General features: G+C 36.1%; 14 protein-coding genes and 1 long non-coding RNA gene across 27 annotated transcripts in view; 5 read left to right on the top strand and 10 right to left on the bottom strand.

Moving 5' to 3' along the window:
* Window positions 1-13,709, top strand: part of LOC124414741 (dystrophin, isoforms A/C/F/G/H) — a 303,596-nt gene extending 289,887 nt beyond the window's left edge. Inside the window, exons 44-54 of one of the 2 annotated variants that reach the window (XM_046895783.1) lie at window positions 7,784-8,043; window positions 8,495-8,653; window positions 8,803-8,939; window positions 9,053-9,257; window positions 9,886-9,971; window positions 10,074-10,401; window positions 10,487-10,598; window positions 10,690-11,328; window positions 11,437-11,551; window positions 13,027-13,134; window positions 13,589-13,709. In XM_046895783.1, the coding sequence (XP_046751739.1) occupies window positions 7,784-8,043; window positions 8,495-8,653; window positions 8,803-8,939; window positions 9,053-9,257; window positions 9,886-9,971; window positions 10,074-10,401; window positions 10,487-10,598; window positions 10,690-11,328; window positions 11,437-11,551; window positions 13,027-13,134; window positions 13,589-13,695 (2,256 nt within the window). In that variant the 3' untranslated portion in view covers window positions 13,696-13,709. Of the gene's footprint in view, window positions 1-7,783; window positions 8,044-8,494; window positions 8,654-8,802; window positions 8,940-9,052; window positions 9,267-9,885; window positions 9,972-10,073; window positions 10,402-10,486; window positions 10,599-10,689; window positions 11,329-11,436; window positions 11,552-13,026; window positions 13,135-13,588 lie in introns of both variants that reach the window. The other variant, XM_046895785.1, reaches the window with a different exon arrangement.
* A 2,288-nt stretch (window positions 13,710-15,997) lies between these two features.
* LOC124414742 (PH-interacting protein) lies at window positions 15,998-27,478 on the bottom strand. Of its 3 annotated transcripts, none has more exons than XM_046895786.1 (23): window positions 27,079-27,478; window positions 26,932-26,990; window positions 26,829-26,858; window positions 26,544-26,603; window positions 25,192-25,342; window positions 24,987-25,085; window positions 24,541-24,878; window positions 24,298-24,452; window positions 23,908-24,225; window positions 23,303-23,720; window positions 22,985-23,210; window positions 22,568-22,886; window positions 22,287-22,479; window positions 21,922-22,170; window positions 21,596-21,817; window positions 21,142-21,520; window positions 20,665-21,064; window positions 20,358-20,585; window positions 20,093-20,273; window positions 19,506-19,517; window positions 18,829-18,982; window positions 18,554-18,724; window positions 15,998-18,457 (listed from the first exon to the last, which is right to left on the bottom strand). In XM_046895786.1, exons 1-23 carry the CDS (start codon window positions 27,119-27,121, stop codon window positions 17,499-17,501), a joined length of 5,364 nt encoding a protein of 1,787 aa, XP_046751742.1. In that variant the 5' UTR covers window positions 27,122-27,478; the 3' UTR covers window positions 15,998-17,498. The 3 variants fall into 3 exon arrangements, with proteins under 3 accessions (XP_046751742.1, XP_046751744.1, XP_046751743.1); XM_046895788.1 differs by having other exon boundaries at window positions 20,665-21,052; XM_046895787.1 differs by lacking the exon at window positions 19,506-19,517.
* Window positions 27,479-27,544: 66 nt separating this feature from the next.
* On the top strand, window positions 27,545-29,808 carry LOC124414760 (dehydrodolichyl diphosphate synthase complex subunit DHDDS). 2 transcript variants are annotated; one of them, XM_046895826.1, is made up of 6 exons: window positions 27,545-27,751; window positions 27,857-28,033; window positions 28,132-28,293; window positions 28,363-28,511; window positions 28,601-28,785; window positions 28,903-29,808. In XM_046895826.1, the coding sequence occupies exons 2-6, from the start codon at window positions 27,870-27,872 to the stop codon at window positions 29,146-29,148; spliced, it is 906 nt and encodes a 301-aa protein (XP_046751782.1). In that variant the 5' UTR covers window positions 27,545-27,751; window positions 27,857-27,869; the 3' UTR covers window positions 29,149-29,808. The 2 variants fall into 2 exon arrangements, with proteins under 2 accessions (XP_046751782.1, XP_046751783.1); XM_046895827.1 differs by having other exon boundaries at window positions 27,840-28,033.
* A 285-nt stretch (window positions 29,809-30,093) lies between these two features.
* LOC124414749 (protein Hook homolog 3) lies at window positions 30,094-32,803 on the bottom strand. The gene is made up of 2 exons (XM_046895804.1): window positions 32,683-32,803; window positions 30,094-32,590 (listed from the first exon to the last, which is right to left on the bottom strand). The coding sequence occupies exon 2, from the start codon at window positions 32,548-32,550 to the stop codon at window positions 30,433-30,435; it is 2,118 nt and encodes a 705-aa protein (XP_046751760.1). The 5' UTR covers window positions 32,551-32,590; window positions 32,683-32,803; the 3' UTR covers window positions 30,094-30,432.
* A 6,706-nt stretch (window positions 32,804-39,509) lies between these two features.
* Window positions 39,510-40,081, bottom strand: LOC124414774. The gene is made up of 3 exons (XR_006930070.1): window positions 40,040-40,081; window positions 39,801-39,886; window positions 39,510-39,634 (listed from the first exon to the last, which is right to left on the bottom strand). It is a non-coding gene; the product is annotated as an uncharacterized LOC124414774 (long non-coding RNA).
* A 1,879-nt stretch (window positions 40,082-41,960) lies between these two features.
* LOC124414752 (DNA-dependent metalloprotease dvc-1) lies at window positions 41,961-45,123 on the top strand. The gene is made up of 6 exons (XM_046895811.1): window positions 41,961-42,303; window positions 42,513-42,673; window positions 42,759-42,867; window positions 43,002-43,121; window positions 43,280-44,881; window positions 44,913-45,123. Exons 1-5 carry the CDS (start codon window positions 42,208-42,210, stop codon window positions 44,552-44,554), a joined length of 1,761 nt encoding a protein of 586 aa, XP_046751767.1. The 5' UTR covers window positions 41,961-42,207; the 3' UTR covers window positions 44,555-44,881; window positions 44,913-45,123.
* On the bottom strand, window positions 43,002-52,765 carry LOC124414744. Of its 3 annotated transcripts, XR_006930066.1 has the most exons (24): window positions 51,807-52,765; window positions 51,381-51,619; window positions 51,053-51,307; window positions 50,811-50,969; window positions 50,576-50,718; window positions 50,297-50,444; window positions 49,699-49,883; window positions 49,294-49,613; window positions 49,048-49,223; window positions 48,751-48,968; window positions 48,452-48,671; window positions 48,173-48,371; window positions 47,877-48,090; window positions 47,639-47,787; window positions 47,425-47,567; window positions 47,208-47,341; window positions 46,995-47,121; window positions 46,724-46,912; window positions 46,283-46,621; window positions 45,943-46,210; window positions 45,579-45,858; window positions 45,447-45,485; window positions 45,155-45,360; window positions 43,002-43,104 (listed from the first exon to the last, which is right to left on the bottom strand). XR_006930066.1 is itself a non-coding variant. In XM_046895792.1 (23 exons), the coding sequence occupies exons 1-23, from the start codon at window positions 51,817-51,819 to the stop codon at window positions 45,210-45,212; spliced, it is 4,308 nt and encodes a 1,435-aa protein (XP_046751748.1). In that variant the 5' UTR covers window positions 51,820-52,765; the 3' UTR covers window positions 45,001-45,209. The 3 variants fall into 3 exon arrangements, 2 of the variants coding, with proteins under 2 accessions (XP_046751748.1, XP_046751750.1); XM_046895792.1 differs by lacking the exon at window positions 43,002-43,104 and having other exon boundaries at window positions 45,001-45,360; XM_046895794.1 differs by lacking the exon at window positions 43,002-43,104 and having other exon boundaries at window positions 45,206-45,360; window positions 45,443-45,485.
* Window positions 52,766-52,874: 109 nt separating this feature from the next.
* Window positions 52,875-58,431, bottom strand: LOC124414747 (PAX3- and PAX7-binding protein 1). Of its 2 annotated transcripts, none has more exons than XM_046895798.1 (16): window positions 57,809-58,431; window positions 57,492-57,670; window positions 56,695-56,854; window positions 56,514-56,613; window positions 56,267-56,424; window positions 56,097-56,185; window positions 55,788-55,987; window positions 55,508-55,697; window positions 54,927-55,050; window positions 54,635-54,826; window positions 54,321-54,520; window positions 54,074-54,224; window positions 53,770-53,965; window positions 53,473-53,671; window positions 53,249-53,367; window positions 52,875-53,099 (listed from the first exon to the last, which is right to left on the bottom strand). In XM_046895798.1, the coding sequence occupies exons 1-16, from the start codon at window positions 57,984-57,986 to the stop codon at window positions 53,048-53,050; spliced, it is 2,487 nt and encodes an 828-aa protein (XP_046751754.1). In that variant the 5' UTR covers window positions 57,987-58,431; the 3' UTR covers window positions 52,875-53,047. The 2 variants fall into 2 exon arrangements, with proteins under 2 accessions (XP_046751754.1, XP_046751755.1); XM_046895799.1 differs by having other exon boundaries at window positions 56,097-56,179.
* Window positions 58,432-60,865: 2,434 nt separating this feature from the next.
* LOC124414743 lies at window positions 60,866-107,656 on the bottom strand. Of its 3 annotated transcripts, none has more exons than XM_046895789.1 (12): window positions 107,530-107,656; window positions 68,313-69,152; window positions 67,309-67,544; window positions 65,939-66,039; window positions 65,489-65,605; window positions 65,228-65,378; window positions 64,803-65,132; window positions 64,590-64,685; window positions 64,151-64,280; window positions 63,778-64,043; window positions 63,380-63,487; window positions 60,866-63,286 (listed from the first exon to the last, which is right to left on the bottom strand). In XM_046895789.1, exons 1-12 carry the CDS (start codon window positions 107,618-107,620, stop codon window positions 60,866-60,868), a joined length of 4,887 nt encoding a protein of 1,628 aa, XP_046751745.1. In that variant the 5' UTR covers window positions 107,621-107,656. The 3 variants fall into 3 exon arrangements, with proteins under 3 accessions (XP_046751745.1, XP_046751746.1, XP_046751747.1); XM_046895790.1 differs by having other exon boundaries at window positions 63,877-64,043; XM_046895791.1 differs by lacking the exon at window positions 107,530-107,656 and adding an exon at window positions 88,825-88,874.
* A 6,918-nt stretch (window positions 107,657-114,574) lies between these two features.
* On the bottom strand, window positions 114,575-118,769 carry LOC124414753 (serine/threonine-protein kinase VRK1-like). Its single transcript, XM_046895812.1, is given in 11 exon segments — window positions 114,575-114,965; window positions 114,968-115,024; window positions 115,099-115,262; window positions 115,374-115,624; window positions 115,768-116,021; window positions 116,163-116,363; window positions 116,478-116,721; window positions 116,812-117,008; window positions 117,087-117,212; window positions 117,289-117,483; window positions 118,551-118,769. Coding segments are annotated over 10 exon segments (1,704 nt in total). The 5' UTR covers window positions 117,458-117,483; window positions 118,551-118,769; the 3' UTR covers window positions 114,575-114,924.
* A 318-nt stretch (window positions 118,770-119,087) lies between these two features.
* Window positions 119,088-119,852, top strand: LOC124414769 (nuclear receptor 2C2-associated protein). Its single transcript, XM_046895836.1, has 3 exons — window positions 119,088-119,199; window positions 119,359-119,449; window positions 119,527-119,852. Exons 1-3 carry the CDS (start codon window positions 119,162-119,164, stop codon window positions 119,809-119,811), a joined length of 414 nt encoding a protein of 137 aa, XP_046751792.1. The 5' UTR covers window positions 119,088-119,161; the 3' UTR covers window positions 119,812-119,852.
* A 1,014-nt stretch (window positions 119,853-120,866) lies between these two features.
* LOC124414762 (pleckstrin homology domain-containing family F member 2) lies at window positions 120,867-125,500 on the bottom strand. The gene is made up of 8 exons (XM_046895828.1): window positions 124,996-125,500; window positions 124,519-124,583; window positions 124,115-124,252; window positions 123,941-124,004; window positions 123,312-123,437; window positions 123,099-123,205; window positions 122,755-123,012; window positions 120,867-122,617 (listed from the first exon to the last, which is right to left on the bottom strand). The coding sequence occupies exons 1-8, from the start codon at window positions 125,009-125,011 to the stop codon at window positions 122,576-122,578; spliced, it is 816 nt and encodes a 271-aa protein (XP_046751784.1). The 5' UTR covers window positions 125,012-125,500; the 3' UTR covers window positions 120,867-122,575.
* Window positions 125,501-125,939: 439 nt separating this feature from the next.
* On the top strand, window positions 125,940-127,565 carry LOC124414770 (ribonuclease kappa-B). Its single transcript, XM_046895837.1, has 2 exons — window positions 125,940-126,167; window positions 126,533-127,565. The coding sequence occupies exons 1-2, from the start codon at window positions 126,096-126,098 to the stop codon at window positions 126,752-126,754; spliced, it is 294 nt and encodes a 97-aa protein (XP_046751793.1). The 5' UTR covers window positions 125,940-126,095; the 3' UTR covers window positions 126,755-127,565.
* LOC124414750 (tectonic-3) lies at window positions 126,766-130,269 on the bottom strand. The gene is made up of 5 exons (XM_046895805.1): window positions 129,832-130,269; window positions 129,513-129,746; window positions 129,249-129,417; window positions 128,975-129,171; window positions 126,766-128,889 (listed from the first exon to the last, which is right to left on the bottom strand). Exons 1-5 carry the CDS (start codon window positions 130,162-130,164, stop codon window positions 127,807-127,809), a joined length of 2,016 nt encoding a protein of 671 aa, XP_046751761.1. The 5' UTR covers window positions 130,165-130,269; the 3' UTR covers window positions 126,766-127,806.
* LOC124414759 (B9 domain-containing protein 2-like) lies at window positions 130,180-133,313 on the bottom strand. Of its 4 annotated transcripts, none has more exons than XM_046895822.1 (4): window positions 133,179-133,313; window positions 130,911-131,021; window positions 130,569-130,829; window positions 130,180-130,488 (listed from the first exon to the last, which is right to left on the bottom strand). In XM_046895822.1, exons 2-4 carry the CDS (start codon window positions 130,996-130,998, stop codon window positions 130,310-130,312), a joined length of 528 nt encoding a protein of 175 aa, XP_046751778.1. In that variant the 5' UTR covers window positions 130,999-131,021; window positions 133,179-133,313; the 3' UTR covers window positions 130,180-130,309. The 4 variants fall into 4 exon arrangements, with proteins under 4 accessions (XP_046751778.1, XP_046751779.1, XP_046751780.1 ...); XM_046895823.1 differs by having other exon boundaries at window positions 133,232-133,284; XM_046895824.1 differs by lacking the exon at window positions 130,911-131,021 and having other exon boundaries at window positions 133,179-133,298.
* Window positions 133,314-141,648: the final 8,335 nt, after the last annotated feature.

The raw sequence follows: 141,648 nt of genomic DNA, 5'->3' as shown, positions 1-141,648 counted from the left end.
ATAATCTTTATATCTACACGGGAAGAAAATTAAGAGGATAATAGTTCGAGTTCTTCTTTTCTCAATTTCGTCACCTGAGAAGAAAAAAAGGAAAAAGATAATGGAAAAACACGAAGAAGAAGAAAAAAAAGATCCTTGAGAATTTTTTTTCTTTTCTTCTTTTTCCATCGTTACCAATTATATTCAACCTTACTTACAGATCTCTAAGTATTGTATAGTGTATATATACATATAAATATACGTGAAAAGCTCGACAAAAACGGCAGATGTTCCCCACACTCGATCGAGTTTAATTGTAGTAGTTTATTATATATTATACAATACTACGTTGTATTTGTATGTATGTATAGCGTTTAGAATTGCGAATCTATTGTCGTTCATTGTACTATTTTCCTTCTACATGCTGGCAATGTAAGTATATAATATATATGGAGCATTCCAAATTGAAATCGAGGAGCCATTTGCCTCATCAGAGTCATCAGATCCTTGCATCATTTTTTTTTTTTTCTTTAGCATCGATTCCACTTCAAAAGAAGCCTAATTTTTTTCGCAACAATTTTCTCGCTACTCCTTCAGGTGGTGACGCGACCATCGTTATTGTGTAAAGATGGGATAATTAAAAAAAACACCATTTTTAAAAATTTGCAATTTTTTTTACACTATCATAATTAGAAAGCAGGCTGCGGCTGTCTCATATTTTTTTTTTTACATTTTTTTTTCCTAGTTTCACAAAATAAAGGAAAAAAAAAAAACCGATAACAAAGAAATCAAATCCCAACAGTCTTTACAGAAATGGGAGTAAAAAAAAAAAAACAGGAGAAAAATAAAACATGTCTCGAGAAAATTTTGCATATTTTTCGAAATAAATGAGAAAAATCTTGTTCTTTTTTTTTTTTTTTTTTTGTTCAATAAACAAGATGAAAAGATAAAAAGACCAAATCGTAATTCTTCGGGGCTTTCAAATTACTCATGTCGCGTAAATTCGTACTATTTTGCATATTATCTGTACGTCCACTGCACACATGTACATACACAACGTACATATAATTAAATATAACCTAACAGATCGGATATATGACCTGTTCGATCTGAAAATCGAAGAATTCACTGCTGCTTCGGGCTATAATATACAGTATATTTGCCGCGGGAGACGATTAAAGATACCTACAATATATATATATGTATAAATCGTGGTGGTGACATTGAACGTGAAGATTGAAGATAATGTTTTATTCAACGTGTGTATATATACATATACATATATTTATATTACACGGATTGCTGCATATGTAATTATGCTGCATAGACAAGACGGCACATGTGACGAAATGATTTGGAGAAAATATTTCTTTCACCTCGGTCTCTCGTTTATATTACAGTACTTAAATTATTTAAAAAAAAAAAAAAAATGTCCGTATACTGTATATTATATTCCATGATAAAATTTTTTTCCGGACATAGATTAGATTCCGTTTATATATATAATATCTGTAACGTAATTACTGTACTAAATGAACAAAAAAATCGAATTTAAAAATAATAATCACAATAACAATAGTAATAATAACGACTATACGAGTTTCTCAAAAGGTATTATATAATCTAATAGATTCTTTGAAAAAATACCAAACGACCAATGCATATATATATATATATATATATGTATATACATATACATATGCATATAATATTCCTTCGGGGAAATTGTAATATCGGCTTTTATCTGCAATTCGAGAAGGTAGAATTGCGATTATCCTTTATCATTATTTAATTCCCTATCGGCAGACTGTAGACAGACTTTCGTATCTTGCAACCGTGACGATCGATTGTGTATATTCGTCATTATACTCGTGTGTGTATAATAACACTTGCACTTGTGTATACACAATGCACAATACGATGTGTATGTGTATACATATAATCACAAAAATACATATAATGATAAAATATCTCCTTTTTCTTCTTCTTCTTCTTCTTCTTCATTCTCGAAATCGAGACTCTTAGAAATGCATATCAATGAAAACGTTTCCTTCAACGTCTCTCCGACGTAACTTGCAATATCACACCATAATGTAATACATTATTTTTATACACCGTTCAACCCTTCGAGTCACAAGTGATTTTGAGGTCGGTTGAAATTTTTTAACCCAAAATTACCACAGGATCAAATCGTAAGCGTCAAAAACGTATCATCTTATCGTATTCATCGATTCAATAACGCGCCACTCTAGTTAGTAAAGATAATTTTGATAAGTTTAAAAAATTTTTAAATTCCGAATTAGTTGATAAAAAAAAAAAATTGAGAAAAAAAACTCGGCCCACGGATTTCCTTAACGGGATCGAGTTGCCGTGGAATACCCCATAAATATACATATACATATATATATATACACACACATATGAAATATAATACTAGCCTACATAAAATGCACCGAGTTATTCTCCCCAGTCTTGGTATGCTTTTACACAGATAAGCTTTTACCAACTTTATCTCAAGCAAACGTCATAATTGAACACGCTCTAGGCAACGGCGGGCAGCCCATCAGCTTATAGACACCCACCACCAACCCATACGGATGTAAAGGTTATACACCCTGGCCATCCAGGGTTCGTGCAGCACTTTTACTACTCTACAAATATTTCCCCACCCTCCCCCTCCCCACCTATTATGCGCTCGTAAAGTAAAGAAAAACTTATGCCTAAAGCCATTCGTCCGGACGGGACGAAAGATCCTAGACTTGTTGTAAAGTGTCGAAAAGAAAAAAAAAAAAAAAAAAAAAAAAATAGAACGTGACAAAAAACAAAACAAAAAAATTAGAAAATCGAAGAAGAGTATTTTTTTTTTTTTTTTTTTTTTCTTATAAATTACATCAACGTTCAATTGTATTTGCGGTTGCTAATTTACCGATGAAAAAGAAACTTGTATTATTTACGTTTATTGTATATCTATACTTACACTTAGCAATTATTTGCAAATCGTTGATTTTGATAAGCGAAATGAATTTTAGAAAATTATTAATTTTTTTTTTTTCTTTCTCTCTTTTCTTACTTATTATATATATATATATACAAACTGATCGAACGTACGTATTATTATATAGTGTATGTCTGTATCTATGATAACCGCGAAAAGGTAATTCAGCTTCTCGATCTTGCACACTTCCGGCGAAATAGACTGGAACACAGGACCCGGTTCACGTCAAGGAGCATAAAAGCATGTGAACGTCGAGAGAAAGAAAGAAAGAGTGAGAGAGAGAGAAAGGAGATGAGGAGTTCGATTTCAGCACATTCGTATGGTGCATTCCGTGCCATTTTGAACTGGATCTGACCCTTCACCTCTCTGATTATACAAGTTCCCAAAATTTGTTTTGACTCTTGAAGAAACTAAGTTTTTTTTTTTTTGTCTTTTTTTTTTCAATCTAGATTCATCCTTCTCAGAGCTTGAAAATTTTTACAGATGAAACGAAGATTGTTCAGAATTATTAAAAAATTTTTAATTGTGTTTAAATTGTTTAAAAAATTGTCTGTAAAACTAAAACCTGAGTGCCTTCGAGAGTCAAGAAATTGATGTAAAAAATCGTGAACCAAATCAGAAATGTCAAGGATCTAACCCAGGTGGAGTTGGCACGGAATGCCCTGTATTCGCATGCCTCCATCTGCGCAACTACGCCGTCGTTGGCTAATCCTTTGTCACGTTGGACGCGGTGTGCAGAGTTCCAGGTCGTTCACTATACCTTCTACGATTACTAACGCGATCCGGGTTCAGTTCACAAGCTCATGTCGCACGTGCATGTACAATGTACCATATATATATGGGAGATTCCATGCGAACCCTACCAACGTCCGTCGCTCGTCTTTTTTCAATTTGTTTAACATTTTTCCTGCAACTGTTTCAACTCCGAAATATTACTCTGAATTTTTTCCGATTTTTTTTATTCAATTGCAAAGTTAAAAATAAAAGATTTGAAATTTTTTCAAAAATTTTCAGACCGTTCAAACAGTGTTTTAGTTGACCGAAAAAATGGGAAAAAAATCGTTCCAGTCTTGAGATGTTTGGGATAGAAAATCAGATTTTTCAAAAAAAAATTTTTTTTTTTTTACAATATTCAAAATCACTTGGAACCGTTCATAAATAATTAAGCACTTGAATGAAAAATCCAGTGAAATTCAAGGTTCCGTAAAGGTTTATTCTTCGTGGAACAATCACTGTTTCAACTCGTTCCGTTCTATTCTATTCTATTCTATTCTATTCTATTCTACGAGTGTATAATCACCGAGCGGAAAACTTTGTGGATAGTAAAAACTTGTCACACCTGTTGAAACAACGAACTGCGCAATTATAAAAGAAAAGAAAAGAAAAGAAAAAACGTCACGTGTATAAACGATGGAGAATAGTTAAGAGTGAAATTTGAGCGATGATTAAATTCTGCAAGTTGAAAACACGCGAAACTTGAAAAACAACAACAACAACAGAGATACAAATAATCTTTCGAATAAAAAAAATCAAGCAATTATTATTACCACTCTCTGTAGCTTAACAAAGTCTAAAGAACCGTTCGCGATTCGATATACATATATATATATATATATATCAAAACTTGGTATATAACAGAGAAATCCTTGACTTTTCGTTCTTTGATTTTTCTCCCAGACTCGAAGCAAAGTCTTTCTGCTTTTTTTTTTTTTTTTTTTTTTTTATCTCCACTTTGTTTGTCGGTTAAGAAAACTTGCAGGCCGTGAGTCATTGCCACAATTTTATACGTATACACAAATGCATATATGCATCATCGGTGAGCAGGGTTAAGGTCTTTCGGGTACCGCGAACCCAGCATCAGCATCAGCAAGTTAGCTGCGTGAGAAGAACTTATAATAGACTGTTGAGAACGAAGAGAAGAGAAAAGAGAAAAGAGAAAAGAGAAAAGAAGTTGGTGTCAAACCGCCAGACGACGATAATAACCATCGTCCGTCATATCATATCTATGGTAAGTTCTATGGTGACTCAGAGCTGTGCCTATGACGCGACGATGGTTCTTTAACGACTATCCGGGGTTGGCCAAATAAGAGACGCCATCTTCTTTATCCTATTGCGAGATAAGGATATTTAAGTATAGCTGCAGGTAATGCGGATGTAACATTGATGCTAGGTCTACCACCCTGCGCAACATCATGACAAATATACCCTCAGGTACCTATATACGACACTTCCGTAGCATTGGGACCATCGAGAGATGAGATAACCAAAGGTCAACCGACAAAAGTGGTTCTGCGGATGCCGCCGCGTTTTTTAGACGCGATAACGGAAGAAAGGGACAAAAAAAAGAACAACATTTTTTTTCTCATCTTCCCTCTTCGTCTGAGTATCTTTAAAAAATTGCTCAAATTATATATATATATATATATATATATACGACGACGATTTTTGACATTTTTAAAAATTTGAAGCGACCTCTTAAAATTTATTTTTCGAACTGTCCTTTGGAGTGGGCTCTTAAAACATCAAAAACTAACATTTTGTCACACGAGACTCAAAAAAAAAAAAAAAAGTCGTTTTTTTTGCGCCACTCTAATATATATATATATACAATGAAAAAAGATGATTGTTTCTTTCTTTTTCATTTCAACGAGAAAGATTCAAAAATCATGTTACGTATTATACATATATATATATATATATATTGAACATTTATCAAAGTGTATAACAATATTATACGTATAGCTATAATATGCACAGCACACACCGGGGATAATTTAAGGGATGTAATTCTAAAAATGGCGAGTCCTCCTGGCGCCAGACAATTAATAGCTCTCTCTTTAAATTCCCGAGACGAATTTAAAACTCCGGATAGTGTTTATATATATATATATATAATAACGTATATATGTATATATGTGTGTAAGTTGAATTAAGATGAGGGGGTTAACTTTAATTGCTCGACCGGCTACACAATACAACCAACGACTTCGCCGGATGCTACACAACGTGCAAATGTGCCAAGGAGAAAAGTACAAATTAATTGGAAAAAAAGGAAAGAAATAAACAAACAAACAAACAACAGAAAATGAACAATTAAAAGATCGAGAAGAAAAGAAGAGGGTTAACAATTCTTGAAAAAAAAAAAAAAAGAAATAGAAAAGTAAAGTTAAACTCAAATAAAGAAATGCATTTACAGGCTAGCTGTATGCGTTTATTATATATACATATTTATATGTATGCCGAAAGTGGTAAATTCTTGGCAACTGTAGCGCGGTGTGCAGGAATCGTCTAATATATATGGTATTCTCGTACAGTCCTGTATGTACGACTGTAGGTACATAATCGTGATAATTAATTTGAAAGAGGACTGGACTTTTGAGTCGTTTTGCGTTATGCAGGTTTATTATTATTAACGTTTCAATTTAATTTCGCCCAATTGATCGTACATTACGATATCTATACGGATAAATGAATGTGTGTGTTGTACGTACATATATGTATATATATGTATGTATATACAGAACAATTTGGCTAATTGTACGATATTAATTTATCACGTCGCGCGCATTTCGCGCATCTGCACAGTGGATTAATTTGACGAACATCGCGGTAAGGAAAATTCTGTCCAAATTATAATACAATTGACGAGTCGTCAGTTTGCTAATTACTTGGATTATACTTTTAATTTGACGACATTTTTTTATACTGCCGCGCCGTACTAAAAAAAAAAAAAAAAAAAAAAAAATTCCCTCGAGTAATTTTATATATATTGTAAAATAATTGTAACCACGAAAATGGAAAAGAATTATGTGGAAAACTTAAAATCCCTTGGCGTAAGAAAAGTTTTTATATGTATGTATATAACAATATAGAGAAAGTAATTTAAAATATTGCTTTTATCGCTTTTTACAAAGTAAAGTTAATTCCTTTCACGCGTATATATATATATATATATATATATATATATATATATATATACAAAATAATTTTTTCTTTCTCTTTTATCCCCACAAGACTTTCCAACGGCTTTAGAAATTCACGAAACAGGCTTTAATTTCTGATCCTTAAACCCGAAGACTACGTTTTCCAACTACATAATCCTCGACTTCTATCCGTCGTTTCTGAATTACGGGGATATATACAAAATGTGAAATCACAAGTTGACAGCTTAATTTCCTTTCGTATTAACATCAGCGGCGGGTATAATCTTGATGAGAGGAGATGAGAGGAGAAGTAGAATAATGCGATATTATCCGTTTCTGCAAGTATGGATCGGCACTAGATTATTCATCATCATTTAACCCTTTGAGTCACGCATTATTTTGCCAAGTCTATAATTTTATGACAAAATCGTATTCTTTGGATTTTGAGGTCGTCGATTACGAATCTGAAATCAAATTTAAAAAATTCAGGATTGCAGATCTAATATGGCGGACGAAAATTTCAAATTTAATCAAATCCGAGCAAAAAACCCTCTGCAGTGGTTTTCGTACTGAATTTTCAAAATTTGATTTTAAATTCGTAATCGACGACCCGAAAAATCGCTGTACAGATTTTTCCCTCCGAATTCGATCGAATTTTAAATTTTCAACCGCCATATTAAATCCACCATCTTAAATTTTTCACATCAGATTTTAGATTCGTAAACAACAGCTAAATATATAAAAAAAAAACAGATATAAAATAGGTGCGATAAAAATACTTATCATTATAACTATAAAACGGTTAAACATATATAGAGACACAGAATTATCATCATTATTTTAAATGTATTTAACGAAAATAATTTCTTTTATTGTCTAATTGCAGAAAATGTGCGTGTTTCAAAAATCCTTGGAGGATTTATCCTCAAGAATGGCAGCGGCTGAATCTCTGAAAGGAAACTGGCAAACTCCTACGGATTCGAACGAGGCCACAGAAATGTTGGATCAATTGCGAAAATTCGGTGATCGTCTTGGTCCGATTCAAAGAAACATCGAGGACACAAACGACCAAGCGAGTATCTTTGCTTCGAGCAGCGTTATCGTGTCGCACGCTTTACTCGCAAAACTCGAAGATCTTAACGTCAGGTGAGTTGCCGATTTGCAAAAAAATAAAATTGCCAAAAAAATGACTCGACATTAGAGATTATTTATTAATCAATTACAATTATTCAATATAAATTTTCTCGTTCCTTTACCGAATGGATGATTCATTTTCAATCGATTATAAATCCGCAAAAATTTATACATATAAATTATAAATGTAGTCATTTATTTTTTTGGCAATTTATTTCGACGAGATGTGTGTTGAAAGAAATTATAACTTCTAATCGAAAATGGTAAGATGAATTTTTTGAGCGAATCATTAACGTGAAGTTGATTCAAAGTATTATTGAAAGTTAAAAAAAAAAAAAAAAAAGTCTGATTTCAACTTTCAGATTTTCAATAAAATTATCTGATTTCTTTACTGACTTTTAAGAATTCTATCTAAGTCCCTACGAGAGAGACTTGTCTAATGTTCTGTTAACTGTGTCGACAGGTGGAAAGTTCTGCAAGTAGCTGTAGACGAGCGATATAAACTGTTGAACGGATTTGGAAAAGACGGCAGCACCCCAGGTAGCCAAGCTTTCCTTGCGGGCAGCGTTGAGCCACCATGGGAAAGAGCACTGACGCCAGCCAAAGTGCCTTATTACATAAAGTAAGCTTTGTGAGAGACTAGCGATAAAGATATATATAATTATATATATATATATATATACATAATATAAGTGACCAGAATTGTAGAATATAGTAAAACCTGCAAAAGAATTTAGAAACCTTGAATAATCTTGGGTTAAACATTTTTAGCCATCAACTGGAAACGACGCACTGGGATCATCCGCAGATGATAGACCTGATGTCGTCGCTAGCCGACCTTAACGAAGTCCGTTTTTCAGCATACAGAACTGCGATGAAACTAAGAACAGTGCAGAAGCGATTATGCTGTAAGAATCGCTATCGATTATCTATTTACTATTGATTTTACAATTGAAATTGAAAAAAGATTCGCTAACCATTAGTAAACTATTGCCAAAGTAACGACGATTGTTTTCAACAGTGGATATGCTAAGCCTCTCTGCTGCGCTAGAACAGTTCGACACGCACGGTCTACGAGCCCAGAACGACAAGCTGATAGATATACCAGATATGATAACGGTTCTGACTTCGCTCTACGAATTAATAGCAGCTGACAATCCGTCACAGGTTTCAGTACCGCTGTGTATAGATCTGGCCATCAACTGGCTCCTCAATGTATATGATAGGTATGATAGGTGAATATTTCTCTTAAACTACCTCTATTGATGTGTTGAGTTTGATTTACAAAATTGCGACGCATGCTCAGGAGTTATCTTTGCAATATCATATATATATAAGTCTTCTACGTGCATGACATTTTTTTTTTTTTTTTTTATCGTTGTAGTTTGCATAGGTTTAAGAATTTTACACGCAGCTCCCGCTACAGAACGACTCGAGCTATAAATATCTGTACCTTATTTTTGTACGTTCGTTTAATTTGTGCAGATGTTCGATTCGTCAATTGCTGTCACCTAATACGTCTTCGATATATATATACATATTTTTCTCTTTAATAGCACCGTGAAACCACATGCCTGACTCAAGTTTTATCAAAGTAAAAATAGTGATGAAATTCTCTGAGATGCATGAATTTTACCGGAGAGACTTTTATGATTTGGCCGTTACGCCGCTTCAAAGATAAATCTACCGTCTGAATAAAATACATTCTGTAGTCTCGGCGTAAAAATATACTCGACTTCAGCTACTGCTGCTATTTATTATTTACTGCAGTAGAAAAAAAAAAAAAAAACCATTTACAAGTGGAATCTTGTGGACGAACAATCAATATTAATTCAACGTTGGAATTTCTTTCAGTCAACGAACCGGCCAGATTCGAGTACTGTCATTCAAAGTCGGCCTTGTTTTGCTGTGCAAGGGACACTTGGAGGAAAAATATAGATGTGAGTAATGGGTCGATCGCCACGTTGCTGTTAACTTGTCTGATCTGGTTGATTTGAACTCTAATTCACCGCTAATTTATAATCTTATTTCTTTACTTTCAGACTTGTTTAGATTAATCGCCGACCCGAACAGATTAGTGGATCAACGAAAGCTCGGGCTGCTACTTCACGACTGTATCCAAGTACCCAGACAACTTGGAGAGGTTGCGGCGTTCGGTGGGTCAAATATTGAACCTAGCGTAAGAAGCTGCTTTGAAAAAGCGGGCAAAGACAAGAACGAGATTGAAGCTGTACACTTTTTGAGCTGGCTTCAACAAGAGCCACAAAGCATGGTCTGGCTTCCTGTTCTCCATAGACTATCAGCTGCCGAAACAGCCAAGCATCAGGCCAAGTGCAATATTTGTAAAGAATATCCCATCACTGGTTTCAGGTAATTAATTACGAAACAATATTCTTAAGAAATTGATTAATTGGATTGTTCAAAAGTTGACTTAACGATAAATGCAATATTACAGATATCGTTGTCTGAAGTGTTTCAACTTCGACATGTGTCAAAACTGTTTCTTCTCCGGTCGCAAAGCAAAGAATCACAAACTGACTCATCCGATGCAAGAATACTGTACCGCGGTACGTTTAAAATAGTTTCTGAATTTTTTTTATCCTGCCTCTAACGTAGTTCTCGAATCTTATCGCCAATTTGAATGACAATAACTTACAGACAACGTCCGGCGAGGACGTAAGGGACTTTACAAGAGCGCTGCGTAACAAATTCAAGTCCAAACGATATTTCAAGAAGCATCCAAGAGTCGGTTATCTCCCTGTGCAAACAGTTCTGGAAGGCGACGCTCTGGAGAGTCCAGCTCCGTCGCCTCAGCACAGCACTCTGAGTCAAGACATGCATTCTAGACTGGAGATGTACGCGTCGCGTTTAGCCGAGGTTGAACTATCGCGAACGCGAAGTAATTCAACACCGGATAGCGACGACGAGCATCAGCTGATAGCTCATTACTGTCAGAGTCTCAACGGCGCGGACAACATCAACGTTCCGAGGAGTCCTGTTCAAGTAATGGCGGCAATAGACGCCGAACAGAGAGAAGAGCTCGAAGCGATGATCAGAGAACTGGAAGAAGAGAACGAGACCCTTCAAGCCGAGTACGAAAGGCTGCGCTCTAATCAAACTCCAGGTTCCACACCTGAGGACGGCCACAGCACCCGGCAACCTGATTGCGACATGATTGCCGAGGCTAAACTGTTGAGGCAACACAAAGGGAGACTCGAGGCTCGTAGACAAATACTCGAAGACCATAATCGACAATTAGAAGCGCAGCTACAGAGGCTAAGACAACTTTTGGACGAGGTAAATTTTCCATAATTATTTGGCAATGTGTTATTTATTTGAATATCGGTAAGTTTAAAATTGGATGAGTTAAGTGACGAGAGTAAGAAATGATCGTTTACCTTCTAGCCCAATGCAGGATCACCCTCAAAGACTGGAACCCTGCAAACTCGAAGTGTAACTGCGTCGCAGTTGGCCACCGATTCCCCAGCGAAGATGAACGGGCATTATCACGATTCTCCAGGTTTGTTTTATTCACAATTATCACTATTTCATTACATGTTCACATGGTTGCTTTGGGATGCTGATATCGAAACATTAGAAATCATACTTCAAAGACTTTCCCATAATGAAATCACGCAATAAATTCTCATATTCATGCTAACGGTAGTTGAATAATTATTTGTAAAATAACTGTTGGGGAAAAAAATATCAGCTCAACTAACTGAAATCAGAGTAATCAAAATATCGTCAAAGCTATCTTTTTTCATCCTCATGCAAGCTTTTAAGCGACTGGTCACTGCCGAAAATTTCTAATATACTAAGCATCGGTGCACAGTGCGTACAAAAACGTGATAATAATACGACACTTGGTATAACTTTCGTTCTTTCAATTATCTCAAGCTTACAATTAATATTCGCGAATGTAGACTAGAGGAATGTAATCACGTGACGAAAACCGTGTTTAAAACAATCTTTTAAAAAGACCCCGCAACTGCGTCGTGTTAGCGAGTAGATGAAAGTCGAATTTTACCCGCAGATCTTCAATTTACCGTACACACCAATCACTCGACACTCTACTTCACACAAGTCACTGAAAGTTTATCGCAGATATAAAACGACATCCTGACAGGTTTAAATTAATTAATATTTCCGCTCGTGAACGAGATCAGAATGCGCGCGCATCAAACCATAGACTAGTCATCAAACGTTGACTGCATCGAATACACTGAAAAGGGAGAAGTTTCTCGAGCCAAATTTCTGTCGCAGATGGCGCTGCGAGCAACTTGCGTATGCTCGCGTAAGGCTAGATATTTACGAGCGGGAAAATGCCGAGGAAAATGCTACGGCAGTAAGCAGCGCTACGCTGCCACAGTGAAAAACTAACCGTGAAAATCTAGCTTCACAGTCCCTATAAAACAGATCGCATCTATCTTGGCCGCTATTTTCTGTCGAACCGAAAGCGCGGAAAATTTGAAACATGTATAAGGACATAAATAGAAACGTCTATGTTATTAAATAAACATATTAAAAGCTAATGTTGTAATATATTCATCATATAACATCACGTTTCTATCTACTTATGTGCGTTCAAAATTTTCCACAATTTCGGTTCGTCCGAAAATGGCGGTCCAGGTGGAAGCGAATAATCGGACGCGGTGTTGTAGAGATTCTAACATAACTACGCGCGCGTATTGTGCTCGTGTGCCGAGCATCCATGCACAATATAATCGATGTTAAATTTGAACTAGAAGAGGTATGGGAATGGTCTATAAGGCCTATACCTAATCATTTAGAAAAAAACAAAAAAAACTAGAAGAGGGCATACCGAACGCCAATCTCATCCGGCATTTCATCGCAGGTTGTGAACTCGGTTTAAACGATTGCTGTTAGTCCCGAATTGAATATGTAGTAATTATTTGCAAGTTGTTCAAAGTTCTGAAACCGAATAGAAAAACTGTATGGTGTTTGGTATACGAGGTAGTATTATGGGCATAGGTGGTGGAGGATGGGGTGAAGGCAGAGCAGGAAGTCTGGAACGACCGCCACCCCCGCCACATTCACACAGCATATCACATAACGTTGGCAACCTGATGCACATGGCAGGTCGGTACGCTTCAACCGGATTATTGCATGCTTGCTGTGTTCTACGTATTCGCAGATGCGCAAAGCAGGAAAATTGCAAGGGTCCGCCTGTGTACAGGCAACTCACGTTACTCTTGCGACACCGGTTGCCTATGTACAGGTGGCTCGATATTGCGCATTTGCGAAACAACACTATTAATAAGTAGAAATGAACAAGTAAAACTAATCACATTTCATACAATAAATTAACAAAACATGCTTAACTGCTTTCATGCAACAGGACGGATGTAAGAGGTAAGACGACTGTCACGTATATGAAACAATAAAAAATATTCCAAATCCGTCGGTTTTTTCTTATAACAAATGTATGTTTCCCTACTAATGGGTGGTGTTATTTTTTGTAACATCGCTAATATCTGGATCACGATACGTCTCACTTTGATAACACGTACGAATGGATTTTTTCAATCAACAGGAGACTTGGGTAAGGCTGTCGAGGAACTGGTTACAGTAATGACGGAAGATCCGTCGAGAACAAACGGACAAAGAGGACCACCACCGCCGCCAGGATTTAAACCATAGATTATACATATATTGAAATAACATTCTTGGGTATTACCGAGATGAGACGACTGTAATTTATCCCTTGAATATATCATCTATTTAACACATACATACTATAGGTATGTACCTACGGTTTATAAACCTAATTGTAAATGACGACCAAGAACGAGTCTGGCTCTAACGCATATCAGAGACATATTGAACGTAGTTTAACTATGTGAAATGCAGGGGCAGGATGGGGGCCGCCAGCGTGGTTTTGGGTATTTTATAAGTTTTGATATACAATTTGTATAGCTGAATTATAATTAATATGTAAACTGTTACTTGGCTTGGCTTTGGCGGCTCCCCTGCAAAATAGAAGAAGAATAAATCAACTACATATTGGCTTATCATATCACGGACTTATCATACAAAGAATCAATTGTTAATGCTTAGTAGCTATAAAATATGAGGATAAAATATTATAAATATATATATATATATGCATATATATAAAAATTATTATTAATAATAATAATAATAATATTACTAATGCATGAAAAAGCAATGTATCAAACTGCATACTCTGTAGAGTGTAGACTATATTTACATGACCATTCTGTTTAACCACTGCCATTACATTTTTTTTTGTTTTCAAAGGCAACAATAAATAAAATCAATCAATTACCATAGAGTTTGAAAATAGCCAATAATACAGATAGCTCACGAATGAAAAGAAAAATGAAATTCTTAGGTTGAAGAAATTATTTTGTATTCAATAATAATAAAAGAAAGACTATCATATTATTATTTTGATTTTAATTTGAAAGCCTCTTCCGATTATGTATTGCTAATTTTGTAAGTTTAACTAAATGTTAGTGAAGAGAAATTTCGGAAACAAATATATTTCAAACTCCGTATCTTTTGAATGGCATGGGAGATTCCCTCGACACTGTTCAGATATAAAACTTGAAAATAAGAAAGATAACACGACAGTTATTTTTTTCATGGAACTATAGCGTTACTCCAAAATAATGTTCTAACGGCGATTGAATATAATAACATATTATGAATTATCATATTCCGCAAAATGAAATTATCAACCCCGTCATTTTTTTTACACTCTCTTTCATATCATGTATATCGTATAATGTGAACTGTTGTTACGCTACTTCAGTTTTTCATAGTAACACTAAAATCAAAGAGTAAGTAAAATATATTGGTAAAACATTTAAATGGATGTACAAAAAACGGGATCGCTGTTTGAATGACACAACGTCGTTTAGAAATAATTTCATATCAATTTTTATTGGTAGCGGTGGGATGCAAAAACTACACTGTATATAACTGAGCACAAAGTTCTCGTTAGATATTAAACAGAGCCCACGCGTTAATAAAGAAAAACATCGTTAAATTCGTATCACTCACCTGTAATAAGTCTTCTCTAGGGTATTATCGTTAATAAATGGTGTACCTACGTACCTATATATACTTAGTTACGCAACGTTACGTTGATGCAACAGTAAATTAGAGGTCATATCTCGTGGAAATATGTTAATTATTGTATTATAAACATAATCATGAATTTCCAGTAGATTGTAGTACATAATACATTGCCAAATTATAGCAATCTCAGTCAAAATGTTCTTCAAAACCGTGAAGTCGACATGATATATGCCCTGCTCATAGTAATGCCTCGTTAAAAAAATAACCATCGTTATCTTATCATCAATATTTATATTATTATTATTATTATTATTATTATTATTGTTATTTCTATTATTAATATTATTACTATTACTACAACTACTACTGCTACTGCTACTATTACCATCATATTGTTGTTATGATTATGATTATTATTATTATTATTATTATTATTAAATGAATATAATTCTTAAGCTAATATCACAATGGCTTGAGACAGTCAAGACTTCCAGCAGTTGTGCACAAACATTATTTTCTTAATCCACGTTACTTTGTTGATTCGAGAAATGTATACTTTATAATTTTTTATACACTAATAATATATGAATAGATCTTATAATACAATACACACATTTTATATATACCTATATACGGAAAGAGCATTTTTGCAGCGGCCGAACTAAGGAGCAAAGCAAGAAAAAACAAAATACGTTAGAAAATAATGAGGTGAACTGCAACAATTAATTTTTTTTTTTTCACTTTTTTTTTTAAGTTACGTCACGTTTTTTCTATTTTTCTTTTGTTCTATTTTCCCTCATCCGTTACACTGTCTTTTGATGAATTTACAAAAAGAAAAGGAAAAAAAAAAAAACACACGTCAAGTCTCGCTTTTTCATTATTTTTGCTCGCAGAGATAATTTGAAACTTATTATACGCGTGATGTAAGCGAGCAACACACATATCATCTGCCGATAAATGTTCCGATTCTCAGCAGTGCGGAAGAGGGTGCTGCGCGGACATGAATTAATTATATTTACAGTAAAAAGAAAAAGAGAAAAAAACGCAACGACGCTGCACGCCTTTTAGAAAAACACTCTTATTATCCAATGTATTGGTAACGAATGACTTACGAATTACAATAAAATAATTGTTAACAATGCAAACACTATATTATTATTTATTCTTCTTTTCTTCAACCTTCCCTGGCGATTGATTGATTGATTGATGGATTCAATAATTTTAGGCTAAATGAGTGGCAGTATGCTGGGAGAATAACTATGATTTACAAAGGCACTGCCATTTCTATATCTTATGATCTAAAAAAATATGTTCAACAAATATATCTTAAAACATAAGTACACCTGGAAAAAATTTAATCATAATTTAACGCAGTCAATTGAATTCATTTTCAAAAATATGTTCTTCAAATTAAATCTTAATGATCTCATCACGTCGTTGCAAGACTTTATAAAACTTGAATAATATATGTCACATTCGTGAATTAAAATGTCACGGAGAATAGTTCAACAATTGCTCTGATGTTTGTTTGCGTGAAAAATTTATCATTTAGTTTTGTTTTTTGTTTTTGTTTTCATTATTTTATTTCTCGTTTCATTCGTACTTACGAGAGTAACGTTGTTTTCGAAAAAAAATATCACCGTTACACCCAAAGAAATTTATCACTTTGTAATATTATTAATCATTACGTAAGAAAAAAATGTATGAGTAATGTAAAGTATCAACTGTACTACTAGCTATTATTACAACGCTCATGAACAGAGATGTGTGTTCGTAAAACAAGATTGTAGAAGACTAATACTTTGGATGCAACAAAAGTATAAATTATTACATGTACAATATAGACACAATACTCTGTTCCCTGTCCTCGAATTGAAGTCAACTGCCGCTTTCGAGGTCCGCTATCTCATGATTTAACTCAGATGGTTGAACATATCTACCTATAATTGATCTATGTATACCTTGTTTTGTCTTTGGTAAGACAGATTCGACATTCCGAATGGTGAGAATTTGTTACAGATCCTCTTCAAGTTGTTCAACGTTTTTCAGACCTTCATCCAGAACTCAAATGTTGATAAAATTCTTGATCGTAGTAAACTTGGATAAAGTTTGGACGGATAAATATTATTTAAATTGTAAACTGATTCCTTATTGCGCATAATTTTCATAGTTGGGCTTATCTCATTAGAACGTAATAATTATTCACCATGTTCAATTACCTGTCGTTTTTCGACAATCCATAAACATATGGTTAGAGTGAGTACTGGATTCGTCTGAACGCTTTTTCTTAGATCGAATCTATCTGATTATGGATTATGGAATTTATTTTTTTCCATCAGCAACTTCTGACCACTGATTATTGACAATTTTAATTATTACTAACTCGTAGACGGACGCTAGGGTGACTCGCGAAGAAATGCCATTGCACGTGCAGTCATTTTTCTCACTCTTCCTCTACTACTGATACTAATGGCAGGTTCGGGTACACTTTCGTCGCTATCTTCGTTATAATATCGCCGTTTAATTTTTCGCCGATTTCTTACGGGTACAGAATTACTTTCGTCGCTATCTACGTTATAACGAGGTCGTTTAACAGATCTTCGAGGTTGGATGCCGGCGTCTTGGCTGTCAGAATCTCTCGAAACTCTCTCGTTTCTTTTACTTCTCGAACTTTCAAAGGGTACATCCGACGTTTCACTGTCGCTATCTTGATTGATACGCAATCTTTGAGCTGCAGATTGTCTCCGAGTTTCTTTTTCGTCCGATTCATCGTCGCTTTCCTCTTCCTTACTTTTTTCCTCCTCGCTTGCATCTTCCTCTTCCTCTTCGTCGTCGTCTTCGTCTTCGTCTTCTTTTCCTTGTTGCTTTGTTACCTCTTCAACAGGCGGGAGTTTTCGCAATTGTCTTTTCGAACTTCTAGTAACAACTTCCTCCGCCTCGCTCTCATCCTCTGTACTTTCAGGCTCCATAAACTGATTATCTTCCTCTTCATCATCATCGTCGTCCGCAACTACGAACGGTTTTGCTTTTGGTTTATTCTGTCGACTAGACTTTCCATTCTTAGCCCTATTCTTTCGCGTCTGTTTCCCACGTCCCCCTGGCTTGTAACTATCACCAGAATCACTATCACCCGCCCCATTGCTAACCACAGTCCTCCTCGCCGCCCTAGTTTTTCGCACTGGGGCACTGTCACTGCTCTCACTTTCAATCGTCGCTTCAGAATCATCACTTTGGTCGCTGTCGCTGTTGTCATTCTTCTTACTCGGCGTCACCTTACGGGATATCCTGAGTCTAATCTTTGGACGAGATCCGCCACCGGCTCTGGTACCATGACCGTTAGCTAGTCGAGAGGGGCCTGATAAAATAAATTGAATAAAACAGCAAATTAAAGAAGACAACAAATCAAAAGCTTATCACTGAATACTCATGTCGAAGCTTCATATTCAATTACCAGGTCCATCAGCATTCTGCGAAGTCCTGGTGGTTTTTGGTGCCGATTGCCTATCATTATTGTCGACATTATCAACATCCAACTCTTCCTCTTCTTCCTCCTCCTCTTCCTCCTCCTCCTCTTCTTCTTCTTCTTCAGCACTGCTAGGTGGTGGTCTCACTCTTGATGAGCCTACGTAGAGAAAAACAATAGCAAATAATAAAAATATTATACACGTTATAAAAAATGCCGTCAAAGCCCGCTTTCATCCAAAGACAGAAGAGAATGAATTTTACCAGCTCCGTTAGTTAAACGTGCCGAAGCCTTCCTCTTCCCTTTGGCAATCCCATTGTTGATTTGACTGCGTCTCCTAGCGGACTTCCAGTTGTACAAAATCCTTCGCATATGTTCCTCAAACATGGCGGACAGTCTTACTGTCATCGAATATATCTATCAAGATAATATAAAATGGAAATAAAGACGTTATCATTGTGCTCCACAATAGTCCAGCCATTTTGACATGCCAAAATGAAAAATGATCAATTGTGGTGAAGTATGCAAATATATACAAAGTTGAAAAATATATATATTTATATATCATATGAAATATGAAAGGAGATCGATAACAAATAATTGCGACATTTGTTGAACAAGAATTCCTTGATTATTGTCGGGTGTAAACAAGAGTTAGATAGATGAATACAGGGCAAGCATATGTGTTTAAAAAATGAACCATGGGTTTTAAAAGAACCACCAAAGGAGCACAAACGATGGATTACTATCGATATCACAAGGAAAGCATAAAGAAAAAATAAGAATCAAATGTTAACAAATTGATTAAGAATCTTTGAAAAGTGAAGCGTAATATAGGTATTAGCACTGAAATTGTTACAGAAATATCGACAAATAGGGCAGATCTTCTGTACACTGAAATTACATCACCAATGATTAACAATAGATGAATGCGACTTACCAGAATCTGTGTCTACGTCAAGCAGCAATGCAATTATACAATATTTAAACTGCTATCATGAATAACACTGCAAGTATTACTTAGCAGAATGGAACTAGCTGAGTAGTTAACTCTTCTACGTACGATACGATTGTTTTGTTCATTCTTATTCTGATTTTTACCATCAGGATTTATCAAGCGTGCTAAATTAAGTATTTATCACTAGCGTACGTTTTGTAGGTACATTCTGGTAAGTGGCTAGTTACCACAGTGTGAAAAATAAATGCGATAAGAACAAATAATCGGCGATGTTATCTGGTGTAATATTTTAAAATCGATTTTTCCAACAAAAGTTATTCAATTTTCTGATATGCTTTGGGTCCAAGAGTATTTGCCAAATTTACAGCATGACATTAAAATCAGTTGGGAATGGATAGAAGTCACTTATAATGCTTCATGTTTAATTATTCCAAATTTCGTGAGAAAAAATAACTAAAGGCAAAGGAAGAAAATAGTTTCTGCATGCGGCGTTAATCCAAAAACTATTCCCAGAATGGACCACTGACAATTTGTCGTTGAGTGTCAGGCTGTTATCAAAGTAAACTCACCCTCGAACGTTTGTTGGTGTTGTAATTTTTACTATTTGTGAAGATCAACTTTATATCTTTAGAAAACTCCATTGGAGTCTCGTAGTTTCCGCCAAGTAGATCTTCTTTAACGGTACGTAGATCCATTGGGGTATCAATTATTTGGTAATAATCGGGGTGTTCAAGTCTGTCGACTGGTTCTCTGCAAATAAAAAATAAACATTGTTATTCTACGCAACAAAATCGGATGTAAAAGAACTCATGTTCTTTGGTTCAAATTGTTTACCTGAAAGGTATGGAATCCTCACACTGCCATAAACTTTCTAGTAATTGTCGACAAGCAACTTTCCAGTCGCTGATACTTTCTTGCGAACGCAAACTTCTGCTAGACGAAGGCTGTTGAGAACTGGTTGACGGTCTGTTTTTGTCTACCGTATCTCCGTCAGAATCTGAGGATTGATACGTGTCTACCAATTGATGATAAACAGCTGGAACGTCGAGCTCGGTCATATCTCTGTGAATTTGAAAATAGAGGAAATAAATAAAGGCGTGGTAAACGTGAATCAAACGTAAAGGAATATTCATTTACTCACTTGATGACTCTGAGGCATAAATCCGTCACTATTCTGGCCTGTTTGACAATTTGACTATGAGGCTCATTAAATTGTTCGGCATTAGTCGCCAGGTACCTAACGTCAAACTGAGCCGATGTGATTCTCCTATAAAAATGATTCTCGAACCGTGCTTTGATTGTCGATAAATCTATCGGGTACTCGACGACAAACGCATAGGCAGGATAAATATTGAGATCAACTGGGACAACAAATGGCTCTGCAATCGCAAGCGTCATAACTTGGTCAAGGCCTCGTATTATCCTGCGACAAGTAGCTTCCCTGTCTCCCATCGGCCATTCTTCCGCATGTGGCTGGTAGAGGGTCGCCTCGATTTCCTCGGGAAGTACAGGAACCGCACCGCCAATTTCTGCTGGAAGTCCTAGGCGATAGAAAAGTATATGCGGATTGCTTATCCAGCATCTACATTAACTAAACTCGAATCTCGATGCGACTTACTGTCCTCGTCCACTGGCTCGAGATCCCACGGACTCATCTTTTCGAATTCTCCGTTGTCCCATCTGACGCGAAAGCACATGAAAAATGACTCTGGGAAGTTCTCATCCAGCGGCTCCATCGACTGAATTTGTCCCATCCACCAGCCATCATCGATCATGCATCTGAAGCGATCGCCTTCTGACCAACTGCGGGCCAGAGCTGTTTCGAACGTTTGTCGCAGTACAAGAAAATCCAAAACATCCGCCATATCGTGATATTTTATGGTAAAATTATCGCCGGTCAATCGACCATCTTCGTCCATCACAGCCAATTTCAAACAGCAAAGACGGGGTGGTCTTATTTCGTACTTTATTCCCACTACTTTAACAAACTCTTGAGCCTGCAAGTTATTGTTGCGATTAAAGTAACGGTTATTGAACAATGTTGATATGTCAGAAAAATTATAAATGGATACCCTTATATTCATCTTCGACCAAGGCTCACAACGCGGACTAAGTTCGTAAACTTTCTTGTTGCGAACAGCGTCGATGTAGAACTGGTGACCCTGTCGAAAATATACTATTTCATCGCCCATTTGTGGATAGTAAGGAGCTTTTCTCGGAATTATCGCGGATAACCATTCCGGTGGGCGGAAGGCCTCAGGTACTTCGCCAATACCGTTCGGCACTGGTATAATCTATAAAAAAACAGATTACAGAAAATGCCAGATAACTTCGTGTTGTTCAAAATTCGAAAGTAAAATATAGAATAGTTAAAAAAAATTTCAAATACTATATTCACCTTCTTTCTGGGTCGTTGACTGCGTCTTCTGTCAGACTCGCTTGGTGGTGTGACGGAACGTTTTTTTACCGGTTTTCTTTTACTACGTTTCGGTGGCTCCAAGTTCACACCGTGATGGGCGTTCCAATCTGAATATTCGCTGCTGGAATCGGAGCTCGAGCTGTCTGAACATAAATCTTCTTCGTGTGCCGAAGAATCGTTGTTATTACTGCTGGCTGAACTCCCAGTAACATCCACATTATCTGAATTCTGTGCAAACAGAAATGGTAACTAAATTTCTACGAATCCAAAGTAGATTAGAATTTCTAAATATGTCATAAAATGCGCTCTAGCAATTCCCATTCTCCAAGTTCATCTCAAAATACCTCAAACTCGTCATCCTCCCGATCTTCGCCCCTAGCAGCTCTCGTTCTGTACCCATGACGCGTGCCTCTATTTTTTTTACGATTTCCCAAGAGACCACGCGCCCCACCCAATCCTTCGGTAGGGTTTGCTGTTACGGGTCTACGTCGCATCTCTCGTCTCCAGTGCTCAAGTTCCATCTCTGCAGTGGCGTTGCTGTTAAAAAGACGCAGATTTAACCAAATCAGTGCTGTTTCGTATACCAATAGAACAATTCTGAATGAATCAATTGTATGATACTTACAGCGTTTTAGTAATAGTATCAAGAACAGCATAGCTGATCGGTCTCGCAAGGATAGGCTTGTTCCAAGGGGTTGTGTTGTCTCTCTGCCAATTACCACTGCTTTGTCTCACTCCTTCGACATCGCCGGCTCGGCGTAATCCAGGCCTGCTTCCACGAGGACTAGCTATATGCCGTAGCAGTGGTTCGCCTTGATTATCTTCGTCGCCTATATTTTCTCCCTCAGCGTTGATGTTTTGCCTTTGAGCAAGAGCTTCGATTAGCCTATCAATATTGGAGCGTGGCTCGAAAGTGGGTAAGCCTTCGATTACTTCTTGCATTCCTGGACAAGTTGTAAACGTTCTTTGGATAAGATAAATTCTGTTTTAAGCGTAAGACCGATGTCTGTACTCAAATATCTTCATCGAAATATTGCCCTACCTCCAGCGCCGACTGCTATATTTGGCACCAATTGTTCCCCACGACAATTCTCTCTGCCCGGAACCAATCGTTGCAAGGCAGGAGGATATGGGTTACCATCAACGTCAACCAGAAATGGCGGAGGCATAAGATGAGGCGCCGTTTGCGTTTGCTCATCTAAAACGTAGTGGTTTGAATCCCTGATAAGCGGACGGTAATCCGTGTGGAAAAAAAGTTCTTTAGGGACCTGGAAGGATGTTAAACAGAATGAATTTCACCCTACGCCAAAGAGGAGAAAACTTTCAGCTGGGCAGGAGGAAAACCAACGGTTTAACTTACAACTTTAAGTCTTTGCACGCCAGAACCAAACCCATAGAGGAGAAGGTGGCCGTGCGAATCTGTCGCTGCAAGCATTGTACCGTCTGGTGCCCATTTCGCATCGAACACTGCGCCGTGACCTTGACCTTCGATGAAATTCTGGAAGCAAGCCACGGGCTCGGTGCTCAGTATGTCCCATATAATAAGCTGCCCGTCGTGACCCGCGCTCAAAAGAACTCTCGGATCAGTCGGATGAGATTCTAAAACAAAGACTTCGTCTCTGTGCCCTTTCAGGACTTGCCTGAGCTCCCCAGTTCTCACGTCCCACACTTTCAACGAACTATCGTTAACAGCTGTGATTACCCACTCGTCGCTGACATCCCAACTAACCATGGTTACCTTGGCTTTCTTATTTGTATCGTCTTCTACTTCGGGTTCTCTGGAAGCAGGAAAACTTGGATATTACGACTACTTTCATTTATTTCCAGCTTGAGATGAAAGCAGGAAAAATTGACCCAATAACTATTAAGACAACGAATCTGTTTAGAATGATTCGATTAATTTGACGAAAAATGACCACGATAATAGCATGTTTTATGAAATGTCAAGTAATATTATAGGCTTACCCAGGAAGTTTGGTAGTCATGAGAAGTCTCCTGTTTATCCATTGCTGTTGTTCAAAATGCCACACATTGGCAGTGCCGTCTTTGGATCCCGATATAAAGCGAAGACCGTAGTGAGCCCACTGAATACTGTCCACTGTGTCTGTGTGTGCCTCAACTTCGAGCACTCTGCGTGGCCCTTCATCACCAAGCATGGCATAAACGCGGACATTATGATCTGCGGATCCTGCTGCCATAAAAGCCCCCCCTGGACTGAACGATGCACATATCATTTGAGCCTGACCAGGACGCATTTTTTCGTGATATTGAATCGGCTTTGTCCTGTAATAAAAAATGTTTCATAAGGTTCGAGAAAATCTCCCAACCAGAAAAAGACGCTTCGTTAATACTCACTGGAACATTGCTCGTTCTTTTCCGTTTTTAGTGTGGGGCCAAAATGCTACCGAGCCATCGGTGCTTGTAGATACGAGGTAATTAACACCGCTGCACGAAATTGGACAAAAGTTGACGGACGTAATCATGCCCGAATGTCCCGATAAGACAGCCACCTTAGGGAGAGAAATGAAATCAATGTTACAGTAATCTGTATTGACATAATGGACAGCCAGAATTCTGTTAATCAAAGTATACACTCACAGGAGACATCGTTTGGAAACACCAGACCCTCAAAATTCGATCCAAGCTTCCGGCGGCCAGAAGAGTATTATCGAAATTCACGGCAATGTCCATTATTTCAGACGAAGCCCCCCTGAAGGTTGCTAGAAGTCTGCCGTCTATCGCACTCCATACTTTAACAAGCAGGTCGTCAGCACCGGTGATAATGTATTTGCCAGTGCGATCGTAAAGAACACAATACACGGCTGATAAATGGCCCAAAGTGTGTCTGTACAATTGCATTTTGCTGTAAAATCTAGTCGGTAATGCTTGCCGCCGAGTCAAAGGTCCCGAGTTTTCTCTTCCTTGTATTACACGAACTGAAAATCAGAGAACAAAAAACTTGGCTATTAGTTTTTCTGCGAGGCATACTAACAAATTGAGTCATAAAATAGATTGTAAAAAATATCGAGTGAGTATTCGCCTACCAATATTGTGGCAGTTTGTAATGCCAGGTGGATCGAGGAACGGTCTTCCTCCTTGCCTTACCGAATAAGCTAAAACTCCGAGTATTTGTTGCATGAAATCTAAAAATCCAAATACACGAGATTAGTTTAAACCCAGGTATTTGGAAAGAAGAAAGTTCTTTTTCATAAGATTCACTGAATTTCCAGCACCGTTTTACACTCGTACCTTCCTTTGTACGCAGCAAAGACTGACGCCCTGCACCAAGCAGCGATACAGCTCCTGGAATACAAGGCGGCACCTCTTTCTCCAAGACTGGACCGATTCGAGCACATATTTGCAATAAATGTTGCGGCCCGATATGTGTATATTTACGCTCCTGTTGATAAAAGGTGCTTATAATAGTATACATTTAATTTTCACTAAATTGAATGTTCCATATTAGTTAGTGTGCAATCGATTGCTATAAATGTGAATCAACAATTGTACAACAATGTCTATCTTCTGCTATAATTGCTCAGTAAATGGACCAAGAATTATATCCATTTCTATCATTTTTCTCTGTCTATTGAATACAAGATTCTGGCATAACATTCTTGCCTTTTCCGTACTTGAAAATGCACAGGTTTGTACACGATACAATCGTTATAAAAAATGAAAGTGAATTATTACCGGCAACTACTGGCTAACAAAAAAAAATATATATACTTCCAGCAATTTTTGCTGTCTCAAGTAAAATCCTAGGATGTCCGAACAGCGATTAAAAAAATTTCATATCATTTTTTAATTTGCCAAATTTTTTTAATCGCTTATATAATACAAAAAATCCTAACTAAAATGTGATTACTAGAAGCATAAAGTGGTAATCAGCTAGATGCTACATAATGAACATTTCGTCGTCAGGTTCTGTAATGAGGATCACGGAAGCTCGTTTAGTTAAAAAACATAATTGTGGAGTCTATGGAGTTGTTTTCTTCATATACTCTTTAAATAAGTGTGTACAACATAACGCGCAGGTGTGTGTTGCGTGTACGATTACACGCTGCACACCAGCGTAGACGACGCTCTATAAATAACCGGCTACGTACGAATGAGCCCCGGAGATTCTACCAGTGTGTGTCACGTCCTATACACACACCACACATACACACACAACAGGTGCGCTACGTGAATGTGCGTACACATTTACTCATTGATCAGCCATGAGTATAGGTATAAGCTGTAGTTGGAGAGCTGCGATTGGTCGTCGGAGTTCGGACAAACGAATGCGGACGTGGTGGGGGATGAATTACGTCATCGAGAGCGTAAGTGGAGGTGGAAAATCGGAGAAGAGGGGGGAAACACATACAAGGGTGGCGGTTCGCTAGGGGTAAAAGGTTATTTTCAATGAGGTTTCTACGTGTGTGTCGCCGCCCGGATGAAATGATGGGTGGATCGGTAATGCAATAAACCAGCAAACTTTCAACAATTGGTTTCGACCATGACGGACACGAGGACCTGAGAAGGTGGTCGACAATGGAATGCCGTACGCGTTCGGCGTTATACGCAGAATAATCGGCTGCGTTTTAATGTATATTTACCAATTCCTCGAAGGTTTGATTGTGCAGATTTCCCTCCCAGTCCCTCCTCTGAGGCAGGATCTGCGAAAAAAAAAAAGTGAATATTTTCGAGCTTTTATTTTATGGTCATTTTCACACGTTTTTCCGAGCTCTAAAAAGGGCGGGGAGAAGCGCAGTGATAAGCAAGGTTAACGACCTTGCAATTCTTATGTTTTGACAAGTAGAAACCACGTGCAAACCATGTGGAGCCACTGGCTGTGTGTACAGTGACCCCCGGCAAAACGTCAACGTGAACAATCGACTCACCTTAGCTCGTTCTAATTCGCGTTTCAGAAGCTAAAATCAAAAATATCACCGTTAAACATTAGCCCGAATAACCCCCTGAGCAACCCCTTAATTAAATACTCACTTGAGCCGTTTCCTGACAAGGTCCAGCGGCGAGAAACTTGGCGATTAGGAAATACAACTCTGAAAGAAACAACGCTCGGTTACAATGGCATACAGATTCGGGGGCCAAGTAATGCCGCTCGGATAGTCTCGTTCGTTCGTTTGTTACCTGGAGCAACCACTGACTCGTTCCTTGACTTGTGGCCCTCCATTATTATCGATAAATCAACGATTATTCACTCACGGTGTACATATAACATTTATTTTTCCGGCCCATAGCGTAACATTGCCATTTTACATTTCATTTTCTCTCGGAGGCCGTAACCGCGCTACGTATACACACACGCTTACTCGCCAAAAAGTAGTTCGATACATAACGATAACAGTGGTCAGCATAACGGTAAATGGAGGTAAATAAAACTGCAGGATTAGTTCCGTAATTACTTTGTGAATAACCTAAGACTAGTCGATCCCTAAGCCACTCAAAACTTACAATATTCCTACCAAATTTTCTCCGATTCGGATTCTCGATTATGCGAGATCACGCGCGGATTAATACACAGACCGGAAAGAAACGGAGCGTCGAGTGGGGGAAATAATAAGATGGCGTGTATGACGAAAAATCGGACTGGGAAATTGGGAGTGAAACGCGCATGCGCCGTTCGCCGCTGTCTCGTGATTCGTGGTGGGAGGGGTATTTTCTGCTGGTTGTTTCTTTGAGCCGTAAAAGGGGAATTTGAAAACGTGGAAGACGAGCTGTCAAATATTTACTTCATGTTGACACAGCCTTACGTAATTTTTTTCACAACAGAAAAATAACTCCACGTAAACCTCGAAGGAAAGTAAGTTGTGCTGATTATTGACCATAAATTCATACTAAATGAAAGAAATAATTATACGAACAAAACATAACCTGAACCTACAAAACAGCCACATCTCTATTTTAGGTAAAATATAACAATGTCTACTTGGATCAGAGAGAACACTTTAAATTGGATCCAGCTAATGGCCGTGAAAGTGCTAAAGACTGGCTCGGTTCCTAAACACGTCGCGTTCATAATGGACGGTAACAGACGTTACGCTAACAAAAATAGGGTGAAAAAAGTGGACGGCCACACAAAGGGGTACGGTAATCATATTTGCTATCAGTGTGCAAAAGTATTTTTTTTTTTTCTACGCAGTGTTCAGAAATTGATTCGCTTATTCTTTGTATTTGTTTCAGGTTCGATAAATTAACAGAGACTCTTCAATGGTGTCTTGAACTTGGGATACCAGAAGTCACTGTATATGCTTTCAGTATAGAGAATTTTAAAAGGAGCGAAGAAGAAGTAAATGGCCTGATGGAACTCGCCAGAAAAAAGTTTCAAAATCTACTCGATGAGAGGTATAGTTGATTGATAGGGTTTCATTACAAAAACAGATATAATAACATTTTGTATGAATTCGTTTGTAGAGAGAAGCTAATGGAGCATGGGGTCTGCATAAGAGTAATTGGAAACTTATCGCTGCTTCCGAAGGATGTACAAAAACTAATCGCAGAAGCCATGATCATCACAAAAAATAACAATCGTGCATTCCTTAATGTTGCTTTTTCCTACACATGTAAATATCCGCTTGTTAAATACATTATTAATTACAATTACAACCATTTCAAAAAGATTAGTAAGATTTGGATAATCCTGTGCTTTTAGCGAGGGATGAAATAACTAACGCAGTCAAAGACGTTGTTGGAGGAGTTGAGAGGGGTGATATTCTGACGGAAGATATCAACGAGGAATTAATTTCTGAATGCTTATACACCAATCATTCACCTGAGCCTGATCTAGTTATTCGAACGTCTGGCGAAGTTCGATTCAGTGACTTCTTGTTATGGCAGGTGAGATCGTTGATTACTTAAAAAACAAGAATTCAAATTAAAAAATATGCCTCAGTTCAGAGACATTTACATTGTTGAAGTACTAAAGAAAAAAAAAAAAAAAAAAAAAATTTCCAGACCACCTGCAGCTGTATTTACTTCACTGAAGTTTTGTGGCCAGAATTCACTGTGTGGGATTTACTAGCTGCGGTGTTTTACTACCAGCGGTGTTACACAGACTTAGAAACAATGAAATACACAAGACGATCGATCTTTCTTAACAATAATAACAGTAATAGTAGGGTGAACAATTTCGTTAGTGAATTACAGAGAGACAGGGAAATTATGCTTAAAATAATGTCTCTAGGCTTAGCACAAACGTAATATGATTCAGATATGTATTGAAAAATAATGTAGTAACAAAATCAAATATTCAGGGCATTTTAACATTCCTGAATTAAATTGCTGTTGCAATATATACGGCAATTTTTACTTCATGTTGGATCATTTTCTAATAGCTGTAATTAATATTTAACCTGAACATCATATATTTATTGTAAAATTCAACCAGAGGGGAGAATTAAGGCTTTGTACAGTTTTTAATCAAGCCTCAGGCTTTAACAGTCTTCGTGACTATCCGACGAATGAAAATCAACTGAAAAATGTGTAATAAATAATATATGTCCTACAGTTTTGGAATAAATTCATTACATTCCTAAAATATCGTAGTTTATTTACACTATTAGTTAGAAATACCATAGAATAGATCAGTGTCAACATAAATAACAATTACAACAAATTTCGTAAGTATAAGCTTAATTCAAGTAAATGTATAAGAATTTTAATAAGCTTCGTAAATCGCGTGTAACATAGCATTAAAAATACTGTGATAATAACGTATGTTAAAATATTGTAAAAATAAAATAAAATAAAATAACGAGCAATCAAATTTGATGTGCTATGATGAAAACTACATACGATTTTAGTAATCATATGTATATCAAATTTTTTACTGTCAATTTACCTAGATTTTAAAATAATTTTTCTAAACAAAATAAAATAGATCTCAATTCTGAAAATTTGTGACGTTTTCTGTACATATTGAATACTAGAGATGTTCTAATCCAGTAATGATATATAAACGATTTCGTGAAAACATCTCGAGCAATTGCTTTAAATTCATTATCTAATTTCATATGAATAGATACTAATTCTTTCCCTTTTTATTGCAATTAGGATGAATCCCTGTATAATATCTTTCGCATTCAGCAACTTTTCATCAAGTCGTCGACTATATAAAAACTTTCATGGAGATAAGTAATATTTTTGTAAAATGAAAATGCAACCTTATACTATTATTTACAGTTATAAAATTGTCTTCATATGTGTTTCAATATACGGACACGCTATCAGTGTGAAGCATTCTTGACTTGTTTGCAAAATTTCAACTATAGTTGAGTCAATATTTTCATTGCATCTATTATTTATAATCGTTCCATAAAATAGAAACCTTAGTGTTAGTTTCGAGTGAAATACAGTCTCGGTTCTAAAGTACAGAATTCGTTATAAAAACAGCCAGCATGAAAATTGAAGTGACTTCAATGAATCAGCCAATGCAAAAATTCATTGAAACTTGTACTGTAAATTGCATCAGGACATTGCGTAATTTTACTTAGAGTTATATGACGGATGGAATGCTTTACGTGCCGAAGGCTGTCGTTGTCTAGCTAAAAATGATTGTCCTTGACCAGCGCCAAGTGCAGCTAAATGCTGATCAATCGCTTCTTTATGACAAGCAACACCCAATTGGTGGAAAGCAGTGGCCATCAATTTTTCTTCCATTTCCTTAAGAAGTTTATTCTCTTTGTGGGACTTTTCCATTTCTTCAATAATTTTTTGCTTCTCCATTACTTGAATGCGAAGCGTCAATAGCTCCGAGTTAGAAGAAGCGTTCGGCTTCAGTTCCAGACTTTTGAGAACCTTCTTTGCTTTTTCAACGTACTTTTTGTGGCAGTCGTCTAATGCTGCATTTTCACATTCTTTCCTAGTGAGACTTTCCTGCAGTGTGAAGATTTTCTGTTTCTGAGACTGTAGCATAGCCTCACGTTCCTCTTGCTGTACGTTCAATCTTTCGCACTCAGTTTGCAGCCTCCGAACTTCTTCCATCAACTGATTGATTTTTTTCTGGAACCCGGCACTGTCGCCTTTGTTTTCGCCACCCACTTGACTTTCTTTAACTTCTTCAAGCTGATTTTCAAGCTCAATTATACGCTGATTGGCCTTCCGATTCTGACCTCTCAAAGTGTTTAATATCTCCGCAGAATCATCGAGCAGAGCTTGAACAGAGGGTACTTTATCCTCGGTTCCCTTCTGATTGAGTTTCAGCATTTTATTTTCATGCTGAAGACGTAACAGCTTTTCTTTCACTTCTGGAGACATCATTTCCGTATTCTCAACTGCATCGACGTCTGCCGGTTTAGTAGAATTTTCAGCAGCCTGTAGCTGAGTGCATTTCAATTCCTCGTTGTTCTCCTTTAAGGCATCCCTCTCGATAATGAGTCTGTCTCTCTCTCTTTGAATAGCGTTCAACTTTGCCTCCATTTTTTTAGACTCAAATTGGAGTTTGTCCGACTTGTTACTTTCCTCGTCAAGCTTCCGATTTACTTCAGCCAACTGCTTCTTGCACAATTCTAAATGATTTCTCAACATGGAAGCCCGTTTTGCTTCTTCTTCGTATTCCATATTGGCCTGAACATATTCCATGTTTTTGTCTTCAAGAATCTTGACTTGTCTTCTCAAATCACTCAGGTCTTCCATTTTTTTCTTATAAGATTCGATCGTCAACTCATACTTGGTAACTTTGTCAGCAGTTTCTCTGAGTGCGTCAACCTCGTCTTTAAGGTGATTAGCCTTGTCAGCAGCTTTTTGTAAATCCTCCTGTTTTGAATGAAGATCCAAAACTTCTTTCTCCAGGAGTTCAACCTTGAGTCTATAATCATCTCTGGATGATTCCATTTTGAACATCTCATCCTTTAAACTCTCCAGTTGTTTTCTGAGCCCAGAATATTTCAAACTGGACCCAGAATCCTCAGGATTTTCAAACTCGTCGAGCCTTTCTTGCAGTTTTTTAGTCTCAGCTATCAGACCAGCCTTTTCTTCTTGCAGAAGAGACAACTGTTGGTCCAACTCGTGGCAACGCTGGGCCAACTGGTCCCTAGAATCTACAGCAGCTTGCAACTCGACCAGAAGTCTCTGCTGAGTGCCATCTCCAAAATCTAACGACTCAAAATTAAGACTAGCCCCCAGGCTGAGCCGCGGCCCTTGCATGCAGCCTTCGAGTTCTTGAATACTCTGCATGATAACTTGCTGCACAACCTCTTCCATCCCCATTATTTTAGTTATATACTGTTGCTTCTGATTACAGTTAACGGCGCATCCCAAAATCAGTTGTAACAGCCTTCGGAGTTCGTTATGGTCACAGTGTTCGCCAATTTTGGTTGCATCCGGCTTGACGTAGCCAGATAACTGCTGATTCAGGCACTCAACATAGTATTCGGTAACAGCCTCAATGATTTTCTTTAAATTGCTAACTTTTAGACGCCAGTTTGAACTCACTTCTGTCTTTATCTTGGAGCGCCAAACAGCGGTAAACCATTCAGGTGCTATCTGGGCCAAGGCCTCGGCCATAGCTACACCGTCACTGATATCCTCCGGGGTCGAATGAGGTGCTTGCAACTCGAATGTGTCCAACCATTTTATCAAGCTCCCTAGCTGTTGATTATTCATGTTAACCTCAAAACCTTGTTTCGCTGGTTAATTTGTGGAGCTGTAAATCGGAAATAAAAATTTACGGTCAATAAACTTGGCATCGAACTTGATTAATACGAAGAGTTTCACCACTAATTGGGCAGTAATTACCTGGATACCTGGTTAGATCCAACCAACGGGAAATGTCATTCGTTATTCGTTGCGCCCAGGGGCCCAACACGATATTGTGGACTTCGTTCTGGTTCCTACACCGCAATGAAGTTGGGCCGCCTTGATCAGTGGTGTGCTACCTTCACGTTGTTAGCACGATAAGCTCGATGTGTCAACAGAATCGTCATGTTGGTGTCCGGAGCGCCCCCCTGGTGGCCGCGAGCCGAAACTTTGGGCTGAAACTCTCATTCAAATTCGATTGTGACATGAAATAAATAATTGATGTGCTACTAATAGTGTTTTCGACACGTGTTGGAGCACGGTAATTATTTATTTCACGTTTCAGTCAAATTTGAATCAGAACTTCAGCCCTGTTCAAAATTTTTTTCTCTAAGACGTGAAATAAATAATTACACTTGTGAAAATGGGAATCAATTAAAGCAACAGCAAAATACCGCGCGTCAAAACTACATAGTTAAAAAAAATTTCATCGAAAAGACGAAAGATTTTATTAGCTGAAACAGACAAAAGATGTGATTAGTTGGAACAGACTGAAGATTTCATTAGCTAGAACAAACAAAAGGTATGATTAACTGAAACAGTTAAAAAGTTTGATTAGCTGAAACAGTTAAAAAGTTTGATTATCTGAAACAGACAAAAGTTTTGGTTCGTTGAAACAGTACAAAAAGTATTCATTAGCTGGAATAGATAAAAGATTTTATTAGCTGAAACAGATAAAAGGTTTCATTAGCTAGAACAGATAAAAGGTATAATTAACTGAAACAGTTAAAAAGTTTGGTTTGCTGAAACAATACAAAAAGTTTTCATTAGCTGGAACAGACAAAAGATTTTATTAGCTAAACAGACAAATGGTTTCATTAGCTAGAAAAACAAAAAGTATGATTAACTGAAACAAATAAAAAGTTTGATTAACTGAAACAGATAAAAAGTTTGATTAGCTGAAACAGACAAAAGTTTTGATTTGTTGAAACAGTATGCAAAAAGTATTCATTAGCTGGAATAGACAAAAGATTTTATTAGCTGAAATAGGTAAAAGGTTTTATTAGCTAGAACAGATAAAAAGTATGATTAACTGAAACAGTTAAAAAGTTTGATTAACTGAAACAGACAATAGGTTTCATTAGCTGAAATGGAAAAACGATTTGATTAGCTGAAACAGACGAAAATACGATTAGCACAATGACTAAAGTTCGTGCATCGACAAAAACAATGTCGTTCGAGTGAAGACTTAACATTTCACGGTATACTTAAAAAAAATTAGTTCGTTGCCCTGAAACAAGAGAAGATACAGTTACTAAAAATATACTTTCATACACCTCAGATTTGTTCTATAAATACTTACGATAAGATTCTTCACCATCACTGTACACTGCGCGATTTTTGTCCCCGTGAATTGACCGCCGACTTGCAAATGCCGCGCTCAGAACCAAAAGATATCAAGTCAACGCGCAATACGCACGGTCAATTTGAACTTGAAAACTCAGTTGTGCCGCGTAACAAGATTGTTTGTAAAGCTGAAGGCTTAACACATAGAGCGTGATTTACTTTTTCATATACCGTTTACGAAATCCTCAAGCAAAAGGGGCGATCGATCGATTTGCATTATCAGGGTGGCGACAATTTCAGTCAAATATAATTTCTTGACTATTTCCCTGACTTTTTCCGTCAAAACATTCAGAATTTTCCGACATTTTCCCACGACACTTATGTTAGGTAATGCTGGACAGTTTCCACGACTAAAAGCTCCAGAAGTTGTGCGCCTTGAATATATAAATTTGGATCTAAAAAATGCATAGTATTGCATTCGTTTCACAGGAATAATTACAAATTGAACGATTCCATTTCCGTAAGTTAGCTTAACTGAATTTACAAAGCATAGCTGAAATTAGGAAACGATTCTTTAAAAACAGCACGTTTTTCTTCTCTATGCCCAATCATATCTCCCTGACGTTTTCCTGACTTTTCCCGATAAAGTGAATTCCCGCTTTTCCCGGTCCATCGCCATCCTGACTCGATCACTGGATCACTCGATCTCTCGACCACTCGACCACTGGGTCACTGGATCACTCGGATACGGGGTTACTATCACTGGATCACACGATCTCTGAGCCACTGGAACCCTCGATACGTCCGATCCCTCGATCAGTCCGCAAGGGAACGTCAGTAATTTCCGGCCCACATCCACAATCTTCATTATTCTTCTACTAGTTATCCGTGTATCGTATAATAGTAATAAACGCCTTCCAACGCTCCCCCACGACGGGGGGGGCTACAAGAGGGTTACAACTGCAAAAAATTGATTAAAAAAAAGTACAGTCGCTCACGCGAAACTTATTGTACGCATTAATTGAAACATAAAAAGCCTAGAAAGTATCGTCTGCCACCTAAATTCCACGACAAAACTCGTCTTCCACCCACATAAGTAAGTGCGACAAAATATTTAAAAAGCTCATACCTGCAAGAATGAAACTGATTGCAATGCGTCTTTTTATAGTAAGAAACACAAAAATAATAGTCAACCACCTATACTATACATCGAAAGTAGTCTTCCAAGTCCATGAAGCTGCTCCAGGCACGCGGCTACGATGCTGCATCTTTACGAGCTGCCTGAAAGACGATCGTTGCTGTTCTACATGTTGAACGACTGTCATGAAGTTGTTTTTTTTATGTTGGACATTTGTTCAGTGAATTAATTTGAACTTTGGCGGTTAGTTATACTAGATCTTTTACCATGAAAATCGAGAGTTAGATATATTAATGAAATTCTATAAAATGTTTCAAATTAAATCAACAATGTTTTAGTATGACATTGATCTTCAATGTCAGAATTATTGATTTCACCACCGTCTTCTTCGTCTGATTGATCTTGGTCTTGTTCTGTACTTGTTTTTTTACTTGTAAATATATGAATATAATAATTTGTTAATGCCTAGATAATAATTCTTATATAACTTTTTTAGTTTTTTTCTTCATTTAGAATACCTAGACTTTCTGCTGAATTAATTGTTATTTCATCGGTGGATTTAATCGAACAACAAGTTTATTATCTGATTCATGCCAACCACAGTCAGTAGGATAAAATTCCTTCGGTTGTGAGAGACAAGCATGCCTCCAAAGATTTTGTAAATTTTGATTTGAACAAAATTTTCTCCCGCTGACTTTGGTTGGGAAAATTCAGATAATAAATTTGTTTCTCAATTAAATCCATCGATGACATAGCAATCAACACAGAAAAAAAATCTAGGTACTATACATAAAACATAAAAAATTATACACAAATAATTATTTAATCATTACTACATTTTTATATTTACATATTTACAGATGCAGAAATAAATACAGAACAAGACGAAGACGACAATGCTGAAATCAATAATGCTGAAATCAATAATTCTGATATTGAAAATTTCAATGTAATAATGGATGAATGTTCATAAAATTACCTTTGTCAAACAAGATGAGCATACGTTATACAGCATGCACATTTTGAATATAGAATTCTTTAAAGTAAAAATCAATAAGTAATTTTTTAACTTACGACTATTCAGTAAAAGAATAGACTGGAATTTTGGGAACAGACACTGTAATATTACCTCGGCTTTGAGATTTCCGAATATTAGTGTAGATTTTCTCGGAATTAATCCTTAATGTCATTGTAAAAGATTGTTTTTCTTGTCGTACATCATTTTATCGAATTTCATCGATATATTTAAGTCTCGATTTTAACGGTAGAAGATTTAGTACAACTATCCACCAAAGTATAAATTAATATACTGAACAAATATGTAACATAAAAAAAAGAAAAAAACTTCATGATAGTCATTCGACTATTTCGAACAACAACGATCATCTTTCAGGTAGAACGTAAAGATGCAGCTTCATAGGCTTCAAAGACGACCTTCGTTGAATCTCAGAGCGATTCAAATAGGGCATTATTTAAGATTTCGCACTTCACTAAAATTTTCGTCCTTTTCTCTAAAGAATAGCTCACGTAAAAGGGCTGGGCTGAGAAAAATTTTTTACTACCGCCTCAACGACAAAAGAAATTTCGAAAAAACGCTATCTTAGCGAATTTCAAAATTGAGATGTCCTTCAATCCTTCAGTGGCTATGTTTAATTTGCATGACGAAACAAAAGTTATTGTGAGACCTGGTGAGCGTGCGATTTTTTATAGTGCCGAAAAATCTGCATCGAAGTTCATTGCAACGTTTAAAAGTTAAAAAAATTCTTCATCCAAGAATTTCAAGATAGATGTTTCAGTACTCAAAAAAATCGCATGCCTCTCAGGACTTGTAAAAACTTCTGTTTCGTCACACAAAACATATCCACCGAAGGATACAAGGAATATCTCAATTTTGAAGTTCCCGAAAATAGGCTTTTTCGAAATTCCATCGTCGTTGAGACAGAAGTAAAGAAAAAATATTCATCCCAGCCCTTTAGCGTTATCTATTTTTTAGTAAAAAAGTGCAAGAATCTCGGAGAAGACCGAAAACCAAAAGAAAAGCTCTTTTTTGAACCACCCTATGAAATGTATCCTCTAGGTGGAAGACTATCATTTTTGTGTTTCTCACTATAAAAAATAGCATTCTGATCAATTTTATCCTCGCAGGTATGATTTAAAAAAATATTCTTTCGCGCTTACTTATGTCGGCGGAAATAGAGTTTCGTCGTGGAATTTAGGCAGAAGACGATATTTTCTAGCCTTCTTATATTTCAATTAATCCCTTCGATAAGTTTCGCGTATGCGGCTATACAACATTACTTAGTCAATTTCCTGCTGTAAATTGTAACCCTCCTGCAATCCCCCGTCGTAGGGGTGCGTTTTTAAGGCGTGTATAGTACTGTTATATGATACACGGATAACTAGTACAAAAAAACGAAGCCCACGGAAACGGTGTAATGAAATCTTTCGTTACCTCCCGGACTAAATCACTCGACCCATCGACCCCTCGAACTCTCGGTCACAGGATCCCTGGATCACTCGATCTCCCGAACACTGGATCACTCGAGCACTCGATCACTCGATCACTGGACCACTCGATCACTCGATCAGGCGCAGGATGGCGTCGATTTTACTCAAATAAAATTCCCGACTTTTCCCTTAAAAAAATTCAGAATTCCCTGACGTTTTCCCATGAAAATTAGGCAATGTTGGGCAGTTTTTATGATCAAAGGCTTCAGAACTTGTGCAGCTTCAATATATAAATTTGGATCTAAGAAACACGTAGTATTGCTTCATTTTGCACGAATGATTAGAAATTGAACGATACCATTTCCCAAAGTTAGCTTAACTGACTTAACGAAGCATAGATGAAGATTAAAAAATATTTATTAAAAAGTCAATTTTTCCCCATGGTCCATCATGATTCCCTGATTTTTCGCGGTAGAAAAATCTCCCAACTGCTCCCGACTATCCCGGTCAATCGCCACCCTGATTATCAATCATCGCGCAAATGACGCGTCTGATTCCCGTGATTAATCCACGCGCAAAAAGGCGCGGCCGATTAATCCGTCAAAAAGTCTTAAACGTCTAGGACTTGTCGCAAAATTCTGTAGAAAACCAATTCGCATCTGCGTCTTTTCGAATCCGACACATTGCGATGCGAATTGTTGTTCCAAGATGCGAGTCAAGTCCGGGAGGGAGGTTGGAAGGCATGCATTATTGTGTGGCGTGACGGTCGGCGGTCCTCTTCGACGCGAAGTCTTCGAGCTCAGCATCTCTCCCATCTAGCGTACCACGGAACGCGATAGATGGTCCAGAGATGCGTTTTGCCCATTCAGACGATCACAGAGATCAATTCAATGAAATAATGATAGATAATGACTAAATAATCAAATCCAATAACGAGTGGAATATGATATAGCAAAGTGACAAGAAATGGGAAATTGAAGCTTGTTAAAATTTGAAAGCTTACTAATAGTTCGGAGACTCTTATATTCACGAGTCTTTCACGTGTTTCTGGATGAAAATCACTGTGATCATTTGACGCTGTGGATTACAAAACTTAATAACATCGCGGTGCATCGCGACCTTCCTACCCTCGCCTGGGTCCCAACGGACCCACCCAACGGAAATGTTGAAAAGAGATTCACACGCACATCCGCATCAAACCCCGCGACGGATCCCACAACGACCACCTACCTACCCGATTACCTATATTCGCTCTAAACGATTCTCCATTCTTTCCAACACACATCATTCTTCCTCATTTGCGCCGTGGTCACTGTGACTTACTTTTTCATTACCTGTCGGGAGCAAAATGTTTTTGTACCATAGTCAGCGAGAGTATTGTTTTAGATATTGCTGGCGGACTATCGGTACATCAACCTTTTGTAAAATGGATTAAAAACATCCTGTATGCTTATCAGCATTTTTCTAAGCGAGCTAAGCCTGTGGTTGTTCTATAGTTGCCGGGCATTAAAAAATTGAAATTCAAGATTCAAGATATATCATGCAAATTGATTACGTTACGTTATGCCAGACTTTGAAACTTTATCAATTAAAGAATTGTTGGAATATGTTTAAACCTCAGGTTTATCCACCACTTAAACGACATCATTGTAATTATATATTCTGTAGCTAAACACAATCTGTTTTCGCGAATGCTGAGTAAGTGATGGTAACCTGTCGCGATGCTCATTCCACTTTCAGCAACGTGCAAAATTTCTAACTTTGAATGACTGCGGTAAAAAAGGTCAATTCTGATGAGAAAGGAAAAAAAGAAAATGCATCGACTGAAAGTCAAGCAACGTTGAGATCGCGAATGAGCCTATCCATGCAGCTAAGAAATCGAAGATTTGTGTAACAATTTTTACCGCCACGCCACGTGACAAAGGAGTCCCAGGGAATTAATACCCGTAACCTAAACACGTGCAAACTCACCAACGTTGCTGAGTAATGGAGAAGTTACTCGGATGTCTCTGCTTAACTCTGAAAAAACGAAGTGAAAGCTCGAATTAATTCAGCAAACTGGATTTTCGATTATTAGTGTTGTCTACTTCCATATTTGTTTATCGCATGTTACGCATTGAAAAAAATTAGGTTTCAATTGCAGCACATTGAATTATCAAACAATAATTGAAATAAGTTTTCTTACCTCCTCCGGGTTGCTCCACACTTTACATATATGTGTAGTAGTCTTCGTGGCTTCTCAGGTTGTATGGCGGTAACACACTTTTCACACTGTAATTAGAATAGAATAAAATATTGTAATAAAATAATAACAAGCTAATAAAATAAGAATATATATTGAATAAATGCATAAAATTATTGAGCAGCTAAAATGATGTAAGATCAAACGAGACATAGTAATTTAAAATCATATCGAATATGTACCTTTCAGTTTTATTCACTGCATAGCGGGTGGTTTAATTTTTACTTCGTTGTCAGAGGTCGATTGATTGGATTACGTCATTTGGATCATTACTAAATGTGGTCAATAGTGCTGCAATATATTGTGCCCCTGTTAACAGGTCAGAAATATCAACATTTTATTAGTATTTGTTTCGCAAGATTAATATACCAATATTAAAAAATTACGGTTTTTTTTTCGTAAATATAATGAAGAACTAAATACCAATTAATTTTAGCCAACTGACAAATTTCTCTGATTGAAAATTAGCCCAAAGATATAATCAAGAATTATCTCAAATGTGTACCTGTTCTTTCGTCTTCCACAAATCTGCGAGCTGTTCAGCTTCTGCATTTTGTTTTCCAATGTGTATTCTCAGGGTCACTCCTCAATACGGATACTTGCTAACTTCGTTCATTCCTGCAATCAAGTAAGATACGACAATATTTTATTAGTACTTAATGTATCTTCAATAACGATTTGAACAGCATTCAAAAGCCAAGACATTATAGGTGTGTATTAGAAATCAACAACAGTTGACGATTTTAATTCTCACTTGAAATTGCGAAACGATTAATAACGCCGTGATGCATTAACTTTTGTTCAACTGTAATAAAGTTCCATGTTCTATCGATCCCCAGGAAGAAATTTGGAAACGGATGCAACCGCTCACAGTTTTTTCTCACATAAGAAACAACGCCATAATCAACGACGCAATAAAATTTTCCTTTACAAAAACGTGTGTCTACGTGAGAGACGTGAACAGAAATCCGAGACACAATTCGCGCGAAGGTCACCTTCGGCAAGGTCCGTATTTCAGAATGTTAGAAAGAAAACGACAACGGAAGATTATCAGATCATTTTCTTGTCACAAAACCCTCACGATTATATGCAGCGTAGTAATTACACTCGATTCTAAGCTCATTTACACTTATTGTGTTGTAGCCGGCTGCCTAAACGGACTAGATCGTGAGTTAAACTAGCAAACAATGCAACTACGCACTTACTGAAATTCAGCCGCACAAAGAATAACAAACGACACCCGACGCAGTGAGTCGAAAATGTAAATCGCTACAAGCTGAAGTTGCACAAAAGAATGAAAAGAGACACGATAACTCACCTTCGATGTCCTCGGCTGTTTTTGTTTTAGTAACTCGGCTCTTTCTTGGATCACACGCTGCATGTCGCTCGTATATTATTCACTTTGAGTTTCGTGCACATTATACACTGATCGAATCACGACACACAGTCTTTTTTTTATTTAACCTTAAGGTATCGGTGCTTGTCCATATCCCGATTAGTCAAAGCCTGTACATGGCAATCCAAATTCTTGACTCACGACTCACGTAATTTCACTACGACTGCTCGGAAGCGACTGACACCGCGCTGCGCTCTCTGAAGAGATTCTCGAGCCGATTGGAAACGGCGTGCGAGCTGCGCGAAACGTGGTCAGATGTTCGAAAATTTGCCGTTGCGCACGGCGTCAGGCGTAAATTGAAATTCCCTGGCGAATTCCAGCTGATTAAAATATGTCGACCGAATATTTATCTAGTCTCATTCTTGAAATACAATTACTGGAAAAAGAGTCCTGCAACATGATTTTGATGAGACGAAGAGTTTCCGAGCTCTGAAAATCGCAAACAAAGGAAGGTTGACAACCCCTTTGAATTTTTTCAGTCGAAATTTGGCCGATTTTGAAAATTTATACTCAAATCAATTTTTTGATGCACTATATCGACGTAATTTTGCGAGAAGAATCGATTGCGGCCAATTCGAATACGCCATCGGCTGCTTCATCTCGCTTCTTTATTTTCTCCATTTTTTCCATTTTGTTGCCGCCGACGGCGTGGCGCTGGCGTCAATGTGACGCTCGTGAATATCCAGCCTAATTTCAGCCATATTAAAAATTTTGACTCGCGGCCACCTTCATGACGAATGGGACGTCAGTAGGGATGAGGGATATTTAAATGGATCTCGTTGTCAACACGTCGCGAGAAATCTTTTTTTTCGCCTTTAATGCTACGAATTGAATCTAACATCGTCGAGTGTCAGGCTTTTCAATTTCCGTTGAAAACGATTCCTCGATAGTGCCTGAAATGCTACTTTGAGATTTTATGATTCTGGGTGGGAGAACGACATTGCGAGGTTAGCAATGAATAACGCCGGCGACATAGCTTTAGCCCTGGAAATACACCAGAGGTTGAACAATAACGTCGGCGTCACGGAGAACGCGATTCTCCCAAAAAATGTAATTGAAAAATAAAATTTCCCCTCATTCTCGAAAATAGTTACATCGCATAATCATATTCAGCTACGCTCCTGTCGCTATGAACTGTCAGTTGTACACTCGGTGCAAATGGCTTGCCGCAAGGTGTACAGGAAAAATGTTTGACAGATAATCGAGCTGTATTATACATAAAATCAAATTTTATTATTGTTAACGTCTATTATTTTCAGGCGCAGGGAAAGGAGTACATTCCTAGAACTTTGGTAGATCACACTCTGGAGCTAATCGATCCAACTCCGAATATTTATACGTTGTTTGTCCAGTTCAATACCAGATATTTCTGGAATAAGCTGTTGCCTGTTGAGGTTAAATGGAGCAACAGAATGACGACGTGAGATTTTTCTTAACTCCGTAACCATTGACGTAAATTTTTCAACTGAAAATAACCAGAAACATCTTACTTCTTATTCTTACAGATGCGCCGGCGTGTGTTCGTTCCACCCACGAAATAAACAGTGTGTTATTACATTGAGCGCACCTCTTCTCAAGTTACGGCCTAGGAAAGACCTTGTTGAAACACTTCTGGTGAGATATAGGACTTAGATTTACTTGATTTATTTACTATGGTAACCAGATGAAGATGCTCCGTTAACAACTTACCTTTCAATATTTCATCATCTGGAATCACGGCTCCACTTTATTTATCATTTATCTTTCAGCACGAAATGATTCACGGATATTTATTTCTCACAAACAATAACAGGGACAGGGATGGTCATGGTCCAGAGTTCCACAAACATATGTATCGGATAAATAAGGAAGCTGGAACAGACATAAGCGTATGTGGTACTAAAATTGTCCTCAGAAATTTTGACTGAGTAATTACTTGAATAACACGTAAAATTACGGAGAGAATTGTTTGTCAAATAATGGATGAATAGATGGTTTAGTTTCGCTAATTTACAAACATCGCGACTGACGTGAATTTTGATTTTAGGTATATCATGACTTCCACGATGAGGTGAGACTGTATCAACAGCATTGGTGGCGCTGCAATGGTCCCTGCCAAAAACGGGCCCCGTATTTTGGTACTGTAAGGCGTGCAATGAATCGAGCCCCTGGGCCAAACGATAACTGGTGGAACATGCACCAGCAGACATGCGGCGGACAATTTATAAAGGTCAAAGAGCCTCAGAAAGAACCAGCAAAAAGTAAAAAGCCTTCTGGAAAAAAACTTCCCGATATTCCAAAATCGAAAGATATCTCAGATTGGCTTACTAAACCTGACAAACCCAAAAACCATACACCTCTTAAGACAATCATACCGCCAAAGAAATCAACGAACGATCCCATTGTTTCTAAAACTGTTAGCAATGCTGTCCCATCATCAAGTAATCCATCTACATTTACGAAACTTGGGAATACTTCTAACAATATTCATGGATGGGGCACAGGAGGTCCTAGCTGTTCGGCAAATGTTCCAACGACGTCAAACGCTGGTACGAAGACTCCGAAATTTCGTTCAAACGGAGTTCTCGGCGGTTCTGGACGTGGAAAAAGCAATCTGCTGGATAAGTTTCCATTGTCAAAAGTAATCGAACCAAAAAAATCTACGAGTATAAAACCTGAATTAAAGAGTGGCACTGATATTGCAGTGAACAGTGAGATAGTTGATCTGTGCGAAACGCCAAACAAACGAAAAAGTACCAATCACATTACGACTGGCAACAAAATTCCAAAGACAGATGGTGACAAATTTCCAGAGAGAACAAAGTGTCCTGTGTGCGATAAACCTGTGAACATTTCGAAGCTTAACGATCATCTTGACGAATGTTTAATATCTGCCTCAGGCAGCGATCGGAATCACAGTACTCCAAAATCATCCAAATACTCAAATAACAATCTGCATGATTCGCCGCAAGCTAGTGAAATGAATATAAAATCTAGTCCTATTGTTATACACGATTCAAGTGGTTCCGACATCCTTCTGAGCCCGCCAATCATTGAAGGCAAGCGAAAGTGTCTCGTTTGCGACGAGTTTATTGATCCAGGTGTCACATTGAGCGATCATCTAGAAGCATGCATTGGGTCTGCCTTCACGGATGATTCCATTCCTGAATTCGAAGAAAACGACGAAACTACAAATGGTGACCGACCACAAGAAAAAAGTTTTCCCTGCCCCATTTGTATGAAGTTCATTAAGGAGAACGTTATGAACCAACATTTGGATACCTGCCTTAGCAAAGATCTGTTGAAAAACTATATAGAATAAAAGATTATATTCAATCAGGTACAAAGTCAGTACGAGTTTCTGCAAACAGATATTTAAAGCCTTGAAGTGTTCTTTTAGTCACATAAAAATTAAACTGATAATTTATAATTACTATTTCATCTACTCGTGATAATTGTATTCTTTGTTTTAATCGACATTGGTTATTTATGTTTTTTATTGTGCTTTAAGATTTCCGTCATTTTTTCTGTAGTTTTTATATTCGAGTTAATTTAATTGAATAGAAGGATGGCGTCAATTGTTATATAAATGAAGATCATTGGATTGGTAACTCTTAAGAAATACAGCTTCAAATACTATTGTTTAAATGTAACTTATTTTTCCATTTTCTTTTCTAAAGGTACATACACTATTATATAATAATAATAATTATTTTATGTTTAGTTTTGACCGTAGAATACAAAGTCAAAATAAATATTGTTACTTTTCTAAAATTTACTCATTAACCAGTCACGATTTTTTTTCATATTAAATCCTATAAGGTGTATAAAGTATTTACGAACATTTAATATTTAATCAATACTACTTCCTAATCTAGGTAATTTCTTCACTTACAAAATATTTTATCAAAATTATTTCTACCTTATTCATTGAAGTCAACATCCACGGTCGGAATCCCAACGTTTTAGCCAAGCATTCACGCTTCATTGGTACGTTTTGCGCAAAGACCGCATGAAAATTCTTGCACGTAGTCGGGGTAGAGTAAAACTATTTGCTCCGGTGTCCAGTACACAAATAAGGCGATGTCCATGTACACGAGTTCTACCATATTCTCACCCATTCTTATTCTAAAAAAAGATTATTTAGACGAGGATTTAATTGTTACTGTTCACAGTTATTCAATTTTACTAGTAGAAAAATATACGATACTAACTTTTTTCCGTTCATGTCGTTGAAAATATAGCTTCTTATTCTGAAAATACAGATAGTTTACATAAAAGATCAACGACGATTAGTTAATATTAGTCATAATTATTTTTAAAAAGTAGGTGAAATCGAAACTGACTCTTTTCCATTCGCATTTGTAGATACATAGTTTCGCTCGAATTGCAATTTCTCGCTGTGGTTGTAAACGGATTCATGGCCTCCCTCTGGAACAATCTTTATTCGATCACTACTGTCATATAGCGTCAAAGTTAAATTAGCGGAATCAGTCTTTGACGTAATTGCAAAGGTCGGTTTACTGCTGCGGCAATGTCCCAGTAATAAAGTTTCCTCATCTTGTGGGAACGGAACAGAAACGTTGTGTGTCGATCTCAAAAATCTAGTCGTCACCAGACAAGTACCTTAAAAAATAATGTTGTTGAAGCGCTCCGTTCTCGAATATGTCAATATCATTCAATATACACACAAAATCACGAATAACTTACTAAAGAAATTTCTCGATATAGGATTATCCCAATATTCGTGAGATCTTGTCCTCATTAAAATACTCTCTATAATACTGAGATTTTCTAATTCATACAACGGAAGCTGCACCTTGTTCACATACAACAGCGCTCTGTTCGATCCCTTCGGGAATATTGCGTTAATGAACAATTTATCTGATTGCGAAAGATCGGCTCTACTTTTGTCAAATTCCATCAAGTTATACGAAGTTCGTAACTCCAAAAGACCTTCTGAGAGGACTCCTGTTAGCTGTAAAGTTGTCATTTAATACAGCTGTCTATTTGAAATAATGTTTGATTAATGGAGCAGCCTTTAACTTACATTTTCGTACGTAACCACAGCGTTATACTCTCTTAAAGTGGACAATTCTTTGGATGCTTCATAACAGGCTTCGGTATAAGGAACAAAATTCTTCCCCAAAGATTCTTGCCGACATTTTTCGTAGGGCCAAACTTTCGACTTGCTCTCCGTTATTTGATCGTTGCTAAGTTTACCGCTTAAAATTACTTGCACCGATGAACCTTTATTGTTCATCTCATTCACATCACCACTTCCCCATGTGATATTCAATTCCATAGAAGAAATCCCACTCGGAGTATTATTCAACAGACTACGTCTCGAAGGCGTCGATGGAAGGAGACTTCCTGCAGATATATGCATCTGAAAAGGCACGCGGGTATGAGAAAGAATTACTTGAACGTGTATAATTGCTGAAAGAATTTGACCACTTAATATTATGTAGAATCTGAAGAAATAAAATACCAGCCAAGGTTTTCGCCCCTTTTCAGTTCTAGTTGCCTTTATTTGAACTCCATCAGCAAATGAGTTCAAAGTATTATGATTGATAATGATATTCCATTCTTGTAAGAAATCTTTGGATCCAATAAGTCCTCGGGTTAAAGAAATTCGCCTCTGCTTGCCAATTACGTCATTTACGTATTCTACTTTTACCTGAAAGCACCAGGAAATAGATATTCACGAGAACTTGCTCCGGCTGTATAGTATTAAAAATGGTTTTAGAATGAACTCGCACCTCGGTAGGTTGCAAATCATACAATTTTGCATGAGCTGCGATTCCACAGGTGCCTCCAGGTGGAACGTACGTGAAATAATCCATGAAGTGAAAGACCAAAATACCTGATTTCAGGGCTGGCCATATTCTGTTATTTAAAATTGAAATGCAATCAGTTCTTTCATGAATTTTTGCAATGATCGGAATTATTTACACTGCGCACGATGTACTTACTGATAGTTACTGCGATGAGATGATACTATATCATCCACCAAACGATGCGGTGAAACTCGAGAATCGCAATCAAATAACTTGATGTTTAATTGACTGCCGAGTTCTGGCGCCATTAGATCGAATGCCTTAAGCCCCTAATAATGAATTGCAATTTCTTAGTTATGTGTACAAGAAAACCAAACAGTTCCATCCCCCTAAAACAATTTTGATTTATTACCTCCAAGTTACTATTTGGATGGTTTCTTGGCGTGTAGATTGCCTCACAATTCGCACACATAGAACTCAGCTTAGAATTTACAAGGGGACCCCGAATGCTAGTTGAAGTCCTCACGTGAGCCGTAATACCAGTGGTTACGTGCTCTGAAAATAAAAAAATATTACCACCATTAGACACCTATAATAAATAGTTACTCAGATACCTTCCTCCTTACCGTTGGGAGTGATATACGAGAAGAACATTTTTCCAACGGTAATATTTATTGGAAGATAAGCATGGACGGATCGAGCTCTCTGAGCCACATGCCACAAGTCAGTCAGTGGATTATAAGTCTCGATACCTTCGACCCCGTGAGTTGAAGTCCTGGAAAATTGACGCGAATTTGAAGTAATGCAATCAACTTTTTCAACAATTGGTATAGAAACGATCGGAAAGTATAAAATGCGACGTACCGCAGTACGATGTGATTGTTACGACCGTGTGGTGTGTAGATAAAATCCCCTCTCATAGAAAACGTGGATGTTGCAGTTGCGAAAATTCTAGCGTTTGTTCCGAGATCAGTTACTTGCACAGATTCCATGGTCAGAGGAACGTTGATGCGTTGCTGATTGATGTGGAACGCCATATTTTGAAATATGTAGGCATATTCTGTGAGATCCATTAAAACTATAAAAATAAAACGATTTTTATAACAGTGACTACATTACAGGTTTGCTATAATGAATCTGCGACACCGGTCGTCACTCACACTTGTAGCCTTTCTTGATATTTGTTTCATTCAAATGTAAGCATAATACTGCTTTTCCTTGAATCTGTGCAATTATTTCTACATGTACTGGCTTATCCGGATTTTCTTTGATTTTGAACTGTTTCAAGACTTCCATTATATCCCCAGATTCCTTGATGGGTGCTATCTTTTCCAGTGCACTGTCCGCTTTAATGTATAGCTGCGAAAATAAAACGATTATCGTTCGTTCGCACGTTATGCGAATCAATATCCATTTGATCGAGCGAATGATCTACTCACAGCAAGTTGACTTGAGCTAATGCCTGCTCCGTGATTATTTAGCGATATGTAAGCTATCGTGGGAATATTTGAGACGGGGTTTCCGATTATAATAGTCTGAAGCATGGATCCAAAATGTCTGTAAGTATCCTGATAATCAATTACATAGTTTCCAGTAAGCAGAAGTTTTTTACTAGACGGTTTCCGAATCATACGTGTAAATTGCGCAGCCAGTTGTCCTCTGGAATTGATAATTCAAGCTCATACAAAGGTAAAATTGTTGAAGTATCAACAAATTCTGCAAAGTACTTATGTCTCACATGTGAGCGTAGCAAGGAAAGTTGGTTTGCTCCATCGACTTCAAACTTGTATAAAAAAAATTGTACAAATGTTGATCAGGCTCTCCTTGCATGTACCAGTAAAGGGATATCAATCGACTAAGCGACGGAGTTGATACTATTAGTAGAGTCATTGCTGCGACTCTTAATTCTAAGTGTTCCGTTCTGTTGACCAAAATTGGCCAATAAACTGGATGAATCTGTGAAAAAATGTAATGTGGGTATTCGAAGAAGTTTCATATAAGTGGTTGTAAAACGGAGAATGTTGTTTTTATGTACCACGTCGGGTCTGAGAGGAGCCGTAGGCAACGAAGCCCAAGCTGCAAGGAAACGCAGGTGTCGAGACTTTGTAGAATCACCACGAGCGATGGGCTCAAGAAACTCAACTACTTTGCCTAGTTGAATGTTGGACAGACCTTCAAGCCAGACCATTTTTTTCTCATACTGTCGGCTCTCTGGAAATAACAATAATTTCATATAGATCCATCGGTGAGCAAATTGCGTCTAACTATCATCGAAAAGTACCTGTAAACTTGTCCAGGTAAAGACGAACGTAGTCATCTAGCATTTCGTAGGGGCAATATAATAAGCAAGTTTTGTAAATAAGGGTTCCATACGTCAAGATTGCTGTATTCTGAACTTCAGAAGCAATACTGTCGGGCAGATTGAGTAGTGCTTGTAAATCTACGAGTAATTCGACGCCGGGTTTCCTTATGTGGAAAGGAAGATACGTTAGAAGTTGGACGGCGACAATACTCGAAACTTTTTTCTGTTGAATTAAGTCTAGGACAAAGAGCGCCGCATTTTTGCTTCCAACTTGAGGCAGTGCTTCCAGAAAAAGATTCCTATAAATATAATTTTAACATTTACCAATAGATAATTTTTTCTGGTCTTTCTCCCTCTCTCTCCTTTTACGCCACTGTGACTCACATTATAGTTTCTTCTTTGTAGCTCGTTCCAGATATTTGGTCATACAAATTTTGCAAATCCGTTCGCTCTAGCATCCCCATGTGATACAGAAGGTCGGATATTGTTGTGTTGTGTAAATTTTCCACCTCGACGTCGAGCCCTGGGTTTTCTAGACGTTGACTCAACTTTTCCAATAGTCTTTCTATCTGCAATTTGAATTATTATTTTCAATATATGTATGCCCTGTTAACCACATTTTATCAGTCACGTTCTAACGCATTCCATCGATTAAAGATTAAACGGCAGAAGAAAAATATGATAATAAAATCTCGGTTGCTATATTAAGATGACCTTACGATTTTTACACATTCTTCGATATGACTATCAAGCTTCAAGCTACTATTTATAGCTCAGCATGTATCTGACGTTACATGAGTCATAAAACCTATCATGCGTATATTGGACTTTCACATCTGTCGCTGTACTATTTGCGATGAGATTCATTGCTGCAAACTCACTCAATGATTTTTCGACGACATCTAAGTCTTCTCGTTTAATCAAATTGTCCATTTATAGAAATAAATTGTTGTTAGCTGTTCTGATGTATAGGTATACTTACAGGTCTTAATATTTCCGATTTGAAAGGAATATTCCTTAACATTGATACATCATCTTCTGGTAAATCATGATGCAGAGGATAAGTGTTCATAGGCTTTGTACGAATAACTTCCGTTACATTATTTATCGATAAGAGTCGAAAGATCTGTCTGCATGAGGGAAAAAACAATACTGGTATGAAAAGCGACGAATTGATAAAAATTTGGGTAGAAAGAGACTCAGATTTATAATTGGATTGAAAGAAAGGCTTTGAATATCATTAATTTCTCATATATCAAACCTTGCATAATGGAACTGAGCTTCACCAAGGCTCTGAAAGGGTTGTACCAATATGCCACCAGTTGCATTTACATACTCAATAGTATCTGCATCGTCACTCATTTTCACCTCGTAAAATCTCTCGCTGGATTTCATTACAGGATTCTAAATAAACAAGAATAGCGTGAACTTTTCGTTTTCGTTTTTCATACTCATGGAAATGGGGATTTTCTTTAGATCATGACTATCGTCATTACTTGGTCATTGTTAGGACAGCTCATCTCGGGCACATTGCTCCAAGTTCTGATTCCATGCCCTTTGCACGTTCTTGGATCAACAGATTTTAGAACGGATTTCTCGTCAGCACTCCGAGGCATTACAACATACTCGATGTTACACTCGCCGTAGTGATTGGTCTGAAAAATAATACCCATAGAACAAAGCTCGGGATTGATAAGCATCTGAAACTAATTACTCTTGATTAAACTTGTCGTTTCACCTCAACGGAGTGGAAAGCAGAGGTCACATCTTGGTGAATGTGAGAAATGTCCAACTGCAGAATACCTGCTATGCTTTGTTTAATATTGGTAGCCCAAGCAGGCTCTGTTTCCACACTTATATTTTCAACGCGGCCTAGGCGATACCACACCCTAAAAGGATTCAGCATTTCCAAGGCTTCATCGCTAATGTCGATTGATTCTGTACTATCTTCTTTTAGCTGTCCATTCCATGCGCTGGTTTTCAACGATTGCAGCTACAAGTACGGGTCAATGAAATTAATGATAATTGAAGGTGCGACGAGTAGTAAAATGGATAATTCTACAAACCTGCATTAAAACAGAGTCTTCCTGATCGGCTTGAATAACGAGTTTCCCATGAAAGCTCCAGACGGATTCGGCAGTGTCTGGTAAAAAAACACCAGTGCTGGAGGAGGCATTGTAAGAGTAGACGTATTCTTTGCCAGGTATAAATAATTTTTCACTCGTTCCTGTCACGCAGAGAGCACTCAGCACTGACAAAATAAGACCATGAGCATACAGGTTGACATATTTACTTGCACAAAGATCTGAAAATGAAGGTAAATTTATCACAGTTTAGAAAAAAATTCACCCACTTCTTCATGCTCTGGTGTGTAACTGTACGGTAAAAATAGTCTTTTGAAAAAATATTGAATTATCAGTGAAAACAATAATACTTATTCACAAATACGGTATAAATAAGAGATTATTATGTTCAGAAACCATTCGCTGTACCTGGGTGCTTCATGATGTGAGCGATGAGCAACACTACAGTACACTGGATTCATGGAAGTCGTGGAAGAGATGACCCTAAGCCCTGCTATCTCTGTACCCTGAGTATCTGTGTGCATACGTTCGATTCAAGGACGAGAATGTATGTGTTATCCCCTCAAATAGATTATCCTCAATCACATCGCCCGGCTTCCCTTTTAGTTTGTATCATCATATAATAATACAACGTATGTACGGTGAACACACTGCGAGGGCGAGTTTTCAGCTTTGTTATTACAGATCGGCGAGGTAGTGGATGTTACTAAAATCACTTTATTACAGCATATTATCATGGATAATGCGGTTGAATTTATTTACTGCCAGGTATCCACAGCATAATATTGCCTATTGCTACATCTCATATCCTGTAATAATCTTCCCCGTATGATTATGACAAATTATTCTCGATGGAACTAGTTTAAAAAAACTGATACTAGCATTACTTAATTTACCTATAGACGGTTTAATACTATTTAACACTACTATATAATAGGCAGAGTATTAGTCAGCTAGACCTCTGACCCAGCTGCTAGACATGTATACCTATAAACACGTATATACAAATGCATTCTTATCTTTTAACAGATAAGGACTATATCCTAAGTTCGTGCAGTTTTAAAAATAGATACTTTAAGGTTTTCGTCTGGTGGGTCAGTGTACATAGATGCAAGAATTCGACAACGCTATGCTACAAACATGCGTATCTAAAACTGAAAATTCACTGGGAAAATAAATCCAGACGTTTTAGGCAGATTGCATATCATCGATAATCAAATATCGTGATGGACCTGATATTTCGCCTATATTGCGTATTGTTTCAGGCATATCAATCATTGTAGAAGAGCGAATATTTATTTCCCAAATCAGTTTATTATTATTATTATCATTATCAATATTATGGATATTTACAAAACACGCGGAGAAGTCATTCCCGTTTGCGTTGTCCATTAGACTCGAACCGTTTACACTATTTCAATTTTGTATGGTTTGTGTGTCTATACTGAACCGTGTCTTCTCATGTTATTATATAGACGGGATCATACATGTTTGATCGAATAATTTTCTATTATTCAATATATTATAATAACTATACAAGATTGAATCCTGTTATAAAAAATTACAGTTAAAATTATTAATCTATCTATCAGATGTGATGAAACGTTGATTACTTGATTGAAACTTTCGAAAATTTCTGATTTTTTAAGCTATGAAGGTTTGATTATTTTGAGGATCGACTTAGAATATTCCCACGCCTCACTGTAACAAAATTTATAATCATATTTTACTTTTGTGATAATTTTTCGATCCTTATTTAATCTAGGCATGGCATTCATCTATCAATTGACACAAAATAATAAAGATATCTGTGTATTTTAGCGGAATTGTGATGGAAAACATCGACTTACTTATGACTTGGATTGGCCTGATCCAGTTGTTCACTAAGCTGAAGAATAAGGACAGCAAACATTTTCAGATGATCTATTGTTTCCCCCTGTAGCCAAGCCCGTGGAAGAGTGCTCATTATCTGTAGGAACAAAGTTTAGGGAAGGAATCAAAACATGTAGGATGAAAGGCGCAAATTTTTCCCAGAGTAAACCAAAATATCTCAATATGATACCGGAAATCGTACCATGTTAGCTTTGGTAAGGGCATCAACTGCGGACGACACTCTTAAACCAGCTAAAAGATACCGATTCAACAGTGATCCCAAAGCCAAGTTTTTCAACGGGGTATCTCCGATCAGTCCTTGCCAGCTAAGTAGATTGCGGAGCAGTTTAACTGCCATTGAGAATTGTCTTTGGAAAAATTGATGTTTAGTATCTAATAGCCTGTAAGAAATGACAAGAAAATATTAGTTTCCATTAACATATGGAACTACGGGCCAGAAATGCTTGAATTTTTGTACTATACAAACAAATTCACTTACTGCTTTGGGAATATTGGTATAAATACATCGTTTTCTACAGCTAGTTTCATCTTGTCTAAAATGGCTGTGAAGAGCGTAAGTAATGGTTTGCTTTGATCAGTGAGGTTCGGGTAATCTCTGATTAAACGGCTCACTGTGCCTACTAATCTCAGAGTCTGTGATGTCGACATGGGGTCCCAGATTTTTTCCACAATCACTGTCAAAGTGTGAGAAGAATTAGATAGATTTCAGACATCGAAGAAAATATTTCGTTATCATTTATGATTTATGATTTTTCACACAACAATTCAGAAATGATTCTTACGTGTAAGTTTCGGAAGAACAATTTTCTCCATTGCAAATGGGACCAGCCTGACATCAGGATCACTTTTTAAACTGTCTTCTGTTTCTTTGTAGTCCAGTGCATAGAGGAGCAACGTGTTGTACCACTTTGTTCTTTCCAAGTCAACGCTTTCCTGAAAAAGAATAAAGGGAATGGCAAAAATGTACTCCTGTTCGAAATAGTCATGTAGTCTGTGAAAAATTCGCCAAAATTAAAAGTAAGCTCTTACCATAATAGGATTCCAGGTAACAAGTTGCAGCCTTATAATTGGACATATAATCTTAGGTATGCAGAGAGGAACGTAAGCTTCGGTGTACGCGACCATGTCGGTCTCTCGCCATTGTTCTAATTTTGATAGAATTCCACGAACTGTACAAAATTCGTCAACAACGTCCGAAAATACATCGCTGCACTCATTGTCGATATCGTCTGTAAAAATTTTAAAAATATTATCATGTAAATAAAAATGATTTCTGACATTTGGATATGAATGAAAAATATTTTCAACTAGCAACTGTGATTGATAACATAAATTAAACTCACCTCTTTCTTGCTTAAATGCAAGATTTTGCTGCTCGGTAACTTCGTTGTCACTTGACATACCATCAATGTGTTTTGGTAAGGTTGAGGCTAATTCTCTGGCTCGTCTCCGACGAGCTCTTCTACCTTCCCTCTCTGTAGCTCGCCGGATTCTTGTTTCGTCTTCAAGACCTCTTCTAAGAGTTCCTTGATTCCCTGGAAAAAAAAGGTTCAACGTGCATTTCATGATCGTAAATATCGAGTTTTCTTTAGGTAATATATGATGATGAATGAACAGTAAGAAGAAATAACTGACTGGTGGCAGAAGTGATCTCTTCGGCTTGATCGCGGGTATCTTGCCTCCGCCTCTCCATCAGCTCCGCTGAACGTTCTCCGTAAAGATCTAGCCAGCGTGATTCCAATCCGATAACCAGAGGCAGCTAACAAAGAATACAGATGTTAGGTTTTGTTTAAAAACGGTTCACATACTTACCAGCCCTTAAATCTAGAATTAATTTTCTTAACAATAATCTCTGGGCAAATTGGAAAAAAAAAAAAAATTAGAAGTACATTTTGCATAATACAGAGAAGATCCAGACCCCTGGCAACGCAGGTTGACAGTTCACTACTCATATTAAGCGTGTTAATTGACGATCATAATTATTGTAACGATGCATCTCTTTCTTGAAGATAATTTCTTTGTTTTGTAAAGTGAATTTTCAAACCGTTCGAAATTATGTCAGAGATCAGAAATTGTTGCAGATAAAAAGAAGTAAATGCACGTGTCAATAAGTTATGAAATTCACTATGAGAACGTGTCTCTGTCCAACCACAGACACCGCATGTAATACCCCATTGCTCGAAGAAAAAAAAAAGCGTGACAGCGTATAAACCCACCTTCTCATCAAGACACTCTACCAAGTCAGTGACATACCCACGCAACTCTTGGTAATATCTGAAGCGCTGTGCAAGTTGTGGCGCTCGTGCTTCGCCTTCCTCCAGTTCCTTGTGAGTTTGTATCAATTCCTCGATTACCCGATCCCGATCTAGAAGATGACGTCTGCACACCTCTCGCAGACTCTCGAGCCTGGAATATATAAGAATGATGAAAACTTTCGGCATTCTTTGATTTTCAATCACAAGGCAATAGGTTCTCTGAATCATACTGTGTCATTACCTTCCACGCATTTTATTGGCGACTTCTTGCGGGGTAACAGGTACAACTTTTGTGGGATCCGGTGGATGTAAGGAAGGCGGAGGTGGCGGAGCAGGCATCATCGCCATTTCGAGAGGTAATCCTGGCGCAATTATTTGACCAACATTTATACCCATTGAATATTGTTGTTGAAGCATCGAATCTTGCTGGGCAGCAGCGATCTATCAAAGTAATGAAAAGAAGACGGCTTTGTTATACTGTGCTGGAAAAAAATTGACTAGATTCGTCAGGAATAATCTTCGGAAAAATGGTTTTCAAATTCATTGCTACCTGAGCTCCGGTAACACCTTTCCTTATTTGTTGTGCTTCCCATTCTTCTTCTTCGTTACCATGCTCACTTTCGTTATCTGAAACTGTACCTTTGAATAATCAGCATCATTGAACAACTGAGAAAACTTGACAAGTATATAGGTATATTCATTTAGTTAAAAGTGACCAACATTTCTCGCGAAGTTGAGAAGCGAAAAAAGCTTCCCGCCTTTTTTCTTTATCACGTGCGTCTGTATTTACTGTCATGTCGATGCGATCTTGAGAATCTTCATCATCGCTTCTGTCATGATCTTCTTCCCTGACGAGCCTGGATTTTCCTTTCTCTTCCCTTTAAGAAAAATAAAAATATATCAGTTTTGAATTAAATTCAGACTTAAAGAAAAAGAAACTTTCAAAGACTAGAACACCGCAATCTACCTCTGCTCCTCTATAGGTATGAATTCGCCACCTAATTCCCTTGCTTTTTGCCTACGCTTTCGTGCGGCGTGAATCATCGCAGCATCAGGTATGCAACCACCTAAAAGCGAATCAAAATAGTTATCGAGAGGAAAGAATAGCGAACAATTGGTCAAGGACTCAATTGACTTTCTCTGCTTACTCTCCAAAAGTATCTTCATGGTGTCAGCTCTGTCTGTATTTTTTCGAAATTTATGGCTACTCGCGTCATCTTCCTCCTCTTCGGACGTATAGTCATCTTTGCCAGCAACTAGGGCAGCTCTTCCATTCAATATCAGTGGATTGGTATTTTTTATTTTCACCTATCAAAGAATATAGAGATATTAAAGTTGGTGCTACACAAATCCTAGGAACTAACAATTCAGAGTACATGCTTGAAAGGTCTGAATTTAGGGATGATTTAATAATGGCACTGAATATTGGCTCGTGAAGGATAAGAGAATTATTTTGTTTCAAGGATCAAAAAACTTGGATTAGTCTTTGTACTTTTTTTTTATAATTATTTGGTGCAAGATCAAATCGTTTCTACCCCTGAAGTTCATTAACAGATTTTCGAAAGTCGAAATTGATAATGAGATCAAACATATTTTTACAGAACTTAAGTCAGAAGGTAGACTTTTTTTCCATTCTCCATCAATTCTGGTCCATGAATTTATTGGCATATTATTCTAGCTTGAGTAAAAGTAAAGCGGACAAACGATAGAAAATACGGAAGTTTTATGCCATACATCAATGCGAATCGTTGTGAAATCGTGTCGCATAAATTGCGACTGTGTAGTCCACAGAACTAAGAGCTTAAGACATTAAGAATGCAACTGAAGTTAAGATCTCAGCCCGTAGATATAATTGAACCAAGAATAGGAATAAATACAATTATATAGAGATGAATAAATTGCAGCGATACTAATAATATAATAAAACATCATAGAGATAGCTTACTACTAGATCGTCTGTCTTTATTTCTAAATCTTTTTCCTGCTTAACGGACATGTTCGCTTGCTCAGAGTCCACTTGCATTTTCTCTTCACCTTTCTTTTTTTTCCGCTCGTGGTCGAGCTGTTTCATCAGCTTTTTGCTTCTCGACGATTTCTTCACTTTAAATACTTCTCCTTCGTCGGCTGAAACATTAATCGACATTCAGACAACGGCTAAAACTTTAGCCTCGCTCTCTTATCTCGCAACATCCGTAACAATTTGGTACACGTGTTCCGATGACAATCTTGTAAGTTGGCAACGAATAAATATCAGTTACATACCTTCGTCAAGCTCCTCTCCGAAGCTGAGGAGCGTTTGTTTAGGTTTATCCTTCTTCTTGGGTTTAAATTTCGAGGATTGTGAATCCTCGTTAGAATCCATGCGGTTTTCGTTATCTTCGTCATCCTCGTTAAAGGGCCGCCGCCGAATGTTCCTTTTTGGTTTATTGAACAGCGACATTTTTTCTGATGAAGACTAGACGCCGTTTAGGATTACTCGCGCGCCAGCTAAACTGTCAAACTTTAACTCCAGGCTGTTACGTAATTGCGGGGAGTAATAACGGAATATATGCACATATACCGAGTCGCAGCTTATATGCAGCGGTGCGATACCAAGACTGAAGGTATTTCTTTAACACAAAAATCGCCAACACAAGAAATCAATGGAATATAGTTGCGATCGGATGGCAGGGGGCGGTGGATGAAGAAATTTAACCAAACAGCTGCGAGCTATGCCTTCTACAGAATTTATCAGCTAGCTATGCTAAATAGTCGATATGTTTTACGGTAAAACGTGCACCGAACATTCTTTTTTCTTATTTGATATCGGCATTTTTCGTCACCGAAATAACGAGTACACGGCCACTTGGAATAGCCGTACAAACACTCGTACAACTCATTAATTTTTTCCACATACTATACAATTCGCTATTCAGTACGTAGATAGGAAACTTGGTATATTCATTCGGCCTCTGGGTGGATTTTCAAGGGCAGCATAATACCGCGGCAGCAAGCAGCAAGACGCTGCGACAGCAACAACTCTAAAAGTAAATAAATATCTAAGAATTATACTCGCAAGAGTCAAAGGCGCAAGTGATATCGATAAGTTAACCTTGCAATTATGATTTTGGTAATTCGGTGCAATCGTTTGGAGAAAAGATGCAGTGATAGGTACACGTATTTCGATTCTGGCTTCATTTCTGTAGGTATGTCATGTCTGAATATGGCACTTATTGTGAAAAGTCAAATAAACTGAATCGTCTCTGAAGTTAGTCATTCGCGATTATGTTTTGTTTACGAACAGCAACGCACGCCGGGACGACGCGATCGTCACTTATTATTTTATCGTTCTAATATTTTTCGCGTGCCATCAGTTCGGCGTCGTCTAGCTCTTATTAGTTCTATTTAAACTCAAGAATAACGTTCCAGCAATAATTGTCTAAGATATTTTAATCCCTGTAGCAATAATAATCGATAAAATAGCTAGTGTATAGTTTATTAGTTCGTAATTCATCGATAAAACTTAAAGTGAAGAGTATACGCGGCGTCGACTCAACAGATGATATATCGAAACCCTAGAAGCGTTCGCATTTCTTTCATTTCGTTCGCGCGAGGCAGAAAGGTCGTTTTTATGTATATTTATCCGGTATTTACTCTGTAGGATCGATTGAATGTCGTAATATTATTACTTGCTGGTTGTTATTCGTGCGTACGGATCGTCGTTTGTTTACCAAACGCAGCGAGAAGACGCGGCGGCCATTTTGTACGCCGCAGTAACTTTTCGAATCTGGACAAGTTCGGACGTGCGCGTCGCGGCTCCGGGCTCGTTAATTTCGTAGTAGTGAGTGCTAGTGGCCTTATTATGTGATTATACGACCGTTTATTCGTGAAAAAACTCATTTGTTAAGTGTAGTGAATATGATTATTGCTTGATTATTCGATACGGACGCTAATTGAACAAGTGACGATCCATTCCGTGGTTTTCCGTTATACTTTTTCATTCGATTGCGATCGAAAAAAATCTACAACGCTGCTGCTGACGTTGAGCTACAATCTCGTTTTCGAATCCATACACAAAGATCGCTAAGGTATTCGTATAACCTGGAATTGGTAATTACATTCGTAGTTTTCAACTAATTAATCGATTCAACGTCAAATTTATTCGATAGTTTTATTGCTAGACAGGCAAAATTTAATTTACATCCCTTCTTTCGAGTTTGCATTTTTTTCCGCAAAGCCCGTTTAAATTATGAATAAAACCAAATTCCAACTTTGTAGTATTGTTTGATTAATAAACCCTTTTATAAATTTACAGAGAAAAAAAAAAAACGGAACGACGTTATACCGAAGGATTTTTTATGCGTCTTCGAGTGAAGTGTGTGTTGTATGCAGTAGGAAGTGCACGAAAGTGAAGTGGGTTGACATCGTGCAGGCGTGCAGTAATTGGTAAGTCTCTCGAATGCAATTTATTATTCATTATATACATTCCGTACCGCGTCCATTAATTACGAATCGATTCATTGCGCCATTTACGCTTTGATTTCACGGGTAATTCTGACGAAAAATTCAATTTCCCATTGAATTCCGTCCCCGCAAAAGACCGATAAAATTTTATCTCGAGTCTGTAACTCCACCTGTAGCGTATAAACTTGATACCATATGATTCTGAGATGAAACCAGAAGTTTTATGATTTTTTCTTATTAATGCGTGTAAAATCCCAATAGTTAAATAAATATAAATAAATTATGAAAGTCTGTGCTTGTAAATAATAATGTGAACTGAGGCAAAAAAATTGATGAAAAAAAAAAAAAAAAACAAAGTAATAGAACGAAAAGGAATTCGCAAAGTAAATGAGAGAAATTGAGTAATATTATTTGAAAGACTTTAAAGTACTGAAATAAATAATTCATGTCAATTTTATAGTTTTATAAAATTTTATATTACTAGACATATTTATATACAACAGATTAAATACTGTTATGTTTCATAAACTGTGTTGACATCACAGCTGTTGTCACCTACGTACAAAATACATTGCAGTAAATTATCATAATATAATACAATACAATACTAGCAGTAACTTCTTATAATAGATTATAAAACAGTGATAAAAATCTATGAGGATTATTATGCTAATTGAATTCTCTATAACGTAATTGGTAGTAGCAAGCCAGTTCTCGAAAAGTCAAGAACTTGTTTTTGGTGGGTTTTGGTCAGGTTTTTTAGAAGAAAAAACACCAAATTTAAAAGTCAAATAATTTGCTCTGCTTTTCGTTACGCCGATTAGACACTCAAATGTTCGAATCAAACATTTGGAACTCGACAAGCTTACTTATAATTTATGCATCGTCTTGACCCTGTAATTGACCAACAATTTTACGCACCCAACCTGCTCGGCTTTGACCTGCCGATACATCATCCCTCTCGTCAACGGTATTCTCGGTTTGTTTTTCTTCGCTGTTAATACTTTGAGCCAACTCAACGTTACTACGGTTCAGCGTTCCAGTAGTTTTCCTTAAAGGCTTTTGAACAGTGTTTTCCAGTTCACTCTGGAAGACACTCTTCACTTTTAGGTAATTAGGTTTTTGAGCAACTGCGGGTTTAACTTTTTCCCCTGATTTTTCAAATTTCGCAAATACTTTTGGGGGTGTTGAAATTTCCGGTTTACGTTTCACCGGAATTGGCGGAGCGACTTTTGGCACAGCTGGAGGAATCTTTTTATAAATAATAGCCGAAGTAGGTTGTGCGGTCTTGGCCGACGTCGCCTCGTCCGTATCACTAAATATTGCACTGTCCCTGAACACTTCTTCCGTCTCGGGATTCACGTAATTTTCTATGGTCTCGAAGGACTTTTCGTAAAAACTATCCGCCTCGTTTTCCCTACGCTCTAAAATACACTCGTCACCATTTTTATCCTCTGATAATTCCACCTTGTTTTCTAAACCGTCGCCAACACTCGCCGTGCGCTTCAAAATACTATCTCCAAAAAGTACGGTAGGATCTGCGTAATCGGATTGCGCTATACGAGCACCAAGTCCGGAGCTTCCTTGTTTGTAGTAAACCGAGGGAACTTTCAACGACGATTTAGACGAAGATCCGTTGTTCCCTCCGGCGACACATCCGCTCATCATTTCATCAACATCCGACGAAGTTTCTCTCGAATATTTAGACTTACTCTTCTTTTTCACCTTGCTACTGCCGATCGATCCAAGCTGCCTGACTCTGTCAGCCTCGTCGCTGCATCCCAGAGTCTCTATGCTCTCCGTTGACCGAAGTCCATGCAGTATACTTCCCTTCTTGGAAAATACGTTTTTCAACAACGTGCCGGTGCTTACACTCGCCCTGTAAATTTTGTGGTCAGGATGAACGTTTGCGCTGGCGGATGTTGACGATTGAACTTCAGAATATGCGTCGGTAAAAGAGTCCTCGTCAAGCGAGTAGAAAAACGTTGACGTCGACGTGGACGTTGGGAACTTTGCAATTCTACTTTCCGGTTGACAGGATGAAGCGTATCTCTCCATGTCCTCGAGGTTGATTTCAGCCGGTTTGTCGGACGCTATTGTAAACGGTCGTTCGCTCATCGGTTTTCCATCCCTTTGCAAGAATCTCGACTTCGTTACTTGCGGATAGGAAGGATTGTCGTGTGGATTTATCTGGAAACTTCGAGGCAGTGAACCGGATTTTTGGGTCGTCGTAGGCAGGCCTTCGCACAATTTAGTCAGCCAAACTGCTGGCTTTGTCGGACTATCGCCTCCGTCGATTTCCTCATCCTGTTGCCTTACGCCTTCCCAAACTCTCTGCAAGTTATCGTAGTTACCAAAACCTTTGGATTCGTCGTTACTTTTTATGTTCTCGATGGCAGTATCACCTTCGTCTTCCTCATCCGGTTTCCTGATTTCGTCTTCGCCAGGGATGGTCTCATATATAGGCTCTTTTCTCAACTTCTCTCGTTCCATTTCCAGTGTAGAATTTTCCCTGATACGAAGCGCTGTTTTTATCACTTTACTCTCGGTGACGATACTCTGTTTCTTAAATGACTCAAATATCGCTCGTTTCTCGCTTATTCGATTCGTACGATTCTTATTAACAGACGTCGTCGACAAATCACTTTCGTGATCGTTTTCTAATCTCAGATTATCGTAGCGAAGCTGCAAACTTGTGTGGTGATCTTCTCGTGGCGACGGAGGCGATGTCGAATTCCTTGCATTGTTCGCTCTCACCAATCTTTGCTCGCGTCTAGTCAATCGCATCGATCTTGTACCTCTGTGATTGTTGTTGTTGTTGTTGCTGTGGTTATTGTTATTGGCAGTATCGTTCTCCGTCTCGCTGTCCGACGTATCGGCAGAGTGCATGTGCTTATTGAAACGCTGCTGCTGTCGCATGTTTATAATGCTACTCGTTCTCTGCTTCTCTAATAATTTTTGGAAGTCTCGATTTTGCATTAATATGTGACCAACTATCTCCTCCATTGTTTGCTGCGCTTGCTGCTCTTGGTTGTCTTTATTTTTATCTTTGGTAATCGTCGTCGCAGGAGGGTTCGAAGGAAGAGGAGGCGGAGTAGAAGAATTATTGCTGTTGTTCAATAATTCTGTAGCGTCTTGCGCTATCTCTATATCGTCCGTTAACTCGTAACGTTCCGGGTTGACTAACGTCTCCTCGGTGCAAGCTTCGCTATCCTTTTCTTCTTCGTCCGACTGATTCAACGATACGTACGACTGGAAACCGGGTTCAGACTTTCTGCGCCAACTTGCGAAACGGTCCTGAAAAATAAATTCAAATGTTGAAACTGAAAGTCTACATATTTATTCGAAATTAATCGACCGATGAAAAGTTATAGATACGAATTGTTTTACCTTAACTTTCAAAGAACGACCGTCGGCGGATCTATTCAGACTTTGGTCTCGACTGTTACTTGTTATCGACTCTGTGGACTGATTTTTACTCAGGGTAGTCGGCATGTCCTGAAATTTCCACAACAGAGAGAAAAGATTAGATTACGAGTGGCTGCGAATTTCATCAGATGAATGTAATCGACATAAAAACTTAAATTATAATACCAATAGAAAAATCATTTTTAAACTCTTTAAGGGTTTACTCGAGTAAAGCCGTTCCAAAAATTGATTGTAACGTCAAGCATGACGAAGACAAATGATCGATGGATGTGAAATGAAACAGAGATGGTGAGATGGTAGGATTTAGCGGTATATCGGAGCTTTTTAATGAAGAAAGAAAGAGCATTCGAGTTAAGTACCTTGATCCAAAGGTTAGGAGAAGAAAGTTTGTTACATGCATCAAGTTGAGGAAGTACCAATGCCCCCGTACCAACCCCGTGCCAAATAGCTGTGCTCACCTCAATGGCGGACACGTTAGGTTCGGTTTTACGTCCACTTTTTCGCAACTTGTTTCTCAGGCTAGTTTCAGGCTTGCGTCTCTCTCTCTCCTGCTTTCGTTTCTCTAAATATTCAGGAGGTGCCGAATGTTGTTTTTTTGCCGATCCCTTATCCCCCGTAGCTTCGTCTGATGAATTTTTAGACACGTATTTTAACGATTCTCATACTTTTCCAGCGATACTAAATTGTTACATAGAAATGCGAAAAAATCATGAAATCACTTGTTTTATTTACCTTCGGGTTGCGTCTGTCCAAGTTGCATCACTAGCTGTCTGGCATGCGAGGGAATAACTGCGTTGTAATTTTCTAGAATCACCCTTTTTATTTGCATCGTCCATTCCCGTTTCTGTTCCAAGTTACGAGCCTGAGAGATAATGTTGATAATGTAAACACGGGTTATCAATCGTCAATCGAAGAATAGAGCTAGTTATAACGATTGGAAAGATAGTGGTTTTCTTTTTCTTTTTTTTTTTACATTATTTATTAGGTTCTAACTCACCGTGTACCCATGCATTCTGTAAAATATCATTTCTATGTTACGGAATATTACTTTAAAGTTGTGAATTTTCTCAGCTTTCGATTATAAAGAGCTAAGAATTAATTACCTATCTCAAAACTAGTTCAAGATATGTAATTTTATAATTTATAAACAAGTCGTTTAATAAACAATTACCTGCAACGTGTATTGGAGACGAGGATTATCGAATGGAATAACATGAAAACTGAGCGCCTCTCCAGGAATGCTTTCGATGAGCATCAAATTAGAACACTGAAACAAGTAGTCGGTCATTTTTCACATTGTTTGAATTGCACGCGAGCGATACATGTACTTCAAATTGTTAAATAATCCAAAGATGTTTAATCGAATAGTGAATTAATACGCTACCACAATGTGAGCTTTGTAGACTAGGAGTCCGTCTTCTTTTTTCTTTGTAAGTAAAAGCATTCTGTCGAACAGAAACGCGTGTCTAGGCGCCTTTGCTCCTCGCATGCGAAACCGTCCCTCTGCGACCAGTTCTCCGCTGGTAGTTAAGTCTGGTCCTGGCCAACCGTAGAGTAAAGATTGAATCTCTTGAACACGTACGGCGTGTTCGTGCTTTCTTTTCATCACGTTAATGTGCCTCGCGATGCCCGTCATTGCAGCTAAAGCCCCCTCGATTGCGCTTATCGTCAATTCGTTCTCCTCAACGTCGGCATCACATTCCTTGGACAAGTTCTGGAAAAGAAAATGTATAGATAAATTCGTTATACCGAATTTACAACGAGGTCGATAGGATCGTACAAGACTCTTGTGTTGCGAAAATTTCTTACCTGTAACAAGAGGTGATATTTTAGTATTCTTTGAACCGGTTTCAGCAGGAATGAGCCTAAAGGTAAAGCATGACCGAGGGCTGCCTGCCTTTCTCGAAAGGCGTTGGCGGTTCGTTCTTGACCCATCAAATCTGTCAGCACGGCGACGGTCCTGAAAAATTATAATGCGATCGTTATAGATGAATATTAGTTAACAAATTTCCATTGGAATTCAGATAATTGTCTTTGGCTGTATAAATTATTTTGCGCTGGGATATTTACCTCGGATAGTTTGTACAGTATTCGGTGTAGACTTCAAACCCCGAATTGTGTTTGACGAACGTGTTGGCCACACAAACCGGATCCAATCCACAATTTTTTATTTCGTTGAGAAACTCGCTGTATAAAACAAGAGGAAAACAAAAAAAATTGTTTAAAAACATGAGGTTTATCGATAGAGAAATACGTAGATTACATGTGAATGGATTATTTGTCCATAGGTGTGTAAAATTTTAGCAGAACAATGTTACGAGATTTAGCATAATTAGTCATTCGTCGTGACGTTACATTAGCGAAGCAGCATAATAACAAACATTTTTCATTAAAAAACAAAAAAAAAAAACCATTGACCAGCTAAATTTTGATTACGGCCCCCGTAAGTCATGATTGAACTCTTTGACATAACTTATTTTTAATATTATCCTTGTTTGTTGTAAATTCGTTACGACTCACCTATTGAATTCGTAAATGTCTTCGATATTGCTGAATAAATCGCTGAGTTGAGGTTGATCCACCAGTGACAAAGGGTCGTCTCTCCAAAATATGAGATATCCCTTTAAAGATGAATATGTTATTAAACGAATAGAATATATTAGGCAGATAAGATAAACGTGAAAGTATAGCATAAAAGGAAAACGAATTTCTTACGATATTCAAGTAAATTAAACAATAATTTCTAATTATTCATCGACATACATGTAATATGGTAAGAGTAACGCTACAGGATTACATGCATATACACCATTGACCATAAAGCTCTATAGTAGACAATTTGAACCGTGGCGCGAGTTCAATTCCATTAAGATTAATTCACGTGAATATATGTGCATAAAGTATAATAACCGAATGCATGCAGCGTGTACATAAGGATATGAAATTTGGCATAAATGACAATATGAGTCATTGTTTGAACCATGCGGAGGTTGCGACAAATTCATGATGAATTGATACCACATCCTGATCAGCTCAATGCCTGCATACAGCATCGTTGGTCTACACAATGAGAACCAACGAGACCGACATTGCAGACTAGTGCAGTGCACCATATGCAACCCAGGGGGGAAGGAGGAAGGGGAGGAGGTCACTCGCGGTCGTGAATCAACCGAACACACAGTTCACGGATGTGTTGCCTTATACTTGCGCACATTGCAAGCCCTGCAGAGGAATCTTGCTCACTGAGAAGCATGTTGTGCAGTACAAATTGGTTCACATTATACGTGGTAACAAAGGGATTCGATAGGTGCCTGTAAGGTTCCGAACTATCGATACTAATTGGGTCAACCCTGGGAGTGAATTTCACCCCAAAGATTTTTTAAACCCCTTTTAGAGTCGCTAAGTTGTGGAAATGAACCTTTTTCTTGGTGCCTTTTTTCGTGCGAAATGAAAGACTCTTTGTGGTAGAGATTTTTGGGGACTTTTGACGATAGAGCTTTTTCTGCGATCCTTAAACAATAGCTAGATATTTGTCTTTCTTTTCTTTACAGATTTTTAGAACTTATTTTTTTTTTAAGGAAAATGTTACGTTTGGAATTAATTTTATCCGATTCTACGAAAATGTGACTAATTAGGGTAAAGTATGATCGAAGACTCAAAATGGTCATACTGATGTATCCTGAGTACGAAATATCAAATTGTCAGAAGGATTTCGATACGTTTCCAAAGTTCCGAACGAGTTTATTGGAAATTAGTACCCCAAACATCAGTTTTTGACGAATCGCAGCTCTTCAGGTTTGACATGCGATTCGGTGACAGAGTACCATTTCAAAGGGCAAAATACTTTCACTGGGACTTGTGAAGTGTCTCTTATCCTCGGTATCACCAACCTGTATCACTTGCCGCAGATGCTCGACGTACACGGCTTCGGTATCGACTATTTCTAACAGGACTCTTTCCACGGGGTTGCGATGCGGATCGCTGTAACGTGGTCTTGGTTGATTGTTGTAAGTGGATTGCGGCCTTTCCGCGCTATCTCGCCGCTGTAGATTGCTACTGGTCACTCCGGTCTCTTCACCGCGACAAATACTGTCCGATACCGTAACAACACCGCTATCGGCTGATCCTGAAAAATGGTTAAGGAATTTCAGGAATCGACAAAATAATACGGAATTAAAAGTTCGATTAAGATCAAGATTTCACGGTGAAACTAGTCTATTAAAAAAAATCACACACGGTAGGTACAGTAACAGTTGTTGGATTTACCGTTGCATACGGTACGACCATTATTCTGATTCTGTAGAAAAAAACAAAAAAACAAAACAAACACAATTCTACCACTGGACCGTTGTAAAGTATCCCATATACAGTATAAGACTGATCTTAATACTGCGGTGGTAAATCCAACTGTTACAGGTCGATCACTCCGATTTGATTTCTATTGCAATATGTTATAGTAGACTGAAAACTAAGCGACACGTGTTTTTTTTTAGCTGCCATTAAACACTTCAAGGGGGTAAAACAACCCTCCAAAGTAAGGCATGTCGAGGAGCGCTTTAACAGTTTCACCCGCAAGAACGTAATATTCTTTAACCACTCGAATTGGAAACGGTTCTTTATAACGAGAAATGAAGAATGTCATTTTCTCGATCAAAAGAAAAAAAAACTGCCAAATCACCCCTTGACATATCGTACTTTAAAGGGTTGTGTTTAATCCTCTTAAAGTGCTTAGTTTTTAGTCTACTATAACATATCACAACAGAAATGAAATCGAGTGAATCGATCAAAGTGAAGAGATCGAAGTAGTAGATATCTCTATCAAAAATGTCGATGTACTTATCACGGTGAACCATTATACACCACCATGGAATTGAAATGAACTTTTCTTTCGTACCTTGAGAACTCGCGCAAGTATCCGCCAAGGATTCAACCGATGCTAAATAAGGGTTAACCGCGGATGCTATCCCCTGGTTACTGCAACCACTCGACGACGTGCTGGATGCTATTGAGCTTCCGGACAATGGTCTGGATCCTCCGTTGGTACTATTGCCATTTCTACATCGTCTGTTGTTGTATCTTAGCGGTGATAGACCCCCACCGTTACCAGATTGAGTTGTTGTATTGCTGTTGTTGCTGTAGGGTGCAGAGTTTGTAGTAGAATTTCTTGGATAATCGACAGGTTGATGAGTGGTTGTTGAAGTAGTAGTAGTTCCATTTGAACCGCTGATCACGTTGTCAGACGCTCTTCGGACGTCGATTGATTTTTCCTCGCCGACTTGGACTTCCAATTGATCAGTGCTTACAGATTTCGTATATCGTATATCATCCTCATCGTTTTCGACCGTCGTAATCTCCTCCACCCTGCTGGAATCTTTTTCCGATAAAGACATCGTCGTTGGGGTTTCTTTCAGGGAATCCATCGCTTCTCGATTATGATTATTATTATTATTACGATTATGATGTTGATGATGATGATGATGATGATGATTAAGGTTCGACTGATGGTTGTTGTTGTCCTCGTGCGACATCGGTGATCCGGACTCGGTTACGTATAATGGATTCAAAAGGGATCCTCGACGCGATGAACGTGATACCAAACTCAATCGTTTTTGCAACGCTGCCGGTATACCGCAGGTCGATTGCAATACTGCATGGTTGGTGCAGCTCGACGTTCCTCTACGCACAATCTCGTCGAACATTCCCAGCAGCTGCGGTACCAGGTCCGTTGACGTTCCTGAAAAGTATATAGTTTTCAAAATTTAGTATTGCAGGTAACACATAGTCTCTTGGGTCTTGTCTAGTCGGGGTTTTTTTTTTTTTGTTTTGTTTTGTTTTTTTTTTTTTTTTCTTCAACTCTCTACTAGCGATAACGGTGCTCTTTAAGACACGGACTAACAACGATAACGACTCATTCTTAGCTAATTGGTTACTGTTTTTCCTTTTCTCAGAAATTCTCCTACAGTTTCGATAATTCCTTTCAGAGCTCTGATAATATTCCTGTGCTGCTGCTGCTGCTGCTGCGCTGATAGTTGTGGTATACATATACAATATGTATAATAAGTAACGCGAGTAATATTACGCGTTGCGGGAATTCTTTTTCTTGTGTAAAGAAACTAATAAATAAATTTAAAAAAGAAAAGAAAAAAAAACACACACACACACACACACACACACGCTTTTTACTGCAATGCATTTTTGCCATTGGTTCATTTTATATACGTATATATAATCTGGATTCGTGCCAGAGAATTATCTGTTTACAGAGAAAAGAAGAATAGAAAAAAAAAAAAAATAGTTAAATCGAAATAAGAAATTAAGTTGGATTGAAAAAAGAGAGGAAAGAAAATCGAATTAACGGGAAATGCGAAAGAATGAATTGAAATTATTGTCAAACTTGCTTGAAAAAAAAAATTTTTTATTCACGAATAATCTATCAAACTGTTATACGGTCTTGGGACTTTCTTTGGGTCATTCTGTGTATGTCGTACATAGAAACAATTTCCGGTTTCGATATGCCGCAAGTGTTATCAACTTGACCGTTGTACATAGTTATATGTATAATATATAGGTACATTAGGGTGTTCGTTGAATATTAGATCATGTTGGACGTCCATGAATCGGCTAAGAATTGCTCTCCAATTAAAAAAAAAATTTATTCTCACCCCTAACAGTCTGCCTCTAGATAGTATATTCCACGCGAATCGAGGGTGTTTTGTTTTGTTTATAATATATTATAATTTTTTTTTCATCATTTTTCAACCTACATAGAGTCGTATTTTATACTTTTTTCTTTCAATCTTCGTCCAACTTCGAATCGTCGTTATCGTCGATTCGTATAGGAAGATAAAATATACATTAGGGTGGCGCAAAAAACTGACTATTTTTTTTTTTTTTTAGTGTCGTGTGACAAAATGTTAGTATTTGATGTTTTAAGAGCCCACTCCAAAGGACAGTTAAAAAAAAAAAAATTTTTAAGAGGTCGCTCCACATTTTTTAAAACGTCAGAAATCAATTTTTTTTTTTTAATTTTTTTCTCGTTACGGTATAATTTTATAGACAAAAAAAAAAAATAAGTTTCCGAAAGTTTCAGTTCAAAATTTGAAATTTTGAAAGTTCGCTCATAATTTTTTTTTTTTCAATTTTTCGGCGCATTTCTTTAGATCTTTTCGAGCGACCTTTTACTATTCATATTAAAATTTCATAAATTTTTTTTTCTTCAATTTAGTAAGAAAGAATCGATAACAATACACGACGACATGAATTAAAAATCAAACAAAATACTGAAAATATAATTTTTTTAATTTAATATTTTGACGATTTTTGACATTTTAAAAAATTTGGAGCGACTTCTTAAAATTTCTTTTTTTGAGCTGTCCTTTGGAGTGGGCTCTTAAAACATCAAAAACTAACATTTTGTCACACGAGACTCAAAAAAAAAAAATATCCAGTTTTTTTGCACCACCCTAATATATATATACACACACATATCTAATATATGTACATATAGGTATATATATATATATACACGCTGCTGTTGGTGCTGCAGCTTCTGCAGCTTCTGCAGTACCGAACGAATTATAGACGCTGCGCTTATACTGCACTTGGCTAGTATAAATTCGCTAAAAATAGGCCATGCACGGGTATACGAAGACATAATTCGACTTTCTTACCCCTGCATAACAGCAGCAACAACGGCAGCTGGTCAACGGTGCGTAAATATCTGAGTATAGGTATACAGATTTCACGACGTGCGTATGCAGGATAAAAATATTATGGTATAATGTGTGTATGTGTGTGACAGGTTATCATGGAGAAAAGGATTTTTTTTTTTCTACAAGAATTATTGAACTAATGCGAAAATTGTAGGATAATTTTTTCTTGTCTTTTTTTTTTTCTTTTCCTTTTGTGTGGAAATTTATTATTATTATATCGTGTGTGAAAAATTAAGGAAAACTTCAACACGAACATAAGAGTAGAATAAAATTTTCTATACTATAATAAAAAAAAAAAAAAAAATGTGAATATTTTTATGTGTTATTATTTTTCTTCCTTTTTGATATGTTTTTTGGAAAACGATGGATCGTCATTTTCAATTATTTTCTTACGCATGCAGCAATTTGCAAGGTGATGAGTGAGAGTTTGAACGATTATAACGGCAGCTCGTATATTGTAGCTATACGTATAGACATGTACATATGTGTGTATAGAGAAATTTAAATAAACAAACTAAGCCGGCTTAAATAAATATCTAGTAGTACAATGAAACTGAGGTGTGGTTATAAATCGTCATAATATTATGATTAATGCCGCAGGATTAATTGTTTTAAATTCATTCTTCGCTTGAAATTCTTTCACCACTATATACACACACATATATATATATATTATATCTTACACATCGATTTTCGTTCGAAGTACAAGAACGTTATACTTTCTCAAGATTTTAAAGTAGAAAGGAAATATTTCTCGGGGATATTATTATTATTATTATTATTATACGTATGTATATGTATATATATATAATGTTAGATTTTGAAAGAAAATTGAGTAATTGATTTTTGATCTTTATCGCTTATTATATACACGTATGCAAAGATGAAGGAATGGAAGAAATTCCACCCGAACAAATATATTCGAAAATTGTATTTTGTATTACAACAGTTGATTAAGCGAGTGAAATCGTTTAGAATGTTATCGTATCGAGAGACTAATGTGAAAAGAAATTGCAATACTTGTTACATGATTTTATTATAATAATTCAAGTGCATGAAATGCTTGAATGATGGATAATAACGAATGAAACTATAATTATATATCTACTTTTTAAACTGATAATGAATAACGAAGAGAAATAAAAGTAAGAAATGAAGGGAAAAAAATCCATCAAATCAATCAATCAATCAATCAATGACTTTGAAAAGGAAATGTGTTTTTCGTAATTGAAATAAAAATTTCCACGATCAAAGGCTCGCGAGCGTTTTATATCGTTTACGTAATTTGAAATAGCTTCTCTTGTTATACGATAATGCCGATGATGATGATGAGACGGTGAAATTTTTCTATATATATATGTATATATATACACGAAGGAAGAGAAATTCTTGAAGCAAAGAAAAATAGATTTTGTTGGAATCAATTCGCTTGAATCTCTAGAGGCATCCCTTATTTGGTCGATCCCAACAATTTCGATTTACGATACTTTGTCAAAACGATTCAGTGTTTTTTTTTCTATTTTTTTTTTCATCACCTAATTCGGAGTTTAAAAATTTTTTAAACCCAAAATTAACACAGGATCAAATGCGTCAATTTACTTGTAAATATTCGGTTTCACTAATTCGATGACGCGCTACTCAAGTCAGTAAAGATAATTTTTGGGTTTAAAGATTTAAAAATTTCGAAATAGGTGATAAAAAAAAAAAAAAAAATAGAAAAAGAATTGGGCCCAAATTTTCCTTAACGGGACGGTGTTTTGTGTCTTTCATTCACTAAATTTTTGATAACGTTAAAAAAATAAACGGTTTGATGAAAACAAAAATGTTGCAAAAAAATTCAGATCACGTTTTTTACCGAATGAAATGACGTAAGAAAAAAACAAACATGAAATGATATTGAGATGGTCGGGTTTTAACACTGCTCAAGTTGGCGTGGAATATCCCATATATATATAAGAGAAAGAACCTTCGGCAAGTTTCGATACACCCTATATATTAAATATATATATATATGAATATCTATTTATAGTTTTCATTATCGCCTCAGTCGAGTCCGTAATAATAATACTATAAGCGTGAACGATGATGATGCAGCAACGAACGGTTTGGTTCGGTTCGAACGGTATATATATATTTAAAACAAGAGGAGAAAGAAGACGAGGAAGAAAGATAACTGCATACATGGAATGGCATTGCAGCAGCAGCAGCAGCCGTTGCGTTTCGAGCCTTCGTGCAGCTTATATATCCTAAATGAAAAGTAAAAAAAGAGAGTAAAAAGCAAAAAGAAGAAGAGAAAAAAAAAGAAATCTCTCTCTCTCTCTGTTTCTGAACCGAAAGAGATTTCTTTTTTCTTTTCTTTTCTTTTCTTTTCTCGAGAAACCGCCGCCGACCGACGCCTTGCAGTCGGAGATATTACTACTATTAATACAAATAACAGTTGAAACAACAATCTTTGCGGCGTTTTCGGGTTCGTTGATGCTTTTGCTATATTGTTATTATGTTGCTGTTGCTGATGCTGATGCTGGTGCATTCTGATGTTGCAGTTTCAAATTCTTGTCGCTCGTCTGTAGCTATTGTTGAAGTATGCTTGTGCATGTTAGTTTTATCGTAACGGTGGATTGTTGTTGTTGTTGTTTTTGTTGTTGTTATTTTTCTTCTTTTTTTTTCTCCACTTTTTTTTCTTGAGCCTTCTTGGCTACAGATTTTCGATACTTTGTTTGATTTAAGATTATATTGAATAATTATTGGATTAGTATAATTAAAGTGTAAACGTGTTGAGGAAATCTGGTGTTGGGTTGTAGTTACAGGAATTGATTGAAATAGAGCGAACGAATTGTGAATGGATTTTTTTTTTCCCTCTGTACAATGATGATTCATTGGGTTTTACGATGAGTTTATATTGATACGAGAAATTATATATATGTATATGATAAGAGAGACGTCAATCATGTAACGGCGAATCAGCTGGATATAGATACGAATTTAGATACGTAAACCATCGTCAATCGAAACGCCATCTAATATGTCAAATTGATGACTTCTGGCGAGGATAATTGATGGACTCGCAGACTTTGACGGAGGCGTTAGACTTGCAGCGACGAAGAATGATATCGGATTGTGAGAGGAGGCTGATTTCTTGACCGGAATCAACACGGAGTAGAATTTTTGGTGGGAAAATTAATGAAACGTCGACTAGCTTCCGGCACTGAATGTCAACGGCTCGAGAGGCGAATCGCCGCTTTTTCCGAGTAATCGTTGACGATTTCTTCCTCGGAAACTTACATCCCGGGACGTCCGAGAGGGAAAGAGAGAGAGGGGGGGAGGGAGGAAGCCAGTCGTCGGGATCCCGACCCCGCCTCGGAGTCCTCGTCACTCCCGTCAGGATCCAGGAACTTCCGGCGACGTCTCGACGCCTCTGTCGGTGGACTTCCGGCATCGCGATTATCACTCGGCGCTACGACGGGACTCGAAGATGGAAATTTGCTCTCCGAGATCCGCGATTCGCTCTCACTCGAGGAAAACTCTGACGCGTTTTTCTACCGCCGATAGCGATTCCGCAGGCCCGTCGACGTTCGTCGTCGTCGGCGTCTCTCGTCGTTAAGCCCGTCGTACCGACGGAAGCTCTTCGCCGTCCACTTTACTCCCGTTATTCACCGAGAATTTCCCTTTTTCTCACAGCGATCCTAGCAGATCCTAGCAGATCCACGATTCCCCTCTGTTCGATCTCTATTTTTACTGCAGTTCTAAAAAATATCGAATAACACGCGGACAAACAAAACTTGGGCTAAAATATTTTCCAGTCTCGCGTCAGTCGGTGACACAAAAATTATTATTCAATCATACGGCGTGTGTGCAAGTTTGACTTTTTTATTCCCAAATAATTACCTATATATAGTCAGGATATAATACAAGTATACATATATGTATAGGTATACGTGAGTATAATAATAGTAACTCTTAATTGATAATAACTATACGGTTATGCATATAGAGTCAGATTGTCAAACTTAGGCGACCTCGGTTTTTATTATTACTACTACTATTAATATGACACAAACGATCAGCTGCAGTGGCAACGGCAATGTAAGAAGTCTGTTATCGTTAAAAATTTTATCGTATAAATAAATTATGTTACGTGAATTGCGGCGCTTCAACTTTTACGAGAGTTTCTTTTTTCTTTCATTTTAATTATCATTTATCACGACGCGTGTAGAGAAGGAGAGAAGATTGATAAAAAAAAAGAACTATAATAATAATAATAATAAACAAATTGAAAAGAAAAACTCAGGGACAAACCTGAGTACGTTCCTCGGTACATAAGTTTATGAATATAGATGCGTAATTAAAAAATCGTGATTATTTTATACTCGACGGCTAGCGTCGTCGGCGAGAATTCAATAATTAATTGTCAAGTAGCAACGGCGCCGTCATGTCAACAGTTTCTAGTACGTATACCTACGTACGTAATAAGTAGGGTGATTTTCTGGTGTTATAACTTTATACTTATAACGTGACAGAGATTACAAAAATGCTGCGTGAATCAGTCATTACGACGACGACCGACGCTATGCGGAGCTTTAAATCAAAGCCGAGGAGGAAATCCGGTACGTTTTTTTCTTACATTCTACGAAAATTTTCTCAATTTATTTATTTAATTAATTATTCATAGAATTACACGTCATATTTCATGGTGTAAATTTTTTTTTTTAACGATTATACGCGACGCGGTGTTTTGAATATTAATATGATAGAGAGAGAGAGAGAAAGAGAGTTGAGGCGACATAAAGTAAAAAATCAATACAAAATAAAAAAAAAAAAAAAAAAAAAAAAAAACCTGACACAAAATCGCGTATGGAATTTGCGTCTTTTTTATTTATTTATTCAAAGAATGGGTACGAGAGAAATTAAAAATAAAGAAATAAATAAATAAAAATCTCGTTCAAAGCTGTATATATATAATATGATGGGGGGGGGGGGGGGGGGGGCAGAATGAGGTATCGAAAATGTTACGACAAATTCTACGCTCTATGTAATAAGAGTATTACTGGCTGCGGCAGAAAACGTGACGGCGGCGTGAGATCTCTTCTTGCGCAATCGTGCAGCAGAGCGGTAGCAAACACCGTTCGCAACTTTCGATTCTATAATTGGAAAGAATTTTTTTCTTTTTCTTTTCTTTTTCATTAGTTTATTTTTATTTCATTTTTTTTTTTTTTTTTTTTTTGTTTGTGTGTTTTATTTCATACCGCATCTGCATGCGGATCGTCAAACTTTGACGACGATATTATGCAATTGTCTATTATAATAATAATAATAATAATAATAATAATAATCAGTTTCTTGGTGGCAGTTATGGTGTAATATTTTTATATATATATACACATATATTCATACACACACACATGTATCAAAGTGGTTGAGGAAAAAAAAACTGTGGTTTTTTTTTTTTTTTACTTTTAGAACCGTCAAACTTGTTGTTGTTGTATTTTTTTTTTTTTTTTTTTTCTCCAACGGAAAAAAGATCCTCCGAAAAGATGAGCTCGCCAGCAAGTTCGAGTCTAACTCGGGGGACCTGATTTGAAATTTTATTTCCCCCATTCGTTTAACATTCATTTTATACGGGGAGAAAAGTATCTTGAATTATCGTTGAAATTTTCGAAACACTGGTGAACTGTTGGATACTATTTTTTAAATTCATCTTAGAGAGTCAAGTCATTTGAAAGAATAAATCTGTTATATAGTTTTCAAATCGTAGTAAATATGTGTTTTATTGTTAGTGTTGTCTTTTACAAGAGGTTTGAAAAGCTTGAAGAATCAGCTTCACAAGGATAAATGCGTGAATTTTGTTTGAAAAAAAAAAACAAAAAAAAAAATAAATAAATAAACAATATCAAACAGTTTACGAGTATTTCAACTTTTAACGAAAAGTGTGAAATTTTGCAACGTTAAATGAATAGAGGAAATAATATTTAAAATCAATTCACTCGTCAGACTTGTACCAAATAATTAATAGCTCATCTTTTTCTAATATTAAACATCAACAATTGAGGATGGTGTAAGAGTGAAAATGAAAAAATTGTTTTTTAATTTTTTTTTAACCACCCTAATATATAATACATATATAGGTGTATATATATGTTAATATACAATCGAGTGATTGTATGTTGTTGGATGAATTCAATTCGACATGACATAGGCACGCGTAACACGCCTGAGATACCTAATATAGAACGTTTTATTGGTTTTTTGATGCTTGCTACGATTTATTATAATTATTGACATACCGCTTCTGTGCCGATGGTAAAACGGCGCGCGCAGATGCGTGTGAAACGTGAAATGAATCTTTTTTTTATTATCGGTGTTGTTGTTGTTGTTGTTGTTGTTGTTGTTGTTGTTGTTGTTGTTGTTGTTGTTGTTGTTGTTGTTGTTGTTGCTGCTGTTGTTGTTGTTTTTTTTTGTTTGTTTATCGATCGGTAAATTTTATTCGACACGGCGCGTCGACAATATAATTTATCGTAATACAGAAAAGGCTTGTTGTTGTAAATTATATCCATTATTTATTTATTTATTTATTTATTTATTTATCATGTACTTATTATGGTATATGTATCGTGTGTTTTCAAGTATTTGTTATTATAAAGTTTAGTTCACGTATCGTGAAAACGTCCGTTCTCATGCACAACTCAACGAACGATAATGACGATAACGGTAATTATGCCAACTGAAAATGGCTGGTGTTAAATGATAAATTTGCTTTGTTTGTACTTCCTCTACGTTATTACAGATATTACACACGGCTCTTTGTACAGTTCGACAAGAGTTGGAAGGTGAAGAAGAAAAAAAAAACAACAACAACAACAACAACAACAAAAGACAAAAAGAAAGTGAAGAAAGATATGTACAAAAGAGAATAATTTCGCAACAACGATATTATATCGTCATTAATTAATAATTTCTTCACCGTTGTACACTCATGTGAAAAAAACAGTCACATATAATATATATATATATAATATATATATGACGATTTTTGACATTTAAAAAAATTTGGAGCGACCTCTTAAAATTTTTTTTTCTTTAGCTGTCCTTTGAAGTTGGCTTTTAAAACATCAAAAACTAACATTTTGTCACACGAGACTCAAAAAAAGAAAATAGTTAATTTTTGTTTGCGCCACCCTAATGTATATATGTATATATATATATATATATATATCAATTTGGTAAATTGAATAATTCGACTTTTTTTTCTTAAACTCACCTGGATGTATAGCTATATAATATATGTTATATACACTCGTTGCATCATACATATATATATATATATTGCAAGTTGTCAATGAAAATATCGCACGTTATTTAATCCATCGTGTATTTAATGCAGCGTGTACTTTTTTTTTTCCCCACCACCTATCTCACATTCCGAACACTTGATCAACCAATTAGCTACAAATATATGTGGTATGTAATACATACAGGATTTGTCGCGGAACTGCGATAATATATTAAACAACGATTTAATATTACTGCTCGCCTCCTCCACGCAACCACGTATGCATGCACATACACTTCACTTCACTTCACTTCACTTCACTTCAGCCCGTATTACCTACGACACATGGACGCGAGGTGATGGAGAGAGGAAGTTTTAAAAACTGTTACTCTTCATCATTTCTTTTTTTTCTTTCTTGTTCCTCCTCCTGCCCCACTCCACCCCCACTTTTTATTCCCACCGCAAACGCGATGTGTAATGACGTCGATAACGGTCACGATTATTATTATTATTGTTGTTGTTGTTGTTGTTATTATTGCTAAGTCCACAGGGATCTGAATTTTTCCTCCTAACTCCAATGACGTAATTTAGTTACACAGCTAGATGTATAATATGTATGTATATATAGTACATATATATATACACACACGAGTACACACACACAGACACACAGACACACACAAGCACGTGATATTCGACGTTTAGGACTTTGAACCAGACATGTGTTCACACAATGATTTAATTTCTTCAAAATTTTGTGCAGCTTTACAAACGCGTTTCAACTATACACACAGGTGGTAGAATATAATTACATTATTTATATCGTTTAGGAATTATGGGTAAAGACTAATTATTATTATTATTATTATTATTATTATTATTATTATTAGGTATGTCGGTGATTGACTTCGTCGAAGATATTATTATTATTTATATTTACGAGTGTATGTATAGACAAACTCACATGTGCGTATCATTGTTATATGTGTAAGTATATGTTTTACCATTTACAACGTGTATATTATATAAATAATGCACGTAATAGGTGTGGTGGTGGTGGGGATATCGTTTAAACATTGAATTTCTGTTTCGTTGTATGAAAATAACGGGAGCGTAATTTCCCAAGCACTGGCACTATGGATTTTGTTTGTATAACAATTGTTAGAATATTTAAATATAAATATAGTAGATATCGTATCAGGTATTTGTTAGATTTACAATTAGTACCAAGTTACACTGCGCACCAAAGCACTGCACTGGAGACTGACTGACTGACTGACTGACTCGATGACGATCAAGCCTCTCCTCTCCTCTCCTCTCCTCTCCTCTCCTCTCCTCTCCTCTCCTCTCTCTCGCTACGTATCCTGTGCCTGGTCGACTGGCTACCTGACTACCTGACTGCCTGACTGCCTGACTGCCTCGCCATACCTTCCTCTCTACCTCTCTCTACCTCGTTCTCCTCGGAATCTCGGATAATCTTCTGCAGGTAGCCCGAGTAGCGGGAGCCGGAGAGAGAGAGACAGAGAGAGAAAGCTGACGAAGGTATTGACGGTGCATTGGTGAGTAAGAGTAAGAGCTTCTATGTGTATGGGACTATGAGCAAGAGAAATGACGAGGTGAGAGATGAGATGAGGAGAGGAGAGGAGAGGAGAGGAGAGGAGAGGAGAGGAGGCAAGCGAGCACAACGTTGCAACAGGTAGATAGATAACCAAGCAGTGACGTATAAGGTAGACGTTACCTCCGGCTAGGTACTTTTTTTTCTTTCTTTTCTTTTTTTTTTTTTTCTTTTTTTATCTCCTTACACATCGTTGTTGCTTCGAATCATCGATCAATTCTGCAAGGACCGTATCATCCAGGCATTGATATATCGGCAATAGATATACGTATAGAGGTGCATATACACATGTTGTTGTGGTTGGACGTTATGATGATGTGATTCGAGTGGTGTTTTACAAAGGCTTGCAGATTATGGACTACGTGCGGTGTAAAACGTAATGTGAGACTAGATAATTCAGCATTTCTTTCTTTTATCCTTATTTTCTTTTTTTTTTTTTTTTGTTCCTTTTTTTTATCACGCGTTTTCACGATAAGCTAAGGTCGTTGGTTTCCGATGCGGATGGAATGGATGTAACGTATCTAAACGGTTTATTCGTATAATATTGGAACGAGATTCAATCTGGTGAATTGCGGAGGCGAGTATAAATTGACTCGTAGTCCTTGACGGAGGCGTTAGACTTGCAGCGACGAAGAATGATATCGGATTGTGAGAGGAGGCTGATTTCTTGACCGGAATCAACACGGAGTAGAATTTTTGGTGGGAAAATTAATGAAACGTCGACTAGCTTCCGACACTGAATGTCAACGGCTCGAGAGGCGAATCGCCGCTTTTTCCGAGTAATCGTTGACGATTTCTTCCTCGGAAACTTACATCCCGGGACGTCCGAGAGGGAAAGAGAGAGAGGGGGGGAGGGAGGAAGCCAGTCGTCGGGATCCCGACTCCGCCTCAAAGTCCTCGTCTCTCCCGTCAGGATCCAGGAACTTCCGGCGACGTCTCGACGCCTCTGTCGGTGGACTTCCGGCAGCGCGATTATCACTCGGCGCTACGACGGGACTCGAAGATGGAAATTTGCTCTCCGAGATCCGCGATTCGCTCTCACTCGAGGAAAACTCTGACGCGTTTTTCTACCGCCGATAGCGATTCCGCAGGCCCGTCGACGTTCGTCGTCGTCGGCGTCTCTCGTCGTTAAGCCCGTCGTACCGACGGAAGCTCTTCGCCGTCCACTTTACTCCCGTTATTCACCGAGAATTTCCCTTTTTCTCACAGCGATCCTAGCAGATCCTAGCAGATCCACGATTCCCCTCTGTTCGATCTCTATTTTTACTGCAGTTCTAAAGAATACCGAATAACACGCGGGCAAACAAAACTTGGGCTAAAATATTTTCCAGTCTCGCGTCAGTCGGTGACACAAAAATTATATTATTCAATTACACGGCGTGCGTGAAAATTGGAGTTCTTTTTGTGAAAATCTTTCTCAAATTCTAATCTACATCATCATTTCAATGCCGCGAGTTCTTTGAACTTTTATCGATCCCGTGTGAAAACAGCTTCAGGAATTTTTTGTGCGTACATCGAAGGTTCGAATGGAGAAAATGGTGATCGAGGGGGGATGAAGAGGCGGTTGCATTGCTGTAATGAATTACAACGAGCCACTGACTCACTAATCGTATTTAATACATACCTACACGACGCACATACTCGTAAAAGAACGAACTTTTATCTATACATATACATATATCTATATATATATTTATGTATATATAAGTCATTCTGACTCATTCCGAACCTCGTCGAACACGAGTCACGCCTGATAGAGCTTTACGACCTTCCTCACATACGCCTCGTACCTTATGTGCGTACCTACACGCTTTCGTATATAGGACATTCCGCGCCTAATCGACCAAACTTTGATCCTGACCTTCTCTGATCTCGTTTTTATTTTCCCTTTTTCCGTCAAGATTTTAAAGCATTTGTAATACAAATATGCGGATAATTTTCAACTTTGAAAAACGTCTCGACCATTTTTTCCATTGGTTTGAAAATTTTGTCTTTTTCTTCTTTTCCTACCTCGTTCTTTCTCTTTTTTTTTTTCTTTTCTTTCAATCTTATTCCCTTATCCGATTTCACCGCGTTAACGACGATATTGCGGAAAGAAGATAAATATGTATAACAACGTGCAATCTGCCGCATGTGTATACATACATAAGAAAATCGCGCCGCGTTCCGAGAGTAGATACGAAGCGGGTAAGTGAAACGATTAAAATTAGTCCAGAGTAGTAAAAAAAAAAAAAAAAATGAAATGCTCGAAAAAAAAGGAAAACAAAAAAACGTCATCCTAGCTCATCGTCCATGCGGAAGGAATTTAAGAAGAAAATTACGCCAGTGACACTCGCCTCGACGTAATTAATACATTATATGGCTAGCCTGAATCGCTTATACATATATAATATCAAACACCATACGTACATAATTATGTACGTATATATATTTTTATATATATATATATATATTGTTCTTTTTCTCTCTCTCTCTCTCTTCAACTTTTATTAATCGATAGATTTTTGTTTTATTGTTTTTTGTTTTTTTTTATTATAAATTTTTTCACTCCTTGAGTCCCCTCGAGGTACGTTAACAGTAATTATAAAATAACGGCTGATTGTGAGAGAATCGGATAGGAGGAGTAATGCCTAAGTAAGTAACGATCATCGTCAGAGCGAAGTAACTCGAGGCGTGAAGTAAGTACCTACTCTCAAGTATATACGTACAAGAAACGTACTCGCTCGTATATTAAATTGCGAATGTACAACGAACACACTCGCGACAAACAACAACGACGACGACGACGACGACGACGACGACGACGAGGAGAGAAAGACGACCGGCGAAGGCGCCGACCTACATATTAAAAGAAGATTGTAAACGAGCCGAAGCATTGTATATATATATATATATATATATATATATATGAGACACTGTTAGCTATAACGTTGCATTAACGAGGCGTGTGTTTACTCTTTATAGGTGTGCACGGACCTTATTTTATTTTAACGCACTTACACACGTGCACCTCTTACCAAGTACTATTACCATGAATTATGAATGACTGTCGTGAAATTGAAAGATTTGGAAAAGAGTTTTTTTTTTTGTTTTTTTTTTTTTTTGTAGAAAGAGTAATTGGATTTGAAACTGAAAAAAAAAACCCGACAATTTCTGAAAAACGAACAATTTATTTATTTATTTATTTTTTGTTATGAATATAAACTGGGAAAAACATTTGATCGATTATCGAAGATAAAAAGTATTTATTTCCGGTATAAGAACTGGAAATTCGAATTAAACGGTTTGATTGTAAAATCCTGTAGGTTAAAAATTTTTCTTTTTCATCGAACCGTTTTCGAGATCCTTATTCTAAGAACTTATCTTTCGGAATCCAGAGGTATCGGAAAATGTAAGGATTCGGTTGAACATAGAATAAGTGATTGTCGACCAAAACCAATACTTTTCCAATATCGCCAGAGGTGATGAATAGTATGAAAAATAGCGTGAAAAGGATCGACAGATATGCTTGCGAAAAAATAAGGGAACTTGTTAAAAAAAAAAAGTTAAAAGAAACAATCCAACAAGAAAAAAGAACCCGTAAAACCAAGAATTATAAAAGTAGTTGTACTAATTCGCATCACGTGCGATGAGAAAGTTTGAATAAAAAATAAAGTCAAGGTTGATGATATTTTAACGGAACGCCCCATACACACATCTTTCTAATTCGATTTCAACAATTTATTTTTTACTATATTATATTATTATACACATATTAGTATATTACATATAATATACAGTATAGCTATATCTATACAGTTTCTCAATAGAAATATTTTCATCTTTCTTTATTTATTATTAATTTTTTATTTATTTATTTATTTTTGTTGTCTCTCCCCCCTTCCTTTTTTTTTTACTTCCTTCACGGAGACTAAATTACATGCAGCTGATTGCCAATTTATGGTTCGAGGGGGGGGGGGGGGGGGGGGACGTGGTACTTAAGGAAATACTTAAATACTTAGAAAACTCTCAAAAACGCTAAACCTTTTTTCCTTTTTTATTTTTAATTGTGACTGAAGAAAATAATAATGATTTTCAGATGTCAACGAAATAAAAAGAAATGTTTGCAGAAGTGATTTTTGATTATTTAAAAAACATTTTGAAAAATTAAATTTTTTGGCCGGCCCCTCACCTAATATTATGATTAAAACTATTTGATTTCTTCTTCTTCTACATTCTACACGCATACTCGTATATATAAATAATGAATTTAATCAAAGTACGAAGAGGAGGAAGAAGAAGAATAAGAGGTGTGACGAGTATTTCTGTATTATAAATATATAAATATATATATACATATATGTATATATATATATATATATATATTATAATAACGATTCGATCTCTCATAGAACTAAGAGAGAAACGGCGCGGCGCCTGCCTTCACGGACGTCGACGATGATGATGAAGTTTTTCGCGAGGAGGCGGCGCCGCGGTTCTTACGATTAGCTTTCCGACTCACGATATCCCGCCACGACGACGACGACGACGACGACGACGACGTGTTTTCTGATCGCGTTATTTTACTTCTCTAAGCCTTTTTCTCTAATTTGTTTGTTTATTTTTATACCCTTTTTTTTTTGTTACTTTCTGTTTCGCTTTCTTCCGCTCGTATCAGTTCCTGTCCATATTTTTCTTGGCAACTTATTGAGAAAATACCGTATATATATATATATCACGCGAAGATTATATTATAAAATGTAAGTATTATTATGAAAGAAATTTTGGAATTTTTTTTTTTTTTTCTTTTATATCGCGTCGGTGAGATATTACAAGAATATTTATAATGAGAATGTTAATTATATTATAAATATTATATAGGTGGGAAAATTAAATTTTAAAAATAACGATTCACTTCCTAATGGAATGAATTATACATTTTTCTTTTTTTACTTGCAACGCACAATTTTCTTACGTAATATCATTTATTTTTATATATGTATACGTATGTATATATATATATACCTAATCTGTTGTATTATTGGTGCGGTTTTGAAATCGTTCTACGCACCGCGTGCGCTGCATTCTACTTGATAATATTTCTCTTCTCATTATCGATAAGATGGATAGATAAGTTGATGGGAATTTCCTTCTTACGCTGCTTTCATCAGAATTCAGGGATACGTATTGTATTAATAATAACAACAACAACAACAACAATAATAATAATTATGATGATGATGATTTTATACTTCTTTCGCACTTTTTTCTCGTATACTCGCGTTGAAGTTACATTTTCACCCATTTTTTCCATGGATTTATTTATCCATTATAAACATTTTTATATATACAAGTTGATTGAAGAGAAAAAATTTTTTACACGCCCTTTTGGCGTTAGTAACGCGATGTATATAGGTATGTATGTATATACATTTATATATATATATATATATATATATATATATATATGGATGTTTGCATTCCTGGTAATGGTTAATGGCAATTCTGACAATTAGCACACCCTCGAGCAGCCGCTGGTGCAGCGAGAAGTGCAAGCTGCAAATGCACCGCTTATCGTGTTACAGTCCTACGTCTGCAACAGCTGCAGGGAATTGTATTATATATATTTATATGCGTGTGTATATTGTATTGAAAAGTTCCGAAAACGCCGAAAAATCCGAATTATTATTTTAATGTTTATCCACATACTATGGACAAAAAAAAAAAAAAAATTCTCTTCCATCCAAGAAGAGTGAATCTTCCTTCTATTTCATCTCACCCCGATTCTACATTCAATTTTTGATTATATTTTATTTTTTTACTTTTTACCACCCTCGCGTCTTTTTACTATATATATATATGTATATACAATTTATTATATATCATATATGGTAAAAATAAACAACAACAACAACATAATTATGCGAATATGACTGCATGTGTTATTATTGTTCTTGTTGTTATTATTATTACCATTATTCGCTTGAACGCAATTTCAAAATGTCAGCTTGAATAACATTGTTTTTCGCTATTCACCTCGTTATTCTACATCAAAGGTATTATACACACTATAAACACAGATATCATATCTCTGTGTAATATAATAATAATAACGCAACTCCGTGTGACGTGTTAAAAATGATGATACTCTCTCATAATTTACAGAAACATTCCTACAACCACGATCACGTGTAGGTACAATGTTAGAAAAAATTTAACCAACAATAAACACAATGTCCCAGCAAGTCGAGTTTATGTTTATGTTATTTGTTACATTTTTCTCAGTGAATATGACGGAAATTTATTTAATTTTAACATTCAAGTTGTCATATATATCAACATTTAATTTGTCATTTTTACTTTTACTCAGTAATGCATTGAAAAAATGTTTAAATCAAACCAAAACTTCTACTCGACAAGCTGGGACATTATGTTTATTGTTGGTTAAATTTTTGTTTTCAAATACATAATAATAATAACAACAAATATTGTATACACAATAACTGTGCGTGGCATGGATTAATGATAAAAATTCGTACACAAGACCGACTGATAAGATAATCTATACATACATATATACACCTGTTGTATGTGTGTATACATATATACATGTATATGTAGGTATATGCGATCTCCTATTATCAGTATTTTGTTATGACAGCCTAGATATATACGTATATATAAGAAAATCGGATGACCGAATTAGATTGTAGGAGGGTCTAAGCGTTAGAAAGTTGAGCATAACATATACGTATAATTTAAACGTGCATCGTATAATGCATACGTATATATACATATATACATGCATACATACACATCTGTGGTATACATGTATGTACACTGCGCGTATAAGTGTGTGTATGTGTGTGTGTGTGTGTGTAAATTTTTGCTATATCGCTAATGCTTGTAATATATGTATATGGAACGAAGAACTATTAGCATAGGTATGTAACGCGTTTATATGTTATATATATTGTATATATATGTATGTATATATACATACCAATACTATTTTTGAACTGTGAGAATGGGAAAAAAATTTGAATTCAAACGGTCGCTTCGAAGAAAAAATATTGATTTAAACATTTTTCTTTTTTTTTCTTTTTTTTTTCTATTTAAATAAATTAATATTTCCTCTTTGAAGCGACCGTTTGAATTCAAACTTTTTCCCATTCTTACAGTTCAAAAATAGTATCGATACACCTGTATGGATGGATAAAAAAAATCGTGGGTTTTTAATGTTTTGATTTAGGTGAGAAAAAGAAAGAAGAAAAAAAAAATTTAAGAAAAATTTGCACCACATTCTCGCGAGCGAAAAACTGTTCCACGCTGGTCGTGAGGTTTATGTTTCTTTTTTTTTTTGAAAATTTTTTCAGGTTTTTAAAAATGGTCGTTTTTTTTCACAAACGGTCGTTCCGAAAAATCTGGGAAAAAAAAATTCCGAAAAATGTTTCAGAGCGAGGAAGACAACTGAAAAAATTACGAAGCATATATATATATATATATATAATATACAGTTGTATACCTTGTGCACTTATAATATGGAACGCGAATAGCTTTACTCACAAAGGCATTCCTTTCCGTATGACGACAAGAGCCACGTGGTGAGCTTTGACTATTATGTGCATGTGCGTGTGTGTGTGTGTGTATATATATATATATATATATATATATATATATAAGTATTGTATGATACTTGTATGAATAGGGTACACCTTGTCAAATACACAGGTTAGTGATATCGGTCACGCTGCTGCCGGTGGCAATAGTTAAGCTTTTCAAAATGAAACTGGTTAAATGCCATACCGGCCTTTTTTTTTTTTTTTTTTTTTTTTTTCTTTTTTATCGAGAGATTGCGGCGAATTATTGGACGAGTTTTTTTTAAAGATTTTTCGAACCACAAACACTCTTTACATTATTTTATTATACATAATATGAAAGAAGAAAAAGAATTGAGGATAAAGAAAAAAAAAAAGATGATGAGAAAGAGAGAAATTCACACGAAACAAAGTATAAATAAATGAAATTTGTAAACGAAATGTAAAATATTTGCGAAGTGAGATGACGCGGGGGAGAAAACAGAAGCGCGCGATATTTCAACTTATAATTTTTTTATTTACGTATCAGTCATTATATTCGAGATCGAGTATACAATTCGACAGTGAAAAACTAATCGACCGCCACTTCCGGATTTCATTCGTTCTGGGTATGCACGGGTTTCCAATGTGGGGAACGAGATCCGGTCAGTTTTTAAAGGCGGCTTACATTTACTGTGTGTACGTGAATATATATATATATATTTATATATCGAGAATTTTTTTTTTTTTTTTTTGACACAACGTGACTCGAATTTTTATGATAAAAAATTATAAAAAGTTTCTCGCGACATTGACTAATTGTAAGTAGAAGATAGAAAATATATTTTAAGTAATTTTAATTAATGAGTAATTTTTTGCAAACCGAGATGGAGGAGAGAAAAAAGTTCTGAATAAGAATAATTCAGAATCTTTTCTATAAAGCTTTTGCGAAAAATAATATTTATTGTTATTACACTACAGGTACCTGCATATAGCTATAAATAATGCTTTTTAATTGTTGAATCAGTTTTTCTTTCTTAATTAATAATTAATAATAATAATAATAATAATCGTGTTGAAAAATTATCAGTCGATTATTATATTAATACGGTATCATATGTAATACGAGGTTAATTAAAATCTCTCATCGGATATGGAAAAAAAAAAAAAAAAAAAAAAAAAAAACGGTTGTTGCGTTATTACAAAACTGCAGAAATATTGTGCGTTTAATATATGTATATATAATATATACTCACGTTTGATTGATTATCATCATTTTACTCGGTGTTTTTACGTCAATTTTTCTTTCAAAAATCCAAATCCTCGCAGGAGTTGCATAAAAAAAAGGATATCCAAAGCCCAGGATGGATACTTTTTAAAACACTTAACTCGTGTTCGTAATTTTTATTTATTTATTTTTTTTTTTTATAACAATAACGCATTCGTCCAGTAAGTCAAATATCGATCCATTTCTAATAATAATAATAATAACAATAATAATAATATTTATTATCGTTATTGATAAAAACTTTCGCGGGTAGAATTTAGTTTGATTATTGAATTTTTTTAATTCACGGATAAAATTATTTTGCAAATATAAAATAGTATTTAAATAGGTATAAACTTTTGTATCACAGATCTCTCGCACGTACGGTGTTACAGCTCCACGGTATAACGCACTTCTTATCACTGACTTGGAATTCATGAAAGATTGGATTTTATTCTTCGGGAATGATAGACGCGACACAGCCGCCGCCTGTCGGTCGTTACGATATGAATCTACAAGCACATGTTCATAATATATCTATATATGATATAGATACATATATATATATATACGTATGTACAAATGCATTATCTCTACTCGCGGTTTATATTGTTGCGTCACTATTTCTTATCGCGAAAATTATAAGGCACCAGTTTTATGTGTGTATATATATAGATATATTAATTGAATCGCGAATGATGATGACGAATCGACAACTGCGAACGACTGCGGGGCGGGGCTGAAATTGCGCGAATTTGAAAAGTTCCCGAAAGTGGAAAAGGAAGAGTTATTTGGAGACGAAAATTGGAGGGGAGAAATGAAACTTTGAAGTAACTACACTAAGTTTCGAATTGCCGCGGATTTAGAATATTCAAGTTACGAGAAGTAAAGTAAAGAGGTAATAGTGAAATTTGGAAAATTCAAATTCGACGAGTGAGTGCAATGAAAAATGTGAAAAACCGATGGAAAATCCTTAAAACAAAGAAAGATCAAAGTGTCGCGAAATTTCAACAAATCCGAAATTCACGGGAATGAAAAACTTCGATCATTCGGAATTTAAAATCGTCTAATTATTCCTCACTTTCGGAATTTTGAACCTCGGTTTTCGGATCATTGAACCATTTTCCACTCTAACGTTTCGTCAAAGTTTCATCTCTTTCGGCACTTTGACAATGAATTACTGTCTACACAGACGGACGCCAACAACAATTGTCACTTCACTGACTCATAATTTTCGATTGTTCGTTCGTTCGATCCATCGAATCGATCTTCTTTCGACAATTCGAGTTTATTTTACACACTGTATAGCGTACAACAACACACATATATATATATATATACATGCAGTATGAAATTGCAAAGCGATTGCGGCTACGTGATACGATGCAATAATAAGATTTTTAGATGCGATGGAGTGCCGGCAGCGTCAGGTCGCTTATTTCCGGATATAATATAATATGCAATATGCAATATGCAATATGCAATATGCAATATGCAATATGCAATATGCAATATGCAATTGCAATATTAGAGATAGAAGAAGGAAGAAGGTCGGCTATCCTCGCAAACAAAAGCAACGACGTTGTTGTAACAACATACAACTGATCGTATCGAGTCACCGGAACGCACTGTGTGCATGGCACTGTCTCTTCTATACGGTTATATTCGACTGACGCATTGGATGCATGCATACAACGTGTCTATGTTGGTATGTGTAGAAAAGATCACATGGACAGGATTCGTTCGTTTAGAGCTTACCTCCTACGTAGAGGAGCGAGAGAGAGAGAGAGAGAGAGAGAGAGAGAGAGAGAGAGAGAGAGAGAGAGAGAGAGAGAGAGAGAGAGAGAGAGAGAAGTTTCGGCGTTGTTGTTGCTCTGCTCTTCTCTTCTCTTCTCTTCTCTTCTCTTCTCTTCTCTCGACGTGACTGCAGCTTACGCGTATAATACGGTATGCGGTGTCCACTTATAACAATAAGAACGATAATAAAGGACTTGCGTAGCGCGGTGTGTGTCCGGAATCGTGGATGAATAACGAAGTCACTACGGATAGTCAGCCTCTTTTCATAACTTATTGTGTGTTCCTGTTGGGTGTGTCTGACGTTTGTGTTTCTACGGATGGATGGATCGATGGATGGATGGATTAGGCTGAAGTTTGCAACGTTATCGTCTAAATTGTGCATCTGAGTTTGAGGAAAAGAGCAGATTTAGTTAACTGATGTTAATAAAATATCAAGAAACTAAGATTTTGTAAATTCAACTTATTTTCGGGTATTCTAAACTTGGAAAATAGTCGTTTTTGTTTCGACATCGAATGGATTAATTAATGGATGGATGGATGGTTAAACGCGTGTAACTGAACTCAGAGAACCAGAATACACCGGTGTACGTCCACATGCGTTGATGATGACGATGACGATGATGATGATGAGGGGGAGGAGGAAGAAGAGGAAGAGAAAGAGGAAGAGGAGGAGGACCCACGCGGAGCGCGCTCTTTGTCATCCTAAATCGTGAACGCGCATCCACACATGCATATAAATCTCTATCTCCCAGAGAAGTATCTGCACGGCACAACGAGAGGAGGATATAGATAATTATTGTTGGAGATGAATATACGCGATGTACGGGGAATTCCATGCGAATCCACCAAGCAACGTCTGATCCTCGTCGTTTCTGATTTTGTTTTACGTGGTCCTGGTCGATTTTAACGTTGCTGTGCAGATTTCTATTCGGATATCAAAGTTTAAACGTATTTTAAACGCAAAAAGGGCTTAACAGCCCCGTTCTATACACAATTATGAACGAAAAGACTTAAGACATGTTTTTATTTGATGCAGGAATGAAGAAATGGCAAGAAAACTGCGAATTTATTATTGCGATTTCGTAGTTTATAAAACTGTAATTAAAATTTATTACAGACTTTTTGTTCAGAATTTTCTGTAGAATCAATCAGAAAAGTATTTCTGCAATTGTCTCCACTCTGAAACGGGTACCCTGAAATTATTCAAAATTTTTATTCAACTTCTTGGTGAAAGTGATTTTGATCAGGACCTTTTTCCAGATTCTCAGAAACTCTATTTTCTATTCAGAAACATTTCAAGACCGGACCGATTTTCTTGCCTATTCTTTTTTTCACCACTTTCAATTTTTATTTGGTAGACTAAAACATTCTTTGAACGGTTTGAAAATTCCCGAAATATTCACGAATAAAGATTTTTTGTCTATTTATACATTTATTTATTTATTTTTTTGCACAATCAACTTTTTTTTTTTTGTTTTTTTTTTTTTTGTAAACTCCGCAACGAAACCTGTCTAGAAATGTTCTAAATGAAAAATATAAGTTTTTAGAATTTTTTTGCAATTTGTCGACCGTTCAAACAATGTTTCAAGTGAACCAAATGGAATTTCCCATACACAAAAGGGATATAATATGGGTTGCTATTACCGAGCTATAAATAATACATTCGTTCGATGCACTTGTTACTATTTAGAATCCAAACACGTTAATGTCCGTTTATCGTGTAGTTATATTTGTAGGTGTAACAACCTACCCATATATATATATATATATATGTATAATGTATATATATATATATATATAACTCGTGTCTATATCTGTTCGTTTTAATCGTACATCGCATGATGATGATTTATTAGACGACGGTGTGTCAAAAATAATGAAGCTAGGAACTTTGAGCTGTGCTTTTTATCTTCTAGATTTCTTACTTTATATAGTAAGAAAATTGCCGATAGGTTAACTATTTGGCAAAAAAAAAACAAAAGAAGAAGAAAAAAAACAGCACTAAACTGCTATAATTGATTTGCTTTGTTTTCTTTTTTCTTTTTGCGATTGTGTTCATTTTATTGCGTCAGCCTAACGCACGTCGATATTTAGGCATGTTAATGTGTACGTGTGTGTGTGTATGATTGGATAAATTTGACGGAGAGATAGAAAGAAAGAAAGAAAGAAAGAAAGAAAGAAAGAAAGAAAGAAAGAAAGAGAGAGAGACGGACGTTATAAGTAGATTTATTACCGTTATGGAGTGTTATAAATTATTCAAGAGTTATTTATTACTGTCGTACTGCATAGAGTGCAGGTGCCATGATGTAGCAGCTGAATCCGGAGAGTTTAAGTCTGTTTGTGAGTCAAAGAAATTAAAGCACATATCTCGTGTGTGTGATACAAACGTCTAATACGGGATTTGAGGAACTATGATTTTTCAAAATAAATTCTCTCTTATATATATATATATATATAGTCGTTTTAAATTTTCATCGAATTAATGGCTTAATGTGTTATTTCATAATTCATTCTTTTTATTCCACTTTTATATCATGTTTCTACATAAGTACAGGCTTAACGTGTAATTTTATTAACTTACTCATTTATTCAGGGTAGATTGTAACGTGATGATGATGATGATGATAATATACATCGGGTTTTGAAATATTTATCGTAAAATCGACAAACGCTGCTCCCTTATTTACGAAATCGTTTACTTATGCCTGTCTAAAATTTATGGACGTCAAACGAAGACGAGGAATTTCATTATTCCAACCACTTTGCATGGAAGTTGGATGTTTTTGACTCTTCACAAATGAAAATGGTACAATAAAAATAGTGAACGAACACGTTAGGAAAGAACTCCGCAAAATCGTTATGGAATTGGCTCAATTTTTAGTACACAATGTGTTCAAAAGTTTTCCCGATCTGAAAAATTTTCCTATAAACACAAACCTCAAAAATCCTTAGTTTCCAAGATGCAGGCTTCGAAGGGGATGGATTACGCCATTTTTGAGAATAACATAGCTCCAAGGTGGGATTCGAATGAAATTTATTGCTAAAAAACTGCACATCCGATTCCCAGAGACTTCGCAGTCGCGAAATATGACGTTACACATCTCCTTCCGGTAAACCAGCGAGTTCACGGATGGAATGAACCACAGATTTCTGCCTAACTTTGAAAAAATCAATCGGTACAATTTTTTTCACTGAGATTTATTTGACTTCAAGTCCCCTCTCGAAGCTTTTTGATTCTCGAAACATCACCAGATCCATGGATACAAAGAAATCTAACGATTCTTGGGACTCGTGTCCGTGAGAAGTTCCGTAACGACGATAGGTCCAATTTCCATAAGAATAATTCTGCGAGGTCCTTTGACCGAAAATAAGCACACAACAAGGTTTGTTGCACCACAAGTCTGCAGAGCTCTTACTGACACCATATATATAAATGCGGTATAAATCCACGACGTTCTGTTTTATTGTTATATAGATGAAGAAGAAAACGCGCGAGAAGATGTAAGATCTCTTACCATGTAAGGAAAGAACTCTCCGAGTTGCTCAATGCATAGAAACCTATTATTGTTATTATTATTATTATCATTATGCACACCTACGCTAACCATCTCCATGGTGTAACTCGAACAATATAGTGTAGGTACTGTGACGCTACCATAAAGACCATCATGGAGGGCTTGCATATAGAGTCTACGACTCGTGTGTCACGATGTTGGAAACCTTGACGTAATATGGCAAGTTAGAAGGTGTACACGGTTATACAGGGTGTCCATGGAATCAGGGAATTTTATAAATATAATAATTGGTTATCCTAGGTTCGTTGAAAAATTTAAGCATTTGATGAGAAAAAAACAAATTTTTTATTTCAATTTTCAGGGCAATAGTCATGAAATAAGCCCTGATTCCTTAAAAATTCGACCCACATTTTCCTTAACTGGGGGTGTTTTGGGTTTGATGAAAAAAAAATTTGGAAATACATTCAGGTCGCGTTTTTTATCGAGTAGAATGTTAGAATAAAAAAAATAAATAAAAAACACGAAATCATTCTGAGACGGTCGGGGTTTAACACTGCTCGAGTTGACGTGGAATACCCCATACTAATATATATATATATATATATCTATTCACTCCATATTCATGAACACGTGCCGTATGTATAAGCCGTTCTTACTATCTGTTCTCTTCGCAAGATGCAGTTATGTGTTGTTATGATACCGATATATACTATACTATACGTATTATACTGTAGGTACATAACTAGTATATATATATATATATATATAGGTTGTATGTATGTACACATGGTGTATAAGATATTCACCGTTAATCTCTGCGAAGCTAATTTTCTATGAGCTTGTTGATTGATTGATGAATACGAGGCGAGTGAAGGAGGTAAAATGTTGTGTATTATGTATATATAGTATACATAATATATCTATACATGGTGTAATATATACCTACACCTACACTTATAAATTATACGATGATTATTTTGTACTACATATAGGTACGATGTTTTTTTTATATAATATCGTAACTTGTAAATCGTGTGAGATTTCAATATTTTCTTTTATTCTTTTTTTACTTTTTCATTTCTATTATTATGATTATTATTGTTGCTGGTGTTTTTTTTTTTTATTATTTTATTATGATCGGTAACAAAGGTGGATTTACTATTGAATTACATTGTTTTGTTATACACGCGTGTTGATTTTGTTGTCATCAATCATAATCACTCGCTTCATTATATACTTTCACGTATTTGTTATATATATATATATATATCTCTTTCATCGAACGTGAGGCGACGTGTATAAGTGATTATTATGAAATTTTATTTATTTAATATACATATATATATATTTTCATTTTATTTATTTCTTTATAAATAATTTTTACACCGTTATTGTTCAACAAAAATTACGATCAATTATTTGTAATATCAAGTTTTCGATATTTTCTTTGTGCCGTTTCAATGTTTGGTTTTTATTTTATTTTCACTCTTTCGTTGTGCATATTTATATGACACGAAAAAAAAAATATATATATATAAAAAAGTAGAAAATGTGTGTCGGCAGTACAAAACGTCTAACCGCGCAACGTTTTTGTTAAGTTTCTCGGTATAAGGGACAAAGAGAGGTGCTCGTCTTTATTACCTTGTGTATTTCTAACTTCCTTAATTCTTTTTCGAAGCCGAGAAAGAGAATAAGGTTGGGATAACCGAGACGAATTTTAGAATTAAGAAGAAACTTTGCAGCCGAGCGGGGTTTAACGTTTTGCAATTATGGCGAAAACTTAATTGCTCTATGGTATACGTATATTTATAATACAATATTAGATTCAATATACATAGGTATGCTAATTATTGCTATTAACTACGATTGTTACTAATTGGTGACATGTAATTTACTATAATTTATACGGATCGTTTTTTTTTTCTTCATTTACAATTGAATTGTAGATTGGGAATTACGGTATTGTTAAACAGAAACTTTGGGGAATAGCAAAAAAGAAAGAGAAATTTTTTTTTTCAAGATCGAAACGGAAATAGGATTTTTTTTTTTCTTCTTCTTCTTCTTCGACTCGTAAATTTATAGAGGTTTAGGTCTAGGATCTCACATTTTTCATTCTTCAATTACACAAATTTCTTTCTTTTGTTTCATCGTTTTGTAAATCTTATCAGATTATATGAAAGTATTGTGAGAATGGTATATATATATATATATTTAATCTTAGCTTGCGCCTTTGTGTAAGACTGTTTCATTGTAAAAGAATCGTTTTTATAAATGTCACGCAAGTTATGACTGGAGGGGAATTGTTGTTAAATTAATATGAAACATACGTGTCTGCACGACTGTTGTAAGTCATGGATTGGATGATTGAAAGATTAAGGAACTTCATTACACCTATTTAATGTGTACATATACATATACATATGGGGCATTCCATGACGTCTCGATCAAAATTCCAAGTCGATGTTCCACTTTGGCTTTATAATTTATTATTGTAGTAAAGTACACGAAGAAAAACGTAATCGCAATATTTTTCACAATTTTTCGACACAGGGTATTTGAGTGTGACTTAGAAACTTTAAAAAGAAAAAAACTCCTATACTTTCTAAAATCTAAAAAAATGCCGAAAAATCGTACAGAATAAAATCGTAGAAAATTTCTTTGATATTTTTCTCTCATGTCAAATTTGCAATCGGAAATTTTTTTTTTATTCTGTAAAATTTGTCTGACGTTTGTGAAATTTTATAAAACTGGTTTTTTTTTTTTTTTTTTTTTTTTTTAAATTTTCAATCAAACTTGAGATACGCTGGGTCGAAAGATTGTGAAAAAAATTGCAATTGACTTTTTCGTCATGTTACTTTTATACAAGAAATTATAAGGCATCGACTTTGATATATATATATATATATATATTTGCATAGTAATTATCAATTCTTAATTTTCAAGAACCTCGCATCTATTTGAGGAACTTTTCTTTAGAACGATTTCGAAAAGAAAAAGAAAACTATGATCGCTGCTTCTGCAGCTGGTTGAAGAAGCAAACGGAAACGCTGGACAGCTGCGGAGAATCGACTTGAAGAGAGTCATGAGACAAATTTCCGATCCGTGGTCCGTCCGTGACAACTCCTCCTCTTCCTACTCTTGTTATCCTTATTCGCTCGATCGGTAAAATAGGTATTTACGCATTGCAATTCTTCTTCTTCTTCTTCTTCTCCTTCTTCTTCTTTCGGAAATTGACTCTCGCTTGGCTGTTTCAACATGGCGGTTTAAAAAATCTTCTTCTTCTTCTTCTTCTTCGTCGTCGTCTGAAACCGGATCTTTGTTCCGTCGTATAAATGTACTCTTCTGTTGATGTGCACGGTTTGGTATATATATATATATATATATATATATATATATGTATATTACATTCTCTATGCGAGATTAAAGTTAGTAATACGTAACGTTAACGTGTATCGAAACATTCAAAACAATAATCACTATTTTTCACCTACTTTGTAGAATATATCCCGATGAAATAGTTGAATTTACAAAATATGAGTTTGTTTACTTGTAAATGTTTAGTTAACTCTCATTGAAAAAAAAAAAGAAGAAAAAAAATCATTTTTCTCGAACAAAAGGTTTGTAAAAAATCACAATCTTTAAAAATAGACTTTTTAAATTTTCACGCCTGAATGAAAAGTTTTTCAAATGAAATTATTCAGTGAAAACTTTCTTTCTCAGTATGCTTTTTACTGTTTGACAAATTATTTCACAAATTTTGGATTGAAATTAAATGAGATATTTGTGGGCGAAAAAAAAAAAGAAAAAAAAAAAATTAACACGACAAAAGTAATCCTAAAAACTTGCAAAGTAACGATTTCTTCTTTTTCCAAAGATATGCGTCATTTGTTTCGTACATTAACGTTACAAACTTTAAACCTCAAACTAAAGTGCACCTCAAAAAACGAAAGAGTTTGCATTTTCAAAAATCAATAAATGACTGTAACTTTTTTTCGGTTCGACTGCAAAAAAAAAAATTCATTCACCACAATCAACTACAACCGATTCTGCGTTCATAGGAAGGTTAATATTCGATGCACCCTTAAAAAAAAAAACCAAAAAAAAAAAAAAAAAAAACAACAACGAAATTTTTCATTTTTCGAAAATTCAAAAATTGTTTGTAACTTTTTTCCGGAACTACAACAACCGAAAATTCTTCTAATAAAATCAACTACAGAAGATTCTGTACCTGCAGCTTTTTGCGATTTTCAAAAATTTCGAAAAGGGCTGATCCCCCATTTTTGAAAAGGCTGTATCTTTTTGCTTTGTTGCTACAAACGATTTAAAATCGATAGAAATTTTGAAAATTCATTTTTCAACGTGTCGGATCACGACGTCGTTCACATCGGTACAAACTTCAACCTGATTATTCATTCTCTGGCTACTGCTGCTGCTGCTGCTGCATGAAGACCACAGTAACCGTGAATGCTGCATGCCGCTCGTGAAGTCGTGACCGAAGCGCTGAGAAACTGAGAAACTGAAGGAGGAGGATGAGGAGGAGGATGAGTGAAGAACTACGTGGCAAGAGGAAAGGGAGAGAGAGAGAGAGAGAGAGAGAGAGAGACCAGAGTGCTCCGGGACTCTTGACACGTGTGTCACGATCTCGCTCGGTGTCTAATGCAGTTTGTCGACGTTCTCGTCGCCGTCTGTCGCCGCCATCCTCGAATCGGCTGCAACCGGCTCCTCGGCAGCTATTCCCTTATACAAATATCAACCCGTGCCGAAGGTTTAGTCTATACTCTATATAATCCATTCACATCGGACAACCACACGCTCTTCACTTCCGTAATACAAACGCTGTATGAATTTCACATTTACCATAGAATTTGGATTCATTTTTCTTATTTTATCTTTCTTTCTTTCTTTCTTTCTTTCTTTCTTGTCACGTAATACAAATAATGAATTCCGATAATCGACGAAGATGAAAGAAGAGATTTTCTTATCCGTCTCTTTCTGCCTCTGATCGCGATAGGCGGTTTTCTTTGAATTTCATGATTCATTTTTTTTCCCCCTCTCTGCATCTTTATTATAATTTATTATATATAATAATAATAATAATAATAATAATAATATCGAGTTTATAGTAAGAAAAAATTTCATTCATGGAACTGTTTTTTATCTTGCTTACAATAATTCAATTGCGGTTTGGATGTTGAATAAAATTCTATCTAATATTTCATACGTTGACGATAAGTCCGCAAGGTTTCTCAACGTGCGGTGTATACTGTATACTGATATATAAATGACCGGGGATATTGTGGTATTTAGTTCTTGCTCCTGAACATGTCTTTTCACCTTATTTTCCTTCTTCTCTCTCTCTCTCTCTCTCTCTCTCTCTCTCTCTCTCTCTTCATCTCCCAGTGTCTTTTGCCTTTATCTTTCTTCTTTGCCCCTCCCCCCTCCCACCGGTCTCTCTCTCTCTCTCTCTCTCTCTCTCTCTCTCTCTCTCTCTCTCTCTCTCTCTCCCATATTTTGCCGAGGTTTTTGCAACGTTCACGGCAGACTGTTGCAGCAGCAAACGCTGCAAGTTGTGGAATTTTTAGTCCACGTTGCAGATTGTCACGATTATCGTTGAAGCCTTATATACGTATATATGTATATGTCTATATATAGGTATTCCATTACTCGCAAGGTTGGGTTTCGAGTGTTTTGACCCCCTTGCTCTGGACTCGCCAAAGCCGGTCCGATTCCTTTTCGGCAAGTTTCGACCCCGTCCGGAATCACTCGAACTCGTCCGATTTTATTCAAACCTGTTTCCGAATCCTCATTTGGACATACCCGACCGCGTCTAATTTGTTTCGGACCCGTTTTAACCCCCGCTGGATTGATTGCCTGAAATCGTTTGATTGTTTTCTGAACTGTTCCAGCCTCATTTTTTGACTTGATGAAGCTGACAATGAGGCTGCAATAGAAGCGAGAGTTGGAAACCAAACGCTTGTTTTTTTTTTGTTTTTTTTTTTCCTTTTCCTTTTTCTTTTAAATAGAAAAATGCGGTTCAGTTTTATCCTGATAATTTTATCAAAGTATTAGGTTTATCGGGGTTCGAGATAGTTCACAAAATTCTCATATTTTCGGATACTTCTTCATCACTTTGTTCGAGAATGAACGTCAGAATGTTTGGCTGCTAATTTCAGCCTCGTTCGGACTTGTCGGACCATATTCTCAGTTGTTAGGCATTCCTTCACTCGCACGGTTGGCGAAGAAGAAGAAGAAGAAGAAGGTGAACGACGACGATTTGGAGAACGACCGCAGCGACGATGCAGTTGCTGCCTGTTATAGAACTTCCTCATACCGAAATATATATGCTCCACAGCGGATTTGTCTTCGTTAGAATTACGTTTTATATATGCATTCCGTCGTTACTTCATTGCGAATATATATGCAGTGACTGTTGTTGTTTTTTGTTTTTTTTTGTTTTTTTTTATAACTTTATTATTCCCAGTGCATCGATGAAAAATGAAGAAAAAAGATTTTACACCCACTGTTAAGGAAAACGCAGGCTGAATTTTTGTCCAATTTTTTTATCACCTAATTTGGAATTTTTAAATTTTTAGTCCAAAAATTATCTTTACTAACTAGAGTGGCGCGTCATCGAATTGGTAAAACCGAACATTTACAAGTAAATTGACCCTCAATTGACGCTTACGATTTGATTCTGGGTTAATTTTGGGTTTAAAAATTTAAAAATTCCGAATTAGGTGATAAAAGAAATAGAAAATAAATTTGGCCCACGTTTTCCTTAACGGCGGGGTGTTTTGTTTCATTCACTGGATTTTTGAGAATTTTTTTCAGATTATTAAAAATAGGCATTCGCAATCGACTTGAAATATTTATAAAAAATAAACGGTATAAGAAAAAAATTTGAAAAAAATTCAAGTCGCTTTTTTTACCGAGTAGAATGTTAGAATAAAACATGAAATGATTTTGAGACGGTCGGGGTTTAAAACTGGTCGAATTGGCGTGGAATACCCCATATATACATACGTTTGACCGTTGTTTGAGGCATAATGCTAATCAACCTGTTTTCAAGTAGTACACCTATGCAAGTATAATAATGTAGTGGGAGAAAGTCTGTACTTCTTATATATATACAATACGTTTCGAAATACGCGTGAAAATGGAAAAGAGGAGGAATTGAAGATAAAGGATAAGAGATGAAGAAGATGAATAGCGGACAAATCGAAGGGGAAAAGTTTCACCCCCGTTTTTTTTATTTTTTTCTGTTTTTATTTTTTGTTTTTGTTTATTTTATGCCAAAGCAAAGAATGGTGGTACAAACGCAGCTGCATCGAGATATATGGTGCATCTTACGAGAGAACGAGAGAGAGAGAGAGAGAACTAGTTATGCGTAGGGGGCGAGGAAAAGGTGAAATGGAGAGGGTGAGGGAAGGTGCCGGGGGGGGGGGGGGGGGGGGGGGGGAGAGGCACACCCACGCTTAACTAACAATAAACCATGTGCAGCTACGGCAGAAAATGCAGCCCACGCACGTGCGTATCTGATTTAGGCTCACCTCCTCTCCCTCATATATGTATATACATATATGTATATATGTATAATGTATAATTTATATAACAAATCACATTATATTATACAATATTATTACACTAGTCGAGAGTGAACGAATTTTTGTATGATTTGAGGAAAAGAAAACAGAATGAAACAAAAAGAAAGAAAGAAAGAAAGAAAGAAAACAAAAACCGAATAACGAAACCGTATCGAAATAATTGTCGCACAGTAAAATAGTGACTGCAAACGCAGTAAAAACCACATGTATTTTAAATGGAAAACCTTAACCCCCGTGGTTAAGGGTTGAACGTTTTTTTTTTTTTTTTTTTTTTTTTCAATCTGAAAAAATTACAGCGTTTCGGGGGCGGAAAGTGTAAAATTCATTTTTACGCCAAATAACGACCACGATATATATAGATATATGTGACCCAATGACCAACAACATGTTGCAACTTACGCAGTTGCTTAAATTCTATATAATTTTAAAGTTTTCTTTTTCAATTTTACATTTTCAAAGTCGTCGTCGTCGTCGTCGTCGTCGTCGTCGTCATCGTTGTCGTCAAAAAAACATGAAGAAGAATTGGGAAAGCGATGTGACCTTAATTTAAGGTATAACTCGAAACGCTTAGGTTTACCGAACGTGCGTGTATATATATATGTGTGTGTGTGTGTGTGTGTGTGTGTGTTTAAACGTGATGCAAACGAGGTGCAATAACGATAATGGTTGTTTAACTTGTCTCTCTTTTCCTGCACCGCGTGTATTTCCTGCGTGTGTAGCGTGTTCGTGTGTAGCGTGTGCAAACACCACGCATTGCTACTGCTGCTGCTGCTACTGCTGTTGCTGCCGAAAATTAATATTATAACCATATGTGTGCGTCCTACGTACGTGTGTACAACGGTATTACACGCGTGCATGATGGGTCAGGTATTTACACAATTGTATGTATTGCGTAATGAAAATTTCACAACTTTGGTGTCTCTATGTTACTTACGACGACGCGTATATACAATAATACAATACGCACGTGTAAAGTACCGAGTGGCAGCAGCTTCTTCTTCTTCTTCTTCTTCTTCTTGTTCTTTACGCAATTGCATTATACATATGTATGTATATAAGATATATAAACATTTTTGCAAAGCCAGAATACCGCAGTTTCCTTTCAATTAATATTTTCTCGGTATTTTATTATTATTTAAATATATTGTATGTTTTTTATCAAGAAAATGAAGATTTTTTCAGAAATAATATTAAAGAGTTTGGAAATAATTATTAGGAAGAATATTTTATCTCACATATAAAAATTGGGGGAAAGGTTAAATGCGAAAAATGTGAAAACGAAAGAAAAGTATTGTTACGAAAATCGTTAATACAAGCAGCTTGAACTTAATTTACTTACTTAAAGTTCAAGAATTATTTCTTTAGATCATAAAACTCGGTAAAAAAATTGAAATCAATGAGTCTCATGCATAAAATCATTGTCTTGCAAGTGTATAAAAATAAATATGAATGCAAATTTTTCATTGCCAAGTCATTTTTCTTCTTACTATTCGTACATAATATGTAACACGTATGAATGATTATATTCTTTCTTCAACAATATTTTATTACACGTAGACATAAACGTAAAATTCCGAATTCATCGTCTACTCTTTTAGAATCTCTTTTATTTTTCAAGTCTCGACTTAGCGGTGGAATAAAAATTCTCTCTGAACAAATGATATATACATAATTACATATATAGTAATATAACATCTATTATCAATTGAAATTTTGACCGATGTCACCGCATTTTTTATCCTTATTATACGATAATCATGATGATGGCGAAAACAATATAATTAACCGCTGCACGTTTGAGCGAAAAAAATATGCGACGTATGCATAAGATTGGGGGGGAGGGCGTGTTAACGTTAACGTTTAATTATTATAGTTATAATGTACGTAATATGTAGAGTACGTAATGCGATATACAGTGTATGACGGAGCGAACGCGTTAAAATTTTCGTACGTATGAACGGGCCCAAAGTCTGCTTGCTGCCATGCAGTGCGGTGCAACGGTGCATATTGGCCTCCTCTGCCTCTCTGCATCCGGCAAAGAAAGAGTTTTTGTTTGTCGGGTAGCGACAGCGTATTCATATATACATATATATATATATATATATATATATATATATATATATATATATATATGTGTATAATATAATATACATATGCATACGTATGTAATATGTACTGTGTATAATGGATGTAGTATGTACGGGTGTGTATCCTCGAAGAAGCACGAAACAGCGTCAGAGTCGAGGAGTTTTTTTCTTTTTTTTTTTTTCTTCTTATTTCACTTGGTTCAATTTTTTTGTTTTTTTTTTCTGATTTTTCCTTTTTCCCGTTTCACCGGCTATACAACTTTGTAAGAAAGATTCGATTTTATTTTTCTCTTATTCTTCTCGATAAGTGATCGCACGACGTTTTAAACGACAATGTGTTTTTCTCTCTCTCTCTCTCTCTCCCTCTCTCTTTCTCTTTGTGCACAGATTTGCAATAATAATTATTCGATTTTGTACTATTTACACTTATATTTTTCGTAGTCGTCGTTTGCTTTTCGTTAACGCAGATGTAATTAAACAGTGTTTCGTGTTCTGTACCGTGCGTCTCCTCCTCATGCATATTATATACGTGCATGCATAGATAGTAGATGCAACGCTGCATGCATCGATGCAGGCGGGAACCAGGATGGATACCTGTTTTTCTCCTTTTCTACCCAAACGACCAACGGCCACGGTCCGAAACCCACGCGCTCCACCTTTTAGCTTTAACCACCCCCCCCCCCTTCCTCTTTTCAACTTTCTTTCTGTTCTTTTTCGGTTTTTCTATTTTTTCTTCCTTTTTTCTTTTTTGTTATCCTTTATTTTATTCTGGTTCGGAACGTGGGCGAGTGACATTTCCATATTATAAAACTACAGGGTGGATATAGATATGGTATATATATGTATATATAATGTGTAACCAACCTACTACCTATAAGGTGTACGTATATATAGCTCAGATTATTTACTCTGGTATCTATACATATATATGTATGTATTCATGTATGTATATATATATATATATTATATATACTTTCGTGTCGCAACGCGAGACACTTTAACGAGTACACGTGCAATGTATTGATTTTCTCAAAACACATTTTTCACAAGGGATAAAAGAAAGAAAAGAAAAATGAAACGAAAAGAAAAGAAAACCGACGAATGAAATTCCAAGTCTGTAAAATTTCATATGTGCATAATGCAATATGCATGTATGTATGTATGTACATACATAAACGTGCCGCTTTATTCAATTAATACGTGTTTAGTTTCTGGCATTGAATTATATACATGATATACTTATTTGTTGTTGTTTTACCTGGAGCGGCGATTTTGTTGTTATTGAATAATGCAACCAAGCATTTTTACAAAGTAATTTTGTTTGTTTACATTGTTTTGTTTCGTTTCGTTTCTTTTTTTTTTTTTTTTTGTTTTTTGTCACGTCTGAATATTTCTTTCGTTTCAAAATTATAGACGTTTACGTGTTACACGTGTATTATATATATATATATATATATATATATATATATTCGAAGTGATTCGATAAAGACTCTGAATGATCTACACACGCATGCGTTAAAATTCTTTTTATCAGGACTACCAACATTCACAGATCGAGATCACAGCTCGCCGCTGCACATGTAACCTGAAAAATGTTGGTATCCATGACGAAACAACCGCTCTTGTTCTAGAATTTTAGCGCATGCGCGTTAAGCAATTCGCTCGTTAGAAATTCACTCTGTACATACGTAAATTTACAGGAATAATTGATAAAACTTATCACGTTTAGAAATGGGATCGTAATTCCTCTTCTCTTCTCTTCAAGAGAAATTCTTTTTCTTTCTTTTTTTTCGCCTCGTGCATGTACAGCAGAAACTGTGAATAAAACATTCAAACGATCGGTGTTTGCGCGGAGTAAACGAACCGATTTGTGGAATCAAGAATCAGTCGATCGCGTATTATAATGCGTGCCATTGCAGTGCACGCTACGCCACGCCACGCCACGCCACGTTGCTTTGCTCGTTGGCATGCACGCGGTCTACTACGCACGCACGTGCATCGAGAAGGAACGCGTGAATCGTGAAAATATACTCAAGGTGGAGAGGATAGAGAGATTCGAGGCATGGTAGGTAGGACGTATGAACTGGTTTGAAAATTTCTACTATTTTTAGAAACGAAATTTTTACATTTTATACAAAATTATATATATGCATTGCTTTTCGCAAAAAAAAAAAAAAAACGTTAAAAACTGTTGTAGTATTAACTTGTAAATTTTTTACTTGAGGGTAAGAAAAAAAACACACACACAAAAACAACCAATTTTCACAAAAATCTACAAGTTTTTTGGAAGACAATCGTTTTATTTTTTTGGATCATAAATTCTCAATTAATTCCTTTAAAAATTAGGGAGAAATTCGTTGAAATAATTTTCACCTCCAGGGTTATACTTTGTACGTTTTACCTACGTACAATTAACGCACATATATATATATATATATATATATATGTATATATGATATTATTATATAGACACAGAATATCTTCTACGATACAAAGCTGCGGACGTTTTTCGCCGAATTTCTTTCTATTATATATACTGTCGTCAACTCTTTTCGCAAAGATATTGTATACATATATGCGTTATATACATTGTATGTTTTACACGTATAATTAACAATCAATCTTTTCGCGTTATTGAATTATTATTATTGTTGTTATTATTATTATTATCGTATTCATTATTACGATACATACGAATGAGAATGAAAAAAGGAATTCTTTACATGCATGTTATTTCACACAAAACGACTGGCGACTGGCCCTGGTGTATACCATGTATATATGTGTTATATATGGGGTATTCCACGCCAATTCGAGCGGTGTTAAACCCCGACCTTCTCAAAATCATTTAATGTTTTTTCTTCATCGTTTTACTCGGTGAAAAATCGGACCTGAATTTTTTTCTAATTTTTTTTTTAATCGACCGTTCATTTTTTTACGAATATTTCAAGTCGATTGGGGAATGTCAATTTTTTTAAATCTTAGAAATTTCTAGAAAATACAGCAAATGACACAAAACACCGTCCCGTTAAGGAAAACGAGGGCCTAATTTTTTTTCTATTTTTTTTTTTTCATCACCATACGTTTGAAATTTTGAATTTTTAAACCCGAAATTAATCACAGGATAAAATCGTAAGCTTAAAAATAGTGTCAATTTACTTGTAAATATTCCGTTTCACAGTTAAAAAATGGGCATTCGCAACTGACTTGAAATTTAAAAAAAATAAAAAAAAAAAAAAAAAAACTCAGGTCACGTTTCTTACCGAGTAGTAGAATGTTAGAAAAAAAATATGAAATGATTTTCAGATGATCAGGGTTCGTTCAACAATGATCGAGAGTTCGCGTGGAATACCCCATATATAAATATTGTCATGATCGCGATTCGTTGGTGCGAAAATATACATTATGACTACTAAGAAAAGTAAGTAATACAAAAGAATTATTCTTCTGTTATATACATATATCGATAATAACGACGATTGACGATATATATATATGGCCAAACGACGCTGACGAAATTAATTCTAAGAACGTTAATGCGATGGACAAGGATATACCAGACAGTATATCGTATTGAAAAATATTTAACGCAACAAACCGCAGAAAGATAGGTAATTCATTCATTAGGAGAGAAAGAGAAAGAGAAAGAGAAAGAGAGAGAAAGAGAGAGAGAGAGAGACGCGGAACTTACCGAAAAAATCTTCCCATGTATCGGATCCATCTGAATCAACGACGGTGCTCGATCGGACGTTTCCACTGGTAGCTGCAGCCTCGCTTCCCATTATTATTTAATTATCCAGCCGGTTGAAGGCTTATTGATCAATTCAGTATCGTTGCACGATGTGTATCTGGGTATAAATGATTTTTTACAATTACAAGTAATACACCCGATGGACACTGTATACGGCTGTGGATTTTTCATGGAATATGTCATATATATATATATATATATATATATATATATATGTATATAGGAAGAATATTGATATGATATATTGTATATATAATTATTTTATAACGTTAACTTGGAACGAACTCTTACAACAATAATCACTGCGGTTTTTCACGAATTATGAAATTACAGGATATTATTATATTGTATATACTCAATCACTATAGTCACCAAGAATGATTAACGGCGATAGAGGAACAGAAACAGGAGAAAAAGGAGAAGGAGAAGGAGGAGGTGGTGGTGGTAGTAGTAGTGGAAAGAACGAAAAATATTGTCACTGTTTGTTTATAATTATATAATCATCATCACATCACTTTTAGTATTAAATGAATAACGAACGACGAATTAGTTTCTTGAAAAAACTCTTATTTTGAATATTGATATTTGATTTTTACTATTCTTCTCTCTTCTCCACCAAGTATATTATTATTATTATTACTATTATTGTTGTTGTTTACTCGGTTATTTTAAGAAATAATTTTCTTCTCTTATTATCGACGAGTTGTTGTTAGTAGAGAGAAAATTTAAGGATCGACTAGATGCGACAAAGCAGCTGTACTTTACAAGGGATCACACGACGAGTCAGTCCACTGTTGCAATATACCGCACCGCGTGCACGCGTGTAAAAAAAAAAAACGAAAAGAAAGAAAGAAGGAAAGATAGAAAGAAAGAAAGAGTAAATAAGATCAGGGAGGAGGCAAGCAGCGTGCGATGAACGCTCGAGGAAGAACGACATCCCCTCGGCGCGAAGTCGCGACACGGACTAAAGCAGACTAAAGCAGCAGAGAAACAGTCTCCTCGATTCTCCGTATCATGGATATACTCAACGCATACTCACATACTTATATGCGAGCGATGCATGCGAGGAGTGCGCGGCTGCTGCTGCTGCTGCTGCTGCTGCTCTGCTGCTGGCGATGCCGATGCCGATGCCGATGCCGATGCTTTGCATCCATCCGGTCATTTTAATTATTCACTTACTGTAGGGTATCGCATGGTTTTCATGTGCATTTATTTGTGATTTTTAACCTGAGATTTGATGTTTGGTGTTACGGGAGATGAGGAAGATCGAGGGGTTATTCACTCCTGAAATTAACCCCACATCCTCGTTCGAAATCGGTTGAAAATCGGACGAAGAAATTATACTTTATCGAAATTGTATATGAAATCCTTGGGAATCCATCTCGTGAATTATATATAACTTGTGCGAAATTTTTTTGGTGTAACACATGAAATCATTCAAAATCATATAATTTAAATTCATGTGATATTATCCGATGTCACGAAATGGTGAAATTATTTTGGAATTAGAATTACTCTGTAAGGAAAAACAGAACACGATAATCGAAAATTGCAGGTGTTAAATGACGTTGAGATTGTAGCGAGGAGAAAAAGATGATGATGATGATGCAGAGGAGACGGAATTCGTCGAGACATTCTAAAACTAAAGTATTCCCTGAAATCATATTACATGCTGACCGATTTTCTGTACGATTATTAGGTATGTGAACATGTCGGGTGAAACATGGAAGAATTGATGACTGATTCTCAGTTGCTGTATGGACGAAAGAGAGCCCCTTAAATCGCAATTTCCAAATACCACAAGTTTTTTGGTTTTTCCTATCGCTCGGGGTAGTCGTTGGTAGACGAGATTCAGAATTTCGACCAGATTCTGTGTACAGTAGCTTCGACCGATATGGGGAAAAAAAATTGTTTGGGGAAAATGAAACTTCCTAATTTTTTTTTTTTCAGTTATCGTCACTTTGTATTAAATAGCTAAAAATCGGTGATCAGTCTGACAAAAACAAAATTTTCCATACATTAAACCATGGCGGTCGAAGCTACCGCTGAATCTGGACAAAATTCTTGATTCAACCCCCCCCCCCCCCCCCCCCCCCAAGATGAGACCAATGAAATAGTGCTTTCGAAAAATTACAATTTTAAACGTACATTCCGACATCTAAACTTACCGAAAGCTCAATGAGGGTACGCAAAAGTAGGCAATCAAATCCAAAGGTTTCACAAAGGCGGCAAAAGTTGGCGTTGAAAATTCATACGTAGACAAAAGAACAAGTGTATATACTTACTTCCGGGTGATTCAACTTTTAAAATTGAAATCCTTGTCACGATAATTTTAATCGGGGTGTTAATAAAAATTGTGGATCGGTTAAAGAGCGGCTATTCCTTGGCTACAGAGATCTGTTTGAAGAAAAAAAAAAAAGAAACAGAAACAGAAACAGAAACAGAAATAGACAAAAATCGTCGTGTCGCCAAACAAACAAAAATTCGCCGCCAAACAGCCGCGGTCAAAGTAGCCAATTTGGTGATAAGTAGACGAATCTGGCATCCATGAGTCTGTCTCTTAGTCACGGACTCGATGATCACGGATCACCGATTAGTCTCGACGCCGCGACGGCCACAGACCGTTGAACTTACGTACGTAGTACACACACACACACACATGATTATATACATCCATCCATACATGCATACATACTCACATTCACCCGATGAACCTGCCGCGATGCGAGTACTCGGGGCAACGCGCTTCGTTCATCAATCCCACACGAGTTAGTATTATGTGTATACGGATCATGGATGTATGTACATACAATGTACACCATTGCTCGTCATCTCTCGGCTCATCCTCAGGCTGCTGCGATGCACTTCGCCGCTCACAATCAAATCTCTTTTTGTCTACACACTGGACCTCCCTACGCGTACGTAATATCGTATAGGACAGGACGATGCTCGACTCTGGAGGGATTCGTGAGGGCGAGGGTGAGGAAGGCGTCTGTCTATACGTATGTTGTGTGTGTGTGTGCGTGTGCGTGTGTGTTGAAAGAATTTTTTATATGTGCTCTAATTCATCGCGATGAATAAGCGACCGTTTCACTCACCCTCTTTTTCAACGACGCGACGGTATTATTCTGCGGCTGTATACCTACTTGCCATCTAATGATCCTCTTGCAGCATTTTGTCCAACTCCAATCACCAGTCGCGGTGATTAGTAAGTAATTCATTGGTTGTATGTGTCGTGCGTGCTTTGTCTCTCTCTCTCTCTCTCTCTCTCTCTCTCTTTTTCTCTTTTTTTTTTTTTAATGCCTAATTCGTTTAACCGTCTTATTTTTATTCGACGAACCACCATCGGCGGTTTCATGTTATATACCGTTTAGCTATGAAAACGATGTCAAAATTGATTAGTTACATTTGTAACGATATGTCGAAATTTGAATTTTTACTGAAAAACTTTCATTACATGCAGTGTAGAAACGCTTTTTTTTTTTTAATGTACGAACTTTAAGTTTAAACTTAAATCAGATAATAATGTGACATAAACTATATCACGTTGAAGTTGGTAATTCGTTATCGTAACGATTCGTGGTGATTGAAAAACCGTTAGTTAAGACTTCCGTGGTTTTTGAAATCGTACGAAATTCGATAAACCGTAATAGAACAAAACGTGCTTAAATATTGTATTTTGAAATATTCGTTCCAACGAAGTAATTGTTGAAATAAGAAAACAACGCACGTTACGATAAAAATTCAATTTCGTAAGAATCTGGTATTCGACAGGAAGATGATTCTTTTTCTAGGGTATCGACAAATTTTTGAAAAAAAAAAAAAAACAAGTTTTTTCCACGTTATTTCCATAAGAAACTTTGATCACAAAACGGAGTGCAAAAATCTGCAAAAATTTATGCAATTGTTTTCGAATTATTTGAAGTTGATGGGGCGGCAAAAATTCGTCAAAATCCTATAAATAAGGTACAGATAAATACGAATTGTATTCTCGTACGCACGCTCTTTGGTTTTTACGCATATGTGGGGGCGGTGACGCGATGCTCACGCTATAGTTAGTATGGGTGACCATATCCACAAAACGCAGACGACGAATATACCATATATTTGTACACGGATCGCCGTTCTATTATTAGACGGGGGCAGAGTAGAGCGGCTGCTGTTGCATCCAGGAACGGGATGAATGGTGAATGGATTACGAACATCGCGCGAGTATCGCTCGCGTACGTTCTTCTAACCCTGCCTGCATATTCTTAATTTACTCTATAATACTTACTTACTTACTTACTATTACGTATACTATACGGAAAATCAGTTGATGATTATTTTTTCTTGCTTTGCCTATTTTTTTTCTCCCCCAACCCACCGGGGATTTTCGAACCAACTTATTTTTTTCTTTAACGTTATTTATTTTTATTAAACAGCTATTTTTTCACCTTCGTTCGGGATTTTTTTTTTTTTTTTTTTTTTTTTTTGTTTTCTCCTCAAATTTCCTTCTAATTTTTTTTTTCTCCTTCGAAGTGAAACTACTTATTTTGATTCAACGCCAATTTTTTGAACTCCACTCGTGTATATATTATTGATATTTTATTATTAAACCTATATAAAAGATGAGTATATTATATATATATATATGTATATATATGTATAATGCTCGTGTAAGTTGATTCGATGACGAGGATATATTTTTAGAGAGTGAGCAGCTGATAAATAGCTGCTCAACCTGTTGTCTACGACGAATCTGTTTATGTATTTTTAAAACCAACAGATCGTAAGACGTCTTGATCACGGTGCATATATATATATATATACATATATATATAGACACACACGTAACTGTTCCGGAAGCGTTTGAATTTAATGAATATAATCCTATATTATTGTTCTTTCCCATTTTCGAAATTTTATTTCACATTATTTTTCATTACATGAACAATTACTGTTATTCATTGTAGTTTATTTATTTATTTTCTCTTTGACGCGAGGATAGGATTCGGAATGATTTGAAAGAGTGATTATAGATTATGGGTATATTATTCTTACTATACATATATCATGATTTATTTTGCCTTAATATATCAAAATGACAATAAGAAAGAATCGTTTATAGAATTTATTAGATAATAGCATATTTATAATAATAATAATAATAATAATATTTTGTTAGAATTTATTTGAAAATTTTCATTTTATATATACCAATGTTACGTTTTCTTTCTCTTTTTTTTTACTACCATATAATTATCACGTTAGAAATGTGATACTTGTAAAATTAAAGTAGAAATAAAGTAATAAAGAACACAGGTTAAGCGGAAAAATTAAAAACATAAAATAAAGGTAGTTTTTTTTTTTTTTTTTTTTGTTTTTTTTTTGTTTTTCGTATTCTCGTGAGACGTAATTAGCCAGTTTTCGGTTTATTGAAAATCATCGATAATTGTGTAGCAGCGTACTTTATAAGCTATATTCGTATGATATACATATAATATATACATATAACTCTATAATAATCATTATATATTTAATAGGATTTTATTGATTCCCGGTTACACGCGTATATGTTTACAGGAGGAACGATTTTCAAACGAAATTAACGCAACGTATTTACACTCGACATAATCTTGACACGTAAGTAAATTAGGAAATTCATTTGTTGGTGTTTCTTTTCTCTCTCTCTCTCTCTCTCTCTCTTTCGCTCTCGCTCTCTTCAAATATGTGATATATTTCTGTATACTATAATGTGTTGATATGGAATAAAAAAAAGTTTTCATCATTTTTGAAAATAATACAAAGACTCGCGATGTTGAAAAAATGAAGAGTAATGAGAGAAATATGAGTAACATCATAAACTTATTGGATAAGCGAATTAGTTTTAAACTTGAAGTATTATTTGCATTGTCCTGTATTTATTATCATATTTTCGCGACACAAATACAGCCTCCAGTTTTTTTTTTTTTTTTTTTTTTTTTTTCAAAATTGTTAGAAATCTGGAAGCTGACTTGATGAAAATAAAAAAAAAAAATAGAAATTAAAAAAATCCAACCCGTTTATCCCGCGTAAGAATAAAGTCTTTTGAAACGAAAACTTATATCCACGAATCATGGAAAAGGATATTTTCCTATAAGCCACAATTAAACAAATTATATCATTAGAAATGAAAAATATATTGTTAAGTTATTCCAGTGCTTTTGCAGAAAATTGTTGTATTTTTTTGCGTAATTCTTGATCAACTGTAAGTTTTCCCATTTTTGGTCTATGATATTTATAGTTCGTTGTGTTCTAAGAATCTTATTGTTAGTTTATCGGACGTTTCGTAGAATCGCTAATTTCCACTTTGAGAACTATTGCTGTTTGAATCCGAACACTCGAATCAGGTTTAAAGAGGAAAATAATAATAATAATAATAATAAAAAAATGTAATCCTGGAAAGAAAATAAAATAAAGAAAAAGATAATTAAAGGACGTTTGAAACTACGGCGTATTTAAAATCGATTTTACAAATAATTATGGACAACACAAACGTAAATAGAACGTACAATATAAAGTGATTAGAACTGCAAAGGTACGCGCGAGATTAAACCTACAATTACCGCTAACTAGACTTATTGTTATGCTTTATAGAATGATGATAATGATAATTAAAAATTAAATGTACAACAGTGAAAATAATAATAATAATAATAATAATAATAACAATAACAAAGTAGGAGATTGCATATAGCTATTTGCATTCACAGAATATTAATTAATTATAAAATTATATGCGCAATCCTTTTGTTTTATATCATTTAAATATAGATGATAGCAAGTTAATACTACATAATGCAATGGTCTAGTGTCAAACATCGTAACGAAAGACATTATAATAACTGGCTGCGGTTTCGATATTTTTAAATAAATTTTCTTATTTTGCTTTTGTTCTTTTTCTTTTCTTCTCACAAGTTGAATATCGGTTTTTTATTATTCTTATTCTTATTTGTTTTTAATTTCCACTGAATTTTTCCATCTTTTGTCAAATAAATCTAACTCATACGGGAAGGAACAGTCTTATTCAATTTTTGAGACACGTAACGATCGTATATTGTATATAGAGCATATAAATTATATAAACGATAAGAAAAAATTTGTCCATCACGGGTGATCGTCGAACTTAATATAAGCTAATTAACTAATGAGAATCTATGAAACAATACTCATTCAAGCGTCCACGACTCGACACTCGTTATTCCATTTGTCAATATTTCTTCCGTTAAAGGACTTTTTTCTTCGTCCTCTAGGTAACGACGAAGCGCGAAACGTGTGATGTCAATTTTTAGTTGAAGAAAAATTTACGCCGTCCTAACGCGTCCGCCTTTTCTCGATTTCACGATTTCCAGTTTTCCAGTGATGGGACCGGAAGAATCCAACATTCTTTGAAGTATCTTTTCCCCAAAGCCGGCTGTAAAGTTCAACGTGTATCAATCGGTTACGACAAAAACTCACTTCTGCAAATGTTTCGGGACGTGCTCTTACGTTGTCGGTTCAATAAAGCAGCTCGCGATCTTGTCAGCCTCGGTGAGCAACACGTCGCTGATTTTTTCTTCGACGTACTGATTACCAATCTTGCCAGTCTGTTTTGGAGCTGCATCGCAACCGCCTCCATAGCTGGCGTCATCCATTTCGCCTTTAGCTCTTGACTGATTGTGAGAAAGATGGGAAAATCGATTTAGTACTTTCAATATAATACCTCAGCATCGAAATACCCTTGAAATTGTGAATAATTTTATCAATTTTTACTGCATACTCACTCCAAGGTTTTCGATGAATTTCTCGACTTTATTGAGCCTGATTGTTTTTCCTTAATCCTTTGAAGTACTTGCAGCATTGCGTAGGTAGGGAGTGCGGGTGGGGGTGGCGAAGGTGGCGGTGTAAGTGGTGGAGACAACGGAGGTCCTAAAGGGTGTAACTTTGCCACCTTATCGGGATGTCTGGCTAATACTTCCTCCCAACTAAATTGTGATTTGGAATTCGTCGGGTGGTTTTTTCTTGTCATCCGCATCTAGAAGACATTGCGATGGTTACACATTTGTTTACCTTCTTTGCATAATCGTTTGAAAAATTGTATAGGAAGAAAAAATTCACTAATCTTCAAGTCAGGTTTTAAAGTTGGAATATTAAATGATTTATAATAATGATACTCACTTCGCAGTTTACAGGTACGCACGGTTTTCGGGCTGCATTTCTGATGCACAACCGTTTTATGGGTCTTGAATAGGAAATATTTTCATTTGGTGTACGTTTGTGAGCTTTTTTCGAGGATACTAGCGAGTTGGGCGAGGCAACTGTTGTGTCATTTTTCCACGCGCTTCTCGAGAATAATGATCTTAGAAAATTGTAATCAGGTCTCGTCTCAAATCCCAGATTTGCCACGTACTGCATATACTTTGTCAGCGTTGCTGTTCAAGATAAAAACAATGAAATTCGATAATTATTTATGATAATTGAAATCGTTTGTTGGACTAAAAAATTTATGTGAAAAAGAAAAAAAGAAAAAAAAATTAACAATAAACAACAGTATGATTAACTGATTAACTTACCAGGTGGATATTGTTCGGACGGAAAACATTCGCGCATAAAACGGGGCACGTCAGAAAGTGCGAATTCTTTCTGCTCCTGAACAGACTCGGGGCTGGTAGCGATGGACATGCCTCCGCTTTCTTTTTCCCATGGAAGACGACCACATAACCATTGTATTAAATTATAGCCCAGTGTTTCTAGATCACCTCTCCTGGAATGTGCTGCAGAAAAAATTTTTTTTTCATTAATAAAATATATTAAATCTACCAAAGAGAAACTTTCATTTTTGGAGATTACTTGTATATCAAATCGAACAATTATTCGGTTATACTTACTTCCGTGGTGCGCGTCGCGCGATGTAAATTCTAAAGTTCCTTCATGCGCTCTTCTTTCGTCGTGTGCAAAAGGCTTGTGAGTGCCGGATCTTGTTCGGAAACGAAATGCCAGGCCGTAATCGACCAGGTATGCTTCTGGCTCTTGTTCAACCAAATCTTTAGCCTCGATGTTTAATAAAATATTTGAGCCTTTAACGTCCGCATGAGCGTATCCTCGACTGTGAATATATTCCAGCGCGTTAAGCTGTAATCACGGAAAGACGATGATAATGGGTTGAAAACGTAGAAAAATTTTAGGGATGAACAAAAGAGAGAACCGAATCGTACGACTTACCATCTGAACGGCAAGGGCGTAAACCGTTCTTGCGTGAAGCTTTCGCCCTCGGGCTAGGAACAACTTATTGACGTCCATCCCGTACCGAGGTAATACCAGAAACCTGTATCGTTGTCCTCTGAACATGTGCGATCCCGACCCTTCGTAGGTCGGAACTCCGACTCTCCTTATTCTCTGCTGCTTGCACCAGCTCTCGACTGTGAACGAAGAACAATTATCAAGAATGCGGATTAAAATAGCCAATTTAAAAGCAGACTAATCAGGTTTTCACTCACTCATGTGCCATTGAGCAGCTCTTATGTAGAAATTCATTTCAACAAAGAGCGGTCCATTGTTGTGCGGTTCGATCTTTATCACGTATCTCGCATCGTGACCGGCAGTTCGATTGACAACATTTGAGGCTGAAATTTGTAAAAAATCTTTACATCGTTTGCGGGATAGAAAAATACAAATAATTTTTTCACGGAAGAAACTTACCAAGATAAATATCTCCGAATCCTCCGTATCCTATCGGTTGGCCTAATCTCCATTGGCGCTGAGTAACGTCGGTCAATATTTCACCGGCTGGAAAACGCGCCGGTAATCGGCATCCGGGAGCTGCCACTCTCTTAACAGGTATTTCCTCAGCTCGCTGCTGTGGTGCCATCGTCGCCTTTCACTCATTCACGCCGGCTGCGAAAGTATAGATTTTGTTTAAAAAAAATAATAAAAATTGTCAAACATTGGTAACGAGAGGTGCACGTCAAGCCAGGAATGTAGGGAGGTTGTGAGATACGAACGAAGTAAAAGATACAAACTTTATGTTCTATTAGAAAATGAAGATTTTCATGCGAGACATAAAAGTTGAACATTTTTTGTTTTCATCTTGAGAAATATGTTACAACTAATATTAAACGAAGCGCTTACGATTACGCAGAGTTTCAAGTCTTGTTCCATTTCATTTCTTTTTTGTTTTGTTTCTTTTGGCCTTTTTTATTTTGTAGCGACATTGCATTTGACAGTAATTTGAAGTATTTTGTATTTGATATTTTTAATTTTCTATTAGACTTATGATTAAAGTCTTACTTGGCTATGTTAGTGATATAAACTGTATAAAATACAACAATATATATTATAATATATAGCCTACGTATATATCAATACAGTTGGAATATGATCGATGAAATTTGATTTCAAGCTAAAGACGTTCTCATTGGTATTTATCGAACGAAGAGGCGATGAATTCTGGTTAAAACAACGTAGCTGTTGAACTTTTATCCTTGTTGAATTGACGAAGACAAACGCGTAACGTAATTATTAAGAAATTTCACAAGAAATTATACGACAAATGTAGCAAGTATCGAACGTATATTAACGCAACAGTTAAGTCATTAGGTAGTATGTACATAATTTGGTAAATATGAAAAAGAAATGATTAAGATTACAACTTCTAGAGGGGAAATTTGGGTGACAACGAATCAGGTTGTGATTGGCTAATTTTTACTTTCAAAGTATCACGTAAACGTTAAGAATAACTTGAATCACTTGGTTGTGTTGATATCTGTGAAACAGAAAGAATCAAATAAATAAAATAAAAGACGGGTCATATTATCGCGATAATAGCACCGAAATGTTTGACGGAATGGAATTGACTAAAAAGTGATAAAAACACAAACGAACGATACGAAATATAATACGTCAATTCAAATGATAAAAATATTGAAAACTATCCTCTTAAGATTAATACAGGTTCATTTTACCTAGACGCAACACTGTTTAATCACATGTATAAATCTGACTGTTTTGTGTTTTTATAGATTTATTCACTTCTTTTTTAATCATCAATTACTTATCATTCGACACTGTATTTTTATAGAAATATTTTTTATTTAAATCACTTTTTCACAACTGATTCTGCCAGAACTTCTTTCGGTACACATATTTCCGCCATTTTACGTATCGGTGCTTCTGACTGAGAGCCGATCAGCTGAACAAGCGTTCCTAAATATTACTAAAATTTGACAACATCAAAATTACGGTAGAAATGATTATAAACAGGCTTAGAAAAGTTGGATCAAGTATGACGAAAATATTGCTCATACAACATCTGAACAAATTAATGTTAAGGTTTTCAAATATTTACCGTTTTTTTAATTACCAACTATATTTTGCTTACCAATTCCAAGTTCAATCACTCATCACAGATGGCGTTGTAGATGGCAGAAATATTATTCTAGTAATGCATTTCGGAACGCTGAAACCGCATTTTGAGTTATTGTGACCAATTGAGACTTATGTTAGGTTAGGACAAGTTAGGTTATCTCATGTTTATGATCGCAACGGGAACAATTCACTATTCGCGATTGTGATCATGACTTGTATGTTCAAGCAATACAAGTGGAACTCACGGTAAGTCTATGAAAATAATTTAGAGTTCTATTTTCATGTGTAGGCTTTTTTTTTTTCATATATATCGATACTTATTCGCATATTAAGGTTAAGTTTTTTGTTTACTAATCACACGGAACAGTCTTTTGTTACAACATTTTATATTCGGTTGAATTTCAGAGTCAGTTCAGTGTTGAATAAAGATGTTAAAACTTATGGGAAAAAATATATTTTCGACGAGTCGGAAGAAACTTGCTGGAATTCTGATCAGGTGAGAGGGATTAAAAATTTGTTGTTGTTGACTCTACGTCGAGTGTGGAATCGTATTGATAGTCGATGATGTTTTAGGGTTCTCCGCAGTGGATAATGGTCGAATTTCAAAATGAAATTGAGTTAGGCTCGTTTGAAATTCAGTTTCAAGGCGGATTCGTCGGTAAGGATTGTCAATTAGAAGCTGGATCTGATTACCAAAGCCTGAAGCCCGTAGAGCCTTTCTATCCTGAAGACATTAATTCCACTCAAAAGTTTCAACTTACTGATAAAGTGAGAGCTAAAACTTTCAAATTACTCTTCGGAAATAGTACAGATTTTTTCGGACGAATTATTGTGTACAAAATGTCATTTTACTCGTGACGATTGTAAGAGTAGAAAATAATTATATGAATCTTGAAAATCACTTATTTGTAATGTGAATGGTCCTGTTTTTCAACCCTAAGAATTCACCCTACCCTCGTCGTCTGTCTGCCGGCATAATGCTAAAAAAAACTAAACTGAAGCGTTTATTAATAAATTTCATCGGTACACCTGGAACATACTTAAATAATTTGAATTTATTACATAAAAGATACAGAGTTTGATGTAACAATTTATTTTTTATTGTTATTTCTTTTTTTTAACTTTAGTTTTTTCAAATTTTACAATCAGTCATCACTTATGATAACTAACAAAGTAAACTTATCATATCGTTTAGTGTATGTATGCACATACTGTCTTACTGTGTCTAATCACTTAATCTTCATGTGTGTAAAAGTTAGAGACGCAAAAATAAAAGGTGATAAAAGGTCTATACCACAATGATATTAAATTTACAACTGTATCGAGTTGTTGAATTTTTAAACGGGCAAATTCAATTTTGATATTAAAGAACATTGTTCGTTGCCAATTTATACTTTTTTTTTGGTAACAGGTATGTCGAAAATGCAACGTATACTTCCTTACACTTGTATTATGATTATCGAACAGATGTGTGTGTGTGTGTGTGTGTGTGTGTGTGTATTGTAATATTAATTGTTATTCCTATTTCACACGGTAAGGTATAGTAAAATTTTAAATATCTAAAACAGTGATTTGAAGGCATTTATAGGCATTATGCAGGTATTTACGTACTTGGCAAAATTCGTACGTATATACGATCAGTAATATTGATTATTAAAAAATAATTCTTTTATCTCTCTTGAGCACCCAACAACTTTTTCACATTAAGAGTAATTTATTTATAGTGTACGTTGAAACACTTAGTGGGACGAATACGCAGTGGTCAGATTATCTAAAGGCCGTCGTAATCACAAGTAATAATTGTGGATGGAGTTCGTGCTACCGATTAGCATGATAATTATCTTCTTTGCGTTTCTGTAGATCTTACGAAATTGATTGAGTATTTGATATTTATTTAAAAATTTTTTCTTCTCTCTACCCAGGACATCCCAATTCCTCTTTTACTTTCATTCTTTCTCGAAGCAAAAGCTCGCTGTCTTATTATCCTATGGCTGTGTGTCTCTTCTCACATTCTCTTACGCTCCTTATACGTATTACTTCATATAATGTATGTGTAATGTATAGAGTTAAAAAAGTATATCGCATCTATTAACCAAAATAGGATAATAATTTTTATGATTTATTATCATCATTATCGCAGGTAGTGACACAAGTAGATTAGTAATTGACTCAAGCTATAATATAAAAAATATGTAAGAAACGGATTTCTACCTTACATACAATCGCAACTGTATGAAAAATATTCGTTCAGACACAAAATAAAATTCATTCGTTTCTACAGTCACAAAATTTGTTAGACAAATTCTTATCGAACACAAGTGTTTTAATTCATTAGATAAAATCTAATTCAATTGAGATATGTGAAGTAATATTTTGCTCCGAATGAAACTTTGCAGATTTTATTTAGTGCCGTGAGCGGAATATTTTTACAGTAAAACGCACACAATATATTCAAGTTTCATCTCCTCATCCGTTTGCCTTTAAAATATTACGTGTAGCAAAAATATTTACCATACATGTGTCACTACCGTATAAAAATGTATCATTTACTTTGTCAGTTTAGAGCCGCCTCCCAATTTCAACTGATTATACTAAACATTGTTATATTGCTCAGTATGTTGCACAACTTGTGGTCCTTGAAATAACATCGGTTCAAGCACATAATACATATTATATTCATACATAGAATTGTACAGAGAAAAAGTGCATATATACATATATATGTATATATATATATTTACACACTCTGACGTAACTAATAAGTCCAGTCTATGTATTCGTGGCTAAATAACTGTGATGTGCAATTTAGTTGCAGAAGTATTATTTTGTCTCAAAAAAACATTAGCATTTTCATTTTTCAACTGAGGTAGCCGTCTTACAGTTCATTTTACGTCCCAGGTCCAAACTGTTTCAATTTATAAGTAAATCGTTATTTTGTTTTCGTAAATTCTAGTTGACTATTGGTTTTAGGAGAATTTTAAATCATTCGGAAGTTAAATTTTTCACAATGTTTACAAGGCACAAAGTTATAAATGTAATACTTAATGTCTTATAGCTAGATCAATGACGAAGCTAAATGTTCTTATTCATGACACGTAAACTTGGAAAATGATAAAAAAAAAAAAAAAAAAAAATAATTAAGCTACAAACAAACCTATCGATAGCAGTTAAATTTAATATTATTCACAAATGACTTTGATACGCAAGCTATGAATATGCTGAGCTATTTCTTGTTGCATTTATTCGATGCGTGTTTTGTGGATAAGTATTATTTCCTCAGAAATAATTGAAGAAAAAAAATGAAATACTCGATTTTAACAGAGTTTAGTATTTGTTTTCTTTCACTAAAAATTGCACAAAATACAAAGTTTGATCGGAGGGACGGTAATGAAATGATTTTTTTTCTTTTTCTTTATAGATCTGGATGAGCCACGCTCCGTTTAAAGTTGATAGCAAATATCAGAGACGTATTACTAACAATGATTACTGCAATGTACGTATAAATAAATTTTCACCTTTAACCATCGAGCTATACAAAAATTCCAATCATATTTCATTTAAAAAATATTCAACTAAACAATATTTATAACTTCTGATATTGCTCCTCCTTAGGCTGCGTTACTTACTTCTCATCCAACGAATTAACAGTACCGTAGAATTTTGGCTGCAACACAAGAAAGTAATGAGTGAGAATTGTCAAGTTTCCCTGGTTTTGCAATTTCCTGACGTGTGAATATTTGCGAAAAATGTTGTCATCGTTAGAACAGTTTATAAAAACTATATAAACGTCTCATTGCTCACCTCGTCGTGGTTTGCTTCCTTATTGCTGTCGTCTTCGTCACCCGAACTATCGTCGCCTGAACTATCGGCAGAATTGCGCGGTGCGTCTTTGCTGTTGTTGAGACTGTCGCCAGGAGTCGTTGCTATTTTAACTTTACTGGCGGCGTCGTAACACTGTAAGCATACTCTGACTGGTTTTCCACCACCCTGACCAGGCAGAAGCAGTTTTTTGTTACTGCAGGGTCCACAAACAACGGCTCCGCATTGCCGGCAGTGATGCTAGAAAAAAACGGTTTTTTTTCTTCTTAATATTTACAAGCCAAGTGCGAACAGTATTACTTCAATTATTTGTCAAAACTATTTACCCGTCTGTTTAAAACTGTGAATTGTGTTTTGTTGCAATGCATACAAACGTTTGCGTCGTTGTCCGGTACCCAAACGGCGGCGTGGATCTCGACTGGCTTTTTACCACCTGAAATTTTAACGATTATTTATGCACGCACGTAGTAAAATGCATGAATCATCGATGCTGCATTCGTAAAATGATTCTTTAATCACGTGTATATACAATTACTCACTTTTTCTTAGAAGATCTTCAATACATTTTGTAATGTGAGCCATCCATTCTTGCTTCTCTGTACCGGTTGCAGCGTAAACAGGGAATGACTTCATTACAGTTTTTATCAGCCAACCATTACGATATTCTAGAAACAATATTAATATTACTGATGTACACAACTCTGTATCTTTATTTTAACATTATTTTTCATTATTGCATACAATTTGTGATATTCACAGGAAGGGTTATTTATTTATCCAATTATCCAAACGACGGCTCTAAACACGTTTTTTTTTTTCTCTACGAACACATTCTGATTTATAGAATTTATATAAAGTATCGTAAGCATGTTGGTAAGACACGTCAAAATATGCTTATATTATTATAGAGATACTGCCGGGACATGTGGATTCTGCCAAGCGCTATCTTATCAAGTAGATAAATTTAAAGCCGATTTGTGATGTACCAAGCGAACAAAATGGCATGGAGGAAAAAATTAAAACGAATAACGCAAAATTAATTTACTCATTTTGCAATGTCATTTAAATTTATATACGGGCGGTATGACTAACGATTATCAAGAAAATGTGGGAAATTTCACAATCACATTGCAAAATAATGTTTGAAACAACCAAGGATTCAACTTACGTCCGTCGTCGGCCAATGATTCAAGTTTCACCTCCTCCAGGGGAATTATATGTTGTTTGTTGTACTGAAAATTAATTTATTGGCGTTATTTTTTGCGTTAGACTTGCATCGTGTACATTTCGCTTCGTTTATTACTCTAATACATTATTTAAATTGTTGAAAAAATACGCTTACTTTTTTCTTGTTTATCACGATATTTCCGTACACCAGTATATCGTTGAATAAAAAGAATTGCCGCGGTTTTGGCTTTTTTCTACACATCTTTGTCAGGACACCTTCTCCGACCAATACCCTCCCAGGTACCGCAAGTGGCTATCGATACACACATGAAAAACGTAACGATTATCAATTTATTCATAATTTATTCACCCTACTATCAAATTGCATTGAAATATTTTTTTATCGATACACTTTTTCTCCTCTAATTAATTATTCACGATTCTAATCTAGGTTTTTGACATCGTCGACGAGTGTCGAAGGGATCGCGTTGCGTTCTGGCTATGAAATGAAACTTTGATGAAACGTTTTGTCAAAATCTGTTTCTAAATGACGTGTTTTAAAAATATGATATTTCTTACCTGGCCCGCGCTGCCAAAGCAGCTTTCCACCATCGCGATACGCCTGGCATTGGCTTCGCTGTTTACTGTGAATAAATAATCAAGTTTAACGTATATTTCATATAAAGAAGATATCCTTGTGGTTAAACGAGACGATTGAAAGGCGTGAACCGTTTGTATTTAGACTGTTTACACGAGTATACAAATTAATAATATCTGGATAATTATCGTTCACGTAGGATTGTTGCAGCTGTCAAAAAATTCTACACTGCCCACTTTAACGCGTTACGAATAACTTGAACTTTCCAATCGCGTTAAGTTTGCTGTTAAATTTTTGTTTCTTTTTTCTTCTTCTTCTTCTTCTTTTTTTTTTTTTTTTTTTTTTTCTTTGCACATCTTTTCGGAGTAACGGGAACGAATCGCGATGTATTTTTATGAAATTAACGATGCAAAAGTTGTAATAAAGGGACGTACGTATATGATAGAAAATCAACTAACCAAGTCGGTCAACCATGGCCCTATGAATCAGGGTTAACAACAGCAGGAAACACTCGAAACGTGAATCACTTTGAAACGTATGTACTACTGCCTCTACTATCAGTCATTCAATTAAAATCGAAACACGAACAAATGACTCGGGTCGAATATCAGCCGAGTTGTTAACCATTCATCGTCGCATATACATATAATATGTATGTATGTACGTATATATGCACTCGGATTCACTAGTTCGTAGTTTTTTTTTCTTCTTCTTGCTGCTTTCTTTTGTTTTTCAATCCCTTGCCAAACAATATACGATATTGTCTACTTCGCTGTGTGACACGTATATAGAATATTATTATATACACACAATTTGCACAAGAATTGATGTGTGTCGCCCCTTTTGGTTATTTCGTCAGAATACTTCTCTCTCTTACTACACACACACGATTTTGAACAGCGTAGTTACGCGTACTTGCATTATTAGGATATCGAGATTTTCGGTATGCGCGTTACGTTGTTGTTGCTTCGATCGCTTCGATGTATAAAGAGAATTAAAAAAAGCAAATACAAATGACCAAATGACAAAAAACAATATAAAAATGAAACAGAAGAATGGATCATTGGCGACGATTCTAACGTTACAAATATTCCCTGATTAGATATATTATGAACACTTGACAATCGCTCCGAGGAGGTCAGATATTCCTCCATTTTATTTTGCAGTGAATAATTGTTGACGATTATTCCTGAGATCTCTGCAGGTATTATTGTAAATTTTCAGAAAAATTAGAAAATTATTGTTGGTTGGAGGGTAAGAAAAAATTCTCAACTCTTTATTCTAGAAATTTCGGAAACAAGCGAGGATCTGTCAACATCATTTGCGAATAAATCGAAAACAGTTGAGTCCGCGACACAACTTTCGTAGTTGCGATATATCGCCGCTTGTATATCGATCATTGCAATGTCATATGACTTGATGGGCGTAACTTGCAATTCTCCTCTTTAGACGGTGGTTTTCACAGGCGAGATTGTTTAGCTGGTGTTGTGGGGAGCCTCCTCGAACTTGCTGAGTTTGGATTGATTTTACGGGCTTGCACCAACCTTTAATATCAAACATGGTCAAAGTTTGCGGACCTAAATATGCCCTTTGTGGTTTGATAATATCCGTTTGGGGTATCATCCAGCTGGTAAGACGCTATATTCAACATTTTAAGTAACTCGTTCGATTCAGTTCCGTCTTCCCTCTCATATTCACGCTTGTTCATAATTCTCTGGATTTCATTCAATTCATTGACATTAACCGTCCTGACGTTCCCAAAATGCGTTCTCTTTTCCCTCGTCGTAAAATATTCCAACCAAACTTCTTTTTATAACCAAAGTTAACCCCAACTAGGTCTCGTCTCATGTCTCGTACTTTAAGATCTTCAACTTACTTCTTACAAGGAATTTGCTTTCTGTTTCTTTTCGTTGCTATAAATGAAAAATGTTAAATAAGTTCCGCTTTAATAATGCATCTATTAACATTTACGTATAATATTACTTCGTTTCGTAGATACTGATGGGGGTATTCTTTTACGTAAAGAGCGTTGCCTTGATCGAAGATGTGCCGGCTGAAGGTTCGTTCGCTTCACCAGGCGCCTTTTATACGACTATAGATAGGGGCTACGTGCAAAATGCTTACAACTGCTGGATCGCCGCCTGCCTTTACGTTTTTACTTTCTTAATATCTGGACATCAATTCTACATGAATTCTAGATCGTCGCTTAGCGTGTAATTAGATTCTTCGCCCGGAATCATGTTTCTGGCATGTGGTCGCTTGCAGGAGAAAATATAAAAACAAACGTAAAATTGTAACAAAACAGAGGCGGCGAATGTAAAGAAGCGAGTATTATTAACCGAGATGGTATCGAGTTACTCGTTTCTCAGGCTTGCTGCGTTATTCAGTTAAATTTCAAAATTCTAATACTAATATCATTTCTTTGTTTCTCAACTTGTCTGTGGCGCTGATTTAGCAAGAGCGTAATTTATTTGTACAAAATTGTGTATATTTATGTAATAATAGTGTCATTTACTGATATCGTTAATCGTCGTCTTCTGTTCTTTTCAACCGATATATCTATGCATACATTTAGCGGTGCATCTATTCACTTTAATCGGAACAGCAGTTGGTAACTCAATATTTGATGCAAGTAACAAGGAAATTACCTGGCGTCGTGTAATTTGAAAACGTTGTTACGAACATCTTGAACTAGTATTTGTTCGAGGAAAATATTTATGACTTGTTAATACTTACTACATCCAAAAATTTGATGCATCTAACTCGGTAATCCTTCAGGCATTACTGAAATTATTCATATGTGGATTTCAATCGTTTCATCCGTAACATTCCATCACTACCAAGTTTCAAGCAGCGTAATGGTTCAAATATGATGTGGTATTATAATTATAAATAGAATAGATATATTATAGTAAATTACTAAAATGCGGTGTTTGATTAAAGTAGTATGATTTTCGATTCATGTAAATAAAGAAATAAATAAATAAAGGAATAAATAAATAAATAAAGCAGGAATCGCTATTTGAAATTCGGTTTTCTAATCGATTTTATTATAGAGGTATAAAATGGTCAGTAAGCAGTTCGTTTTCTTGGTGGTTATTCCTAGTTTTGAATAAAAATAGGAAGATTTATTTAAGGGAATACGGAATAAATTTGAAACTACTTTAATTCGTATAAAAATTACATGAGATCAAGATCTTTGGTCTTTGTGTGAAATAATCTAATCTTACAGGCTAAGAATACTTTCAGGTGAGATCAACAATAAAGTCTTAATATGTAATAATTAGTGCAAGGAATGTGCATAAAGTTAGCAGATGAGATTCTTGGGCGATTGGAGCATTATTTATAAAGGGATAAAAAAAATCGTGCGGTAAGGTGATATCCAAGTTTGGACCTTCTGCGAAAAAATATTTAGACGGTCGTGATACGTCGTGAAACATTACGTAGCTTACAATATCAACAACTAATACATCTGCGCAATTTTTGGTATCGCATTTTATCCAATAGATATCAGACTCCTCCGAAAACGTGATGCCGACACCTAAAATTTTGTAATTATCCACTGTTTGTGGCTCGGACAAATGGCGATGAACGATATCAATTCTCAACGACGTTACTAAACCTGAACATAATAATTGGTCATCTACAATTTGCGCGGTAACAATGGTTCGTGGCATTCTATCAAATATAATTTTTACCCAATCATCTGTGGTATTATTGCGTAGGTAATTCCATTTTGCAACGTAAGTCCTGTGTTGATCAACTTGGCTTACATTGAAAAAAGTTCTCTTCAACATAGCTTCAATAATTAACTTTTGTAAATCTATGCAGGATTTGATTGTAAAATTACGAGTTTCATGCTGAATTTTACAGCTTAGTTTCAAATCTTCACCAAAATTGACTGTGTATCGACGTTCTTTGTCACATCGACCATCGACTCTGCTTACGGGCAGGGACAGAAGGTAATCCGTTTTGTCAATGCTGACGTAACTATAATCTGCAGCGTTTGTTTTGTTCATTATTAATTCTCCTATAATGATTGGTTTTCCTAATATGTAACCGGGATTACCGCTAAGGTGAAACACTTTACTTTGGTCATCCCTAAACCATTTGTAAAATACTTCAAATTTTTGGTAAAAACCTTGAGACGCGTTGCCAATTTTGAGATAAACATCTAAAGCATCGATACCTTTTATGCCGTTGTGCAAAAATACGTATCTAACACTCCTTACAATGTTGGTGCAAGTTCCCTCGTTGCACTTTCCACTTGGCGTACTTTCATTTTGACACAAATTCCACGAACCCAAGCAATAATACGATTTGACTGGCACACAAATAGTTTTTGGACAAGTCTGCAAAACGTAGAATTATTACAATAATAATTTGAGGTACATTAATACTGTATGATTTCCTCTTTTTCAATCTAAGACTTCGTACCTGATTGTTTAATTTGAAATGAGAATCATTGTATAAAACTGGTGATGCTATTATAGTAAAGTTGTTGAACGTTTCGGCAAACAGTTGTACATTTTGATTTTCCAAAGAAATCTGCATGCAGGAGTCGGTCCATTCTTCGAGATATTTCAAAGCTTTTTTGAACGAACAGATACCTGTGAATCCTGTCTGAGGCAACTCTGACACAATCAAACATAGGAAATTACTGTTTGTACAACTAGGCGCAAAGGAGTCGCTGTCAAATTAATTATTTTACCTAATTTTTTGATGAAACCGTTTTGAATCTTCCAAATATTATTTCCGTGTCGATACGGCGTTTCTGAATTAAATTGTAGTGGAACATGTATCTCGCTGTGCTCCCACTTAAATCTACTTCTTCTATTGTTTTGTACAATTTCGTTGAGGGTAGTTCTGTTTGAAATATTCTGAAACGGGATAATTCAACTTTTCTCATCAGTTTCACATTATTTCATGACTTTCTGTCGAAGGTAAACACATTGTGTGTAAGAATAATACTCACTGGGTCGTAACTGATGCTGTAAACTGGCGGAAGATTATCATGGACGATACAAAATAAGTTATCACTCAGTTTTTCAAGCAAATAACGAGTTTTGTTGTCTTGAATGTAATTTTCATCGTAACAATAACGTGTGTCATATACTTTTGGGCGATGATCTTTACAGCTGAACAATCCTGTTACATCCAAATCTTTGCAATCCACGTCACAGCAGCAATTAATATCGCAAGAATAAATCTGGGGAATTGATTATATTGCATATACTTAATTACCCAAACAAAGATATTCTTCTGCAATGGAAAGGAACGAATGGAATAGTTACCGTCAAATCGCAGTAACAATTTTCTTCTCGATTTTGAGGTCTGCTGACGAATGGTTTTGCTGTTGAGGTAACTGGTTTTGAGGAAGTCGTATCTGGCAATGGTGACGTTATTTTCACTGACAAGTTTCTATCCTTGCTGATAACGTCAGAAACAGTTTGCGATGTTTCGATTTCTTGAGTCGTTGTTTCAACCGAGTCATTTTTACTTTCTGCCACATCACAATCGATATCATTTAAACACATCAACGTACTTTTATCCAAAGTTATTTCCGTGCTCTGTGCGTTGACTAATACAGCCACGTAACAAAGTAAATATATCATCCTGGTATGCATTTTAGATATCAATGTATAAAATATTTCCAATCAATCGTTTCATCAGAATTAAACAGACTGATTAAAATGTCTTATTGAGTAGTGATAAGGCACATTTTTTACATAGAAGCACTTGGGAATTCCTGTCATCAAATCGCTTAGTCCACTACAAACGACAACCGAATTTTTCGAAATTCCGTGCCAGTATATGCAGGTCTATATCCACCGAGCCCATTGTCTGAGTGAGCAGTTCGAATCTGTCCTCCGTGTTGACCAAGGCGTTTGGCGATTTCAGTTGCAGGCTCACGCCAAGAAATCTGTCTCTCAATCTGTCTTGCCAATCACCTGTAATCAAACATTGCAATGACGAATCGAAGAATCGTAAACTCGTAATACAAAGAAATAGAAAGTAAAGAACGATTTACCGACTGGTTTCCATGTATGACAAGTGATAGCGTGAGCTCCCGGGGTTAGAGGTATGGAACTTACGCCGTAGGCTACAAATAAAACTCTACCGTAATCGTCTCGGCAAAATATTTGCAGAAGTAGCTTTGGAGAACCTTGCAGAGTTTGCGTTGTATAATGTAAATCCACAGGGTGATCCCAGACTGGCATATCGGTATAAAAATCACAGCATTCTTGAGTTTGTCCCTCTGCAGAACCGTCTATCACTTTCCAGCCCCCACCTGTGCAATTTCAATACAATTTTTTAAATTAGGCATTAAAAAAGGCATTTTATACCTAGTAGAAGATTTTCTGTATTTTACCAACGTGAAAGCTCCATTTACAGAAAAGATTCGATGCTTGAAAATTCTTTCCAGACTTTATTTGACCAATTATGTGTAGCTCAGCCATATTCCATAATCATTTTGACAATGCTGAAAAGGAAATGTGTTTAAAAATATACCGTACAAGTTAAGTTCACATCAGGAAATTACGTAGGATACTGTTTTACTTTAATAAATGGTCTTCATAATAGTTTATTTTTCAATTTTCATTTGTACAAATTTTGTTGAGAATGTAATAATTCAAGAGTTTTAGAGCATATTCCAATTACATATAAAAGTCAATCGCTATCGTCTTCCGCACAAACTGCGAACTCATCCTTATGAAATTCTGACATGGAACGTATTAGCGTTAGTTTAGGTACGCTAGTATGAAGCATCATCAGGTCATGATAAGACAGTGTTTTATTGTCTACAACCAGTTTGGTTAAATTCGGATTTATCGAGGGTAAATTTTTTACGCACGAATGATCCATGCCAGAAGCATGAGCAATGTTTAGATACTGTAATTTCTTGCAATTTTCTACAATGAAGTTGAGGTCGTTCATAGATTTGCAAGATTTTAGACTGAGGTATGTGAGCTTATCTTTACAACGTTGCAACAACGTTTTAAGACCAATGTCCGATATTCTCCAGCAGCCGGAGAGATCGACGAGAGTAAGACGATCGAATACGCGCGTTTTACTAACGGATATAAAGTCGTCGGACACCAATTGTGAGGCTTGAGTTAAACGGAGTTGTTTCAAGCCTCGCAGCTTTGATATGTGAGCACGAAATATGTCTCCGGTGAGGAAAAGAGCATTGCGAAGACTCAGTTGCTCTAAATAGGGACAGCTCAATATTGCCTGTGAAATGTTATACGATTCGTTGAATATATCGAGAAATTTTTTTTTCTAACAGTTCAAAAACTGCTTTCAATTTTCGATTTATGACGTCGGAAATACCTGAAAAGACGAAGCAGTAAGCCCTGTGGTATCGAAGTCGACACGCTTCAAAGAATTGCATAAACTTTTGAAAAAAAATATTGCATCTTGATCGGTAATTTGAAGCAAATCTAGATCGCTATGCGCTCTGACCAGCGATACATCTTCCAACTTACGACAATTTAATGCTATTGTCATCAGATCTTTTACTTGAAGATATTTGTTGTTACTCAAATTTAGTTTGCGCAAATTTGGTAAATTTGCCAACTCGTGATAAAACCTGACGCAAAATAAGAAAATCGCTTTAAAGGATTTATCGCCTGATTTTGCAAATACTTGTTCAAACAGTCGATTTTCGACACCTTGTAGAAGAGAATTGGGTGCTCTTTAAATTCAACGATTCCAGACCCCTGCATGAGTGTAAAATATTTCTCAAAACTGTTTCAGGAATATTTTCATTCTCCCCGCCGCGGCAATTCTTGATCTTTAAACGTTTTAACCAACGATTACATCTGCACATCTGCCTTATCAATGTTGCCGGATCTTTCATATTGTACAAAGATAAGTTTTCCAAGTTTGGGCATTTTCGGAGGCGATCGCAGATCGTTATCGTGTCTATTTTATCACCTTCAAATCGAATGGCAAACGTTTAACGTTATAGATTTTCAAACAATTCTGATAACTACGTAAATACACTTTGTTCCAAATAATAATATACAAGTCAGTGTATACGTAGTCAAATCACTGCTGATAACCAAATGAATTTGCCTTTGAATTCCAGCGATTTCCATAGTCGTGGATTACGCGCGACATTCCACCAGTGACGGGAAACTCTGCACACCGATGACGCTAGTTCTTTTTCACTCATGTTTGAGAATATTAGCAAAAGTATGTCAGACTCCAAATCGTTAAAGCCGGTATTCTTGGCAGTTGATGTTTTCGAGCAGATTTTTACAGGCCATTTGTCTGTGACAATTCTGTTAGACTGAGTTGCTTTAGGACTAGATATTCCCGCAGCTTGAGCAGCTCTAGGATAGCCACATATCACAGTTGAACAATTTTTTTGCTTCTCAGTTCGGCGATGCAACATTTTGAATTTTGTACTCTGAATTAAAGTAAGGATGACTATAATAATAATAATAATAATAATAATAATAATGATATAATATGATATGTTAATTTTTTAACCAATATTTTATAGTGGGTAAATGTAATAAATATAAATGGTATGAAATTAATTCGGCATTGAGGTTAAGTTGTATCAATATTGTGCTTTCAGAAAAAATTAGACCAAGGCGAGAGCAGCTGATAGTAATTTACGCCTTACCATAAATCGAAACCATGCAGTATAATGGTAAGTAGCCGTTAAAATATTATTACCGAATTTTAAAAGTGAAAAGTCTTCTGTCAACGGAAGATGTAAACAACTATTCGGTTTGTTAGTAATTTCAGTGAGTGATGCGAAATTATTTGACGATGCTGAAGAGTCGATTATTGTAGTGTTGGATTAATCGATTGTCATTCGATTTTTCAAAGCTTCGATTATTGTCAAATCGATTGAAGAGTCGATCCTTGTGGCGCTGGATTAATCGATTATCATTCGAGTTTTCAAAGATTCGATTATTATCAGATCGCTTCTTTTCAAATGTTCTCATAGATAAACGGAATAGTAATTGTTTTGAAACAGTTGATTTGTTCTAGAAATATTTTACCGATTATTCAGAATCGATGCTATTTTTATCTAAATACGGTGAAATAAATATAATTAATCGATTTTCAGAAGGCATGCGTGGGTTCATAAATTATTTTGTCCGAATCTTTTCACGTATAGTTGTTAATCTAGGAATGCGCTATTTTCCTCGCTCGCGAAGCAACCAGCCGGCAAGTGGCGCTGCTTGTGTCGGAAATTGGAGGCATTTTTAAAAGTTGGTAGGAAGATGACACGCCGTATAATTGTTGATTCGATGTAAAAATCGAAAGAAAACAATAATCGGATTACGAAAATAAATATTCGGAATACTTTAAAATCTAAAATTATTGATCATGGATGATAAATTCGCAGATTTCAAACGCGTCGTTCGAGCGTCGCAATCACCTATATATATACACTTTCATTTCAAAATTTCATACTGTTGACCGGAAACGTTTCTTTAAGTCCAGCCTACATGTTGAAAATTATTTCGAACGGTGAATAATAAGATGTCGAATTAGAAAACGAGGAAATACGAAAAAGAAACACACTAATTTTCGCAACGCGAACGCGAAGTTTCCCGGAGGTATTATAAACCTCTCAGCGTCGTACATCTTCCGCGTAATCCCAGCTGCATAGTTATTGCTTACTTTATTAACTGTTTTACCGCAATAATGTGACCATTTACCGGAATACTCGGCTGGATGTGTATATATAACTCGGGGTGTACAGACGCGTTTGTATATCTGTATATATGAAACGGGACAATTTAGCACGTGCCAAGTATTTAAAGGGTGGTCGTATATAAGACGCTGGAAGTAATACGGTGAGATGATTTCATAGGAGAGGATCATTATTTTCGTCATACTAACGCTGTATTGTTGTGCATATTTCTTTAAAAAAAACTTTACACATGACGCTCTTGAATGAATTTTAACACAGACTTTATCGCATATATTGGAAATATTTTACGGTTCTAAAATCAAAAAATGCATATTACATCATCGCGCACGATGCATAACCGGAAATATACTTACTTCTATGTAATACACGACTTTTTAAAGGTGTTGAAAATCCGTACAACTACAAGAAACGTGTTATCGTCGAGGGACACGCGGCGTTAGAGTTATTTATTCATCCTGAACGCACGGTTATTCCGCGTTTTCTGTTTTTTTCACATTAAAATTTCTTAGCGGCGGGGCACTTCTTATTTGGTTGAGCGGAGACGATACGGCACCGTTGACACACACACCAAAGCACGTTATCACATCAACGTCGACGCATACTTTTCACAAGGAGGAAACGTATTTATGTATAGCATAGAAGAGCGGGAGAAAAAAGGAAAGGTCGAGAAGAGGGCTCAGCGAATGCTCGTGAGAAGTGTGCGGCTGAGAGAGGAGAACGAGGAGGAGGGATCGCGGTTTACCGTGACGAGAGGAAACGAGAGGAAATAGAAAGACCTCGTGGCACAGGCCACAAAAGAGCCAGTGCGAAAACCGCCGCCGCCACGGTATCCACGGCATAACACGACTAACTTGCCGCCTCCGCAGTGCTCCTTTACTTTACTCTCGCCTTCCCTCATAGGTAGGTACAATTCCTTCTTCTTCTTCTTCTTCTTCGCACCCTGAAGTGATGCTGACCCGTCAGCCGAGGTGCGCGAGAGAACGCGAGAACTCTGGGATAACTTTAAGAACGATCGTTATGGCTGCCCCCTACTGCCAACCTCGCTGAGTGGTTTACACAATGGACAGCAATTTGTAATGCTCGAGATGTTTAATAACTCCTAAGGCAGCCTGCAGAAGCCGTACACCTTACACCCCCGTGGAAACGATCGACTCTCCATCATCGCTTTCTCCCTTATTATGCTCCCGGGGTAACAACACTCATTCACCTCTTTGCTATTTTCGACATTTCCACCATTTTCGCGGACTTGAAAACCCTCAAGGATATTTTCTTCGCACCATTTTTATGTACTATCCTTCTGTTACCCTTTCGAACACGTACGGATTTCGCACCCTTTGGGTTGGAAGTTGGTCGATTTCTTCATTTACTTGGACATCGTTTCGAATGTTTAATTTTATTCAGCTGGAACATTCACGAAGTTTCGAGTCGAGTTTTGATGTAATTACTGTTCGGAATAGTAGACTCTGACTTAATTCTATCTACAAGCTAGCTCGGGAAACGAGGGTTGAGTGTAAGTGTATGTATGCAGGTTTATGTCCTACCCCACGCGTTTGAATTAATAGTATTGAATTAAGATGGAAATTGATGTATTGGCTAGATGCGAATGTTGTGTAGTCTCTGTTTTTAGCTTTTCAGTAACAGTAGACGAAATTGCTCGAATGATTAAAATCAAGTTTGCTAATTATAAATAGATAGTTACGATGCGGGATGATATCGTGTGTCTATCCTATCCGAATCGCCTACCTATTTCCGTTCCACGTACAGTTCAAGAAATGCGTTGCCTTTACCGGTAGAATTGCGAAAAAGAAGCAAATATCGCTTATTATCATTTATTTTTACTTATTACTTATTTTCACTTCTTCTTTCGTATTGTCTTAGCACAGATTTTTCCAGATTTAATGACTATTGATAAACCACTTTTACAGTAATATTCACTAACGCCTTGGACTTCGTCTAACTTGTTTTCGGTCCGAATGAAAATGCGAGCTCGATTCTATACGCATTATGTGACAATGACTGGCGATGCAGCCGACGTGAGAGATCCTGAGTCATTGTCACATAATTCGTATAGAATCGAACTCGCATTTTCTTTCGCACCAAAAACAAGTTAGCCACAAACCCAAGACATTGTTAACGAACATGACTGTATATTCGCGCGTTTTTTCATCATCGGTCAATCAATGAATTAATTTTAAAGACGGATCGGAGGAAAAGTAAAAGGGGGAAGATGCCGCCTGGATAAACCGTCCCGAGTATCACAAGTACATCCATATAACGTACGTTTCAACATGTCTTATTCAGTGATCACCAAAGTAATTAAGCCGAAATTGATGTGGCTTCCGGGGAAAGTAGTCGAGGATAATTAATATTAACGTGAAATGAATTGACTTCGATAGAACACCAGTTTCGCCGACAGCCATTTCGTTGCATTATACGTACGTATCTAGGGAAACGAGCCGAGGAGGCATTCAAATTTTCATCCGATACTCTCCGCCCTCACCCAACTGGTAATTATCTCTCTCTCTCGTTAATACGTGACGTCGTATAAGGATACCGTACACGAGAAACTTGAATCTACCGTTATTGAAAATCGGTAAAAAATTTTTTGCAAAAAATCATACCCTTGGTGAATAAATTTCATCAAAGTTGAGAATAACTTTTGTATTTATCATTTAGGAAATACTAAATAATACTCTTGTTGTTATCTACATCCGGGTATGAATGTACACTTATATAATGTATAGAATAAAGTATGTATGACATACTTTATAAACTCGGTTACAGTGGTTGTGTACAGGTATACGTATTTTCTGGCTGTGTAAACTGGGCGGAAAAGTTTACCCTTACATTCTGCCGCGTTACTCCCTGTCTCCCCCCTCTCTCCCCCCTCTTTTACACTCTCTTCTCGCCTTTCTCGCCTAGATGTATCTCGTACCTATATCCACACAATCTATATCTCATTTACATCTTGGCTTGAGCTCGCAGCTTGGCCCTGAGTGAAGTTTAAGCCGCTAGCTTTGAGCCTTAAGCCACAAGGAGTTTAGCATTTCGTCGCTTGTTAAAATTTTTCAAAGTATCGATTTCGAGCCACGGGGTGAAAAGAAAGGAAATAATAAAAAAAAAAAAAAAATCGTACAACAAGAAAGAAAAAGAAAAGGACAAGGTAAAGTACACCGACAAGGTAAAAGTGGGGAAAATAAAAGTATATATACCTATTTGGTATGTATGTACCTGCCTACTTAATTTCCAGCCTCTGGTCATGTCGTAACGCAGATTTTCTTTTTACGCTATTTCTTACCACCGGATAGCAATTGCTTGTATTTATTACGCATGAATACACGTTATCTAGAGAAGAGAATGAGAAAGAAAAAAAAAATATATATATATATATTTCCGATATAACGTTATTCTTCCATAGATATGTATATATACGATATAACGCGTCAGCGCGAACACAGGATTTCCATCCCGCCCGCGCATTGTCACAATTTTTTATTCACTTATATTATTCTTTGTCTGTTACCCCTTTCTTCACCCCCTCCGCCCCCCCCCCCCCCCCCGTGTTTCCATTTCCTTCAAAGGAAATCTCTCCGAATATATATATGCTTTGCTCGTTGTCACTGATGGGCGATGGTGATGCGAAAGAGTGACAAAATTTCATTTAAAATCCAATACTTATATCGTATAAAAAATATTCCATTGCATACACAATTTGCTTAAAAAAAAACATTTCTTCTCTCATAAAATAAAAGCAGTTTGCCTAGTTATTTTATCTATCTATTTGTTTTTTTTGGGGGGTGGGGTGGGGCTTAAATTTTTTCAACCCCACATCGATCTTCGCACGAAACACCTTAATCTGCATTTACAATTGCATATATATGTATATATTGTATATGTATACACACATGCATATATACATTACAGTTAATGGGTTTTACCCTGTCGGAGGGCAGCGGAACCGGAACTTTGAAGTGCTCAGGCACTCGAGGCTCTCGTTCGCCTCGAAGCCGAACTGCCTCATACTCGACGATTCTACATCTGACATATTTATATGTGCGACTTATACATATTCTATATAGATATATATATATATATATATATATATATATATATATATATATGTGTATTATAGTATAATGTATCAAAATCGACGGAAAACGAGAAAAATAATAATAATGAAAAGAGTATTAATAATGTTATAATATTAAATAATAATAAGATAAATAATTTGAAAAAAATCTTTGGCAATTTTTAGAAAATTTATCGCAAGTATAACCACCAAAGTGATTAAACTCTGCTGTTTTTTAACAAATAAATTTTAATTCGGATCGTTCGGTATAAGATTCACTCTCATTGTACTCGTACTTCCTATCGCAACTTGTGCGTTTCATTAACGAACTGCATACTGACGAGTACCAACAGGGGTAGATTTATGGACAAATTTGCACGAACCTTCGTCGAGATCTGCACAATTTTGACCCGCGCATCAAACGTGCCTCCAGCTTCTCGCACTCTCTTCGAATACATATATATATATATATATATATATATATGTATGTACCGTAGCCGAATCCCTTTTTCGGGATTTCCGTGTACCTTGCATGCACAGGGTACACTTACACACGTGTAAACGCGTTTCGCTTAAAACCCAAAGCGCAAAGGCTGGATATGAGAGATTTTGGATCTACTCTCTCTGCCTCGGCAGAGGTTGCGCGGGGTGGGGGGGGGGGGGGGGGGGGGTACTTAGGGGATTAGCAAGTATACATTTAAATACATCAAGAGATGGTTACAATATTCGGTCAAATTCGACGTATGCATGCACGCCGCATGTTATGTATATGGGGTATTCCACGCCAACTCGACCAGTGTTGAACTCGGATCATCTCAAAATGATTTCATGTTTTTTTCTTACATTTTACTCTGTAAAAAACGCGACCCGAATTTTTTTCAAATTTTTTTATTGAACCTTTTATTTTTTATAAATATTTCAAGTCGATTGCGAATGCTGATTTCTACAAATTTGAAAAAATTTGAAAAAATTTGAGAAAATCCAGTGAATGACACAAAACACCTCCCGTTAAGGAAAACGTGGGCCGAATTTTTTCTTTCTATTTGTTTTTATCACCTAATTCGGAATTTAAGAATTTTTTAACCCAAAATTAACACAGGATCAAATTGTAAGCGTTTAAGAAGCGTCGATTTACTTGTAAATGTTCGCTTTCACCAATTCGACGATACGCCATTCTAAATAGTAAAGATAATTTTGGGTTTACAAATTTAAAAATTCCGAATTAGGTGATAAAGAAAATAGAATAAGATTTTAGAGAATTTTTTCATATTCTTAAAAACGGGCAATCGCAATCGACTTCAAATATTTATAAAAAACGACGGGTTAAATGAAAAAAATTTGAAAAAAATTTGATAGAATAGAATGTTATAGAAAAATATGAAGTGATTTTCAGATGGTCGGGGTTTAACATTGGTCGAGTTGACGTGGAATACCCCATATACACGCATATATACATATATACCAGTTATACTACCGCCTGATGTGGTTTCCTTCGAACGAATATCATACCCTCAGGAAATATGAATGTATTATAAATACGTCTACGCAATTTGTGTATCGTGCATGTGTTGCATTATGTAATAAACGGACAATTTAATGAAAGTAAATTATTTCTCACTGTAAAAGAAACGTTTTTTGAACGGTGGAAAAAATTTCACCTCAGATTATCGTCCGTTTACGTATGACGATTTTTACTCCATTCATTTCAAATAATACAGAGTTTAGTATGATTGCTCAACAATCTTTGCACTTTTTGACTTATTTTTTAATTTTTTTGCATGTTTTTTATTCTAACAGAAAAATAGTCGAATCCTGATTTTTTTTTTCGTTAATAAATTGGTACACAAGGTACAAAGCTGTTATAATTTAACCCGGGCTGTATTCTGATTGAGAGCAGTGCTGATTTCGTTGAAATAATTTTATATCGTTACATTGAATTTGAATAAAAAATATAACATACCGCGATGACGTTTGTCCGGTAATGTGGTTTATCCTTCAGTAAAATTTACTGAAAGCAATCTGATTTCATTATCATTATTATTATTATCGTAAATATAATATGAACGGAGAAATTTTATGTATTTTCAAAAGCGAAAACATATCAATAAGTAATTGGAAATTTTATTTGATGTTTCTTGTGCAAACAGGAAATATATCTGTAACAAACGTAGGTATGTATAATATTTTGAAATTCGAGTTGTATATGTATTATAAACGGGTATAAATATATGTTCGATAATTTTGGGTAATATCGAATATTGTTTGATCCCTTTTCATTTTTTTACGTAATTTTTTTTTATCCTCCTTTCGTATTTCAACATAATACACGATACGCGATATCGCTCGCGTTACTTGTGTAAACCGAGATGATTGGTTGGGCTAATGAAGTGGAGGTGCCTCCGTTGAATGAATAGGCTTGAAACAAAATTACAGCGCAAGCGGCCTGCTTTTATTGGAGTAAGGAGGACGGAACGATACCCAGAGAGAGAGAGAGAGAGAGAGAGAGAGGGAGGGAGGGAGTGCTTGGATGAAAGCTGGGAGGGAGAAAGAGAGCGAGAAAGACTTGAAATAAAATTGAGGTACGTGCACGGAATGAGAATAAGTGGCAAAGTGCGAGGAATATAAGGAGATCTGCGCGCAAAAGGAGCTCAGTCAGGCCAGACGTGCATCCTCTACCTACCAACGCAACACCGGAAGGGCGAAAAACGATTATACCATCGAGGATGATCGCGAGCTTTTTATCGTTTCGACAAAAGCCCGGACAGATTATATGCTCATTGCTCAGCTGTCGAAGACACAAATCTACAGGAAGAAGATCTACAAATAGGTTGAAGTTAGTTACGTTGTTAAGTTCATTCTCATGGAGAGATGCATCAGCTTCGCGAATCACATTCGCAGCGACATTTTGCAACCGTATTTTGCATCGTTCTTACACTGGAACTCGTCAGCTAGCGCCGCACCCTCAAATGTCCGTAAAATTGTCCAACGATTTGTCGATCATTGGATTATTACAGGACAGAGAATAATCTCGGTCACGTTAAATCATTCGGGCAATAACAGCTTTGGGTTACTCTTGTAATTGGAAAATTTGCGGTTGTATGAATCGATGCTTGCAGTGGTGATTCGAAATGGATTGCATTTGTTGAATTCATTTTTTAACAATATTTTTTACAATTGAGAACATATCAAGGTAGCACATGTCTGTTGAGACGTCGATTATCATTTAACTTTAATCGAAGCTCACGTAATAATGTCCAGAAATCTCTTCGTAGTGAATTTATCGTTACAGGATTAACAAAATATCTTCATTTTTGCAAATTTAAAAGTCTCGTTCGGGATTTTTCGTCGTTTACA

This window comes from Diprion similis, chromosome 14, assembly GCF_021155765.1.
Source record: "Diprion similis isolate iyDipSimi1 chromosome 14, iyDipSimi1.1, whole genome shotgun sequence".
NCBI classification, from domain to species: Eukaryota; Metazoa; Arthropoda; class Insecta; order Hymenoptera; family Diprionidae; genus Diprion; species Diprion similis.
This window is presented reverse-complemented; position numbering and strand designations above follow the sequence as displayed.

What these genes read in the sequence shown, in the direction of transcription:
- LOC124414747 (XM_046895798.1), bottom strand. Translation starts at nt 57,986, where the DNA reads ATGTCGCTGTTCAATAAACCAAAAAGGAACATTCGGCGGCGGCCCTTT. An exon ending in CGGAGAGGAGCTTGACGAAG is followed by an intron (nt 57,671 to 57,808) that starts GTATGTAACTGA and finishes TTAATGTTTCAG; the next exon opens with CCGACGAAGGAGAAGTATTT. An exon ending in ATACCTATAGAGGAGCAGAG is followed by an intron (nt 56,425 to 56,513) that starts GTAGATTGCGGT and finishes TTTTTCTTAAAG; the next exon opens with GGAAGAGAAAGGAAAATCCA.
- LOC124414759 (XM_046895822.1), bottom strand. Translation starts at nt 130,998, where the DNA reads ATGGCTGAGCTACACATAATTGGTCAAATAAAGTCTGGAAAGAATTTT. An exon ending in TAAATGGAGCTTTCACGTTG is followed by an intron (nt 130,830 to 130,910) that starts GTAAAATACAGA and finishes GAAATTGCACAG; the next exon opens with GTGGGGGCTGGAAAGTGATA. An exon ending in TCATACATGGAAACCAGTCG is followed by an intron (nt 130,489 to 130,568) that starts GTAAATCGTTCT and finishes GTTTGATTACAG; the next exon opens with GTGATTGGCAAGACAGATTG.
- LOC124414769 (XM_046895836.1), top strand. Translation starts at nt 119,162, where the DNA reads ATGACTTGTATGTTCAAGCAATACAAGTGGAACTCACG. An exon ending in CAATACAAGTGGAACTCACG is followed by an intron (nt 119,200 to 119,358) that starts GTAAGTCTATGA and finishes GTTGAATTTCAG; the next exon opens with AGTCAGTTCAGTGTTGAATA. An exon ending in CTTGCTGGAATTCTGATCAG is followed by an intron (nt 119,450 to 119,526) that starts GTGAGAGGGATT and finishes ATGATGTTTTAG; the next exon opens with GGTTCTCCGCAGTGGATAAT.
- LOC124414743 (XM_046895789.1), bottom strand. Translation starts at nt 107,620, where the DNA reads ATGGGAAGCGAGGCTGCAGCTACCAGTGGAAACGTCCGATCGAGCACC. An exon ending in GTCTCCAATACACGTTGCAG is followed by an intron (nt 64,281 to 64,589) that starts GTAATTGTTTAT and finishes ATTATCTCTCAG; the next exon opens with GCTCGTAACTTGGAACAGAA. An exon ending in TGGACAGACGCAACCCGAAG is followed by an intron (nt 64,044 to 64,150) that starts GTAAATAAAACA and finishes AAAATTCATCAG; the next exon opens with ACGAAGCTACGGGGGATAAG.
- LOC124414762 (XM_046895828.1), bottom strand. An exon ending in GCTTTGGCAGCGCGGGCCAG is followed by an intron (nt 124,253 to 124,518) that starts GTAAGAAATATC and finishes GTGTATCGATAG; the next exon opens with CCACTTGCGGTACCTGGGAG. An exon ending in TCACAGTTTTAAACAGACGG is followed by an intron (nt 123,013 to 123,098) that starts GTAAATAGTTTT and finishes GTTTTTTTCTAG; the next exon opens with CATCACTGCCGGCAATGCGG.
- LOC124414760 (XM_046895826.1), top strand. Translation starts at nt 27,870, where the DNA reads ATGTCTACTTGGATCAGAGAGAACACTTTAAATTGGATCCAGCTAATG. An exon ending in CAAAATCTACTCGATGAGAG is followed by an intron (nt 28,294 to 28,362) that starts GTATAGTTGATT and finishes ATTCGTTTGTAG; the next exon opens with AGAGAAGCTAATGGAGCATG. An exon ending in TGTTGCTTTTTCCTACACAT is followed by an intron (nt 28,512 to 28,600) that starts GTAAATATCCGC and finishes CTGTGCTTTTAG; the next exon opens with CGAGGGATGAAATAACTAAC.
- LOC124414750 (XM_046895805.1), bottom strand. Translation starts at nt 130,164, where the DNA reads ATGCATACCAGGATGATATATTTACTTTGTTACGTGGCTGTATTAGTC. An exon ending in ACAGCATCAGTTACGACCCA is followed by an intron (nt 129,418 to 129,512) that starts GTGAGTATTATT and finishes ATCCCGTTTCAG; the next exon opens with AATATTTCAAACAGAACTAC. An exon ending in ATTTCAAATTAAACAATCAG is followed by an intron (nt 128,890 to 128,974) that starts GTACGAAGTCTT and finishes TACGTTTTGCAG; the next exon opens with ACTTGTCCAAAAACTATTTG.
- LOC124414744 (XM_046895792.1), bottom strand. An exon ending in ATCCAAATAGTAACTTGGAG is followed by an intron (nt 47,342 to 47,424) that starts GTAATAAATCAA and finishes ATTCATTATTAG; the next exon opens with GGGCTTAAGGCATTCGATCT. An exon ending in AGGGGCGAAAACCTTGGCTG is followed by an intron (nt 46,622 to 46,723) that starts GTATTTTATTTC and finishes GTGCCTTTTCAG; the next exon opens with ATGCATATATCTGCAGGAAG.
- LOC124414752 (XM_046895811.1), top strand. Translation starts at nt 42,208, where the DNA reads ATGAATAACGCCGGCGACATAGCTTTAGCCCTGGAAATACACCAGAGG. An exon ending in ACGCGATTCTCCCAAAAAAT is followed by an intron (nt 42,304 to 42,512) that starts GTAATTGAAAAA and finishes TATTATTTTCAG; the next exon opens with GCGCAGGGAAAGGAGTACAT. An exon ending in AAGCTGGAACAGACATAAGC is followed by an intron (nt 43,122 to 43,279) that starts GTATGTGGTACT and finishes TTTTGATTTTAG; the next exon opens with GTATATCATGACTTCCACGA.
- LOC124414742 (XM_046895786.1), bottom strand. Translation starts at nt 27,121, where the DNA reads ATGGAGGGCCACAAGTCAAGGAACGAGTCAGTGGTTGCTCCAG. An exon ending in AAAGAACGAGCAATGTTCCA is followed by an intron (nt 24,226 to 24,297) that starts GTGAGTATTAAC and finishes TTTTTATTACAG; the next exon opens with GACAAAGCCGATTCAATATC. An exon ending in GCGTGCAAAGACTTAAAGTT is followed by an intron (nt 23,211 to 23,302) that starts GTAAGTTAAACC and finishes ACATCCTTCCAG; the next exon opens with GTCCCTAAAGAACTTTTTTT.
- LOC124414749 (XM_046895804.1), bottom strand. Translation starts at nt 32,550, where the DNA reads ATGAATAATCAACAGCTAGGGAGCTTGATAAAATGGTTGGACACATTC.
- LOC124414770 (XM_046895837.1), top strand. Translation starts at nt 126,096, where the DNA reads ATGGTCAAAGTTTGCGGACCTAAATATGCCCTTTGTGGTTTGATAATA. An exon ending in TTTGGGGTATCATCCAGCTG is followed by an intron (nt 126,168 to 126,532) that starts GTAAGACGCTAT and finishes TTCGTTTCGTAG; the next exon opens with ATACTGATGGGGGTATTCTT.